The 144,179-nt window shown below is 37.8% G+C and overlaps 5 protein-coding genes and 1 long non-coding RNA gene across 19 annotated transcripts in view; 4 read left to right on the forward strand and 2 right to left on the reverse strand.

Moving 5' to 3' along the window:
• Nucleotides 1-17,615: 17,615 nt before the first annotated feature.
• On the forward strand, nucleotides 17,616-71,179 carry phldb2a (pleckstrin homology-like domain, family B, member 2a). 6 transcript variants are annotated; one of them, XM_022681509.2, is made up of 19 exons: nucleotides 17,616-17,750; nucleotides 28,864-28,983; nucleotides 34,163-34,772; nucleotides 35,748-36,075; nucleotides 38,952-39,263; nucleotides 46,887-47,021; nucleotides 48,431-48,568; nucleotides 50,113-50,241; nucleotides 52,063-52,218; nucleotides 55,289-55,399; nucleotides 56,339-56,428; nucleotides 57,957-58,106; nucleotides 59,614-59,713; nucleotides 59,803-59,995; nucleotides 61,606-61,699; nucleotides 63,323-63,505; nucleotides 64,663-64,882; nucleotides 67,035-67,120; nucleotides 67,245-71,179. In XM_022681509.2, exons 2-19 carry the CDS (start codon nucleotides 28,926-28,928, stop codon nucleotides 67,383-67,385), a joined length of 3,234 nt encoding a protein of 1,077 aa, XP_022537230.2. In that variant the 5' UTR covers nucleotides 17,616-17,750; nucleotides 28,864-28,925; the 3' UTR covers nucleotides 67,386-71,179. The 6 variants fall into 6 exon arrangements, with proteins under 6 accessions (XP_022537230.2, XP_049324559.1, XP_049324560.1 ...); XM_049468602.1 differs by having other exon boundaries at nucleotides 61,609-61,699; XM_049468603.1 differs by having other exon boundaries at nucleotides 17,617-17,750; nucleotides 63,359-63,505.
• Nucleotides 25,462-71,179, forward strand: LOC125784827 (uncharacterized). Its single transcript, XR_007427426.1, has 2 exons — nucleotides 25,462-26,154; nucleotides 70,595-71,179. It is a non-coding gene; the product is annotated as an uncharacterized LOC125784827 (long non-coding RNA).
• Nucleotides 71,180-82,189: 11,010 nt separating this feature from the next.
• Nucleotides 82,190-86,132, reverse strand: si:ch211-244c8.4 (APC membrane recruitment protein 2). Its single transcript, XM_007229771.4, has one exon. It carries the CDS (start codon nucleotides 85,895-85,897, stop codon nucleotides 83,504-83,506), a length of 2,394 nt encoding a protein of 797 aa, XP_007229833.3. The 5' UTR covers nucleotides 85,898-86,132; the 3' UTR covers nucleotides 82,190-83,503.
• Nucleotides 86,133-92,102: 5,970 nt separating this feature from the next.
• Nucleotides 92,103-124,001, forward strand: zdhhc20a (zinc finger DHHC-type palmitoyltransferase 20a). 2 transcript variants are annotated; one of them, XM_049468663.1, is made up of 14 exons: nucleotides 92,103-92,244; nucleotides 95,210-95,236; nucleotides 96,212-96,306; nucleotides 97,370-97,490; nucleotides 98,905-98,974; nucleotides 99,088-99,120; nucleotides 101,432-101,552; nucleotides 102,702-102,737; nucleotides 104,304-104,433; nucleotides 107,689-107,815; nucleotides 108,862-108,948; nucleotides 114,336-114,445; nucleotides 115,151-115,198; nucleotides 117,072-124,001. In XM_049468663.1, exons 1-13 carry the CDS (start codon nucleotides 92,127-92,129, stop codon nucleotides 115,192-115,194), a joined length of 1,119 nt encoding a protein of 372 aa, XP_049324620.1. In that variant the 5' UTR covers nucleotides 92,103-92,126; the 3' UTR covers nucleotides 115,195-115,198; nucleotides 117,072-124,001. The 2 variants fall into 2 exon arrangements, with proteins under 2 accessions (XP_049324620.1, XP_049324621.1); XM_049468664.1 differs by lacking the exon at nucleotides 102,702-102,737.
• LOC125784842 (histidine-rich glycoprotein-like) lies at nucleotides 117,261-124,001 on the forward strand. Of its 3 annotated transcripts, none has more exons than XM_049468660.1 (2): nucleotides 117,261-117,344; nucleotides 117,462-124,001. In XM_049468660.1, exons 1-2 carry the CDS (start codon nucleotides 117,316-117,318, stop codon nucleotides 118,888-118,890), a joined length of 1,458 nt encoding a protein of 485 aa, XP_049324617.1. In that variant the 5' UTR covers nucleotides 117,261-117,315; the 3' UTR covers nucleotides 118,891-124,001. The 3 variants fall into 3 exon arrangements, with proteins under 3 accessions (XP_049324617.1, XP_049324619.1, XP_049324618.1); XM_049468662.1 differs by having other exon boundaries at nucleotides 117,316-118,240; nucleotides 118,485-124,001; XM_049468661.1 differs by having other exon boundaries at nucleotides 117,316-117,420; nucleotides 117,565-124,001.
• A 1,656-nt stretch (nucleotides 124,002-125,657) lies between these two features.
• The window catches only part of smg6 (SMG6 nonsense mediated mRNA decay factor), a 24,401-nt gene continuing 5,879 nt past the window's right edge, over nucleotides 125,658-144,179 (reverse strand). For 4 of the 6 annotated variants that reach the window (XM_007229772.3, XM_049469070.1, XM_049469069.1 and 1 more), the window contains exons 5-19: nucleotides 143,260-143,366; nucleotides 143,072-143,150; nucleotides 142,079-142,189; nucleotides 141,267-141,479; nucleotides 137,067-137,128; nucleotides 136,109-136,254; nucleotides 135,867-135,983; nucleotides 134,211-134,382; nucleotides 133,178-133,394; nucleotides 131,989-132,168; nucleotides 130,846-131,013; nucleotides 130,627-130,771; nucleotides 130,056-130,285; nucleotides 129,128-129,209; nucleotides 125,658-127,496 (exon numbers count right to left, since the gene is read on the reverse strand). In XM_007229772.3, coding sequence (XP_007229834.3) covers nucleotides 127,366-127,496; nucleotides 129,128-129,209; nucleotides 130,056-130,285; nucleotides 130,627-130,771; nucleotides 130,846-131,013; nucleotides 131,989-132,168; nucleotides 133,178-133,394; nucleotides 134,211-134,382; nucleotides 135,867-135,983; nucleotides 136,109-136,254; nucleotides 137,067-137,128; nucleotides 141,267-141,479; nucleotides 142,079-142,189; nucleotides 143,072-143,150; nucleotides 143,260-143,366 — 2,160 coding nt within the window. In that variant the 3' untranslated portion in view covers nucleotides 125,658-127,365. The remainder of the gene's footprint in view (nucleotides 127,497-129,127; nucleotides 129,210-130,055; nucleotides 130,286-130,626; nucleotides 130,772-130,845; nucleotides 131,014-131,988; nucleotides 132,169-133,177; nucleotides 133,395-134,210; nucleotides 134,383-135,866; nucleotides 135,984-136,108; nucleotides 136,255-137,066; nucleotides 137,129-141,266; nucleotides 141,480-142,078; nucleotides 142,190-143,071; nucleotides 143,151-143,259; nucleotides 143,367-144,179) is intronic. The other 2 variants (XM_049469066.1, XM_049469067.1) reach the window with 2 other exon arrangements.

Raw genomic sequence — 144,179 nt, forward strand, 5'->3', positions numbered from 1 at the left:
AGAAATGTTAAAAAACGCGCAGCGTTCACCTGAAGACGACTCCACGCAGCAGGAGAGGAGAGGATTAGCGTTATTTCACGATCCTAATGTTACCATCTTCACTTACTACCAATTTAGATTTTAAGCTCGTAACGTTCGTGGTGTTAGTCTGTATAAACCATACACTGTTTTGTAGTTAAGTTTCAGTTCTGTTACAGTTGTTGTGGAACTACTTTTTGGCGGAAGGCTCAGTCCATATTAAAGCATATTCATTCTGAATTTCTTAAAGTTCTTTGATTTATTTTCTTTATTCATTTTGTAAAAAAAGAAACTGTTGTATAAAAGCAATAGAACACTCGAGGTCGTGTGTTATCACGAATAACATCATGTCTTATTTCTTGCAGATACTCCGATGCTTGACCGACATGCACCAGAGGAGTCGAGGCACAATGGCTTGGGCCATGTGGAGACAAGAACCAGCATCACAATAGATGCTGATACACCAATCATTCACAAACCTGCATCTGATGCACTCAGATCTCCGTCTTCTACAACAGACAGTATTGTGTTGAATGCAGGTTTGGATCAGAGAGAAGTCTCAGTTTATGGAACCCCAGTGATGAAAAAAGCCTCACCAGTGAGTGAAAGCTCAAGACCACACACACCTGCACCAACTGTACCTGCTGAGGATCCGGGGGATATATTTGAACCTGGTTCAGCTGCAGGTGATGGAACTAACCAAGATGCAGAATTTCCAGTTTTAGAGAGAGTGTATGTTAATGAGATCATCCTGTCCTCAGAACCATCATCACATATTAATGGGTTTAGGTGATCAACAAGGGCCGTCAATAATTTCAGATTTCTGTTTTTGATAATCTTAAATTTAATCATTTTAGTTATGAAACTGAGTTTGATAAGAGTGCTAATATCAGATATATCAGGACCTGTAAAAACACAGATTCCAGGGAGTTAGCACAAAAAAAGCTACAATACTCCCCCTACTCCTCCTCCACTTCTACTATAATCATATATTACATATATATATTTATTCAGCCTTCCCTCCACTTAACATACTGAATATGCTGTTGACAATAATGAAATAAAAGCAGCAATATAATAAGTGCTTATATCTTATATATATATATATATATATATATATATATATATATATATATATATATATATATATATATATTATATTTATATATATTATATTTAAACAAGACCACAGGGAGAATGGCCTATTAAAAAAAAGGACATCAGCACAGCAGCATTATGAGAAAACTAGATTGAAGCAAAGCTCTTTAAAAAAGAGATGAGTCCAAATCACACCCAAAGAGCACATTGATAGATCGTCTGGGGACAGGGAGAGGTAAATAATGCTCATCATGTGAAACTGTGAAATTTGTTTTGAGTATCTGTCTGTTTCCTGCTCAGTTTCACTCGGTCGCTCCCAAAAAGTGTGCAGTTGAACCCCATATAAACCATATCGCCGCTGTCCAATGAAAAACAAGTATGTTGATTTTTGTAGACTTTTACATTTCTACATAATTTGAACAGACAAACTGTCCCTTACACTGCGTCAAAATTTATTGAAGAACATACCAATAGAAACTCTTCAAAATGACCTGAAATAAACTATTTTTACACTGACTTCCATTGAAAGTGTGGACATTTTTTTCTATCCTATAAAGTTGCTGTTTTGCTGATTTAGATACTTGTTTTTTACTGGACAGCGACACGTCATATACACTGTCATTATTTTTGGTACACTGTATATGATTTGTAGGTGTCAGGAAATAACAATCCTGGCAAACTGCAAAAGTCCAGCTTTTATGTTGGTGGAGACAAAACACACCGGTGAGTTTAATAAAAAAAGGACCTAAATTAATATTGTTGTTGTTAATGAAGCAAACTGATGTATCAAAAAATTTAAGATTATGTAAAGAGTTTATTTATTGTTTGTTATCAATAATATTATTATCATTTAATTATGTTTAAAGCTGGGATATTTGTTGATTTCTCAGCATTTAAATGGAAAGCTCACATATGTGATATCTTCAGTATATCTGAATTTAACAAAAAGTTTTTAAAGCATAAACAATGTACAGGTGTATGTTGTTCTGACCACCAAGCATATACAAAATTATGAAAAGTAAGTGTGTATTTGTTTAAAAAACATGCTAAATATATAAGTATCATGAATAAATAAACAATTGTCAGTTTGTGTGTGTGTGTGTGTGTGTGTGTGTGTGTGTGTTAGGTGAGCTGCTGATGGAATTGAGCGCATTTATACTCTGGTTGAAGTATTTAAGTATTTAATAAGTTAATTGAATACAGCCCATTCTTTTTACTGTATATTGTTTATATATTCAGTTTAATATGCCCAAATAATAGTCCAGGACACATTCCAGTTTTACAAAGATTTACACAGTTTTACACTAGTAATAGTGCTTTACCAGCAGGTGGGGCTGTGCTTCAGTCAGGAGAACATGATGCTCAGTAAATCTATTCCTCTGTTCTTTAATCACAACACTTGCAAGTGGAAGTACTCAGCTATTCAACACTTTTTGTACTTAAGTAGTGCTAGTAGTTAATTCTAAACTGTAGTACTGAAGTACTAAAACTGAAAGTGCAGCACTGTGTTGTTAGTGTAGTTATTACAGAAATGCAGTGGAAAGTTCTTAGAGTAAAATGTAGAACAGGAGCAGCGTGGTCTTCTTATAAGATCAGCTTGATCACTTGACTCGCATCATCTACAGCTCTGGTTTTAGTGATAATGTGGGTTTGGAATGATTTCTAACATGTTTAATAGTGGTAAGGGAACGATGCACCAAACAAAAAGGTATCAGGGGAAAAAATCATTCATAGTAAATATGAATTGAAGTAAAAATAGAACTAGGAGAATAAATAATACTCCAGTAGATACAGAGCCAACATTTTAGTACTTAGATTTAGAACTGAAGTAGTTCTATTTTGCTACTATACATTACTGATCCCATCACCACTGTTAAGCATGGTGGTGGCAGCATTGTTTTTGTGGTAAAATATATATATACACATTTTCACTGTTTATTTGTGTGTTCTGAAACATATTACAGTGCTATTTTTTATGTACTCTCTGCAGTGAGTGTAACACTGAACATAAAAAGGCATTATGAGCACATCAGTGTTCAATTGATGGTTTGTGTGTGTTACCTGAACACAAAACACCATTATTAGGGGAGATAACATTGTTTTGAATAAAAAAAGGTTTAATTTTTCAGGAGAATTGAGGTGTTTTGCTCATTGTGTGTCTGTGTTTGTTTATTTGTGTAAATTTCTGAGAGTATGAGGCATGCTTTCAGAAAATTTGTGTAAACAATCGAGAAAAACTGTCATTTTAGTTGTCACTAAGTGTTTTGCACTCAAACACTATCATTTTTGTTCCTTTGTTTTTTGTGTGAGAGTTGTAGGAACACAGTAAGCATTCATATATTAGCTTAAGACCACTTTTCTTATACAAAGAAAATAACTGTAAAGACTAAAACATTTATATCTAACAATACCTGTAACTAACTAGTAATTAGTCTTTAGACTACTAACTAGTCTTTTGTGGAAAAAAGGGAAAGAAAATCACTCGGTTAATGCCGTCTGACAGCCAGAACGCTAACCAGCCAGGCTAGGCTAAGCTAAGCTAAGCTAATTCTGAGCTAAAGCAAGCTACGCTAACCTAACCACAGTCCAGCTGGCTAGCTAAAACCAACACGACCCAGCAAAACAGGCAGAAATGCTCAAAAAATGCACAGCGTTCACCTGAAGACAACTCCACGGAGCAGGAGAGGAGAGTATATATTAGCTTAAGACCACTTTTCTTATACAAAGAAAATAACTGTAAAGACTAAAACATTTATAACTAACAATACCTGTAACTAACTAGTAATTAACATGTTTTAAAGCTTAGAAAAGCTTCAGTTAGTAAAGAATGGACTGAAGTGCAAAGATTCAGTTAAATTAATACCAAAGAGAGACTGCTTTCTACAGTAAGAGTCAGAAAAGCCACCCATAGCAGATATATATACATTATTGTAGGCGAAATGAGCCTCGTTTAGACAGATCTGAGGCAGCTGTCCTCAAGAATTTCACAGAAATCAAATTCCTACTTTTTCCATACAGGTTCCTTTTGTTTGGTCTGACTGTATAATTGAACATGGAATTGTCTGTAAGTCACGTCCAATTAGCCTCGAGCTAAAACACAGCATTGGTAACGAGAGGCACAATATTGGGGTCAAGTGAACTCACAGGCTGGTTTCACTTAGAGTAATCACCAGAACCTGCTGTGAGAGCATTAGGGCCTTAGTCACATGTGTGGAATGCTACCATTAGTGCTGTTATAGTTTAAGCTGCTCTGTTTTAGGACGCCATATTCTCTGCACGTAACGGATTCAGATCATTGACTCTTTTAGGAGCTGGTATGGAGATGAGGTCTGAGGAGGCGTAGTAGATGTTCATGTAGGTTGGATGGGTTTATGGAGAAAGAACAGGATTTTTTTGTTGTCCACCCGAATCTCCACACTTTTGTATTTCAACAGATTTACAAAATTGAAGACAAAGAAAAGGATAGGCTGAAGCGCTACTAGAAGTATTAAAACTGTGCATCTCTCCAACTGTCAGGATCAGGAAGCAGGAGGCGGACATAATAGCAGGTAATGCTGGATTTATTAATTAAATAAACAAATAAACAAATAAACAAAGCAGAGATAATAACATAAACAGACAGGGAGGCTAACAAACGAGGTGCTAAAAAAAGACAGAATAATCTAACAGGGCAGGAACAAACACAAGGGAATAAACAAGGAATAAACACAGAGATAAACACGGAGTAAATAACTGAGAACGCGGATAAACAAAACAACAGAGGAAGGTTCAAAGACCGACGAATAAACACAGACATAAGAGGACTATTTGTACAACAAGGGAAGCACACACCTGGGGAAACAGCTAACGAGGGGCGGAGCTACAAATTACAAACATGTGACGGAAAATGACTGGGGAACACACTGGGAAATGCAGAAACACAGGGAAACTTAAAGTATGGAAAAATATAAGTTAAAGGCACTCTGTTGGGGGAAAATAATTAAAAAAGCCTTTAATGTGATTTTTTTCACATTTACTTATTATTATTTTAATTCTACAGTCCACCAGAGTTTCTAAAATAGAATAGAATAGGATGCATATACAGTAAGTAAGCAAGTAACACGTTTTATAGACAGTGTACCCCTTAACCTCACTGGCTTACAGGAAGTTGGTAGTGAAAGACAGGAAATAGTCCAGTACTTCCAGCTGTTTTAAAACCCTTCTTCCTCCCAAAGTGCCAGACAGCTGCGGGCTGAAGGCCAGGGGCAGGAGCTGTGTCTGGACCAGTCCTGGCTTCTCACTAACTCTGTTCCTGCGCTGGGAAACTCAAATTCAGCAGAACATGCTCGCATAGGGCATCAGTTTACTACTGGAGTTTCCTCTCTAATATCACCCTGCGGGTCAGATTACACCCAGATGCTTCTTCCAGTCCCCCAGTGTTCCTCTACCCTGCGCTGTCAGTGATGTCATTAATGCATGCTGTGGGTTTGATTAATCAGCCTGGAGTTCCGGGGTTTTTGGGGTTTGTAGTTTTTGGCCTGATATCTAGCACCTCGCCGGTTCTCTAACCCACCCTGCTCCGGCTCTTTATTTGTTTTTCCATCTCTACAATTTATAGCAGGGCCTGACTCTGCCCACCATCTCTCTTCACCCTCCCTCCCTCCTCCCTCTTTTTCTCAGGCACTCTTTTTGTCTCTCCTTTTTTTCTCTCTTTCACTCACCCAGAGGTGGAAAGTAATGAATTACATTTACTCAGGTTATTGTAATTGAGTAGATTTAATGAGTAATTTGTAATTTTTTAAAATAGGTAATTTTACTTTTACTCAAGTACATTTTGACACAAGTAATTTACTTTGCTACACTGGAAAACTCCCAATTACTGCGTAAAAAATAAAATGCTGGGGGAAAAAAAACTATTGTTTATTCTCTGAATTAAAAGAAAATTCCCGCGGATATACACATGTACATATCAGTTAAAGCAAAGATAAAAATAAAAATAATAATGAACTGTAAAACTATAAAAATACAGTTTATAATCACATATGATCATAACCTTTTAACAGTAAAGAAAAAAAATGGATCATAGAAATCGATGCCTGCCTGAAAGATCCAAATTATTGTGTGGAATAATAATTTATATATATTAAATAATAATAATTAATTTATGATTAATCAAATTATGTCAAATAATTAAAAGTAACTATTTAACTTTAACTCAAAGTACATTTTTACTCGAGTAGATTTTTAGATGGGTATTTTTACTTTTACTTGAGTAGAATTTTAGCAAAGTAAAGGTACTTTTACTTAACTACAAATTTTCAGTACTTTTCCCACCTCTGCTCATACCCACACTAATACATTTAACTACACACAGTGAGAGCCACTACTATTCCTGTATTATTGTGGCCGAGTAAATTATTAAACCTAAAACTAAATCCAGCCCTAATCTTTACTGTAACAGTAAATTAACCTAACTAACTGTAAAACCTACTCAAGAAATTCCTGAACCTAAATATATTGAACCAAAATCTAACCTGAAACCGAAATATAACCTTAGTAACCCTAAACTTAACCCTCTTAAACCAAACAATTCTAACCCTTAAACCTAAACATAAACTCAACTTTACTAAACCCAACCATTCTAATCCTTAACCCTAATCATAATCTTCACACTACTAAACCCAACTATTCTAACCCTTAAACCTAATCCTAATCTTATCTCTACTAAACCTAATCAAAACTTTAGCACTACTAAACCCAAACTTTCCAACCCTTAACCCTAATTCTAATCTTAATCCTACTAAACCCAACTATTCTAATCCTTAATCCTAATCATAATCTTCACACTACTAAACCCAACTATTTTAATCCTTAATCCTAATCTTATCCCTACTAAACCCAAACATTCTAATCCTTAACCCTAATCATAATCTTCACACTACTAAACCCAAACATTCTAACCCTTAACCCTAATCCTAATCTTATCTCTACTAAACCTAATCATAACTTTAGCACTACTAAACCCAAACTTTCCAACCCTTAACCCTAATTCTAATCTTAATCCTACTAAACTCAACCCTTCTAATCCTTTACCCTAATCCTAATCTTATCCCTACTAAACCCAAACATTCTAATCCTTAACCCTAATTCTAATCTTAACCCTACTAAACCCAACTATTCTAATCCTTAACCAAACAATTATAACCCTTAACCCTAATCATAATCTTCACACTGCTAAACCCAAACTTACAAACCCTTAAACCTAATTCTAATCTTAACCCTACTAAACCCAACTATTCTAATCCTTAATCCTAATCCTAACCCTAATCCTCTTAAACCAAACAATTATAACCCTTAACCCTAATCCTAATCTTAAACCTACTAAACCCAACCATTCTAAGCCTTAATCCTAAAACATAAACTCAACCTTACTATACCCAAACATTCCAACCCTTAACCCTAATCCTATCCCTACTAAACCTAATCATAACCTTAACACTACTAAACCCAAACATTCCAACAACTTAACACTAATTCTAATCTTAACCCTACTAAACCCAACCATTCTAACCCTTAACCCTAATCATTACCTAAACCCTACTAATCCTTATCATTCTAACCCTTAAACCTAACCCTAAAACTAACCCAACTAAGTCTAATCTAACCCAAACTTAAATCTATATCTATTCATAATTTCCCCAAAAACAAAAAATCTTTATTAAAAGCACAAAAGTTGTCTCAAAATGTATTCAATACAATTCCTTTTGATTTCAGTCATTTTTTATTTTTCTCTTCTTAAAGATCAGTTTCTCATTCTCGTTTTCTGACTTTCTCAGACATATTCGGTCTCTTTCCAGCTTCTGCCAGAGTGTCTGTATGTTAGTTTGTAAAGAATGAACCAGTAGTCCTTGTAGAACTGTTAGAACTAAAGGTCGGAAAGCAGGTCGCAGTTCTCGCGAGCGTTGGTCGTGGCCACCTCGGAAAACTTACAGAGTCTGGTTTGAGCTCAGAGGAGCTCCGGCACAGACACGAGAGCACCGCTAGTCCTCCTATTACACCTCAATGCAGCGCTGCAGTGAGTTTCAAGCTGTAATTTTACTTCTTTAAAAAGATCAAAAAACAAGGAAATCCTACCTAGTGCTGCTTTAATATTCCCTCAAAACACACATCACATTAATAACAAGCAACTTGAAAAAAATTAAATAAATGTAAAATAAAACATGCAGAAATAGTGCTGAAATTATAGCTACCAAACTGTAAAAATATGGGCACACATTTAAAGCCAATTCTTTCGTCTAGCACACACTAATAATGATAAAAAACACTTGCATGGTGCTAAAATGATAGCATTTAAAATGAAGCACAGATGCATTCAAGAATGTATAACACAACCCTGTGCTTATATACAATTCGATAAACAGTCAAATCTGTGATTAATCACATTTTGCATTACAGTGTGGTGGAATATCACATGTTAGAGAGCAGATCTGTGTGAATCTCATCACCCAGAGGAAACACAGAGACCCCCTCCTCTGATTGTTTGCATCTGCTCGTATTGAGCCGCTCTCGGCTGATGGCTCCCCCCGTGTTTTAGTGATGCATCTGAGCAGCATGATTATATTTTATTCTGGCATGCAGTGCTGCTGATAGGGCGTGTCAGGATTTAGCTCTTGCCGATTTTACGGCTCAGCCATAAAAGGTTCCAGATTTCATACTTGGAAGAAAAATCTCTTGACAAGAGAAAAATTGAAGTATTCCATTAAACTGTGCCCATGATGCCATTAAGCATGTAGGCCCCATAACCCACTGACTTTACTGTTAGCTTTTTCCGGTACTTTCCAGAAAGTTACTGTTCCCCCAGTACCTACACTCCTGTAGGGAAGCAAGTGTGGACTTAACTGTATAACAAAAGTCCACTGTAGCCCCACACTCACTCTTCCTCCTTATAATGATCATTAAAATGAATTAACACTGTTTCTGTTTTGTCATTTTTTCCACAAAGTGATTCATACCAAAACAGACTGATAAAGAAAACGGATTATAGTCCAGCGTGTCTAATCTGAGACAGCTGGATACCACTATTTTATCTTCTTATCTGATGATATAGCCTGTAGTTTAGAGTGTATGTGATTTATCAGGAATAAAACAGATGTTTTAAAACAGACAGTGGGGCATATTTGCCCTGTTTCCACCTCCCTGTGCTCAAATCAGACATTTTACAGTATTTGTAAGCCATGGTAGTAATATATGTTCATAACACATTTTGAATGTTATGGTCAGAATGTGTGAATCATCTTACTTTTGTTGCTCAATCTATTAATAATCTCCAAAAATTGAAAAATATAATTTTATGTTTTTGTGATACTGACATGTAATTTGTTCTGTACATTCAATATATAGTCTGTCAGTCCTGATGCTGTCAGTCTGCTTACTCTGATTCACACAGCAAAGACTCCAATTCCCAGCATGCACCAACACAGTATTTTCCTGACTCGTATAATCACGTTACGCTACAGTGTTCCTGCTCCCCCAGCTTCTGATTGTCTACACCTAGTCTATGTAGTATATATACCCCTCAGTTTATGAATTGAAGATTCAATTGAATCTTGAATCTTGAATCTTGAATAATGAATTTAGTTAGCTAGCTCTTCTACAAAATGTTTCACAAAGTGTATTGTTTTTGCCTTTGTTACCGACCCATTTTGTATTTTTGACTACTCTCTTACCTGGTATGTTGTTTACTTTTGCTGCCTTACTATTGCTGACCCTGACTGTCCCTTTGTGAATAAATTTTCCTTGGTATCTGCGAGTGTCTATCGCTGGTTTGACCTGCTTGAAACAGTCACTATATATGTTTAGAAAGAAAATTAAAATACATTTTAATGGGTTGAAGTGAGTTAAATTGATACAAAAAAAATAATTCTAGCTTTTCATTTCTGTCAAAGAACCAAGGGTCGCAATGTCTATGATGCAAATTATTACCATTTAATTTGCTATTCACTACGGCTAATGAGCTCTCTGGAATGATGATGCTCTATACAATATAGAGGTGTGGCAATAAAATCATCCTAATCTCACTAACGCTCTAGTTAATAAATGTTAAGAGATCTTCTTTACAACAATACTAGAAGGATTAGCCTTCTCTGCACATAAGACATGAGACAGTTACTCCAACAAAAGCCTTTTTAAATGTCCTTGATTTCAGTAGAAACAATGAACAAGCAAGTATCTCAGTACTTTGTCCGTAGTTTTTCCTGCACTACCACATTATCAGTCAGAGTGATGAAGTTGCTTAATCTTGAATTTTTAAAACCTTTTTTTTATGTGTGTAACTTCCTCAGCACAGCTTCTCTGAGACTACAGGTTGTGTTTCATGAGACATATACACACACTCCCACACATACACACACACACTCAAACATGTTTAGATACAACATAACAAACAAAAGCACTCCTGCAATCTTTACCTCATTACGCCTCGCGTCCACATGTGGGGAACATTGAGGTCAGTTCTGATACAGGAAAGAGGAGGAGGGCTGGAATATACAGCTGCACAATATGGACAAAAAGTGCATAATAAGAACATAGCCGAGCTGTGCTGGACTGGGCTGTCATTTGCTGCATAGAAAGGGGAGTTTGGAAGCAAAAAATAGGCTTTTTATTAAAGACATCTAAAAATATTATATCTATAACCTCTTGAGACCCAGCGTCCTCATATGAGGACATTACATTTCTGCTTTTTTGCAGCAGAATATTTCATTTTTTAAAAGTTTGACCCTTTAGCCTCATTCAAAGACACCGCCTGTACTATCTAGTGGTCACATGACAACATTATAGTTAAGTGATTGAAAACAAGATGGCAGGAATCCCAGTCAAAATTTTCTGCATCCAGTCCAGACAGAAACATGGGACAGGTAAAAAAATATCACCAAATTTTACATTTAAAACTAGGTTATTTATTTTCTGTAGAAAGCAACAAAAAAAAATGCATAAACACTTCCTATACAAAGAGAAAGTTAAGTTTTTATATATTTTTTAATACTTGTCAGGTCCTCCCAACTACCTAAAAGAGACTACACATGCACACCAAGCTAAAGTCCGGGTCTCAGGGGATAATAGCATGTACCATTTCATGGGACATATACATGTTTTTGCTTAGGATGTGTGAAGTAGTCATGGGTGTCACCACCATTAAATCTAAGGGTTACGTGTCCCCTTCACATTCAACTCAAATCAAATATATTTGTGCAGCGTTTTTTACAACAGTTGTTGTCGCAAAGCAGCTTTACAGATATAAGATCACAGAACAGAGAATCAGGCAAAACATTAAACATATAATACAGAATCCTCAGTGAGAGCCGAGGCTGGAACAAAACTCCCTCAGAGCTGCAGGAGGAAGAAACCTTGGGAGGACCAAGACTCGCATATAATGAGGGACCATCCTCTGGATAGACCACTGGACAACTTTTACATTTCATAATTATTTGATTGGACCCCCACTGTTTAACGTAAAATATTAGTTCACTTATCACTGTTTCTATTGCTTCTGAAAAGAAACCACTCCACTTGATGGATAGGGGAATACATATACCACTTTAAGTCCACTCTGGGTGCAAGTATAGGGAATATAAAGAGGTTGGAGAATGAAACTGAAACACCTGCTTTTAGAGCACAATAATTGATTGTGGTGACGGACAGTTCTGGTGGAAACAGGAGAGTTGAGGTGCACATTGAATTCTGCGTGATTTGATCAGCCGTGGTTTTATGTTTTTTGGAGACAATCCGGGTTAGCACCCAAACATCCCTTTCAGACAGCTTCCTCTTACAGCATCCACAGTTAATCCTGTTGGATGTGGTTGGTGCTTCTTGGTGGTATGCTGACATTACCCTGGATACCGTGGCTCTTGATGCATCACAAAGACTTGCTGTCTTGGTCACAGATGCTCCAGCAAGACGTGCACCAACAATTTGTCCTCTTTTCAACTCTGGTATGTCCCCCATAATGTTGTGTGCATTGTAATATTTAGAGCAGAACTGTGCTCTTACCCTGCTAATTGAACCTTCACACTCTGCTCTTACTGGTGCCCCTCGTTCCCCACATTAAAATTTCTTCTGATGCCCCTGATTGTAGCACAAAACATTTCTAAGCAAAGCTAATGAACTTAGAAATGAAACCAGAAATAGCTCTAAAGTTGCTTTTAATTATTTTATTGGAGGAGGGATGGTGCAGCGGCTGCACCATGTTGGATGAGGTCAATAGTCCACAAGCTAACATCATGGAAGAGATTTTGGATGAGTCCAGTGGCTCACATGATGACACCATGGTAGCAATGCTGGAAAAGTAGACCAGTAGACGGCATGATAACACTCTGGTATCGATGTTGGATGAATTAAGCAGCCAGCATGCTAATGTTGAGGATGCAATGCTGGACAACTCTGGTAGGCAGTGTGTTATGACAGTGGTAGCTAATGCTACAGACTATGGACTTTGATGCACCCAAGTGTAGACTTAAATCTACAGAACTGGTGGCACTAATCATAGATTAATAATGTCAGTGGGGCCAGTGGCCTTACTCACCAAGGAAGCCATTGTGGAGTTACATTTGCCGTGGGTGTGTAGGGTCCAAATGGAACTGGTGGACCTGAACATACAAAAAATGGACTTTTGTAGGATGGCCTTATAGGCAGTCTAGACAAAAAAGTGTGCTTTAATCAGAGACTGTAAAAAAGATGGATGTCGTGTCTCCGTTCCCATTCATTCAATAAAAATGAAGCCAAAATCTTCCTCCATGTTGGCGATCCTGAAACCCAAGTCTGCGCAGTAGAGACCAGAGGAGGGAGAAAGACTGTGGAGAGACCGCCTACTCATTTGAATAACCCCGCCCCTGAGGGCTGCCTCGAGGTCACAGGCTGCTGAGCAGAGCTGACGGTCTGTTATTGGTCCCGCCCATAACCAGCCCTTTTACAATAACCACACCTTTTTGAATAGAACTGAATAACGTTTAAAAAAACGAATTCTGTGGGGATATAAAAATTTAACAATATAATCAGAGGTTACACTAGCTGCTGCATTTAAATAAAGGAGGTAGAATTACAGTATATTGGATAAAAAAAACGTGATTGAAAGTTGTTCTGATTTGCCATTGAAACCTATGGGGATGGGTGGAGTTACACAGCTTTCTGAAACCGAACAGCAGGGGGCGCCCGACCTGTGGTGGCTTCACTTTTGAGAGACGATGCTCTGCCCAGCTATATACAGTCTATGGTTTTAAATATATATATATTAAAATAACATACTTTTGCTGACTGTTCTCTCTCATTCCCTCTTGTTTTTCTCTGTCTCTCTCTGATTTCACAGGAATGTTGCTCTGAAATGAAATCATTAGCTCATGCTGTGACTCAAAGTTTCCCAAATCTACTTCATGACGGATGATGATAATGAGTCAGTCACACTCTCTTCCTCCCTCTCCTCATCCTCCCTCTTTCATGCTTGTACTCCTCCTTCCATCGGCCTGTCAGGATGTGGTAAATATTTACAGACTGCAGAGAACACTCACATACTTTTACTTACTTTTGATTTCTAGTTTCCTTCCGTGAGGCAATCGCAAGTAAAGCTCCTCATTGATTACCAAAACCTTCCTTCTCCTGTTTGCTCTGCATAAACTAACATTCTTAATGAATTCCACAGCTACAGTCAGCAGATTTGTTTTAACTTACTTAACCTTAACTTAACTTCGAGCCACCTGTCTCATTCAGAGGTGGGCGTCTGTCCCTGTCTGTTTACCTGTGTCTGATATCTGGCAGATGTGTGTAATGGCAGACGCTGTGAAGGATGACTGTTTATGAGGATGTGTTTCTGTCAGGGAGTGCATCCGTGACCATGTGTGTGTGTGTGTGTGTGTGTGTGTGTATGTTTTCAGTTCAATGTTCCTGTTTTTTTGCAGTTTTAAAGAAAATATACTTATTCATAATTGGTAGTTGTCATATACACACACATTCTTTTTATTTTTAATCAAATTTAGAAATGGCTGTACAATTAATCACAGCAAATTTCAAAAATATGGAGTTAAACAAAAATGTGTGAAAGTGTTAAATTGTGTGAGTCTTTTATCCAACTTAAACTACAAGTTGAGTTGAGTGGAACTCTTTGATGGTGTAGAGTTTATTTCAGAGTTTATTCCAAGGTGTTGAGGAGCGTGACTGAACTCTCTAATGGGCGTGTCCCCCAATCCCAGCTCACCATCAGTGTGTAGTCTTACCCACCAGGGCTCCTTCCATGGGGTATTCAATTATATTTTATATAATGTTTGTTTGTCTAGCTGACGTGTTGTTGGCTATAAGAGCAAGTTACCATATTCTGCACTGTGAAGTTTAATAAAGTGCTGCCAATGCACTGAAAACCTCAATGCAGGATTAAAGTTTCCATGCAGTGATAAAATATACACTGGCATAAACTTGTTAAATATGAAATTGTTATTGTAATCAGTAATGATGCTTTTTGTTGTAATTTTTACTCCTAAATGCTCCAGAGTTTTAAAATATTAGTTTAATAACATATATCTTTGCATTATTTGTTAACACTGAAGTAGTTTATGGTAAAATTAACTCTAGCAGCTAAGAGCTGTATTTTACTCTAGATGGGATAAGTATTTTATAAATATACTCCAAAAACAGTTCAGATTTAACTCCTGAACAGAGTTAAAACGCCAACTCCCAGAAAAGAGTTACTTTAACTCTGTCATAGAGTATGTATGTGTATTCGATGGTCACGTAAATACACCTAAAATTAGTTGATATTAACTCTCAGGGAGTTTATTCCAAAAAACAGAATTTGCTGTGATGATGAACCAAAAGCCAGGGTCTGTTGTGCTGTGGGGGTATGTGCTATGTCAGTTCTGTGATGCAGCAATAATACAGAAAAGTTCTGCACACAATTCTGCACACATCACAAAGGCATGGCTGCAAAAGAAGATGGTTTAAGTACTGGACTGGTCTGCCTGCAATCCTGAAGTGTCTAGTCCTCTCCACAATTAAAAAAGGTGTGGAGAATCAACATCATACTGCTGCACATCTTACATCTCACATCTTACGTCTTACGGAAAAATAAGACAAAAAAATCACCTGACGCATCACATGGTGTCCTGTTAAGTGTTGTTAAAAGAAATGTCAACAATGCAAAGTATTAGATTCTGTACTACTCCAAGTTATTTTGAAATGTGCTGCAGGCCTGAAGTGCAGGAATTAATGTATACTAACATTAAAATAAGATGACCAGACAAAACATGAAACTTACTCCATAAGAAATACTGTGCTTTTTGTTTGCATTATCCAAACTGTTAAAATTTGTTCCTGATTTGAGTAAATGAGCTTCTGTTCTGTTTGTAGCTTAGTTTCAGAATATAGACTTTGTTAGTAGAATGCTTTCTGAAAGTTAAAAATAACAGTCTTAGAATTTTATAAGGCTTTTATTTTTTTGTTTTTAAACATTGTGTAACATATATCTACAATGTCACTTGTGTCAATTTTTTCACCTTTAGTTTTAGGAATGTTACCTTTAATGTTTTTATATGATTAGTATTGATCTAGATGGGAACGTTATGTGAGAAACGTTTTCAGAACGTTCCTGGAACATTATTTCTGTTCTCTGCTTTGTTTTCCATTCTTATAACACTCTCTGTTTACTGGGATGGTAGATTATGAAACTTTAACAGTGGTTGCTTAATCAAACTCTTGTTTGTTTAAAGGTGAAAATAATGTGCTTTTATTGATATGAATCCTTTAAAATAGATTGTCCTTCTTTTCTGAATTTAAGAGATATGAGGTTTTGTTTTGACAGTGATGATATATACATAACGCAAGGCACATGTGATTGACCAGACGTCCTGAGATTGCATAAAAACAAGTGTGTGTGTGTGTGTGTGTGTGTGTGTGTGTGGGAGTGTGTGTGTGTGGGAGTGTGGGGCTGAAGTCTGGAAGTAATCAGAGTTGCTGGGCTGTGCTCCAGCGCCCCCTCCCCATGATGCAACTAGAGTTTGCTGGAAGGGGGAGGGGTTCCGTCTGGCCTCTCTCTGTCTCTCTTTCTCTCTTTCTCTCTTTCTTTCTCTCTTTCTTTCTTTTCTCTGGTACTCTGATTCTCCTTTATCAGATAATTGAAGCAGTTTACAGAGATAAATATTTAAATGCACACCCACGAGTTAATGATTTTAATCAGTTTGAGTCTGGGAACACTGGATACAAGTTTGCTGTGGGGTGGGGGTAAACTTGGCCACTCTTACTTCTGGTTGGGTTAATCTTTTTGACAGTTAGATGTTGAAGAACTGTCTCATGTTTTGAGGGATTCACAAAAGTGATTCTGTCCATTTTGGCATCTGTATAGGCTAGTTTCAGCATACTGGTACGGCCTGCATCACATCCCTGCAGAAAAAAAACTAAACTAAACAATTCTTTCTGGTCATGTTGAGTGACCAACTTAGTGATGAAGTCACCAAGTCTTGCTGCACATGCTGGTGGAAAAGCTTAACCGTAATAGTCATGCTGGTCAACCAGATTGGTCATGCTGCTCATGCTGGTTGACAAGACCTTTCTTGGTTGGTTGTTGGTAGTCAATCAAGCTTATAGACTGGTTTAACCATCAAACAAAAGGTAAATATATCCTATGCTGGCCAAATTTTAAAATCATCATCCAGCTTCAACCATCTTCACCAGCCTGAGCTGTTTTTCCCCGTTTATGGTGTTATATCACTCAGTCTGTTTACTGGCTTGCCTGTAGGATGGAGGTTACCCTGGTCAGTAGTGATCTCTCTTCTTGTATTACTTGTATTCTTGTATTGTGTTACTGTGAAGCACTGGACCAATAATAACCTTAATGATCATGATGGTCAACCAACCGGCCCTTTTGGTCTACAGCCCTTTGCTTGGTCAAGTTAATCATTATGTAGATTGGCTAAACCATCATCAAACAAAAGGAAAACATACGCTATGCTTAAAACAAGATTTAAGGTTTTTAAGGTTAATCATCTTTATTCAGCTTGAGTTTATTATGTCATATCAGTCAGTCTGTATATTGGTATACCCGTGGGATGGACTGTACTGTACTGTGCACCCTGTTTATGTACTGGCTGAGTAACTGTGAAGCAATGAAGCTGACCCAATGAAGAGGAATTTTTAGGTGGGCTGGGTAAATAGGGATTCACAGATGTGATTCTGTCAATTTTGGCATCTATATAAGCAGGTAGTGTTAGCATGCTGAAGTGGTCTGTATAACACTTTTTTGGTTGTTGGGGGTGGAAAGTAGGAAAGAGGAGAGGAAAAAGACCAGCTGATCAAACCCTGATGACCTGATTCCGGGTCATTTAGATGATATATATAGATATATCCCCCCAGATCCAGAGTTTAAGTGTCCACCCCGAAACAGGGGACTTGCAGTCTTCTGGTCCAGCCCTGAGAGGGGGGAGGAGTGTGTGTGGAGAGAGTGTGTGGAGAGAGTGTGTGGAGAGAGTGTGTGGAGAGAGTGTGTGAAGAGCCATAAGGCTGTGCAGCTTTGACTATTACCTCCCTCCTCCAGTTCCCTTTGTCATGCTAAATCAGCAACAGAGAGAGAGTCGGGGCAGTTCATCACAGAGCTGAGCAGCGTGAATGGGACAAAACAAAGCGAGGTGAGTGGATTTCCTCTGACTTACAGACAGCTAGTTAAAGAGAGATAGAGAGAGATAGAAGTTGGTGAGGGGAGGAGAGGCTGGTGGGCTTTAGGTTTGGTTGAGAGAAGCAGAGAGAGAGAGAGAGAGAGAGAGATAGAGAGAGAGGCTGATTTATTATTATTAGTCTATATCCTTCTCTTAAGGTTTACTAGTTAACTGAGTTATAAGTTTTTAAGGGTGTTTTATTCTGTAATTAACTGACTCTGGACTCTGGAGGGAAATAGAGAGAAAGAGAGAGAGATAGAGATTATAACACTAACAACACTACCAGTTTTACGGACCACTGACAGTTACCCGCCTTAATCCACACATTTTGAAGAGATTAGCGGCAGATATTGCCCTAGTTTCCTCACCGTTAGCGGTCGGTCGTGCTGCGGGTCAGTGTGTGTGGTGTGTGTGTGTGTGTGTGTGTGTGAGTCTGTAGTTTTGTAGTAAATGAATAACGTTAACAAAACAACGCGGTAGATTCTCTCAGCAGAGATCACGTGTGTTCCAGTTGACCGGGTTAAAGACTGTTTTTTAGTTCAGAGACACAAAAAAGCAGCTCTGAAGATTAATGCTGAGTACTTCACATTAATAGTAATGACTGAAGAAGTGACTAAATGTAGCTGAAGAGACTAAAACCTAAAGCAGCAGTGCTTAAGATTTTTTGAGTGGAAAGAGGACAATATTTTATTATAACTATATTAAAGTTTCTGCAGAAACTGATTGAGACTGCAGTGCTGATTCGTTTTTATGACTTCTGGCCAAATTTGCTCTTTATATTTTGAAAAATGTGACCGCTAGAGCTGATTTGAATATTTTCCCAGACACGTTTCAATGCTTTCCTATGAGACAGTTTTGGCCACTTTAGGTTTCTTTGGACGCTTACTGCTCAAATACTTTTGGACCTATTCAAAAGCCCACTATCCTCATTCATGATGCATGTTTTAGAGTTGGAAAAATGGGTGGAATAATAATAATAATAAGAAGAAGAAGAATCAGACTTAAGAAAAACAAAAAATGTGATTGCCTACTATATTCACACTAATAAATGAAATATGCTATAATTCCTGCAAAGCCACATACAGTATCTTACAAAAATGAGTAAACATCAAGTTTTTGTAAATATTTTATTTTATATTTTCATCTTACATTAAATATACACGTTGATACAATGTAAAGTAGTCACTGTCCAGCTTTTATAACAGTGTACATTTGTTGTACTCTCAAAATAACTTAGCTCATGGCTATTAATGTCAGATCATTAAAAGGGCAATCATGGCTGAAGATGATGCACAAGAAAGCCATCAAACAGTTTGCTGAAGACAAGCAGTACAATCTGTACTGTACGCATGCGCCGCGCATTGGCAGCAAGTCCAAACAGCTCGTATTTTCTTTGCGTATATTTGTGTATGTGTTTACTTTGTTTTTGTTTGGAGTAGGTTATACTCTGAGTATGTGCCTGTATAAGTACACTAGAGCGGAGCTTCTACAGTTACGACTTAAATCGGGTGGGATTAAACACCCTATACCGCCTGAACATATTTTCTTTAGAAGGTGTCTAGCGTGTATGGCAGCAACAAGGTGAGAATTACAAAGACACATTTATTGGGCTTTAATCAAGTATGGTTGTGGGCGTTTCCTGGTTGGGGGCAAATGACCAATGACTGACCATTGACTAATCTAAAACTGCTGAAAAAAAAGAAAAATCGAGAATCGAATAGTGACCCTAAAATCAGAAATAAAATCGAATCGAGGATTTAAGGAATCGTGACACCCCTAATATATATACATATATACAGTATATTCATTCTAAAACCAGGATGTTTGATAGGGCCCGGGACCATCTCTATCTGGCTGGATTTGAACACAAAAACAAAATAGTAGGAAGTTAATGTGAAGTAAAAATATGTGTTTCTAACAGTAATACAGCATAATACAGTAAAATAAAGAATTCCACTGAGCACAGTTAGGTGCTAAGTTTGTTTTATAGTTGTTATTGTGTTTTACTGTTATACTGTAATTCATATGGACTTTTTTGTGGGTCATCTAATTGTACACTTGACTAGACCCCTTTATTTCAAGGAAACATGTTAGAATAAAGCTACCACAGTTGATTATTACTAAAACCTATAAAAGTGTCTGTTATTAGATGATGTGTTGTTTGTGTCACACTGACATTTTGAATATATATATATATATGCCTGTTGAACTCTGACCCAAATGAAAACCTATGTAAACAGTCACAGACTGTGACAGATGGGATAACACAGTGGGTTATATTTTGTGTTGATAGATAACCCTAACTGTCAGTTATTTCTTTATATTTATATTCTGGCTTTTGTTTGATTTGTTGGACATGGTAGAGTATAGTGACCAAACAAACATTTCTATCATTATAGTATTCTCTGTTTTGTCGATTCAGCTGAAAAAATTAGGCGTTCATGAACAAAAGTTTTGTTTTATTGATTTACTTCTTAGTGAAAATAATAAATAAGTAAATAAGTTTTATACATAAAACAATTTAACACATAAATACAGTTTTTTGTTATGGCATTTTTATACATGTTTTTGTTGTTTATTGTCTCTTATTTTTGTATCATATAAAATAAAAATATATAACTAGGACTTGTTGATCTACTGATGGAAAGTTTCAGAACTTTTTTTCCCACAAGAATAAAACATAGCATAGGACAAAGGGTATACTCATACATTTTATTCACACGACTAAGTTCACATACTCATGTAGCTTTGTGGGAAAAAGTTGGGAATAAATGTGTTAGATAGGCTACATGTAACTAAGTGTAAATACTCGGCTGCTTGAATGTCGTAGCTGCTGTAGTTTCAGATGATGAAGGACACGCTGTGTGGATCAGTGGTGTTGTTTGAAGTCTCTGGGTTCAGTTTTCATCCTGTGTTATCACTGCAGAAAGCTCTTGCACAGACTGTTTGACAAGAGCTGGAAATCATTACACTCTGAGTGGTGTTTACCTAAACTAGATTGTTCTCAGTCCTGGTCCTGGAGTAGATCTGTACTGCCTCATTTTAGTTTCCTCTGCCCGATCCCCTGTTTAAACTTTAATACAAGTTGATAATATTCTGCCTGGACATGTATGTTTAATGTATGGATATAATACTGGATGTTTTAATGTGATTTAACCACCAGCACACCAAAAACACACATATATCACTGGCTTATAAAATGTACTAAAATATAAAAATTTGCAGAAAACAGACGGGCATGTTTCCAACAGATGACACAATGGACAATTTTTGCACCCCCCCTTCTCTAAAGACTAGCCAGCATTATTGTGATCAAATTAATCTACATTAATTAGATATTGTAAAGGCCTTGATTTATCCAAACATTAAAATAACTCTCATAAAGTCATAAAATCTCCTTCAATCCTTGAAGTACATTTCAATTGATCATTATGGGCACAGCACGCAGTTAGAGATGCTGCACTTGAACTTATTGGCTTAAAGCTTAAGTCATTCAGGTGAATATTGAGTTAGTTAGTGTCCAGTTAATACAGTTATTGTATAAACTTTTGATTATTAATCTGCCAGTAAACAAAATTTGTTCTTTATATGAGTTTTTTATGGAGTTTGTAGGCCATTTAATATTAAATGAATCTATTCCATTTTACTAAATCACTTTACTAAAGATTTTGTAAGTAGTCTTACAGAGATAAGATGGAAGGTGGCAGTCGGTTCGAGTGTCTCTGATTTGGGTGATTTTTTCATTTCAGGTTGTCTATATTGGCTGATTTACAGCGTCTGGAATTAGGGACAAATCTTGTTGATTAGATTTAAACCCAATCAATCCATGAGTGTGTATTTATATAGGGAATAGTATGAGAACATCCACATCTGTATAAGTTGTGGATGCGACATTACATTTACAAGTTGTGTAGGCATTTAACATTCTTCAATCCACAGTATTACATGTGTACCAGGAATATGTTATAGATGGCATTACCACCCACAGTGGACGGCACAGTTGCTGATAATGAATGCAAAATAACATCCACATTTTAAACAGTAGCCCCTAGCTTCATCAGTCCACAGAACCTTATTCCAAAATTAAACTGACTTGTTGAAATGTGCTTTAGCTTTAGCATACCTCAAGCGACTCTGTTTGTTGCGTGTGCTCAGAAAAGGCTTCTTCTGCATTTCTCTCCCATACAGCCTCTCCTTGTGTAAAGTGCGCTGAATAGCTGAATGATGAACAGTGACTCCATCTGCAGTAAGATGATGCTGTAGGTCTTAGGAGCTCTGGAGGTCTGTGGGTTGACTATGACTGTTCTCACCATCCTTCTCCTCTGCTTATCTGAGATTTCACTTCGGGTCTTAACTAGAACTGTGCCTGTGGTCTTTAAAACTTAACCTTAAAAATAAAACACATCACGTCACAGTCTTTTTAACCATATTGCATTGTGGCTACATTTTCAAAATGTTCCTTTAAATATTAAACATATAGAACCTCAAATATTAAACATACGACTAGTCCAGGAGTCACGCGTAAGTGCTAGTCTGTCTGCATTAATCAGAGGTTTCCCCACTTTATTCTTTGTTTTACTGTAGAGTTGTGGACACATAATCTGGTATACAGTACTGTCGGAAGTAGAAGCGGCAAAAAATAAAACCTAAACCCATTTTTGAATCGATTTCGGGACATTTTGAATCGATTTAAAATCGACAAGGCTAGGAATTACGATTCTTTAAAGAATGATTTTTTTTCAGCACCCCTATAAAGAGGTGGTCTTGGTCTAAATCAACTTAACCCTTGTTCAGTTTGTCTGCAGTGTAACAGCACTTTGATTGAAAATTTGGATTTTGGTGAGACTTTAAGAAGCACTTCTCACCAAGCATGGAATCTTAGTCTTTTGGGGGACCCTCCTCCCTCTGGGTTTGGGGGGCCAGGCAAGTAAATGCTGGGCCCCTGTAACTGTTCGTGTCTGCTGTAGGGAAAAGCCAAATCTTTCTCAGGTGGTGGGAGATGGTGAACTCATGGTGAAGGATTGTGTCGCTGACGGAGTAAAATGATCCCTCACTTCCTGTGGAGGCTCCTTCCAGCCGGCCACAGAGCGCAGGAGTGGGAGGCTGAGGCAGGAGATGTGTGTCTCTCTCTCTTTCTAATTCTCCGTCTTTGTGTGCGTACGCGTCTGGATGTAGTATATTATAGCATAGATGTGGTTCTGGTTTTTATGACTCTATGTGGGTGGGATTTTCTGTGGGGAAAATACAGTCTTAAGTAGTTTTCTGTTGATTTTTTGTACGTTGGTGTTTTTCTTTAAAACTCTGCAGTCAGCAGCTTTCTAATCAGCTGAGCTGGATAACACACACATCTGCACAAACAGTGGAGTGGAGTCATTCTCTGGAGCTGCACAAAACAAACAGAAAACAAAGTACTGATTATACTTTTCCTAACAGCTGCAACTGTAATAGGCATTGTACTAAAATTTTCCTTCGGTATAAATAAAGTATCTATCTATCTATCTATCTATCTATCTATCTATCTATCTATCTATCTATCTATCTATCTATCTATCTATCTATCTATCTATCTATCTATCTGTCTATCTGAAAACTCTAACTCGATCACAATTAGGGTAGTAACTTTTAGGAATGCACCAAATTTTTGGCAACTAAAATTATTCAGGCAAAAACATAAAAAAAAAAAAATACATATTTTGGAAGTGGTATAGTGGTATAATTTTAGTTAAAAAAGCAGGACAAAAGGTACATTTAGGCTGTTCTGTTCATGCAATAGTGAAAAATATGGCACAATTAATGAAAGCATGCAACATATTCTGCATTCAGTCTTCAGCCAAATGTTTCATTTTGCTCTAACAAAGAAAATAAAATTTCAGTAATAATATGTGGGTGTGTTACTGCTGTAACTTGGTTACTGGGAACAGGCTTTTAGTTGAAATTTCAGAACTGGAGTTGCAGCAATAACTGATTTCAATCGTTGCAAAGGGTGGCTTTTAGCACCGTGGCTAACATGCTAATCTACGGGTGCACCGAGTGGTTAAGCGGTCTAAAGTGCTGCCACTATGATCAGGAGGTTGCTGGTTTGAATCCTGGTCATGTAGCTTGCCAACAGCGTCCGGAGCCCTGAGATAGCACAATTGTCCTTGCTCACTCCGGGTGGGTAGATGGCATTTTTCCCCTCATTACTTTTAGAGTGATGGAAATAAGCACAAGGCTGCATCTGTGAGCTGTTGTATCAGAACCGAGTCACTAAGCTTTCCTCTGAGCGAGCTGGCTACTCAGCAGCATTGGAATAGAAGTGGTGGCTGACTTCACATGTGTCGGAGGAGGCATGTGCTGCTCTTTACCCTCCTTGTGTTGTGGCATCACTAGTGATAAGGGGTATATAGCTGATTAGCAGCTGAATAGGTGAGATAGTTAGCCTAGCTAAATTAGGAGAAAATTGGGGAAAATTAGAAATAAATTAAATAAAAAACATGCTATTCTAGACCCCATAGTAATACACATTTTAAATTAGCAAGGCCCTTGTCCTTTTAACAACTATCAGCAGGTAAAACATCTAAAATCAACTTTATATTCTATAGCTACAGCAACACTACAGTAATTCTGTCTAAATTGAATTTAGCATATTTGTGTGATTATGTGAATGCCATGTTTCATTAGAAAACCCAAAGAACTCATCTGTGATTGGTTCAGATCTGTGATTGGTTCAGAAGCTCTTAGTACGCTGTGAAATGTGTGCATTTGAAAGTTGAAATATAATTTCTGTTAAAATGATTGGAAAACTTGTCCTAGACTTGAGAGGAAAGCATTGCATGGCTTCACTTCTGGTGAAAGCTTCAGTGGTGTTCACCCCTTCAGAGAATGCAGGCGAATGTTGAAATCTGAGCTTTTCCCGTTCTGCGTCTGCTTTTCCACTCAGTATTGTCATTAAAGTCTTTTCTTCTGGCTTTCTTCTTTTCTGGAGGAGTGTGGAAGAATTAAAGTGGGTCTGAGTGACTCCTTGAAGGAATCTGTTATGTAACTTCAGAACCATCGGTCATGACTTCACTGTTGGACTCTGTGTCTTGCTTCTATTCACCCTAAAAAAAGAGGGTACTTTAATGTTTTCTTAGGAAAAACAGTAGAATCATAACTTCCTGTCAGTTTCTACATAATTATTAAATATAGAATATTTACCTGTTTATTTTGCCTGGGTTTTCAGGCCTTGACCTTCTTCTAATGAACCTTCTAACTGAACACAATTTAATGTTGGTCCACACCAAAATGAGGGAATGCATCATCAGAGCATCAGTGGCAGCACAATGAGGTCACGTAATCTGTTTTACCAGATGTTCGTTCTTGCAGTACAAAAGTGACTACACCCTTGTGTCGTTGCCTAATTCCCGACCAATCATTGAGCTCCCACATGCATAACTTGGTGCACTAACTATTGCGGTTTGTCACAAAGAATTTAATCTGGTTCAAGCCAGTGGCATCCACTAGGTACTGAATTAAAAAGAAAACACAGTACTTGGTAGGGCTTGTATAAAACAGCTTCAGTTATTTACTATTTAAATATAATAGCAAATTTCTTTCATTTTAGTTACATAAACATAAATAGAAGCACAAGGGACATTCCAGGATTTTGGTACATTTCAGGGGTGATCACTTCTAAAAATTTGATCTTCAATTTGATAATTTTTAGTCATATATTTATTAGATACAGGTAATACACTATCAAAAAGTTTGATTCGTCAAGCTCAGGTATCAAAGCAGTTTTTTAAATTAGATTATGCAATATATTTGGTAACTTACAGTAACAGGGTTGTGAGTAACAGGGTTGTAAATCTATGCTAAGTTGTGGTTTACCCCAGGAACAGATGCTAACTGTAAAATTTAGCTATGTATACAAGATCAAGGACAAACATGGTTATATAAGTATATAAAGTAAATTTGACTCTACTCATTATTAGTCTTACAGTATGAGTAACAGGGTTGAGTTCACTGAGTGACACAAACAACTTGGACAAACATATTTAGAAAAAAATCATGAAAATTGTTAGAGCACTTACTCTTGGTCTTGCCATGTGGGCAGAAAATGTCCTTGTGATGTCACTTCCTTTGTGCCAGTAGACAAATATTTTTAACTCTTTCTCTGCAGGTAAAACTCCTTATGGTAACAGGGTTGAGCGCATGTTGTGGGACACAACTTAATATCATAAAAACTGTAACATGCAAAACAATGTAGACCAAAGAAGTTGTTTTCATGAGTAAAGGAGATGCAGATCAACAATATACAAGAGGAAGTCATTTATTTAGAGCTTATTTTAATTGTTTAATTTGCCAAAGGAGTTGGTCACCCAATGAGTGGGACAAGAGAAAACAGCCATTTTTTGAGGTGGTCCAAAGGTATTCGGTCTTTTGAATAATATCTAAGGAGCTTATTTTTCCACCATATTTTACAGTTTGTCTTATAACAAGTACATTTTTCACAAAAAAAAATCACAAATTTCAAACACATTTGAGATTTAAGTGGTGGGAATGGAAATGTAGCAAAATCCTGGAATGTCCCATAAGTTTCTCTACTTAAATTTCCTCTGGCAGCTTCTGCATGTAAAGATGTACAATCTTGATTAATCCATTTGAAATTGCATTCAATTACTACTTTTATGTTGTACTGTAAATCTTGCATTCTATCACATCCGAAAGATGTTCTATTGGATTCAGATCTGATGACTGAGAAGGCCACTGAAGAAAACTGAAATCATTGTATTGTTCATGAAATCAGTGTGTAATTACTCTTTTTAATAAATTCTCTTTGTAATAAATTTCAGTATTATAGTGGAAGCGGTCATTTGAAGATGGATATGTTGTGGCCTTAAGTGATTCACATGGTCAGCAACAATACTCAAATAGGCTGTGGAATTTAAGTGATGATTGATTTGTATTTATAGAGCCAGCTGGGCACTATTGCACCACTTTTATCAGACTGGAGAGTTGACACAAGGCAGTTGGGTCCATGGGTTAAAGCTGTTGGCGGCAAACAGTATGCCATCAGGATTTATTGGATTAGGTTTAGTTTTTTTAGTCTTCAGCCACCCAGTTTTAGTAAGCCTGTGTTAGGTGTGCACAATATGGACAAAAAGTGATATGTGATGGTGCTTTTGAATCTCTTAAAAAAGTTAGTTTTATCTAATTTTATTCCATTTTCCTCCCAGTTTGGACGGTCAATTACCCAACCCAATTACTAGGACTCCCTTTAAAGGTAAATACTCTTTTCCAACTTCCACTGATAGAGCATTACTGTGTAGCCACCATGCTTGGCGAGAAGCGCAGTGACCCAGCTTTGATAGAGCACCTCTAATTTGCCTGTGCTAACTGCCATCACCTTGGGAGTGATGTGTGAAAAGATCGCCATCTACCCACTGAGAGACAGCATGGCTAATCCTTTTTTCTCTCGTGACTTTCACTGCTGATTGCAAACAGCAATCCTAATTTAGTTTTAACCTAAAAAATTTTTGGTACTTTCCTTAGCTGCAAACCTTTTCCCCGGGTTAAGAAGTAGTTAGTGTGTAGAAGTTGTTTGAAGTGTTACTGTGGACCTCTACCTCGCTCTGCCTCCAGCCCAGTTACAGTATGCCATGTGAGCACAGTCTGTAGCGTGAAGAGCTCCTTCTGTTGCTCGATTGCACACGGGTAATCCAGTATAGAATAATTTCTGTTATTTGAAGCGTTATCACGCAATAACAATAGAATATGATTAACCATACCGTCTATCCTGTGCACACTGCAATGTCAGCTTTCTGTTCTTGGCTGCTGGTGAAAAGTGAGACAAGATGTGGTCGTTCTGCTGTTGTAGCACATCTGAACCGAGGTTGGAGGTTTTGTGCATTCTGAGATGATTCTCTACTCAATACAGTTATATACAGAACCGTTATCTGTTACTGAAGCATTTTTTTCTACTCAAGACAGTCTGGGCATTCTTCACTGACCTCTCAATAATCAATAATGTGTTTCTGTCTGCAGAACAGACGCTCAATTAATGTTTTTGATGTCTTTAGTTCATTTCCATAAATAAACTCTCGAACCGGTTGCGCTGAAAATCTCAGGAGATCTGCAGTTCTATAAATACTGTATTTCTCGCACTATAAGACACACTTAAAATCTTCTTATTTTTCCCAAAAATCGTCAGTGCACCTTTAAATCTGGTGTTTAAATCCTTATGTATGAATTTTATCAGCGTAATACAGGAGTTTCAGTTTAGCTCGAGGCAACTAGGCTGAAGCAGTATTAGCACTGCGTTAAATGCTAGCTCTTTAGCCTGCTGCTAACCCCTGCTAGCACTGCTGGAGCAGCATTAGCATTAGCTGCTCTGAATCATGGAACACACCACTATCACTAGTGGTTAGCGGTTAATGCTAATGCTTCAGCCTTAGCGCTGGTGAAATTTGGGAATCTAAGCTTACTGTAAATAAACAGAAGTGCTTTGATCACCTAAATAAACAGTTTTAAGTTTTAATCTGTTAAAACAGAAATCTGTGTAGATTAACATCCAGCACTAGCTTTTAAGAATTACAGTTTTGTTTACTTAGCTTTACTTCACTTAGTTACTCCCCACCACCACCCAGTGGTGAGACCTGCTGAATTAGAAGTCCTTACTAGTGTCATATAATGCACTTTATAATTTGGTGTGCCTTAGGCATGAAAATAGACCAGAAAATAGATGTTAATTCATGTTGCGCACTATAATCTGGTGCGCCTTATAGCAATTTATTCTGGCATCAACAGCTATACTACGCTCAACATCACTAAAAGCACTTTCCCCTTTCTGATGAACATGAGCTAAAGCTGCAGGTCCATATCTGCATGACTGTGTGCACAAAACCGCCTTCACACAGTTGACTGATTAGATAATTATATGAATGAATAGGTGTAAGGGCCTTGCTAATGCAGTGTTGGGTAAGTGTGGGTGAATGAATAGATTTATAGAGCTGCATTCTTTCATACTGATAACAAATGCTGTAGTGTGTGTTTGTGTCACATGCAGGGTGTCACGTCTTGAATGTGTGTGTGTATATATATAAATATATTCTTTGTTTTTCTGCAGGGAGTACACTGCGTCCGACTGAATCTGACTTCTGCTTCAGGGATCTAGACGAAGCCAACAGAATGAAGAGCATGCTGCCTCAGAAAAGTGCAGGGCCTTCACTGGGCTACAGCAGCACAGGTAAGGATTAACACTACTGCGGGTGTATGATATCGATAAAACACGATATACGATAAGGCTATTCAGGATATTGAGTGCTAATTACTTATACTTTTTAATACATATGTTAAAAATAATGCAAGTTAGTCTAGTTAGATAATTATAGACTTGTTTTCTCATCTGTAGTATTATAAAAGTTAAAAAATATGGTATATATTTTAGTTTTAGATTAAAGGAACATTAAGAATTATATTTTCTGTAAAGACTCTTAACATGATAAGGATGTATCATTAGATATTAAGGTAATATGCTTGATACATCTCTTGTCACCAGAGCTTCAGCCAGTATTTTCTTATTTGAACTGTGTGGTATGTTATGATAATCTGTGTGGGATGTAGCCTCAGAATCTGCCCACCAACATTCCCCAGGCCCATTCCCACACTCAGGGTTGCCAGGTATAGACAACAGCATGCAAACAGTTTTCTGCAGCCATGTAAACGGGCAAGTTGGCTATTTTTTCTTCTGAACAGGTAATCACTAAGCTTCAGTAAGGTTACTAACTGTAGCTGGGTAATTTATCACCACCACTAGCGTAGTAGAGATTCGGACATTTTGAACACTGAACATATATATTTAATGATCAGCTACAGAATAATAGTCGTTGTCGCTAGCCCCATGTGTAAATCTGGCAACTCGAGTGAGCTTTGCATCTGGGGAGGAGCGGGTCGGGCAGAAAACACTGTCCAGTGTTTCTGAAACAGGTGAATTTTACTCCTGTAGCCATTTCACACACTCGCTGTCACGGCCTCGCTCTGTTCCCCTGTGTTTCAGCGTTTCCTAGTGTGTTTCCCCAGTAATTTTCCGTCACGTGTCTGTAATTTGTAGCTCCGCCCTTTCCCCAGGTGTTCATTGTTTCATGTTACTATATGTAGTACCTGTTAGTCTATGTTTGCTGTCGGTCTTTGCACCAACTCCCGTTGTCTGTCTTTCCACGTTCTTTGCCATTGTTATCTCTACGTTCCTTTGTTCTCCTTTTCTTTATGTTCTCTTGTTTATTTTGTATATTTATCTCAAGCCCTGTTTATTCATTTTCTGTTTAGTTTAGCTCTTTGTGTTTTCCCCTGTTTGTTTATGTTTATACATTTTCTAGTTCTTTCCCTGTTTGTTTGTTTATATATTTAATTGTTTATTAATAAATTCTTTGGTCTTACCTGCTTTTACGTCCGCCTCCCGCCTGCTCCAACGTTACACTCGCTCACATTTATTACTGATTGTTCCTTTAAATAAATCAAAAACATAAGTAAACAATATAAACATCTGCCTTTGTCTGAATGTTAGATTATCTATAAAATAAGCACAAACTTTAACTTTTATTATACTTATTAGTCTGGACTTTGTATGTCCAAGTAGCATGTTATTTTAATATATTTTACAGCTTTAAAGTAAATAATGGAAAAAAATGTCTTCATATCTCAGTTTACAGTTAAATTATTGTTATTTATAGGTAATAAAATGTAAAATGTAGTGAAACGACCAGACGGTCTGTGTTTTTGTGTAAAAATGTGTGTTCACTTTTCTAGAGACCACATCTCCCACGCATTATACTCTGTACCCTGCAGGAGTTCTGACCCAGACTCTCTTTCTCTCTCTCTCTCTCTCTCTCTTTCCCTTTCAAAAGCATTCATGCTTGTCGTGCACTGCTTGCGTTCTTCCATTTTTAGAAGAAACATATTTTTCCACGTTCCTCATGTTTGTTTTGGGCTCAGAATCATCAGAAAGGGATTTGTGATCTCTCTGGTCAGCGGTGGTGAAGTCAGAACCGCAGGCGGAGTTCGTATAACATCTTCATCCTCAGCAAAACCTCAGATAAGGCAGAACCCTGCTTTTATCCTCCGTATATTTGGAGAGTGTTTTGCTAATCTCTGCATGTGTGACTAACCTCTCAGACAAAGAGCTGTTGTATCAGCGCTGTTAGAGGGCAACATTTCATTACTCGCAGAAGTGCAGTTTATATTTCCTGTTAAAGGGGAACTCCACTGATAAGAGTCTGCATAACCTATTCAGGAAGTATTTTATAGATTCAGAGTAGTTTGGTGTGAAATTTTATTTTATAGTGAAACATCTGTCTGTGATTACATTCCATTTGTGGTGATTGGAACTGAGGATCCTGAATGCACCTATATGCAAATATAGCTGTTATATTGACCAGTGAACCTACACTACCTGGCCATAAATAAAAGTCTCCACCTGGATTTAAGTGAGTAAATGATGTGGGGTTGGTTGGTTGGTTGGTTGATGCTGCAGTTGGTGGTGCTGCAGGTTTAGGTTCAGCAACAGTATGTGCTGAAAGAATGAGGTCAGCTGACTCCCTGAATATATATACTGAATAAAGACCAGGTTATTCTCCCATCAATGGGTTTTACGAGCAAATTCCAAGAGGAACAATATCAGGACTGATGGAGCTGCAATAGAGAAAGAGTTCAGGGTTCATGGAGCATGAGATCATCATTTATCATTTTCACACATGGATTGAGAGAGAGTTCACCACAGAGTCCAGATCTTAACCTCATTGAGAATCTTTGGGATGTGCTGGATGGAGAAGAGCTGCTTTGTGCAGCGGTTGGTCAGACTCTACCATCATCAATGCTGCTGCAAGATCTTGGTGAAAAATTAATCCAGCAACACTGGATTGAAATAAATCGTGTGATGTTGCAGAAGATTATAGAAACAATGCCACAGTGGATGCATACAGCAATCAAAGATAAAGACTGTCCAATGAAATGTTAGAGTGTGTGACTTTTTTTTGGTGGCAACTTCACATTTACCTTGTTTGGTCCAAACTTTCAGACTGTTCTGTTTGATCTCAACCAAAATAGCTGGAGCAAAAAGAGCCACGAACCAGGTCCCTGAACAAGGGAACAAAATTTGGTCTGAGGGAACGAGCTGGTCTTGCTCCTGATCTACTAAACCACGGTCCAGTTCATTTGCAGTGTGAAACACTTTAGTTTACTGCATGTCATGCAGCAGTTGCAAAATTTGTGTTGCTTTCCATTTAGTTGCTAAATAGTGTATTTACTGTGTAATGAAAGTCACAAACCATACGAATTTAAATACCTCAGATATCTGCTTTCAATCATCTTGGTTCTGTTTCCACTCAAGTGTGGCTGATACTGTATCTGCTGTATTTAACATTAAGCAGTTATGCAGCCTTTACAGGTTTACTAGTACAGTGGCGCTTTAAAGTTTGTGAACCCTGTAAAATGTTCTATATTTCTGCAGAAATATGACCTAAAACATCATCAGCAAGTCCTGAAAGTAGAAAAGAGAACCCAGTTAAACAAATAAGTCAAAAATATTCGGCCTAACTGCTCGCTTTAGGTCTTCCCACAACATTTCTATTGAATTAAGGTCAGAACTTTGACTTGTCCGTTACAAACATTAACTTCCTGATCCATTTTGTGGTATAGTGACTTGTTTGCTTAGAGTTGTTGTCTTGCTACGTGACCCACCTTCTGTAGAGATTCAGTTCATGGACAGATATCCTGACATTTTTCCAAAGAAATCTCTATTATTCAAAATTTATTGTTCAATCAGTCAAGGCAAGATGGTAACAATGGCCTTGAATTTCCTCCATTGGTACACGTCTGTGTGACTGTAGATTGGTCATTACATTACATTTGGAAGACGCTTTTGTCCAAAGCGACTTAAAATATTCAAGTACAAAAGTAAAAGAAGTTAAAGGTAAAAACATCTTTATATAGGGCCTAAAGGAGGTTGAAGGGAAATAAGGGGATACAAAAGTGATGGAGGGGAAGAAGGAAATGAGGTTAGAAGTAGTTAGCGTGTTAGAGGTGTTAGGAGAGTAAGTGCTCTTTGAAGAGCTCTGTCTTCAGGAGTTTATTAAAGATAGTGAGAGATTCTCCTGATCTGGTAGTAGAAGGTAGTTAGTTAGAGGTGTTAGGAGAGTAAGAGCTCTTTGAAGAGCTCTGTCTTCAGGAGTTTATTAAAGATAGTGAGAGATTCTCCTGATCTGGTAGTGGAAGGTAGTTTGTTCCACCATTGGGGAACTCTGTATGAGAACAGTCTGGATTGCTTTGTGTGAATGTTTGTTTGGTAAAGCGAGGCGACGTTCATTGGAGGAGCGCAGCGGCCGGGAGGTAGCGTAAGTCTTCAGGAGTGAGTGCAGGTAGGAAGGAGCCTGTTCTGTCATCACCTTGTAGGCGATTGTAAGAGTTTTGAATTTGATGCATCAACTGGTAGCCAGTGGAGCTCAATGAGCAGCGGGGTGACATGTGCCCGGTTTGGCTGGTTGAAGACCAAACTTGCTGCTGCATTCTGGATCATCTGGAGTGGTTTTACTAAACAGTTAGCAGGGCATTGCAGTAGAGCAGAGAGTCCAAACTCTATAGAAAAGGATTTGTAATCTTTTCAAGCCTGAAAACATCAGCAACTCTTTTTCTGATCAGACTTTGATATTTCTTTGATCTTTAAATTCTTTAAATGTTCACTCACACCTGATTTTTATCCTTTTGGTTAAAAACACCTTATGCAGAAAGTTCACAAAGTTTCAAAATTCAAAGTTTTAAGCACCACTGTAGCTTTATTAGGAAATTTAATTCTTACTTGTTATTGCACTGCCAATGCCATGGTACAGCAGGGACTGCTTGAGATTGGCCACACCTGCTTGGGTTATGAGGTGTTATCGTGTGAGAGAGGTTGAACAGTGAGCTCGTGACAAGGTGACGTAAATGATCACAGTTTGAGTGAGGCCTCATAGTGGGTGGCAGATGGATGGGACATTTCTGAAGGCATTTAACGTTTTTTTTGATCCACAGTGTTGTGTGCGGCACAGTGGGTGGTCTTGGTCACGGACATACTTGTTCATGTCCCATGACTCTCTGTATTGATAACTGATAAACTACTGTTATATGAATATACAGTGGCGCAAAAAGGGGGTATGCAGCGTATGTGATGCATAGGGGCGCTGCACTAGAGGAGGCGCCAAATCAAAGCCCCAAATAAATTTCCTCTCTGGAGAAACAGCCAATCAGCTTGCTGGTTTGCGGAGCGCGGTGGGAAAGTAATGACAGGACGCTGACGATTTTAAAACGTATCTCAGATACTACGTTTGCATACACCCCAAAATGTATGTAGTTGCGCCTCTGTAAATACCTTTACCTCATGTTTGCTTTTGTTCCAGATTGCACAAAGCTACACACCAATGGCAGCGCAGTGGGTGGGGTCACCATCCGTGGTACGCGCTCAAAGGCAGAGCTGCAGGAGTTGATGGACAGCCTGCAGCGAAGGAAGTCTGCTCTGGAGGCCAGTTTATTACGGGCCAGCGCAGACCGGTACCTCAGCCTGTCCCCACCTCCCAGCCCACTGTCCACTGCGTCTCTGCTCCAGGAGCGTCCACCCCTCTCCGTCAGAATCCCCACCAGCAGCCTCAGCATGCCTCCATCTCCTCGCCAATCCGAACGACCCATGAGCCCGGTTCACACCCACACTCGCACACGCCACCAATCACAGGACAGCCTTCTGCTCAGCACCTCCACCGATGGCCGACGCCCGAACACGGCCAGCTCCCTCCTCACCATGTGGAACGGCTCCTCCTCCTACACGGCCGACGTTCTGAGGCGTGGCCCGAGCGGGGCGGCCAGCATGCCCTCCAGTCCTAGGCTGGGGCGCAGGCTGCTGGCCCGGGACGGTGACCCCACAATGGAGCCCTCCCCTCGACAGAGGAAGTACTCCACCGGCTCTTTAAATGGACTGGGAGGAGGACACAGCCGCTCACTTCCCAGACTCTACAGGTGTGGAATATTGTATTTTACTACTGCTGTAAAACTAATATTGTTTATCATAATAATACATTACATGCATTTGTGATATTTCCTCAGTTGTACCAAAATATTTATCTTGGTAAATTTGCATGCTATATGATACATTCAATCAAAGTCCTGAATAATGAAATTTATCAAAAATTAAAACTCAATTCACACTAGAGCTGCAACTAATGATTATTTTGGTAGTCGACTAATCTGCTGATTATTGTTTCGATTACTTGACTAGTCAACTATTATTTTTTATTATCTCTAAAAATGATAGAAACAGCTGCAGATTTAAAAGGCTTTTAATTTTGTCTGGATGATGTTTGAACATGGAAAGTACTGATATTTACTGAGGAAATATGTAATTTGTTGTGTTTAGGCACTTTTGGAGACACAAACTAAGTTAAGTGTAACCCGTGTGAGTGAACCATTTACCCATAATCCATTGTGTTTCTGTCCACAGCACTTTGTGTAATGCAGTGCTGCTACAAATAGCGAATAGTTGACAATGAAATTTGTAATCGACAATTTTAAATAATCGACATTGTCATTTATATCGACTAATTGTTGCAGCCCTAATTCAGACAAAGTTGGGACGGTGCAGAAAAAGCAAATGAAGAACTATTTTTTTTCACTTATTTTGACTTTTTTAAATTGCAAACATTTGAATCCAAGATATTTCATATTTTATCTGGTCAACTCCTTTTGTATTAAATAATATACTGTACATCCCCTCCAGCATTTCAGGCCTGTAGCACATCCCCAAACAAAAGAGTTGGGTCAAAACATAAAATATCTTGCTTCATACTGTCTGCAATTCAATACAAGTCAAAATAAATGTAAAAAACGATGTGCTTTTTGTTGTGTTGTTTTTTCCATTTTGCAGCTATGCTAATATAGCCCTTCTATATAAAATCTATACAAACTGCTCACCTCAGTGTATTGTGTTTCACACAGAGGGGATGTGCCCACCCTGTCCCTGCCCCCCCGCCGCTCCTCCAGGCCGCGCCGCAGCCTGCCCTCTCTGGAGCGCCCCCCAGACGTTACTGTGACGGCCAGCGTGTCCAGCAGCCCCCGCAGGGCCAGTCTGACTTCACTGGGCTCGGCGCCGTGCCTGGACCTGGGTCTGGGGGAGAGGAGGCTGTCGTTTGGTAAGGGAGGGGTGGGCTCGGGGATGGGCCCGAGGAGAGGCAGCATCACCTCCCTCAGCAGCAAAGAGGATCTACGAGATTACCATCAGCGCCAGAGAGATGAGAGGCTTCGAGAACAGGAAGTGGAGAGACTGGTGAGGAGACCCTACAGGAAACACACATGAACAGTCTTTGGAGACACCTAGTTAGTGGTTGGTGTGGCGCAGTGGATAACACCACTACCTGCTAGTGAGCTTCTCACATCATGTGGGGGATTGGGGTTCAGTGTCCGGTCTGGGCGACTGAATGCCGTGCTACAGCAATTAGAGTCCTTGGGCTAGACTCCTAACACTACATTAGTCCATCTCTGTAATAGAAATGACCTTGTAAGTCACTTTGGATAAAAGTGTTATCTAAATGCCGTTAAATGTAAAATGTAAATGTAAATGTAGTGCAGCAGGGGGTTTTACCACATGGGCTGCAGTGGTACTGCTAGTGGTACTGCTAGGGGGCTGTGGACATTTGTTTTCTATTTTTTTGTAAGTTTAAGTTTATATTAAGCAATACAATAAAGCATTATATTTAGTATGGGCTTGTTGATTGATCTGGGATTAAACAGTCAGATGACTGAGAAAGAAAGCTAGCTGCTGAAGTGAAACGTTTATTTTTGTTTACCCATCAATGATAAATAATTAAGGACAGGGCCATTTACAGTATATAGCCCTAGGGTAAATCAAGCCTGTCAATCAAAAAGACATTACCATCACATTATCCTCTTGTTGTCAGTATTATCTTTTTTTAGGAACCATATAAACCAGTTTATTTCTTCCATTTACCCGATGGTAAACCAAAAACAATAGTTTTTGAGAACCGTATTTATAAGCACCTTTACCAAAGAATCTAAAAACTGTGTGAAATGGTCTTGTGGTGTCGTAAAACACGATAATCAGTATGAATTTTTGTTGAATAGCCCATTCTGAAATTTTGCTCTTTTAGCCGATGCTTCCAACAGGCTTACAATGCTAGTGTTATGTCACAAAATCTTATTAAATGTCAGACCTATAAGATTTATGTAAAACATTCCCATAGAAAGCATACTTTTATTATCCTAATAACATTTATTATGTACTACTGATTTTATCTATTTTATTGTATTACATTGGTGAATAATACAGATGGCTTCAAGAATTTATGATTAAAAAGAGCTAAATTATCTGCATTATTTATTTAGTTTTTAGTTATTTTTCTATCAAATTGGACACTTATTATTACTGTTGCAATAATTGCTTTTAACGATAATCTAGTGAACTATTATTCAGGCCAAACCTTAAACCGCTTATCAAAAATGTTTTAAAATAATACTAAAAATGTGCTGATTTATATATACACTTAGATTCTACATGTCAGGGGATAGGATCTGTTAATGTGTTTCATTATTTTTGCCATAGATCAGAAATGCTGTAACCTTTGAGTCTTTAGTCAGACGCCGCTGGTCATGATCAATACCACCCACTGCACTGTCCACCATGAGTGGTACTGAAATGCTCTATCCATCTATTCCACCCACTTTTAGGTATTGCATAAAATAGCTTTATGTTTTAACTACTTTAATTACTCATATATTTCATTAAATATACTGTTTTTCTGCAAAGCTGTGAGGGGTAGTGGCTTTTTGAGTCTTTTAGCTGGAAGCTTATCGTTAGCTCTGAATGTGGAAATGGTCATTTGGGGCCCGTGCTCTAAATCCACGCTTCCTCTGAGACTGTTCTGAAACATGAAGGAGCCCACAGGGCTTTGATCCGTCCTCATGCCGCCGGTGCTGCAGCGTGCTGAGAGAGGTTCACCAGCTAATTCACACCATGTTTCACACGCTATTCACTTAATGAACTCACACTCAGCACTCTGTACAGGGGTTTCAGTGTGTTAGAGCTGCATGAAGCAGTTAGGAGGAGTTCATTGAGTTTCTCACTTAAGCCTTTTTTAAGTTTAAAGTTTAAAGGTTTTCAAATGTGGCTTTACCAGATTTATTCAGCTTTTATTAAAGTTTAATGTGTTATTTAATTGTGTTTATGGAGTGTCATGTGATAATGTGGTCATACTGAAGTGCAGCTACTCACATGCTGCCTGAAATGACTGCAGGGCTGTAGTTCTGTGGAGTGTGTGTGTGTGGAAAATCTAGAGACCTCACTTTATTTACTGATTTGTAGTTAAAAAGGCCCTTAACAGCCACTAACGTATTTATGTTTTTTGGTTTAATATTACATCACTGCTACTATTAGCAATAATAATCCGTCAGAGCTTTCAGTATTTAGTATATCCTCCTTTATCTGTATACCAAACAGAATCTGATATTTGTGTTCTTTGGCTCTATAAAAGTGTAAGGTGAACAGGTGTGATCAATATTCTGGTGATTGGCTTCCTGGTAGTGCCGCATGCAGTGTCATGTGATCGCGGGAGTGCATGATGTCAGTGTGAGGTGCATTCTGGGTATCGTAGTTCAGAGGTAGAGCTGAGTGTGGGAGAGACAGAAGTAATTTTGGAGCATTTTGTTAATTAATTCATTGTGAATTTTTTTGTGTGACATAATTATAAAATAGAATGAAATTTGTATATAGAGTTTTTTATAAGTAAGTCTATATTTGATATTTTATTGTGTGCTCTGGATTTGCAGTTTGCCTGGATCTGATGTTTTAGCTGAATATGCTTTGTAGAGTGAGGCAGCAGGCAGCATCAACTGCATGTATTGCTGGTGAATGTTTTGCAATCTCATATGATATAATAAATATGTTGTTTGATTGTTTAATTTGTTTAAATAATTCTACTTTGTAAATATATATTTTTTAATTCTTGTGAATATAAAACCCGAAAATGTCTTGCCTGACTGAGTCTATTTAAGGTAAAGTAGGGGGAATTGTTTGATCCCCTAGATGCATTTAAATATGATAAAACAATGTAAAAAGGTGAATAATCACTATTGTAGTGTCTTTCTTTTCACGTTGTGTTTCCCTCCTGTCCTCTGTTGTTCCTGCAGGAGCGTCAGCGTTTAGAGACTATTCTGAGTCTGTGCTCTGATCTGGGCCGTGTGGAGAATGGCTCCAGCGTCTCGGACCTGCAGAAGATCAACCGGGAGCTGGAGAAGCTGCAGGTCTCAGACGATGAATCTGTGTTTTCAGACTCGCTCAGCGCGGCTCCAGAGAACGGCACGAGTGTGAAGAGCAGAGGAGAGATCCTCCAGCCCCAGAGACAGCACAGACTGAGCTTCCACAGAGAGACCAGGCCTCAGTCTCCCACCAGCAGCGTCCGCAGCTCCACACACTCCACACCTCCACACCTTCAGAGCCAGGTGAGCAGAGCGGGAGCCTTCAGTCAGGAGCATGAAACTGAGATGTTCTGACCCTGCGTTCACACTGGAACGCGACGAGTCGCTTGTGTCGCCCAGCGTTTGTAGCTTGTGGGCGTGTCGAGCTCAAGGTGCGTGTTTATCATGATCCAGCCGCTTGGCCACTTTATTCTACAGCTATAACTCCCAAACTTGCTGGTCTCTTGGGCGTTTCCAAGGGCGTAGGAGCGGGATTGATATTGGGGGGGACACATCTGCTTATATGAATCAAAGCCCACCTTATAGCGTCTTAGAACAACATTTGTGGAATTACCTTTAATCACAAATAAATCATTATTTTCTGTACTTCTGTTTATTATTAGTTACATCCAAGTAAAGGTCACTTTACAACCTAAACATGTTACTCCACTTTACATTTACTGTTGATAAAAAAAAATATGCGTGCAATGTCTGAATTAAATACATATATGAAAAAAAAACTGATGCGGTATCACCTAATGTTTAAAATAATATAATAGATAGTAAAAGTATGTAACCTTATGTTTCTTATGTTTCATTTTTAGCAGATGTTAATATAAACGTTAGATAACCCAAACCCTCCTAGTCTGTTAGTTTCATGAGCTTTTACTAAAGGACCAGATATATTTCATTAGTAAATCTAAGGGGCTAAGGGATTTTAACAGGTAAATGAGTGTTTAATAGCTGATGAGATGGATCCGGTGAAAACACACAATTTTAGTGCAGTGATCAGGGATAAGAAACTGCTTTAAACTACCAACATTCAGGATTCGCTCCTGGCGACGCCCCTGTTCTGCGATAACATTTTTGGTGGGGACAAATCCACCTGTTTCTGATATTGGGTGGGACATCCCCCCCGGTTCCTACGCCTATGGGCGTTTCTGTGATTTAACTGCTCTGGAAACGCAGCCGTTCCCGCAGATCGACGTGGGTCCACCCCGTTCTACAGAATGAACAGAGAAAGAAATTAGAAATTCATAGAGCAGAAGCTTGAGGACATCAGACCGTCTTGTTTGTGATTGGTCCTAAGAAAAGCTAGAAGCCAATCGGGTTAGAATGTCGCTTCACCGCGTCATAATTCATTTGCATAAAGTTAATAAAAATTCAGCTCCGTGTCGCTCTGCTGCTTTGATGCTAGTCGCCTCTCGCGTGTCGCGGCGACAAATCGCGCCCTGCCTTAGGAAATGAATGATCGCCTGTCGCTTTGTCGCTTTCCAGTGTGAACGCAGGGTAAGTTGTTGCAGATGCAGTGATTGTTGGGTAAACGAATATTCTGAGCAGACAGCTGCTTTAAAATGTTTATAGAATTAATATCTGAGGTGTGAACTCCTGTCGTACAGTAGAGGACTGAATTCAAACACACACAAAGTACTAAACCTGATAACTGAAGGGGAACTGTACTGTTTTCTTTAAATCAACACATGAACAAAACCACTGGTTTCACATAAAATTCTGAATTGTGAAGAAACATAGTACCCTAAGTTACACCCTGCACTAGGCCCATCTGCCTTCGTCAGAAGTGCAGGTAAGGAATGAGTTGAGTGGGGAGTACAGGGGGCAGAATGCTGTATAATATGGGAAATTGTTCACTTTCAATTGTTAAAAAATTGGTCTTCAGGAATCAGCTTGAGAGTTGACTTGAGTTTATTCTTGTGCAGACAGAAAATCTTACATGAGCACAGCTCGGTTGGTCAGAACCAGTCTCTCTCTCTGTCTGTCTGTCTGTCTGACTGACTAAGACACTTCAGGAGGAGCTTGCATGCATTGGAAACTGCTTTGAACACTGGTAGGGGGGTGCAGGTGAAGGAAGGATAGGAGTTTTAGGAGGGGTATGTGGGAGGGAACAGTGAGGACCCTTGCAGTCTGCAGAGATGGATGAGGGTTGCTATGTTATCATTGTAAAGACTAAATTAACATAGTGAAAGTGTACAATTTGTTGTTGACAGAATCTCTCCCAATGCATCTTTATCTCTAATCTAGTACATCTAGTATGTTCCCCAAAGGTCTGCATTTGGTTTGGATTTGATAGCTATCACTAAAGCTTCCTTCCTTTTGTTGATTGAATCTTGTTGACCCGGCACTGCCCGTCTGTATCTGTGCCTGTACGGTAGTTACACAGTACTCCAATGAACGTCGCCTCGCTTTGCCAAACATCCACACAAAACAATCCAGACTGTTCTCATACAGAGTTCCCCAATGGTGGAACAAACTACCTTCCACTACCAGATCAGGAGAATCTCTCACTATCTTTAATAAACTCCTGAAGACTGAGCTCTTCAAAGAGCACTTACTCTCCTAACACCTCTAACTAACTACCTTCTACTACCAGATCAGGAGAATCTCTCACTATCTTTAATAAACTCCTGAAGACAGAGCTCTTCAAAGAGCTCTTACTCTCCTAACACCTCTAACTAACTACCTTCTACTACCAGATCAGGAGAATCTCTCACTATCTTTAATAAACTCCTGAAGACAGAGCTCTTCAAAGAGCACTTACTCTCCTAACACCTCTAACACACTAACTACTTCTAACCCCATTTCCTTCTTCCCCTCCTTCACTTCTCTATCCCATTATCTCACTTCGACCTCCTTTAAGCCCTGCCTAAAGATGTTTTTACCTTTAACTTCTATTACTTTTGTACTTCACTATTGTAAGTCGCTTTGGACAAAAGCGTCTTCCAAATATATAATGTAATGTAACGTAATGTAGTGTAATGTAATGTAATGTAATGTAACGTAATGTAGTGTAATGTAATGTAATGTAATGTAATGTAACGTAATGTAGTGTAATGTAATGTAATGTAATGTAATGTAACGTAATGTAGTGTAATGTAATGTAATGTAATGTAATGTAACGTAATGTAGTGTAATGTAATGTAATGTAATGTAATGTAACGTAATGTAGTGTAATGTAATGTAATGTAATGTAAGGTATTTAGAGCAGTTTGGAGCTGGAGATTGTGGAAGAGCAGTCAGAATTCTGAGTGTGTTTTCAGAATAGGGATTCCTAACACACTCACTGCTGATGTGTTTACACATATCAGACATGACACAGTTCATGATTGTGTTTAGACCCCAGACTCCAGATATAATATGCAGTTAATGTGTGCTTCAGATGCCGTTTAGAGCTGAAGCTAAAGTTAGAAGGAGAGCGTTTTGTATAATAAGCTATTTTCCATTGGAAAAGTGAAATGACTTGATTGTTCAAAGAGAAGAACAGAGGAGCAGGAAATGGCAATGGCTTTATTCCCAGTGGAGTGTGTGTGTGTGTGTGTGTGTGTGTGTGAGAGAGAGAGAGAGAGAGACAAATGTAACTGAGACAGATGGAAAAAGATGGAAGAGATGGAAACAGAAGACATTCCTAACTCCTCATCTGTGTTTTCTCTTTACTCTTATATAACATACCACACTTTATATATAATATAAACTGAATTAGCTATATAACAGCTGTAGAGGCAAATCCTTTAGTTAAGGTGAAGCAATGGTTTACTCGAGCCGTGTGGATCAGTCAGATAATTATCCATTTTCCACTCCACTGGATGTTTTAAAAGAGAAAACAAACTTTATTTCCACGTTTCCACAGGTACAATAATCAACCAAAACACTGCCCAAGGTAAGAAAACCAAACCGTGAGCTTTCACAGCTGATGCTCATAACAAACTCTCCCCACACACTCACTAATTCACTGCTTTCCCCCAAAATAGCATTTCTCTTAAAGAGACAGTACCCATATTGAGACGCAGTACCACACAATGAACTAACACATAGGAAAAACTTATTTACCTAAATCAGACCTAAATATTACACAAACTAAAAATTGTCTAATTCAGTAAAAACGTCTCATACCAATAGCCACAAAAATAAAATTACTAGCAAATAAACATAATTAACTGAGTTACTCCACTATAAAAGTAACTAGTTACCAGTAAAAATAACTATTGCGTTACTTTTTTGCTACTCGTCCCCGTAACCCCCACCTCCTAATTGATCAGTTTCAGTACTTGGCCTATATAACAGCTATATAAAAGAAAATACACTCATCATCAAAAATATATATCTGCACCCAGAAGGAATCAAAAGCTTGTTTTAGTATACAGATTCTATACCATGGCCAGCTGTGTCACCCAAGTTGAGAACGTAGCATAGCATGCTATTGAAGGTGTGGGATGTGTAGCTCAATAAATATGAGCAGTTGCAGTTATTTTTATAACTATTTTTTTGATGATTTACCAGAATTAAAATCATTTTGTTAACAATATAACATTTAAAAAGTTCAATAATTGCAGAGGTGGAAAAAGTACTGAAAAATTGTAATTAAGTAAAAGTACCTTTACTTTGCTCAAATTCTACTCAAGTAAAAGTAAAAAAGTACTCCATTTAAAATGTACTTTGAGTAAAAGTTACATAGTTACTTTTATTTATTTGATGTAAAAAAGTAAAGACAAATCATAAATGAAATATTTTTAATGAACTTATTATTATTCCACATAATAATTTGGATCTTTCAGGCAGTATTTGTTCAGACCCCCCATAAAACATTTTTAAGTACAAGTGGTATCGGTTTCTATCATCCATTTTTTTCTTTACTGTTAAAATGTCAAAAAGTTTGGTCATATATGTGACTATAAACTGTATTTTTTATAGTTTTACAATTCATTATTATTTTACTAACTTGGCATTGCTGTGCTTTGCAGACAATTATTTTTTTTTTTCCCAGTATTTTATTTTTTACTCAGTAATTGGGTGTTTTTCAGTGTAGCAAAGTAAATTACACGTCAAAATGTACGTGAGTAAAAGTAAAATGGCTTATTTTAAAAACTACTTTAAAAATGACAAATTACTCATAAAATCTACTTAATTACAGTAATGTGAGTAAATGTAATTAAATACAATTTACAACTAAATGTACAATTGTAACTAAAGTCATCTTCTGTTCCACTAGCAGGTATTTATAGTAAATGTCACTGGAATGTGAGATTGATGCTAATACCAGCGGCAGAGACAGAGCCTCTACTGTAATCTCTCCATCTGTTAGTCTCCTTCAGTTCTTCTCTCTGGAAAGCATGTGGCCTCTTTTAAACATGGTGCCAGTGAGCCGTCGCTAAAGAGCAGAAGTGCTATAAAACTGGAGGCTCAGTCTACTCTGAGGACGGCATGTCAGTATTTTAGAGAGAGTGTCACTGAGTTTATGGGTGTGTTTAATCTATCAGTGAGAGCTGGGATGGGGATATGGCCTACATGAAATGTGCAGGTGTGTAAAAGTCGGGTCACAAGTAGGGGTGGGCGATATGGCTCTAAAATAATATCACGATATTTCAGGGTATTTTTGTGATAACGATATACTTGGCGATATAGGAAAACTAAAATAATTCATTAATTTCAGAAATATAGTATAATAGTATAACAGTATAATCATAATGTGGCAAAATAAATAATATAGCATAAAATAATATAATGCAGCAAATAATACTGCAGAATATTTAGTGCATGCATATAAACTGCAAACTAAAACAATTATACAATAAATACACCTAAAGCTTCACAGTAAATAATAGACTACTTTTAAGACAGAACAGCCCTATTATCACCATATGGATTTTTAATATCATGATATTTCTGTGTCACGATATATTGTATACGATATAATATCGCCCACCCCTAGTCACAAGCTCAACTTGCTTTCTTGTCCGATGCAGTTAAACTCATAGCACATAGTGCCTATACTCTTGTTCACAAACACAGCAGCTCAAAAATGCCATAAATTACCACATTATTCCACGTTTCAATAAATCAACAATTTACAGATCCTCAATATGGACACAATAAAATAAAAATGTTGTATAGCAAACTTACTGTAATTGCAAAATGCATTATATTCAGGTATAAATGTAAATGTAGAGCCCCTAAAAAACCTTTAAACATATTTAAACATATTGGGCCATATTTAAGATATTTTATTTTCTGTTCTGTCTACCGTTGATGTAAAAGTTGGGTTTGTTCACTGTTGCATCTCCTTGCGTGTGTAATGAGTGGGGCTTTTGCCTGTGTTAAGCACGTGTGGTAGGGGTGCATGACATTGGAAAAAATTTATATTGCAGTAGTCTTTTTTTTTGGACGATATATATCGCGACGTGTTTGATTTCATTGCCTTAAGTGATATTGCACGATAATGACGATGCTTAAATGATATATCGTGCAGCCCTAACGTGTGGCGCACTTGTGTTGCCAAGATAGCAATGCACGTCTGATGGTTGACTATTGTCAGGGTTCTAATCAGTCAGTTACGCACCTGAGTTTTTCCATTACCAAGATAGGAATATGCCTCACTTCCAGACAACCATGCCCATCAATGTAGATATATTCACAAACACGGCTGCTTTTTAAATGGTGCAGTTGCAAGACGTGAAAATAGACTGTTGATGGTGTGTAAGATAGCAATGAGCATTACTACGTGCTTTCTTCAGGGTGTAAGAAGTCGCCATAAGCACAAACATCTGACATTTTAATAATGACTAATATCACCATGCTGAAATCCAAAAATGCTTTTGATTAATGAAACACTGATGTGAAGATCTGATTTGCAGTCAGGCATTTAGTGCATAAATGAAATTAAATACTGATGTTGGAAGATTAGTTATAGAAGGGTCATAGAACCAGTCCAACTCATTCCTAAGATGCTGGATGGAGCCCAATCACTCCAGAGAGTGAAGTTCCACAGCGCTGTGCTGGCAGTCTGATTTATGAAAGTCAGCTTTCTATTGAACCACTGAACGGTTTAAAGCTATAGATGTTTTTTTTTTATTGTATATGATTATATTACTGCATATTACTTTATAGTAGGGATGTGATATATTGTATCGAACACAATAATATCGTCAACATTTTTAAATATCGTGAACGATATTATACCCTGAAATATCGTGCTATATCACCTATCCCTAGTTTTCACTCAGGGTACTACTTTTTTTTTATATTTTTAGCAAAAGAAAAATTCACACTGTTTTAATTTTCCATTATATATCTACTAGAGACAGATTATTTCTGTGCAGTATCATTTATTTTACTTTAATCCTGGATATATTGAGATATATGGAGTGCATTATTATTATTATTATTAATATCATGACATTGTGGATCATTTGCTTCTGTTACAAATCTGATAAAATTCTTGTATTTTTTTAATATCTCAGTTAGGGGTGTGCAGTATCATATCGAATGCAATAATAGAATTCAAATTTCATTTTGTTGCAGTAGTGTATTCTTAAAATTATTTTTTTCAATGTTTTTTTTTTTTTATGTTTTGTCATAATCGCCAAAAGTATCGATATCGCAAAACTACCATGAAATATCATGATATTATTTTAGGGCCATATCGCCCACCCCTACTTTACAGTAGTTTTTATTCCACTGTAAGATCTAAATGTGTATTAATTGTATTATAACTCCTCTTTCTGGTGAGACACAGAATAAGATCTAAGGTCTAAGCTGTGGGTTCCTGATCTGGACTTCTCTAAAGCGTCTTTGTGACAGTGACCGTGATGAAAGGCAATATGTAAATAAGTGGAATCTTTCCCAGTGTGATGTCCTGAATGTGACTGATGTGTGCAGGGGGCGGAGGAAGTGCAGATGAGGCAGGAAGTGACCCGCATAGAAGAGGAGAGGATTCAAGTTCTCAACAACATCGAGGAGCTGGAGCAGAAGATCAAGGATTTAGACACGCAGATGGACGAGTCTGTCAGAGAGGTGTGTTGTTGTTGTTGTTGTTGTTGTTGTTATGTACTACATTTATTATCCTCTTTTTTAGACACAACTAGTTTATTAGTCTCATGTTTTCTGTGCACTCTAGCGTACAGCTAACCTTCCTCTAGCTCAGTGGTTCTCAAACTGGTGGTTCGCAAAGCACTTCAGGGTGGTACACCAGATAATCTCGGAAAATTGATCGCATGCACAAAAATATTAATGACTTTTTACCTCTAAATTTAACATCCTCGGGTTTGTTTGTGTTTAGTGCTTAACCTGGTAGACCCATAGTCTGTGTTTAGCTGTACAGAGCATCGTCTCTCTAAAGTGAAGCCACCACAGGTCGGGCGCCCCCTGCTGTTCGGTTTCAGAAAGCTGTGTAACTCCACCCATCCCCATAGGTTTCAATGTTAAAACAGAACAACTTTCAATCACGTTTTTTTCTAATATACTGTAATTCTACCTCCATTATTTAAATGCAGCAGCTAGAGTAACCTCTGATTATATTGTTAAATATTTATATCCCCACAGAATTCGTTTTTTAAAACGTTATTCAGCTCTATTAAAAAAGGTGTGGTTATTGTAAAAGGGCTGGTTATGGGCGGGACCAATAACAGACCGTCAGCTCCACTCCGCTCTGCAGCCTGTGACCTCGAGGCAGCCCTCAGGGGCGGGGTTATTTAAATGAGTAGGCTGTCTCTCCACAGTCTTTCTCCCTCCTCTGGTCTCTACTGCGCTCTACAGACTCGGGTTTCAGGATCACCAACATGGAGGAAGAATTTAGCTTCATTTTCATTGAACGAATGGGAACTGCGGCACACCGTCCATCTTTTTTACAGTCTCTGGGTAGACCCTGTATAAAAAAGCTTACACTCCAGTTCTTTACAGTTTCACGGGCTCTACAATTGAACCCTGTGGAACTCCATGATTCACAATAGTTTCTGTAGTATTATTAATAATAATAATAATAGAAAAATTATTAGCTCAGTGCTTAGGGTTCATAAGGGTACCATGTAGACTCTGTAGTCCACTGCATTCTCTCACTAGTCCACTCCTGTTATTTCTCTCTGTCTCAAGCTTTCCTACATGTCTCATTAGGCATACTGCATTATATACATACAAGACACAATAATCAATCATTTACAGATTGCAAAGTGGGTAAGAGCCATGCATTAAACTCAATAGGTGGTACTCAAAAAGTCTTGATTTGATTTGATTATGGGTGGTGCTTTAAAGGTTTGAGAACCACTGTTTCCGACCACTTTACCACAGTTACGAATAGTATAAACTAATGATGAATTGCATTTAACACAATTTAAAGACAAGCTGTACATCTACAAAATAGATATAAATGACAACAGCTGTAAACAGATGTAAATAAATGAATTTTATCCTTTTTTCTCTCTCTGTAGATGGAGGTGGAGAAGGCTCTGCTGGAGGGGGAGCAGGATGCAGAGCTGGCTCTGCTACAGACAGATAAGGAGACGCTGGAGCAGCTCAATGAGAAAATGTCCAAAATGGAGAAAACCACAAACACAGACAAGACTCAGGTAAATCCTGCTGCTGTAAGGTTCTAAAAGGTTTGGAAAAAGTGTAAACATTTAACATACGAACTATATGAGTTATTATATAAGTATATTATCTAGTGTTTCCAACACCAACTGTATAAACCATATTTTTTAACATCTGTAATACAAGTATATTGGGCAGTTTAATCTTAGATTTTAATTGTATACCCTACTAGTTAGCTAGAATATGAACTGAAACAAAGAGCAGAAACTTTTAATAAAGCCATAAATAATAGAACAATACACCATATTGATAATATAGAAGTATTGGAAACCTACACATTGTACCTACAGTAGCATCTATAACCTCATATTTAAAATCCAAAGGCTTTATCCAATATTATAGTTCACCTTTGCAGCTCTACTAGCAGGTTTTGAACTTTGCAAATTAATTTAGCAATGGGATTAAATTAAACACCTTATTTAAATGATCACTTAATTTATAAAGTAACATTTAACTTCAGAAATTAACAATAGAGATGTAACTATGGTCTTAATTTCTATTCAGCTGCGTAGCTCTTTACATTAGCGCAATGTGGACCAAAATGCATTGCAAATCTCATGTTACTAAGCAACAGACGCTGGAACGCAAAACAATAAAAGGAAAGCTTACAGGTGTTGGAGAATGAAAGTGAAACACCTGGTTTTAGAGCACAGTAATTGATTGTGGTGACGGACAGTTCTGGTGGAAACAGGAGAGTTGAGGTGCACATTGAATTCTGCGTGATTTGAGCAGCCGTGGTTTTGTGTTTTTTGGATACAATCCGGGTTAGCACCCGAACATCCCTTTCAGACAGCTTCCTCTTACAGCGTCCACAGTTAATCCTGTTGGATGTGGTTGGTGCTTCTTGGTGGTATGCTGACATTGCCCTGGATACCATGGCTCTTGATGCATCACAAAGACTTGCTGTCTTGGTCACAGATGCTCCAGCAAGACGTGCACCAACAATTTGTCCTCTTTTGAACTCTGGTATGTCTCCCATAATGTTGTGTGTATTGTAATATTTAGAGCAGAACTGTGCTCTTACCCTGCTAATTGAACCTTCACACTCTGCTCTTACTGGTGCAATGTGCAATTAATGAAGATTGAACACCAGACTGCTCCAATTTAGACATGAAACCTAAAATCCCACACTTTCAGTTTCAGTTTCATTGTCCAACCCGTGTATATCGAACTGTTAACAGCATGTTGATGTTAATAAGTTCAGTTCAGTTGTTGTTCAGGTGTGTGTTGTGGTTCTAACAATACTTAGTAGACTAATTAGCCCCTTCCTATGTAGCACAAAACTAATGAAAGAGTAGGAATCGATTTTGGTCACAGCAGTTGTAACTATGAAGTGGAGATGTGGTAATCCTACATTTACCTTCTCGTTACACCTATTTCTGTTTTTCCAATTTTCCTTTTTTCCCATTTTCCATTGCTCTAACCCAGCCTTGCCCTTTCTCTCTATCCCTTCTCCTTGTTTGTGTGTGTCTGTCGTGTGTGTGCGGTGTGTGTCCCTGCACGGGCGGCCGGTGCTCTGCAGGACAGTGCCCTGCTGGAGGCTGAGAGGGTTAAAGTAGAGAAGCTATCAGAGCTGATCTCAGAGCAGAAGAGCCAGCTGGACTCGTGTCCGGAAGCGCTGAAGGAACAGCTCCAGAGTCAGCTCTCCAGGGTCAGTCAGTCACCTGCAGGCCTCTATCACTCCTCTATCCTCCTTCACCTACTGCCTCTCTGTCTTTCCCTCCGCCGTCCAGCTTCCTAAACTCGCTCCGTCTCACTGCGAGGCTCCAGCGTCTCTCCAGCCTCCTCTTTTTACTCTCCTCTGCAGCGTCCTCTTCAGCTCGGTGGTAGGCGGCTCTTCTAAAGTGTCTCATTGCTCTATTGTCTGTGTGAGCGCGTCAGCTGATCCGTCAGTGTGTATTCTGTTCACTGCATTTACTGCGTGAGGACGGCTGCTGAAAAATAATGTTGTTTAGTTGCTTTATATTAAATGTAATAACGTAATGATTCTGATACCCAGTATTAATGTTGGGCCAGTAGAAAGTGCTGGATCAGCTATAGGAGGAAAAAAACAGAGAACTAAAGTTTTGTGATTTATTTATTTAGTTATTATTTTTGTAATCTGGGACTAAAAATGTATACTGATCATGTAATCTAAGTTTAAAGCCAAATTTTATGTTTTGCCCATTTTAAGCGAAAGACAACAAATATATATCAACTGGCCTCATCCATCTCAATACATTTCTTAAATTTGATCATGAAAAATGTAGTAACAAAAAGTTTAACTTTAACTTTAAGTGTGTTTTCAAACCATCAAAATGTTTACAACTGTGCATCTATTAGGGGTGTCACGATTCTCTAAATCCTCAATTAGATTTTATTTCTGATTTTAGGGTCACGATTCGACTCGATTTTCTTTTTTCTTTTTTTTACAGCAGAGAGGCCTATGCCAGTTTTAGATTAGTCTATGGTCAGTCATTGGTTTGATTCATCAAATTTACAATATCTTATTTCAAAAGGTGGGCTTGATATAAGTGATGCAAAGTGATACAAGTGATCTGTAATACACCACATTAGGCACTAATGGTCAAATTTAAATAATTTAATTTAGATATATATGTAATGCCATCTAGTGGCTTTTTTTGGTAGCAGCAGTGTGCACTATTAAAACAGCAATGTGCAACATAACAAAATAAATAATAAAAAAAATACAGGAACAGTCATGTACAAAATAATAGAACAATTAGAGCCTTAACAAACTGAACTCTATCCTACTATAACAGTTAAACATGAAAAATAAGACTTTAAGACTTTTTCGGTCCCTGAGAATGAGAAGTTTTGTTCTTTAATAAAGATATATTATTAACTTTATCTGAGAGAAAGATGCTCCTTAAGGTACCAAAACTATTAACATATTTGAGGCTAGACAAAACAACTGTTATTTTTATATTTTCTTTAAGTTTTTCTTTAAGAAGATGAGAATGTCCACATCCTCTGGAGAAAGAGCTGCTCTTTCAGCAGTCACAATGTCCGCGGCGTCGCTACAGTGTGCTGCACCATTAGTGTAGTTTAGAGGGAGGGATCATCCATCCTCTTTTTGACTTCGAGGCTCGAGACCATGACATAATTTCAATCGATTTCGATGAAATATCAAAATCGTGACACCCCTAGATTCTATATAACTAACACCTCACAGATAAGAAATCATTGGATAGCAGAATCTATGGGTTTTAAGAATAAATGTATTTACATGAAGCGGTGATGTGGTTGTGTAAATTACTTTGTTGTCTACATATTCACTCCTGTAAATTGATATAAGATACAGTTTGTAATTAAAGTTTACTCCTTTTTAAAATAAAATAAGAATATAACATCAGTATTAATCTATGCCTCCTAACATTTCTAATAGTCATTATCAGCTGTTCCACTGCGCTGTAGCGTGATGTTTTAGTGCTGATTGGTAGTCTATAGTTGGATGTGTGTGTGGTCTCAGGACACAGAGATGTTGGAGGCAGAGACGAAGCGCTTTGAGGATTTGGAGTTTCAGCAGCTGGAGAAAGAGAGTCATCAGGATGAAGAGAAAGAGACACAACTACACGAGCTGCTCCGAGAGATCGCCGAGTACCAGCGAAACATCGTCACACGCAAGGTATACAATCACCCCCTCACCACTGATGGAGCTCATCAGCTGACTGCAAGCATATGCTGTGAGATTTGTGGCCACTGATTTTCTGAGAAAGCGATTGAACATATAATACAGTGTACGCCCAGATTTAGATATGTTTGAAGACACATTTCACTTCAATTGTTTCGTTTTCTAGGAACCCAGAAATGTTTCCAGTTATTAAGTAAAGAAAGCCCCACTAATTACGACTAAAAATGTGATCATTTTGTTGAGTAATCTCAAACAGAATTGCTTATGTGATTTCTGATTTTCATATGGTTTTAAATGAGTTGTCTGGAAAATGTTTGAAGGAACACTAAAAAAGATTTAAGAGGAATGCCTCTAAAAGCAATTTTCTAAGAGAAGACTTGTGTATTCATTCTTCACACATTCTCCACAGATTTGGCCAGAACACACATCAAACTCCCATGTCCCCAGAACTGATGATTGTATTCACCGTCTGATAGTTCTTTGTAATGGGCTTCCATAAGTTCACATCACTCAGCGTTGCAAGAGATAAACATTTACAGCCCTAATTTTGTTAAAAAAAGTAGTTTGAAACAATAAAGAAGATATAAATGAGAGTATCTTATGTTTACTTTGGCTTTTATTTTACTGCTGTAAGGGCTCACCCAGAAACGGAATCAAACTCAGGTTATTTGATTCACAACACAACCACTATACTGGGTGAGCTACCTAGTAAAGGCAGTTATTAGGACCCAAGAGCAGAGTAGGCAAGACTGTAATCGTGTGAGGTGCATTGTGTAGTATACATGGTGTAACGAGAAGTGATTAACACCTCACGACCAGAAAATAAATCATTAAACAAAATACCGTACAGGTCAACACTGCAGGATGTTCAGTACAGTATTTTCTTTGTAAAGTGTGCAGCTTGTGGTTTTGCATTGTCTTATTAAAAATGCATAGACATTGCTGTAAAAGAGTTTAGAAGGCAGTATATGTTGCTCTAAAATCCCACATACATCCTGTATTCATTAATGTTTCCCCAACAGAAGTGTAAACTAATGTTAACAAGCAACAGAACACAACCCTGTGCCCCATCTAAACATAGTTATCATAATGTTAGCATAATATCTAGGGTTCATGCTATCTGCAATAAAATAAAAGTTAAAGTAAATGTGAGAAACACTGTGTTTTTATTTTTGCATTCTTAATATTGTCTCAACCTTTTCTAATTAGTGTTTGTATCTAATTAGTTCATTATGTAAAGTTTGCACTCGGTGTGTAATACTTTCTTCATTTGGAAAAAAAATTAATCAAATGTTAACTTTCGTTTAGCATGTTCAGTTTATTTCTTTGTTATTCCACAGGTTTAAAAAGTAAGAATGACACTTTTTGTTCCAATTCTCCTTAATTCTCCTATAAATTATTGGTGGATTTTACTGTCACTGTCAGGTTGCAGCAGGGAGACGGAGAAGCGGACTCAAAATCAAGTTATTTATGAAACAAAATAAGAAAACAAAACAGAACATAGAAAATAGAACACACTAAGAACTGACAACCACATGCTGAAACAAAGGGGCTATACATTACATTACATTACATTTGGCTGACGCTTTTGTCCAAAGCGACTTACAATAGTCAAGTACAAAAATAATAGAAGTTAAATTTAAAACATTTTTATATAGGGCTTAAAGGAGGTCAAAGGGAAATAAGGGGATAGAAAAGGAGGGGGGGATGAGAGGTGTTAAGAGAGTAAGTTTATTAAAGATAGTGAGAGATTCTCCTGATCTGGTAGTAGAAGGTAGTTAGTTAGAGGTGTTAGGAGAGTAAGTGCTCTTTGAAGAGCTCTGTCTTCAGGAGTTTATTAAAGATAGTGAGAGATTCTCCTGATCTGGTAGTGGAAGGTAGTTAGTTAGAGGTGTTAGGAGAGTAAGTGCTCTTTGAAGAGCTCTGTCTTCAGGAGTTTATTAAAGATAGTGAGAGATTCTCCTGATCTGGTAGTAGAAGGTAGTTAGTTAGAGGTGTTAGGAGAGTAAGAGCTCTTTGAAGAGCTCTGTCTTCAGGAGTTTATTAAAGATAGTGAGAGATTCTCCTGATCTGGTAGTAGAAGGTAGTTAGTTAGAGGTGTTAGGAGAGTAAGAGCTCTTTGAAGAGCTCTGTCTTCAGGAGTTTATTAAAGATAGTGAGAGATTCTCCTGATCTGGTAGTAGAAGGTAGTTAGTTAGAGGTGTTAGGAGAGTAAGAGCTCTTTGAAGAACTCAGTCTTCAGGAGTTTATTAAAGATAGTGAGAGATTCTCCTGATCTGGTAGTAGAAGGTAGTTAGTTAGAGGTGTTAGGAGAGTAAGTGCTCTTTGAAGAGCTCTGTCTTCAGGAGTTTATTAAAGATAGCGAGAGATTCTCCTGATCTGGTAGTGGAAGGTAGTTTGTTCCACCATTGGGGATATATATATATACACAGAAGTGAAACAGGAAATGCCTGGGGACAGGTAGCGAGGGGACGGAGCTACACAAGACACACGGGAACACAAAAGACTAAACTGGAGACAAGGAAGGGGGACACAAAACACAACAGGGCCATGTGCTAAGGAATCATGGAGACAGACAACTGGATCAAGGGGAGGACAAGGAACAGGACGAGAACGTGACAGTCACTGTTAAAGTTTCTCCACACTCTTTATATATATATATAAATCAGTCAGTTACCTCATGACTGGTTTTAAAACCAGAAAAAAGTATAAGAACTGTATAACTATAATCTCACAACCTGGAGGGTATTTGTCTAGATGTGTGTGTGTGTGTGTTGTGTGTGTGTGTGTATGTATGTATGTGTGTGTGTGTGTGTGTGTGTGTGTTGTGTGTGTATGTGACAGTAGGACAGTAGGAGAGTATGTGAGCATGAGAGTGGGGGGAGATGGGGAAGGGTAAAAGTTACAGTGTGTTTATTAATATATGTACTTTATATTTTGTGACGCCAGGAAATTAAATGATCTTGACAGGAAGAAAGTAATGATGTTAATATGCTGAAGCAGAACTGCTGAGACTTTATCATAACATTTTCCTATTTACCCATGAGAAGTGTCTCTGTTACAGGAGCGGCTGCTGACCCTGAAGAAACAGTCCACCCAGATCACACAACAGACTCAGCGGGAGAAAGAGAACTTCCTGAAGGAGAAAAGCAACCTGCACCTCATGCTCCAGAGAGTGAGTGCTGCGGGTCTGTTTCTGTGTGTGTGTGTTAGGGGTGTCACGATTTTGATATTTCATCGAAATTGATTGAAATTATGTCATGGTCTCGAGCATCGAAGTCAAAAAGAGGATGGACGATCCCTCCCTCTAAACTACACAAACGGTGCAGCACACTGTAGCGACGCCGCGGACATTGTGACTGCTGAAAGAGCAGCTCTTTCTCCAGAGGATGTGGACATTCTCATCTTCTTAAAGAAAAACTTAAAGAAAATATAAAAATAACAGTTGTTTTGTCTAGCCTCAAATATGTTAATAGTTTTGGTACCTTAAGGAGCATCTTTCTCTCAGATAAAGTTAATAATATATCTTTACTAAAGAAAAAAACTTCTCATTCTCAGGGACTGAAAAAGTCTTAAAGTCTTATTTTTCATGTTTAACTGGTATAGTAGGATAGAGTTCAGTTTGTTAAGGCTCTAATTGTTCTATTATTTTGTACATGACTGTTCCTGTATTTTTGTATTATTTATTTTATTATGTTGCACATTGCTGTTTTAATAGTGCACACTGCTGCTACCAAAAAAAGCCACTAGATGGCATTACATATATATCTTAATTAAATTATTTAAATTTGACCATTAGTGCCTAATGTGGTGTATTACAGATCACTTGTATCACTTTCCATCACTTATATCAAGCCCACCTTTTGAAATAAGATATTGTAAATTTGATGAATCAAACCAATGACTGACCATAGACTAATCTAAAACTGGTATAGGCCTCTCTGCTGTAAAAAAAAGAAAAAAGAAAATCAAGAATCGAATCGAATCGTGACCCTAAAATCAGAAATAAAATTGAATCGAGGATTTAGAGAATCGTGACACCCCTAGTGTGTGTGCGTGTGTGTGTGTGTGCGTGTACCCTGATCACATACATTTAACCCTCATGTCTCCACAGGAGCGGGAGAACCTGTCTACGTTGGAGAGAAAGTATGCAGAGCTGACTGGTGGTCAGGCTTTCCCTCTGAATCCTGTGACGATGAAAGAGGTGAGGAAACATCAGACTTTCTTTCCCAGACAGGAAAAAAACTAACTAACTACCAAAATTAAGCAAATTAATGGCATGTTGGTAATGCCAGGGGTTCCTAAACCTTCTCATGCCAACTCCTAGGGTAGGGCTGGCCAATTAATTAACAATTATTTAAAAACTACATTCTTACTGTGAAACAGGGCCCTAATTTATTGATCTATAGACAATCCATCAATCATGCACCGTGCAGCTTATGCACCGTGCACCTTAGATATAAGGCATGTCAACGTGTCTTTGCTATCATAACAACGGGAAAAGTACGCCTGCGCTGATCAAAACTCGCCAAAGACATATACTAGCACTCTCTTAATTAATCATGGGTGTGTTTTGGGCGTAACATGAAATAAAGGCTGACTTATTGGTATTTTAATGGTGCAGCACTTCTGCACTCCTCAGTAGAGGAAACTCACCTGCTCATTCACGCTGTGAAGCTGTGTGATCATTTATAATTTATGGGAACAGTTATTAAATGTTATTTCATTTGTGTTCTGCTTATTGTTGATATAAAAGTTGGGTTAGCTTCGGCGCATCACTGTGTGTGTTTAACAAACATCAAGATAGCAATAAACCAGACCAACACATCAGTGCAGATTTATTCCTAAACTCAGTCGCTATTTAAATGGCGCAGACGCAAAGCGTGATAATAAATTGTTTGTGGGGTGTAAGATAGCAATGAGCATAGCGTCACGCATTGCGCAGGGTGTAAAATAGGGCCCCTAGTGTCACAATAACTAACAGAAATGTCTGTTATTTATATTAGTCTGATATAGGAAAGTAAGCTGTGTTATATATTGTGCATTATTCCAAAAGCAATCTGCATTAAAGTCTTACATCTTACACTTACTGTGAATGGATGAGGTGCTGTACGCTGAATTATTGGGTATGTGTAAATGTGTTGTTTTTCATTACAATTAATTGATCAATGATAGTATTTGAGGGGGGGGGGGATGAGTACTACATATATTTTCTTGGCAACCACGGTATTGCATCGTCTTGCAGGGTTCCTGTAATGTACTGTACATTTTCTCTGGAGAGGAAATACTTTAGGAATACTTTATTCCCTGGAATCAAACACATTAAAAATGCTGTGGAGAGCTATAAGAACTTTCCATTTTCCACCTGTTGCTTCTGTACTCTGTTTGGGTATTCTCTTTATATGAATGATGGACTCTCAAGAGGGGTATCCGTGTATGTAAATTTGCTGTAATACTGTAATGCTGGAATTCATGAATATAACCTCACTGTCTTAGGATCAGCACAAATACATAACTGATAAATTTCCGTCTCTAATGAGAAAATAACATAAGAAATACACTGGATGCTTGTTGATAAAAACCTCTTTCAACAGTTGGAACTGCTACACACAATTCATTTGTACTAACAGTACTAAAAATACAGTAATAACAGTACAGCTGGATCTAATAAAATACCACGTCTGATTTTATTTTGCTGTGGTATACATAACTCATGCTTTCACTCATCACAGCATTTCCGCTCCATGGAGGAGAGAAGGCGGAGTAATGGCAGTAAGGAGGGCGGGGCTCTGCTGAGTGACAGCAGTGTTCCCCGGAAGAGGGAGAGGCAGAGTTCTGGAACCTTCAGCAGTTCTACTTTGGGCCGAAGCCTTTCTCCAAAGGTCAGATATTAATGCTGCAGCATCACGTATGGTACTGAGCTGCATCTGGAACGTATGAGCTCAGTGCTAAACCATATACAGTACCAGTCAAACCTTCTCATTCAGTTTTTTTCCCTACATAATAAATGAATACTGTTCATTCAAACTATGAAGGAACACATATGAAGGAATGCTGTTGTAAACTTAAAAATGTTAAACAAACCAAAATACACTTTCAACAGCCCTATCCAGACCGGATTCATTTCTCATACTTCTACTTAGTGATAAAACTCCTGCATCCGGACTGCAATTGAAAAAAAACAGCAGGACCAGTGAGTTTTTAGGCTTTTTTCTCGGTCACGTGACATCATCACGGTGTTCAGTAGCTCCTCCATTTCCACTCTCTGTTGTGTTTTTAACGTGGATCTCCATGGAAACCGTGGTGTGCCCGGAGTGTAATTACGGTGCGCGGCAGTGGACAAATATCTATTTTATTAAAGGCGAGGAGACGAAACTCAGAGATGTGCGTCCGGACGGGACTAAAATTACCGGAGGAGCACGGAGTTCAGAGAAAAACAGTAGATAATTCAGCCTGTAATTTTCTCAGAGGACGTCTGAGAAAAACACCTACATGATCGTTCTGGACGGGAATAAAATCACAGAGGATAAAAAAAAAACATAAAAGAGAAAATTACCCAGAACCCCCTGAGAAACTAATCTTGTCCGGATTGACCTTAAGGCTGGTACATCTGATGAACTTATCCTGTGCTGAGGGAACTCTTGGTCTTGCTTTCCTGGGGCAGTCCTGACGAGAGCCAGTTTCATCATAATGTTTTTGATGGTCTTCGTGATTGCACTTGATATTTTCCTCAAGTTCCTCAAATCTTAAAATATTTTTTTCTTTACTAAGTTAAATAATTCTTGCCATAATCTGGATTCGAACATTACTCAAATATTCACTATTCACTGTATACCTGTAACTCTACCTCTTCACTACTTTACTTTAACTGATGCTCTCAAACACTTTATTAAGAGACAAGAAATTCAAGTAATTAACTCTTGATGAGTTCAGCACAGCTGTTAACTGAAAGCCTGAATTCCAGGAGACTCTACCTCATAAAACTGACTGAGAAAATACAGCTTTGCACCTTGCAATTTAAGCATTTAAGCAAAACGTGTCTACTTTGAAGAATTTTATATATTATAACATATTCTGGTTTCTTTAAAACTTTCTGGTTTACTAATTAATTTCATATGTTTTTATTCATAGTTTGGATGATGTTAGTGTGTAATGATAATGCTTCTCCTATAATATATATATATATATATATATATATATATATATATATATATATATATATATATATATATATATATGTATATATTTTTTTTCAGAAATATGATTAAAATAGTTTTATTCACTATTGTCATTCTTAGCTTGCTCATTTATCATCCTACAATATTTAAAAAATGTCTTTCTCTGTCCATCTTTCCTTCTTTCTCTCTTTCTGTCTTGTCCATCCTGCAGCCCCATCTGCCTCTGTCTCAGAGCTCGAGCTGTGGCAGCGTCCTGCCCCGTGCTCTCTCTCTCACCACCAGAGACCTGGACACTCGCCGCCTGCTGAAGAGTAAGACAAGCGTCACTGATATTCAGAGACTTAACAAACCTCTCTTTCTCGTTCTCTTACCTCACTTCTCTTTCTTTTGCCTCTGTTAGCTGGTCAGCTGTTTTTGAATGATGAGAGGCAGAGACTGAACGACATGACCAGTAGGACCGTTTCTGAGTCAAATGTCTTCCTGGACCCGTTCCACTTCCTAGATAATGGGGGAAACTTCGATACCATGAGCGTGGAAAGTTCAGACAGCCTGGAGACCAGCATCTCTGCCTGCTCTCCAGACAACATCTCCAGGTGAGATTCTTCTATGAGAAGAGGCTGGAAGTAACTACATTTACACTACATTTACTGTTATATTTTTATAAATAACATTTAAATAAACTGTACTTGTGGATGTAGAGGGAGGTACATTATATTGATTGACATTGTACATCAATTAGATGAGCTCCGCCCAAGGATGAGACATATACAGGAGTTGGACAACTGAAACACCTGGTTTTAGAGCACAATAATTGATTGTGGTGACGGACAGTTCTGGTGGAAACAGGAGAGTTGAGGTGCACATTGAATTCTGCGTGATTTGATCAGCCGTGGTTTTATGTTTTTTGGATACAATCCGGGTTAGCACCCGAACATCCCTTTCAGACAGCTTCCTCTTACAGCGTCCACAGTTAATCCTGTTGGATGTGGTCGGTTCTTCTTGGTGGTATGCTGACATTACCCTGGATACCGTGGCTCTTGATGCATCACAAAGACTTGCTGTCTTGGTCACAGATGCTCCAGCAAGACGTGCACCAACTATTTGTCCTCTTTTGAACTCTGGTATGTCTCCCATAATGTTGTGTGCATTGTAATATTTAGAGCAGAACTGTGCTCTTACCCTGCTAATTGAACCTTCACACTCTGCTCTTACTGGTGCAATGTGCAATTAATGAAGATTGAACACCAGGCTGCTCCAATTTAGACATGAAACCTAAAATCCTACACTAAAATGATGACAGGTGTTTCAGTTTCATTGTCCAACTCTCTGTATGTGAGCCATGCCTCCGCAAATGGAGCTTTTAGAGGATTTACGAGGTTTATTTACCTAGAGCTGTTAACCCCATCTGTGCCTTAGTAACATTTACACACACTGTAATTGTCTGAATTGTTCAGAAACAGTTAGTTTTGGAAATTAAGTTTCATTTCTTCTGTTTCGCCAAATAGTTAAAACTTTTTTTATTTGAATTTATTTGAACAAGAATAATAATATTTAATGATCATTTGCACAGTACTGTTCTGTTCTCTATGCTTTCTATCAGTCAGGCGCCTCATGCACAGTTATATTATAATGTCTAATCCAGCTGTGCATCGCTGTGTGTCTGTAAAGGGAGTCTGAGACTGTGTTTTTACTGCTTCATTACAGTGGTGTTTTTAAAGCTGCAGTACAGTAACTGCTGTTCTTAAGTTAGCATGCAGGTGTGTATGAATCGGTGTGGTCTATATTTAAGAGAGAGTTGCTGAACTCGTGGCTGAATTGTGTGTTCTTGCTTGGATAGAAGACCATTATTATTTCCATTTAAAGAAGCTACATACACACAAGACCCCATTTAACTGGGAGTAACTTAAATATACAAGCTCCTGTCTGCTTCCCTGGAATTTTAACTGCATTCCAGTCAGGCCTGCCCGTGTATGGAGTGTGTATGAGTAGAGAGAGCTTGGGAAGCACTGCCAGACGCATCCAGAGATCTGTAGAATAATGTCAACTGTGATGCATGAAGGTAAATATTAGTGCTGTCTAATAGAGCCACTTCCTCTCTGGCTCACTAAGAGGAAAGTTATAAGCCCCGGTTGTTTTGTTTTGTCCGTCAATATCTGTTAACTGTGTGTGTGTGTGTGTGTGTGTGTGTGTGTGTGTGTCACAGCAGTGCCAGTACAGCTAATGTGGCTAAGATCGAGGAGATGGAGCGTTTGCTGAGAGAAGCACAGGCAGAGAAGCACAGGCTGCTGGAGCACAGGGTAATTACACTGACATGCCAAAAGTCATGGGATCTCAGTATGTACACTGATTATTTCATAAAGTGTTACCTTAAGATGTGGCTCGGGAATACACAAATCGTACATCCTCTTGTCATTAAATTCTTTGTTAAATATATCCAGTGGCCATTATGAGAGAATTGTACCCAAAAGACCTCATTTAACCGGGTAGCGTTTCCCAAAAGTATAGGTGCGAAGTAAATTAGTAACTGATTTAGGGAGGTAACTATGTTAGTAACTTACATAGTGAGAAACATCAATAGGATTAGTGTAAGAAAGGATTAGTGTAAAAAATAATAGCATTTAATTAATAGCATAAATGTCAAGTGCTTTGTTAAAATGAACTTTATATGGAAAATAAATCTATTAAAATGTATAAAATGTTTTTTTTCTTATTTTTCATTTAATATCCTGCAATTGTTTCAAACACATTTTGAATTTAAATATTAAAAACATATTGCAAAATGTTAAATAAATGTGTATATTTTTTAACCACATCATAGAATCCATATCATAAAATTAGTGTTCAGTGAATCAGTTCATTGCCCCTGTAATAAGAGAGCATCATTTCAACTCACAGAACTGAGCTTTGAACCCCTTCTGCTTTTACACACTTAACGTGACACTTATCACGTTTATCAGAACTGGTATTGACTATAATGTTTAATTTAATTATTTTTTATTTTTTAATGATGTAATATAGATAGCACCTTTTAAATGCACTGAAATTGCTAATATTTCTTTTTTAATAAAAGCCTTGCCTAATATTATACTTATTATATAACATTTTTTTTTAAATAATTGCATATAAATAATTTCAGTTTTTAATTCTATTAATATAATTGTGGCTGCTGGTGGTGATCATATGAGTATATGAAAATAGATCATGAACCAACCAATGAACAAGTTGGCCCCGCCCACTGCACTGGACAAACAGCAGTACTATAGGGATTGAGGCAAAGTAACAGCTAATTTTTACTCATTTAATTGTGATTTAGAACACTTTTTTATCGTGTTATTTTTTACGGTTTAGGGATGATTTACAAAATAAAAAGGTCAATATGAAATATAAAATATTACACACAGGCTTCCAATGCAATGGAAATAAAAACGTCTATATTTTTGTTAATTGGATTTATTTGCTATACAGATTTTATAGTATAATATTAGAGTCTTCTTTTCTGTGCGCTATATATATATTTTTTTTTACCATCATTGAAGAACATGATTTTAATCACTATTTTTATATTTAGGCATAATATTGCAAAGTTTGTGAGTTTTTGCTTGTTTCCTGATGGGTCTGAACACTTTAGTTCAGACTTTAGTGGTACTGACTAAATACAAACTTCAGTTTATCTATCGTACCACGTTATTTCAGTGCTAGACTCTGTTATTGGACGGGAAACACACTTTAACCCTGCTCCCTGCTCACATCTGACACCTTCTAACACTAACGAGTCACATAACCACACTGACTAAAGCTTCACATTTATTAATATTATTAATAAGAAGAATTTAGATTTAGCTCATTATTAGAGAAACAGCGGCTCGGTGTGGTGTGTGTACACATATCTGTATAAGTGTGTGTTTGCGTGTGTGTGTTAGATCTTACACTGCCCCTCTATGTTGGGCTTGCTGCAGGAGAGAGAGATGGAGCAGCGCAGGCAGGCTCTGGAGGAGGAGAGGAGGAGGAGGGAGGAGCTGGAGAGGAGGCTGCAGGAGGAGACTCACATACGGCAGAAACTCATCGAGAGGGAGGTGAAGCTCCGGGAGAAGCAGAGGAATCAGGTGAGAACATCAGATTACTAATGACAGAATACATCTAATCATTACGCTGTTCTCTGAGGGGAGCAGGTGAGGTTAATCGTGTCACTTCCTGTCCGGCTTTTAACTGAGAAAGTGAGAAACAGCAGGATGCTGATCTACAGCCACACTAATTGTAGAAGCTGCACACTATAAATGACTAAATAGGACTGAAAAATCTACAGGCTGGTTCTGAATGGAGCTGGTTTTAATCAGATGCACAAACAAGATTTCTAAATTTCTAAAATGACTGATACAGTAAGAACCTCGGCTCAGATTGTCTTTGGCCGTCACCAGTATATTTACAAGAGATTTTTTTTTTTATAATCATGAGCTGTCCCCTTAATATACATTCTGAAACAAGATACACAAGGTTAATTTTTTAATATAGACTACAGATACACTGAAAAAAATGATGAGTAAAATTTACTTGAAAAACGTTTTGCAACTTTCTGCATTCGCTTTTTTTAAGTAAATTTAAATTAAACTCTGTTTCAAGACTTAAATGTTACACAGAGTAAATAAGTGAACTGAACTTCAGTCAATCCTTTCTTTTAGTAAACTTTACTTCATTTATTTTTACTGAATCAATCCTTTCTTTTAGTGAACTTTACTTAACTACTACATACAAGATTACCTAATTACAATTACTTAATTTATACAATATTTAATAATAGTAGTTAAAGCACATATATTACACTATCTAAACACATGGATAGCATGTGCTGAGACAGTGTAATATGTGTGTTTTAACTAAAAATATTTAAATTTTAGGAATAATAATATATTATGTTTCATAAATTATTTGAGTAATATTGTATAATTTAAGTAAATGTAATTAGGTAATATTGTATGCAGAAATGAAGTAAAGTTTACTAAAAGAAAGGATTGACTGAAGTTCAGTTCTCTTATTTACTTTGTGTAACATTTAAGTCTAGAAACTGAGTTGAAGTTACTTAAATTTATCTGAAATTAAATTTACTTAAAAAAAAGCAAAAGCAGAAAGTTGTGAAACTTTTTTTTATATATAATTTCTTTATTGAGCTACAACAATACAAAGACTCAGAAAGGATGGGGCGGACCCAAAACATAAACTTGTTCTATAATTTTCTAACATTTTTATCTGACTTTTGACCCCACAGACTCGTCCGCTGACCCGTTATCTGCCGGTGAGGAAGGATGACTTTGACCTGCGGGGTCACATAGAGGCAGCGGGACATCACCTGGACACCTGTTATCACCTGGCCATCACTGATAAGACCTGCCGCGGGTTTCTGGTTAAAATGGGGGGAAAAATCAAGACCTGGAAGAAGCGCTGGTTTGTGTTTGACCGTAACCGCAGGACCCTGGCGTATTATGCAGGTTAGGACACGCCTTCACTTTCTCTGTGTCCACACAGTGGCTTGCAAAAGTATTCATACCCTTTGAACTTTTACACATTTTGTCACCTTACAACCACAAACTTATCTATCTTTTTAAATTATATTATATATATATATATATATATATATATATATATATATATATATATATATATATATATATAGTTGAGATTTTAAGAGATAGACCAACACAAAGTAATGCATAAAGTGTGAAGTGAAATGAAAATAATACATTTAAAAACTAAATAATTCTCAAATAAAAATCTGACAAGTGTTACGTGCAAAAGTATTCAGCCCCCTTTACTCTAAAATCCCTAAATAAAATCCAGTGCAATCAACTGCCTTCAGAAATCACTTTAACAGAGTCCAGCGGTAGTCTCAGTATAAATACACCTGTTCTGTGAAGGCCTCTGTGGTTTGTTGTGGTTTGAGAACACTAGTGAACAAACAGCATCATTAAGACCAAGAAGGAACTTACCTGACAGGTCAGAGATAAAGTTGTGGAGATCTTTAAAGCAGAGTTAGATTATAAAAACATATACTAAGCTTTGAGCATCCGAAGAAGCACCATTCAATCCATCATCCTTAAAATAGAAAACAGTATTCTACACCCGCAAACCTACCAAGACCTGGCCGTTCACCCAAACTGACAGATCAAGCGAGGAGAGCACTGATCAGAGAAGCAGCCAAGAGGCCGATGGTCACTCTGGAGGAGCTGCAGAGATCCACAGCTCAGGTGCGAGAGTCTGTACACAGGACAAATACCAGAAGTCGTGCACTCCACAAATCTGGATTTGATGGAAGAGTGGCAAGAAGAAATACATTGTTAAAATAAACTGTTTTAACATTGAAACCTATGGGGATGGGTGGAGTTACACAGCTTTCTGAAATCAAACAGCAGGGGGCGCCAGACCTGTGGGGGCTTCACTTTAGAGAGACGATGCTCTGTCCAGCTATATACAGTCTATGATCCAGATATACACAGACTATACTGTAAACCAGGGATGTCCACATTTTTTTGTTGGGGGCCAGAAGGAGAAATATATTTGAAGTCACGGGCCACAGACTCTGTAATAAAACAAATAATTAAATATACCACTTTAAATAATACTTTTTCCTGATTATTTCATTTACACACTATTTTACTTGACTTACTATCTTTATCTTTGACAGTGTTGTGTAAACTAAGATTTTTCAAATTGATGTTTAATTTCATGATGTCTCTTAATATTAAACTCCTTAATTACGGCAACTTTTAGACTCTTTGGCCCGTTTTTCTGCGCTAGAAATGCGCACTCTCTCCGCTTTTAGACTCTTTGGTCCGTTTTTCTGCTCTAGAAATGCGCACTCTCTCCACTTTTAGACTCTTTGGCCCGTTTTTTTGAGCTAGAAATGCGCACTCTCTCCACTTTTAGACTCTTTGGTCCGTTTTTCTGTGCTAGAAATGCGCACTCTCTCCACTTTTAGACTCTTTGGCCCGTTTTTTTGAGCTAGAAATGCGCACTCTCTCCGCTTTTAGACTCTTTGGCCCGTTTTTCTGAGCTAGAAATGCGCACTCTCTCCGCTTTTAGACTCTTTGGACCGTTTTTCTGCGCTAGAAATGCACACTCTCTCCGCTTTTAGACTCTTTGGCCCGTTTCTGACACCTAGCGTTCAAACTTTGAATCTCACATTATAAAAACCTGCTTAACAGCGGGCCAACTTTCATTCTATTTCTAAAATACCTCGCGGGCCGCTCCAAAAAAGGAAACGGGCCTCAAATGGCCCACGGGCCGTAGTTTGGACACCCCTGCTGTAAACCAACCACAGTTATTAACCATGAAATCAGGCATGCAGGGACCAATCTCAACCACAAGGCAGCAGCATTGAGCTTTGCCCTCTAAACAAAAATGGAGAACACTGCAGTGGTGCACTCAAATTCAGAGCAAGCTCCCAACATCTGTGCTTTAGAGAACCATATGTACATTTTCACAGTTTATCAAATGCCATTCTTCCTATGGTTTTCTGTATTTTTATATTAATGATCTATTTTTAATCATTCTGCTTTAAAATAATAATAATAATAATAATAATAATAATAATAATAATTCTTCTGCTAAGAAATTGTGGTCTTTTTTTTTTTATCCCTGTAGATAAACACGAAGCAAAGATGAAAGGTGTCATCTATTTCCAGGCCATAGAGGAGGTGTATTATGACCATCTAAAGAATGCACATAAGGTGAGCCTCTCATGAATAACATAAAGCTTTTTTTTTGTATTGTTTAACTTCATTTAAAAACCTAAATTTCCACTGACTGTATATTTCTTTCCTTATTTTCTCTGTGGAATAAACGCGCACTCAGAGCCCGAACCCCTCGCTGACGTTCAGCGTGAAGACACATGATCGGGTGTATTACATGGTGGCTCCCTCCCCCGAGGCCATGCGGATCTGGATGGATGTGATCGTCACGGGAGCCGAGGGTTACACACATTTTCTGGTGTGAACAGCAGCCTTCCTAGACCACACACACACACTGCCATCCCCAGCATCCACAGTGATTCACCGTGATTTGTTTAGCTCATGGAAAGGGCATCATTCTCAGTACTGGAGACAAACGCTTTTATACTCTATATATTAAAATATGTTGTTATAACAGGCATATGTATGAACTGACGTTATAAAGACCTGAGAAAAGCATAGCAGACATTTACAGGTACTGGAATAGTGTGTGGCTGGAACCTGCACACCCTGACCCATTTTCTTAAGTTTCAGGGTGAAACTCTAGATGGATCATTCTTCGTGACACAGATATGGTGCTTTTGCCCTACTTTGCTTCTTTTAATGGGCAATTAGAGCATTTTGGGTGGTCATGAATTGGATATACCTCAGAAATGCATGGTTTGATGAAAGCTACAGGTAAGCTAAGGGTAATTGCTGATCAGTGAGAGTCAATTACTAAAAACTGTAATTGTTGAAATAACACAGCCTTTTATACATCACAAGCAATATTTTTTTATAGTATACTATTTTTTTTTTTTTTTTAGCTATGGTGCCTGCATGGGGTGACAGAACATCCTGCAGCAGAGTGTTGTTTAATGCTGAGCTTATTTTAACATCACAAAAGTCACAATATTGAGCTCCTGGTCTAAGCTAGGCCTGTTGGAAGCAGATAAATCACTAATGTTTCAGGACAAAGACTATTAACTGATGCAGGAGCATGCCAGGGGTTTAGTGCTGTTTCGGTAAGGTCTGTCCTGGAAGGAAATCGTTTCTTTTGTGCCTCAGGAACACAAGACCAAAAACAAAAAAAGTGTAACACCAAAGATGTTTATTTGTATCTGTACAATATGAATGTAAGGCAGGATTTATTGGCATACTTAAGATTTTATTATCTGGTTGCCACAAATGCTAATCTGCTAATCAGGTTTGTACATTTATACAGTATTTTGATATTTAGATCTTTTTAATCCAGTATGTTATCATAACCCTTTTCTGTTTTTGGTGAAATTGTAATATTTGTCCATCACCAGCAGAGGGCTACACTCACTCTATTTGCACAATGATTCCAACAAAAAAAAACATTTTTTTTTATAAGCTTCTGTTTAATTGATCGTAGGTGCAGAAGAAAAGCTCCTTTTATAAAAAGGAAACATGTGTTTTGTTGATATTCTATTTTACAATTATAATTAGACTAGCATATACAATACAGTATAAGGAGTGTAGTTACTATGTTTTTGTTCACGACTGCCTTAAAAGTGTTAATTCAGTCATTCTCAGACGTTATCAGTACTATGTCAAATAGTGATGAACAATATGAACAATATGGGCTCTGAGGTGACATCACTTAAAGCTAATAACAGAGTTACTATAAGGCAGGGGTGTCCAAACTTTTTTTTTGTTGGGGGCCAGAAGGAGAAATATATTTGAAGTCACGGGCCACAGACTCTGTAATAAAACAAATAATGAAATATACCACTTTAAATAATACATTTTCCTGATTACTTTCATTTACACACCATTTTACTTGACTTAATATCTTTATCTTTGACAGTGTTGTGTAAACTAAGATTTTTCAAATTGATGTTTAATTTCATGATGTCTCTTAATATTAAACTCCTTAATTACAGCAACTTTTAGACTCTGTTTTTCTGTGCTAGAAATGCGCACTCTCTCCGCTTTTAGACTCTTTGGCCCGTTTTTCTGCGCTAGAAATGCGCACTCTCTCCGCTTTTAGACTCTTTGGCCTGTTTTTCTGCGCTAGAAATGCGCACTCTCTCCGCTTTTAGACTCTTTGGCCCGTTTTTCTGCGCTAGAAATGCGCACTCTCTCCACTTTTAGACTCTTTGGCCTGTTTTTCTGCGCTAGAAATGCGCACTCTCTCCACTTTTAGACTCTTTGGCCCGCTTTTCTGTGCTAGAAATGCGCACTCTCTCCACTTTTAGACTCTTTGGCCTGTTTTTCTGAGCTAGAAATGCGCACTCTCTCCGCTTTTAGACTCTTTGGCCTGTTTTTCTGCGCTAGAAATGCGCACTCTCTCCGCTTTTAGACTCTTTGGCCCGTTTTTGTGCACTAGAAATGCGCACTCTCTCCGCTTTTAGACTCTTTGGCCCGTTTCTGACACCTAGCGTTCAAACTTTGAATCTTTGACCTGCTTAACAGCGGGCCAACTTTCATTCTATTTCTAAAATACCTCGCGGGCCGCTCCAAAAAAGGATACGGGCTGCAAATGGCCCGCGGGCCGTAGTTTGGACACCCCTGCTATAAGGGCTAAGCAGATGTGTCTGCCAGCAATGTGTTGGCAAAGATGAATTATTACAACACTGTAGTTTGACAGCAGCAGCCTGAAGGAGTGTGCTGGATTACTGACAGCTCAGTGTCTGCTTTAATCTCAGAGCAGTGTGATTTAATTCATACACAAAACTATAAAAGACATTTAGAGGGAAATTCCAGGATTTTAGTGCATTTCAGGGGTGGTCTCTTCTGAAAATTTGATTTTCAATTTGATCATTTTTAGTCATATATTTATTAAATACAGGTAATAGACTATCAAAAGGTTTGATTAATCAAGCTCAGACATCAAAGCAGTATTTAAATTAGATTATGCAATATATTTGGTAACTTACAGTAACAGGGTTGTGAGTAACAGGGTTGTAAATCTATGCTAAGTTGTGGTTTACCCCAGGAACAGATGCTAACTGTAACATTTAGCTATGTATACAAGATCAAGCACAAACATGGTTATATAAGTATATAAAGTAAATTTTGACTCTACTCATTATTAGTCTTACAATATGAGTAACAGGGTTGAGTTCACTGAGTGACACAAACAACCTGGACAAACATATTTAGAAAAAAACCTGTTATAAAATTGTTAGAGCACTTACTCTTGGTTTTGCCATGTGGGCAGAAAATGTCCTTGTGATGTCACTTCCTTTGTGCCAGTAGACAGTAATATTTTTAACTCTTTCTCTGCAGGTAAAATTCCTTATGGTAACAGGGTTGAGCGCATGTTGTGGGACACGACTTAATATCATAAAAACTGTAACATGCAAAACAATGTAGACCAAAGAAGTTGTTTTCATGAGTAAAGGAGATGCAGATCAACAATATACAAGAGGAAGTCATTTATTTAGAGCTTATTTTAATTGTTAAATTTGCCAAAGGAGTTGGTCACCCAATGAGTGGGACAAGAGAAAACGGCCATTTTTTGAGGTGCTCCAAAGGTATTCGGTCTTTTGAATAATATCTAAGGAGCTTATTTTTCCACCATATTTTACAGTTTGTTTTATAACAAGTACATTTTTCACAAAAAATAGTCATTTAGATATTTTGGATATGTACATTTGAAATTTAAGAGGTGGGACAGGAAAATCCTGGAATGTCCCTGAACAGTATTTAAACTGTAATCAGACAGGTAGGAAGGTGGTACAGACTGTAGTTAATATACTATATTATATTACCCGTCAGTGGTGCTAGGATTAAAGTGAGTAAACGTGTATTAAACAGTGTTATGGAGCGTATAGACTGGAGCAGGATTAAATGGTACAGGCTGTTAATGGCTGACTCTACTCTGACTCTAAAGGTTTTATTACTCAGACAACAGCACACATGCCTTTAATTATTTAATATGTATTGCAATGTTTTTGTAATCAGATTTGTTTGTAGTTTTAATCAGTTGTATTAAATGCATCATCATCATTTTTGTAATGATGTTAAAGTATGTTTTATTCCTGGGCAGATTCTGCTCTGTTGAAATATAATCCTATAATAAAGTCCTATTCAACATCATGTTACAAATTTGCGTGTCATAATCATCAATTTAAACAATATCATTTAGTTAATGACCAAGGATTCTGTATAATTAAATATGTAACATACATACACATTTTGTGACCTGCATAGTGCACTACTTAGATAGTAGTGTGTAATTTGGGATAAAAGCTCTGTGTTTTCGTCCTTCATGGTGTGAGAACATGTCTCATTATGAGCATGATTCTGCAAGTGTTTTTATGTCTTTGTGGATGGATGATATTGTCAAAACCTGTGGTAGGTTAATCTCAATTTTGTAAAAATAAAAATATGCAGATACATGTGGACGTGGCCAGAGTATTATACAAATGACATTTCTTTTTAATGTTTTAAATTACATTAAGTTCTGGTTCTCTAAAGAAAAAATCATACAGCTCTGGATAAAAAAAATAAGAGACCATTCTTTGATTTTACCAAATTGAATATAATCAAGAGGAAGATGGCTATCCAAAAGCAGTGTGTAAGACTGGTGGAGGAGAACATGATGCCAAGATGCATGAAAAAAACTGTGATTAAAAACCAACCAGGGTTATTCCAACAAATATTGATTATTTCTGAACTCTTAAAATGTTATAATATTAACTTGTTTTCTTTGTATTATCTCTACATCTTTTTTTTTTCTTATTTCAGCTAATTTTCTGCAAATAAATGCTCTAAACATTCTTATTTGGAAAACAACAATGTTTATTTTACTCAAACATAAACCTATAAACAGCAAAATCAGAGAAACTGATTCAGAAACTGAAGTGCTCTCTTATTTTATTTTTTTTTCCTGAGCTTTATATGTTACTCTCATTAAGAATCAATATACACTTAATATATTTTTTTAAGTTTTAAAGTATTTTTAGGTATTTAAAGATATCCCAGTTTTCTGTGAGAATAATCAGCTATGCGAAATAAAGGAATGTTTTTAAAGTCATTCAGTATTAAATAATGTAATAGAAAGCGATGTAATGTAATGATATTCGACAAAAATACACAATGAAAGACTCAGCTGTGTTTTTAAATGTAGTATAAGGAATGTGTGTGTGGTTATAGTTGTGGTTGCTTGCTGCGTGTGTGTGTGTGTGTGTGTGTGTGTGTGTGTGTGTGTGGTTATAGTTGTGGTTGCTTGCTGCGTGTGCGTGTGTGTGTGTGTGTGTGTGTGTGTGTGGTTGTGTGTAGATGTCACGTTTGGTTAATGTATAGTTAGTCAGCCGTTTATCCGCTCCCTCACAAAGCCAGCAGCAACCTCCCATCTGAAACTGTGACCCAATTAATTCATTATAAACACAATTACCACTGTCTCCATGTCCATCTCCATCTGTCTCACCCACTAACGAACCCTCCATCTCCTGTCTCACTGCAGAAACATGGAGTAAAATATCCAGGATGAATACTGTTCATGAATACTTCATTTCTATTAATCCCGGAGTACTTTCTGTAGCCAGTATGAGATTATATTTTAGTGTACTTCATACTAGGGCCACACCCCTCTTCTCTTTTAGCCTCCTATTGGCTGACCTTGTGTGGTTGCCATAGAGATTTTTTTTTTCAGTGGAGCATAGATAATTAGACAAACATGCTGATAATAGTAGAGTGCATTTACACACTGGGGGGCATACACACACACACACACACCCCTGACTCATTTACTATGACCCCCTGACCTGTTTTACAGCTGGAAAACTGTTCATGCAAATACAGTCTCTCTGCCTGGACTGGAATAAGCAGAACTGTCGATGGTGTTTGTCCTTTTAGTGTTCAAATATATAAAAACATATTAAAAACTATTGATATAAAAAATAAATCAGTGCAATTTTCTTATTTTTATCATTTTACATCATATTTCTTAGTTTTTTATTATTCAACCCTTTTGTTATTGACCCGTTTTAAAGATTGAAGATCTTGTAAAAATTGTTTAAAGTATTTTTTTTGTATGAAATTTCTTCTGCTTGCATTAATCAGTGTAATCAACATAAAAAAATAAAATGGTTCATCTCACATCTTTGCAAAAACTAAAACAAAAACAAAATTGCAATGTTATGTTTCAACGTTATGTAGAACTAATTTTTTTATGTTGGTCTTTTAAAAGTAACAAAGTAGTGAAACTGTATTTTTTTAATGAAACGTGTGTGTTTTATCCTAATTGAACATTTACCTGTTAGAGGTAAGGAACACCACTGCACTAAATATTTATAGAATAATTAGTAATGGAGTTAGTAAATAAATATTCACACTGATTGTTAGGAATTTAATTTTTTTGGTTTTAGACATCTTTTGGATGATTAAACATGCACCAGGTTAATATGATAAATGAACATAATAGGAGGGTTAAATACACAATATGCTGGGTTTTTGGTTTTACTGATACTTAAACATTCAAATACAATGTTAATCACATAAACCCATATCATATATCACCATTTGTCTGAAACCTCTTTAGATAAGAGTTTTTTTCAGTCATAATGCCAAGCTCTAGTCTGATTTATGTTTTTTGGAAAGATTGGATGCTTACAGTCTGGACTGCATTAGCTTTTCAAAAGTCACTTGTGTCACTGTAATGTAAAAAAAACAGATTCCCACTTTCCCACATTCCCCTGGGGGATTTTAACGAGGATGGCTGTGAATGTGAGCATATGTCGATCATGTTAACCCTCACAGTTAATCCTGTGTCAGTAATTTCATCCATTGCACACGAAACACTCTGTGCGTGTGTGACGGCACATAAAACATCTGCTGCTTTTGGTGCCCAGCTTTGGTTAAAAGCCTGCAATAAGTAATGCAGAGAAAATCCTGCTTAATTTTCATATAGTACACAATCAACACCTACCATCTATCAGCTATGACTGAGTTGCAATAGTTCCATGTGCTTCTGTCATTCACAAATTAACACAGAATCTATAGGCATGAAAAAGTAAAACTACGTAAAACTAGAACACCTGATAAAATACAATTTATACTTATATTTTTATATATTTACAGAGGAACATTTTAGTTTAATTTTAACATTACTGAGATATATTTAACTTTTCAAAATAAAAGTTAAATATCATTATCAGAAATTCTATTATCTATTGAGGAAAATGTTCGGACACCTACACATTTATTTGCACTTTGAATGCCTTCAATTATTATCAGGTACAGCACATCAGCTGCAGATAATTACAATACAAACATATACACACTAAGAAAAGTAAGTACAGATTTGTACTTAAAAGAGTATAAAGCTTGTCTCTGGGGCTGTACCTTATATTGAGGTACAAAAACTTTCACCTTTCAGTGAAAGTCCTTTTTTGTACCCGAATTTTTTGCGCCAGTAAAGATTATAAAGATTATAAACATTATCATTAACTAAATATGGCTCAAAAACTTGATCCAAAATTGTCTGGCTTTCAAATAAAAAATGTGCAATTAAAATATATATATAGTTTATCAGTACAGTGATACAGAATACTGAATGTACCTTTGGCTGCAGGTTAAATGGTACAAATTTGTACTTATTGCTGTTAGAAATGACTTTGTACTTCAGAGGGAACAAATCTGACCCTGTAAAGACCAATATTGTACCTTTGAGGGAACAATTATAAAGAGTGTACCTTCGAGTACAAAAATGTACTCATATCGTACCTCTGTTTTTTAGAGTGCACTAGAATACTCTAAAAAATAGAATCCTAGTAAAATCATGTGTGGTAAGTATTTACAAGACTGCAACAAGACGTCTTTAGAGATTCCAGTCATGTTTCTGGTGGAAATGTACAAAAAAATCTTTTAAACAATAGAGCACAAGCACACGTTCTTAAAACACCCCTCACAGCTGTTTGGTTCTGTAAAGAGTTCACATATTATTTATTTATGATGTCCATGTAATAATTAACATTATCCTTTTTTTTGTTTGTTTGTTTTTTAAACTGACCACCTTCCCTAAACAGACAAGAAAACAGGAACACACTGCAACTATAACAAGACTCCTGTGATTTTATTTTATTCTAACATTTAAGAGTTTAATAGAAGCAAGACTTCTTCTTTTTAAGCTAAAGAAACTGATAACTAACAAAATACATCCACAACACAATTACTCACAGGAATTACACTGACACTCTTATATCCAGAGGTGGAAAGTAATGAATTACATTTACTCACATTACTGTAATTGAGTAGATTTTATGAGTAATTTGTCATTTTTAAAGTAGTTTTTAAAATAGATAATTTTACTTTACTCAAGTACATTTTGACACAAGTAATTTACTTCACTACATTGGAAAACTCCCAATTACTGAGTAAGAAATAAAATCCTGGAAAAACAATTAAAAAATTTAATAAAATTGGCACGGATGCTCGCGTGTGGAATGACGAGGCAGTAACGTCCTCATGCAATACAAACTGTTCCCCGCCAGACAGAGCTGCAGCTTTCAAAACTTCCACATCAAACCTGAGAAAGCATGTGGTGTAAGTATTTTTAAATTAAGTACTTTTTACTCGAGTAGATTTTTCGATTGGTACTTTTACTTTTACTTGAGTAGAAATTTCGCAAAGTAAATGTACTTTTTCTTAATTTTAGTTGTTTAGTACTTTTTCCACCTTTGCTTATATCTGATGTTACATTAGTAGATGTATTGCTTGTGTCTTTTTTAGTGTGGATTTGTCCTAAATTAATCAGTTATCTTTAAATAAATTTGGGTTATATCATCAGTATTTTAGATTCATATGACAAATCTTATTATCTTATTATATTAGCATTACAAATACATGAGAAATTCAGAATCGTGATTGGCTGTTAACGATAGAGTAAAGAACAGTTTGATATTTATTAGGTAATGCATTATTGAGTGTTCTTTAAAATCCATCCATCATCAGGCAGCAGTTTGCAGTGATGCTCAGACTTTAACAGAGCTAAAGTGCTTTAAAAGCTGCTCATCCATTTATATGTTACCAAGTAATGTACTCAATTCATTAGTCAATCAGTTACTACAACACGTTCAAGTAGAGGTGCTGCTGCACAATGATTCCTGCTGTTTCTGAATGATGCTCAGCTAATACACTTTATTTGTTGAAGGGATTTAACAAGCTTTTCAAATGTGCAATCACTAAATGCTTCTCTTTTAAGCTTAATGTATCAATGTATGCAGAATACGGCCTTTTATAAAATGTAACCTATAAAAATGCAAAGCTATAGGTACCCATTAATTAGTTAATTGATAGCTGGTATTGATATTGGTACTCTGTATACTCAGACTTCTCGAGTCTCCCTTTAATTATTATTAATAAGCTTTTTTTTCTGCAATCGCGTGTGTGAAAAAAGAGAAAGGGAGAGAAAATCGCTCCCCTCATGTGCGTATACATGAAGAGCATGCAAAACAGAGAAGGTTCTGATTGGCCTGTTCTCTGCAAAGAGTCTGTGAGCTAGCCAATCAGTTTTTAGTGTGGGGCGGGCAAAGTTTTTTCCCCTTTCTGGATGTGATGCGTTCAGGAGCATCATGGCTCCCATCTAAACTCATTTCACCTCTCCACTGTACAGTTTGTAATAGTGATTTTAATAGTGATTGCCCACAGGGTACTAAATGATTGCAAAAGGCATATAGGAATAGTGGCCTTTACATTGCAGGACAGACAGAGATTAGGACAAAAATGTCAGAGTAGTTTATCAAAAGCTTATGAAAAAAAAAACATCCAGGTATTTAGCATGTATAAACCCCTCTACTATCTCTTTACTGCTACTATTGGCCTTTAACCTAAAGTAAATCTTGACTAAAGAAGTTCAGTTAAGGAAAGTTATTAGTAATGATTTATGAGGGGATTATCAGTAATAAATTGTACGTGTCTGCTAAAAAAAACCTCTTAATTACTGCAGGACAACCCAGTTTCTAGGGTGTATATTCTACAAACCTGAGCCTAATTTCATCTTGATAGTAAAGAGAGAGTAATCCATCTTTTCATATGCTGACATGCCAAATATCACCACACGATATTTCTAGAAAACTAAAAGCTGATATTCTGCAAACAAAAAAATGGATGCAACTTAAAGTGTCCACAAACAAATAGTGCAAATCTATTAACCTATCATCATCAACCATTTAATAATTTATCAATTGTTTAAAATGTTTATTTGAGTGAAGCAGACTAAATACTGAATGAGATCTGAGACCACAACTGCCCAAGAGTTGCACATCTGAACTGGACTAAACTAATCAGAAAGTAGAACTTCTAAAAGAGGAAGTTGCCCCAGGACCCCATGTAAATATACTCTCATTTTAGACCAGGAATTAAATATATGTAAGGAATGTATTAGGAGTTTTGATCGGTTGCTTTATTGGTATCACATTGGTGTTCTTTTCTAAAAGTAGAATTAATCTGTGTGTTAAACAACTGTTACACAATGCATGACAAAAGTCATGGGATAGTCTTATGTAGTTAATCATGTGTGTTGGGGAACAGCTTATATAGGTAACATTTCTCAATCCACTGGGTCATATATGTGTACCAGGAATACATCACGGATTGCTGGATTAGCCTTCTTGCTAACGCGAATATTAACAGTTTGAGAACGAGAGGCCATAAGCACAAACTCATCATTCCCATCATTAATAAGGTCTCTGACTGAAGCATGAAGTGTCATGAAGAGGCAAGGCAGGGTGGGCTGACTGGGTGAAAAATAAGCACTCTTTAGAATCTGTAACCATAGAAACTTACTAGGAGGTCAAAGTGCATATGTGTTAGCAGGTCTGCTTTTGGATAGAGCTCTTACTCTCCTAACACCTCTAACTAACTACCTTCTACTACCAGATCAGGAGAATCTTTCACTATCTTTAATAAACTCCTGAAGACTGAGCTCTTCAAAGAGCACTTACTCTCCTAACACCTCTAACTAACTACCTTCTACTACCAGATCAGGAGAATCTCTCACTATCTTTAATAAACTCCTGAAGACAGAGCTCTTCAAAGAGCTCTTACTCTCCTAACACCTCTAACTAACTACCTTCCACTACCAGATCAGGAGAATCTCTCACTATCTTTAATAAACTCCTGAAGACAGAGCTCTTCAAAGAGCACTTACTCTCCTAACACCTCTAACTAACTACCTTCTACTACCAGATCAGGAGAATCTCTCACTATCTTTAATAAACTCCTGAAGACAGAGCTCTTCAAAGAGCACTTACTCTCCTAACACCTCTAACTAACTACCTTCTACTACCAGATCAGGAGAATCTCTCACTATCTTTAATAAACTCCTGAAGACAGAGCTCTTCAAAGAGCACTTACTCTCCTAACACCTCTAACTAACTACCTTCCACTACCAGATCAGGAGAATCTCTCACTATCTTTAATAAACTCCTGAAGACAGAGCTCTTCAAAGAGCACTTACTCTCCTAACACCTCTAACTAACTACCTACTTCTAACCCCATTTCCTTCTTCCCCTTCTTCACTCCTCTATCCCTTTATTTCCCTTTGATCTCCTTTAAGCCCTATATAAAGATGTTTTATCTTTAACTTTTATTACTTTTGTACTTGACTATTGTAAGTCACTTTGGACAAAAGCGTCTGCCAAATGTAATATAATGTAATGTAATGTAATGTAATGTAGCAGTGGTGTTCCTTTCTAAAATCCTCTGTAATATCCAAATGCTATCATCATCAACTACAAATCGGCCCAAACTTTAGCAGTTTCAGCAGACAGTTTGAAACTCTTCATTTAGTCTGGTGTATATGGTGACAGATTCCACTGTATTCTATGATTCCCTCAAGATACAAGATTGAGTTCTAGCTGAATCCAAGGCTAATCTTACAGTGCAAATTATTGGATAGAGACAACTTTAGCATTTTCTCTAACAAGCTTTAAAGAGAAAGAACTAGTCTGAGATTCAAAAAGGTCTTTCATCTTCCACTGGGGACCCCAGGCGTTGGCTCATCTGTAAACAGAGCAGGTTTGCATTAACAGTTGCCCGTTCTTACTGGTGCAGTTCAGGCCACCAGGCAGCGAGAGCCGCGTGGTTCTCCAGCTAAACACTCCGTTCTCTTCCCAGTTTCACAGCCCTGGGCTTTAGTCAATGAACAGAGCTTTGTTTGTGCTGTGTGGCTGCAGAATCTCATCTATAAATATCAATTCTTTGTTTCTTGATTTGCTTTTAGAAAGAAGTACACTCCTCCTCCCTTCCGGCTTGCCCCATGACTGCTGATCAGACCCCAAATCTCTCCCTGTGACTCCAGATCGTCTCTGACTCTAAATAATATCTAACCACAGTATTTCATACACCACTATAACAATACGACAGGTTTCACACAGCTAGAACGGAGCTGAACTGGATGCACCACCTATTACATACTCTAGCCTACTCCTATCAGCCCATATCAATCTTTTAGTGTACCCTTGTCTATTTATTTTAACTATTTCACTCTCAGTCGGCCCCCGCTTTTCCATATCCTCCTATGCCATCTTCCATATCTGTTCTTATCTTGCTTATCTTTGCTTTATTTATGCAAATTTTCTCATGTCTCCTCTTTAATTCATTCAAATTCTGAATAAAAATTATTTAACATTTAACGCAATTATTTGCAGAAAATGAGAAACTGTCAAAATAGCGAAAAACATACAGAGCTTTTTTTAGACCTCAAAAATGCAAAGAAAACAAGCTCATATTCATTTAAACACAACAACAATACTAATGTGTGTGTAAGACTCAGAAAGACGTCAGAAATCAATGTTTTTAATTTTTAATCACAGCTTTCATGCGTCTTGCTCGCCATGCTCTCCACCAGTCTTTCACACTGCTTTTGGGTGAACTTATGTGCAAAAATTCAAGGGTGAAGCTTTGTTTAATAGCTTGTGACTATCAATCCTCTCAATTACATTCAATGGGGTCCAGGTCCAGGTCCAGGGTTCAGGAGATTGACGGGAACACAGATTTCTGACCCCTCAAAACATTGGTACTGTTGTTTTTAAATGAGTAAGAACTAGTTTTTTTTTTTACATTTATTTTTAGCATTTCCCAGTTTCTGCAAATAAATGTTCCAAATGACAATATATATACCTATAACCTAGCACATTTCAAATTGCATTGTAATCTGACCTGTTCTTATATTGCTTATCTTTGCTTTATTTATGCAAATTTTTTAATAACAAGTCAATAACAAGGTTTTCTCACAGTGATCTATTTTTACAACATTTCTGACTACAAAAGGGAGAACAGCATATTTTTGTGTAAATCAATGTGTAAATCAAAATGTAAATCAAATGTGGACAGTAAAACAGGGGTCTATTGGAATGAAGAGTCTCACCACCCCCTCTTTCTCCCATTTCTGTCGCCCCTTTTTTCTCCCATTCTCTGCTGCCATGCTTTGCCAGCTTTTCTCTCTGTATTCACTTTTATCAGTGTTGGCACTGAACTGGCTGGCTGCCTCTCAAAAACTGAAGACAACAACTGACTGCATCCAGAGCTCCTACAGAAACAAAATCAGGGTCAAGATAACGATTCCTTTAGAGACATGCTCAGATACTGCATTGTGCTTCTGCATGGCTGCAGTGTTCCTATACCATCTTATCCCACAGCCCTCTATACAAGCACTGCTGACATTCACACAGTACGCTATGGGCACAGAAAGCTTCCACAGAAGCAGCGTAAAAGTCAGGATAACCATTCATTCATTCATTCATTCATTCCTTTTGAATGCTTCTGTATGGCTGTAGTGTACCTATATCATTTTAGGCCACATCCCTCTGCCCAGGGACTGCTGACATTTATGCAGTATGCTACTGAGTTAAGAAGGCTGTTCGCCACAATGACAGGACTCTGCTGAAGCCCCTACAAAATCTGGAATAGAGAGTGTTTAAAACAGCACACTAAGATGACAATCCCAAATACTAATCCACTGAATTTACCTGGATATTCAAGAGCTGTAGAAATTGCCTAATATATAAGAGACCACTTTAAAATGGTCAGATTCTGACTATTTTTAGATATATGTTTAGTAGAATTAACATTGTTGTTTTATTCCATAAACTACTCACAACATTTATCCCAAATTATTATCCCAAAAATTAAATGTTGGCATTTACCGCAATTATTTGCAGAAAATGAGAAACTGTCAAAATAGCGAAAAACATACAGAGCTTTCAGACCTCAAAAATGCAAAGAAAACAAGCTCATATTCATTTAAACACAACAACAATACTAATGTGTGTTTAAGACTCAGAAATCAATATTTGGAGGAATTACCCTCATTTTTAATCACAGCTTTCATGCGTCTTGCCATGCTCTCCACCAGTCTTTCACACTGCTTTTGGGCAAAAATTCAAGGGTACAGCTTTGTTTAATAGCTTGTGACCATCAATCCTCTCAATTACATTCCAAGGGTTTTCAATGGGGTTCAGGTCCAGGGTTCAGGAGATTGACTGTCAATATGGAACATAGATTTCTGAACCCTCAAAACCCTTTAAACTAGTATGAACTAGTTTTCTTTTTCATTATTTCAGGTCTGAAAGCACAGCATTTTTTTTTGTTATTTTGATCATTTCCCAGTTTCTGCAAATACATGTTCCAAATGACAATATTTTATTTGGAATTTGAAAGACATTTTGTCAGTTTATAGAATGAAACAACAATATTCATTTTATTCACACATATTCCTATAACCTAGTAAATTTCAAATTGCATTGTTATCTGACACATCCTGGGTACAACTATTTTTATGATGATTTTATATATATATATACATATAAGACAATAGTCATTGTTGCATCCCACATCTGGTCACTTTCAGTCAAATGCATGCTTGCCTGCCTTAATTCACCCTCCATTAGTGACATCATCCACGTAGAGTCATCTGCATGAACAAAAAAGAAGCTACGCCATCCTACTTCTTCTTAGATAAGGAAGCCACCCCTCCCCTTCCTTCTTGAATGTGTGAACGAGGCATGCGTACATGTGTTCCACTGCAAGTGTGATTCACACGGCCATGTTTTTTGTTATACGTTAACCATCCTCCATCTCAATTCGAAAGCAACTTGTTAAAAACATAATCCGTTCTAAGTATAGTCATGTTTTATTGATTAAATAGGAAACAGAGCAACATTAAGATATACACACACGCACAAAAATAGTCCTCTAGTAGGCATGTGGACAAAGCATTTGACACTGGCAAAGGGATCTATCCATCACAAGCTTGACTGCAACCCTCATCAACCATACAGCCTTACCTATTCTGATTGTCCATGAAACAGCTAGCATTGTTCCAAGGCTTTATTTCATCAAAGCAGTCTTATCCAAATTGCCCTCCAGTCATATCGACAAGCCATCCAATACATCCGATGGGTTAGATCCATAAGCCAAAGTGTTTTTCTCTGACTGGAACTGAAATGGGCAATACAACTGACAGGCACTGTGTGATTCAACACAGTTTAAAAACAAAGAAATAGAGGAAAGGAAACATGGAAGAGGGGTGTAGAAGGAGGAGAAGGAGTGCATTTGCTCCTCTGGCTTGAAAGTAGGGCATGCGTTCTGCTACATACATTCAGAGATAATGTGAGAGATCCTGTCCTGGACTTAATGCATGTAGAGAGAGAGATTCTGCCTCTTTTCTCAAAAGCAGGAGAGTTCCAACAGAGACAAAACATGAATCCACAACATTTGCTGAAAACAAAAGACTGAGGACATCAGACACAAAAAAGTTTACAAAAATGGAAGTAACAAAGGCTACAAAAATCTCCATTAGCCGTTAAAAAAACATTGGCTTCAGTGTGGCAGGAAAAAAGCACCCTGGCGTGGTGACGTTTAAACCCCCTTTGATGGTTCAGACCTGAATAAAAACCACATGACCTGGACAAATAAGACTCCATTTTAGATTGCGTATGGAGAGCTCCCATGAGTGCAAAACATCTTACCAAGCAGTGGTTCTTGGTGTTTTGGTGGTATCCTCAAAGCCAGTGTGCACTGCTTGGCTCCTCAGGGAGGGTCTACATGGCTTCAGTTCCCAGGCGAGGGGTTGTTGTGCTTCAGCATCTGCCTTGGTTTTAACATCACGTATTACCATGGAGATAATTCCAACTGGACTTTTATGTGATCTATCTCTCTCTCTCTTTCTCTCTCTCTCTCTTCCTGGTGGTGCACATGGTATATCCACAGCATCAGTGTCTTTAACAGTGACACAATATGAATAAAAACACCCAGTATATATAGCGTGGTCGACACATGTATTTCAATTCAACTAACAGTAAAGATCCTGCTGCATTATTTTGTGAGCATATCTGCTGCAAAAGACTGAGATCGAGCCTGTCCAAACATCAGAACAGCTGCAAGTTGGAATGTTGTGTGTTTCGTTAAATAGAGAAAAAACGTCCATTATTTTTGTGTGGCAGTGGATGGTGGCTTATTGCTGGTCCGGCGAACAGGCATTTTAGATACAGGTATTTTGGAGCGTGCTGCCTCTGTTTTCCCCTGCAAAGAGTGGTACGTTGCAGTGGAACCAGGTTTCATAGGTATCTTGGACTCCCTGGGTAAACTTGTTGCCCCAATAATGGGTCGAGAGTCTAAAATATCCTCATGACTGTGGCTCAGGGTGGGGGTAACAGCTCCAGATCCAGTGGAGAAGTCACTCAGAGGTTCCTTGCTGCTGCTTTCTCGTGAGAGAGTCACCGGGCTTTCCTCTTCATGTACTGGGGTAGGAAGATTCCAGTGTCCTTCATCGCCATTGGACTGGCCATCCTTGTGGAGCTGTTTAGGCCTCCCACCACCACTTACAGGGATCTTACTGAGAGCTGCACTCTTTACAGCTGGACTTTTCTTCTCTGATTTGTAAGCAGCAACAGGTAATTGATCCTGGGCAGCAGGTTGTGGCTGCTGTGGCCGAGTGTGTACTCCCGTCTTCTCTCCTCTTGGACCGGTGGAGAACGTGGCTTGAAGTGGAGGAGATTCAGGTTCTGGTTTATGTGTAGGCCTTGCAGAGGTAGCGTGTTCTGGTATAGGTTTAGATATCACAGCTTGGGATTTGGCAGCAGGAGAAGGACCGAATTCTGAAGTTGGGCTTCTTGCTGATACTGACCCACTTTTCTCAGTTTGTGAAACGGGTGGACTTGATTTTGTTACAGGAGGCTGCTGCTGCTGCTGTTTCGTTTCGAGTTTGGCGATGGGCGCAGTGTTTCTGCTGGTTGATAATCCGAATGTCGTCACATATTTTGGTCTGGTAACTGGACCAGACGGTGCAGGTTTGGTGGATGTGGAGAATGGAGGATATTTGGGAGCTGGAGTAGTACTGTGGCTGGGTTTTGAAGGAGGTGCAGGAGTTAAGGTCAGTTTGGTTATAGAAGGTGGGGTAGGGGTTGGGGTGGACTCTGTTCTGGCCACAGAAGGAGCAGGAGGTTCTGGAGCAGACTGAACTGTGGGAGGGATGGAAGTTTCAGAAACAGTAGCAGGTTCAGGAGCAGCTGCAGGAGAAGGGGTAGGTTCGAGGGTGGGAATAGGTGTTGGTATGGGAGCAGGTTTGGTTGAAATAGTAGAGGTTGGAGTGGTCGGAGGCGTTTGCATGGGTTTTGTGCTAGGGATAGGTGAGGGTTTGGTCAATGGGACAGGGGATGGTACAGGAGTAGGAGAAGAAGATGAAGTGTCTGGTTTTGCTACAGGACTAAGGGTAGGGGCAGATGTAGGGGATGGAGTAGGTTTGACTAAAATACTAGGGCTTGGGGTGGATGCAGGGGAAAATGTAGACTTGGCAGTTGGACTGGGCATGGGTTTAGGAGACGTAGTGGAGGATGAAAAGGGTTGTGCTGTGGTTGTAGGAGAAGGTTTAGAAGAGGATGTGGAGCTAAGGGTAGGTGTAGGGGAAAGGGTAGGTTTAAGTTTGGCTGAAACAGCTGCTGATAAAGCATTGTCCTTTTTGCCAGTTACATCCGTTTCCTCCACCCGATTGCTGACTTTGGCCCATTCTGCCTCTACATCAGCAACTATATCTCCACCACTTGTCAATGTGTCAAAGCTCAAGATAGATGAAATATCTCCAAGTAGTGTGCTCAGCCTGTCATTAGCTGGCTGTTTAGCAGTTTCGCTCACCTTTGTACTGTCCTCGGAAGAAACCGGCTCATCCTGTGATGCAGGGGGTTGCTGCTCAATCTCCGAATCATCTGGAGATCGAGGCGCAGGCCTTGGAGTCAGAGTCAGGTTCTCCTTGATGATCTCCACACTGTTGGAACGGGAGGCAAGTAGGGGAGGACCAGGTTCCACCTCGTCAACCGCCTCCTTATCTTTTCCAGGCCAGCGTACACTCCCAAACAGACCCTTCAGGCCTTTCCTCTGCCGCCCAGGTCTCTGTGATTCAGTCTGTGCATACCGCTCTCCACCTCCTCCTTTACGACTTCGCCGGAGCATATTGAGAAAGCTCAGTGATTTGGCTGAAGTGATAGAAGAGATAGACTGTCTGGTTGGCGTTGTTTCCAAGTTACCGTTACCGTTACCGCTTTCGGGCTCCTCCATTGGTGCATCCTCTTTTTGACTCTCCTCCTGATCCAGGTCCATTGATTCTGCCTCCGCTTCTGGAGCCACCGACTCTGTTAATCCATCCAGCGTTTTGCTCCTCGAGGGGGGTGATTTGGGTCCTCCCTCGCTTTTGCTGCGCATAGAAAAGATGCTGGCCATGCTGCTGCCTGGTTTGCGCTTGCTGAATAGCTTCAAGGCCTTTCTTATTTTACCTGGAGGCTGAGGATCGCATGGTGGGGGCTCGCAGCTCTCAGACTGGGTATCCATATTGGTGGTCCACTGCAGCGTGTCTCTCTCTATTGTTCTCTCTCTCTCAGCGTGCCTCTAACAGAAATTAACTACAAATGATGAATTAAGGATAAATAAATAAATAGATTCCTCTCTTCACCTGTGTTTGCGCAGAATTGAACCTATTGCAAATCTGTTTCTGTTCTTGTTCTTTCCTTCTATTACAGCGCTCTCTCTCTCTCTCTCTCTCTCTCTCTCTCTCTCTCTCTGTTCCTCCCTCCTTTGCCTCCGCCCTCCTGCTCTCTCTTTCTCTCTGGCTGCTCCGGTTGGTTTCCATGGCAACTCAGGGTCTAAGCAGCTTTCGTCAGCAATGGAGCGGAGCCAAGGGCTGTCATCATCGTACTCCAGACGCTGCTCTCTCTCTCTCTCCCTTTCTCTCTCAATGTCTCTCTCTTTCTCTGTCCTCCACCTTCTCATCCTTCTCCGTCACATCCATATATCTTTCCTGCTTCATCAGTATATTGCTTTATCCCATATGTATACCAACTTGTTAGCTAACGCGTAAAGCTCAGATAAAGGAAAGCATGCTCTCATACCCTGACAAATTTACACTCAAAACATTAAATCAAAGGAAATTTGGTTTTATGTATATTATGTATATTTCCTTATTAAAAATATGCTAGATATACTGGAATTGTGATGTTTTTCAGAGTAAGACATGCAAGTTGCAAAATGCTGTTATCCAGTCATTTTTAAATGTGTATACATTTCTGAGCTTAAGCACAATTTATCATCAGGGTACTCCCTAGAATCGCACCATGTCTTTTCACATCATACATTTAAACTCTCTCTTTCTCTCTATTTTAATCAAACACAGATTACAATTTGATCTATATAGTATATATATATGAATATATACTATATTTCTGCCTCTCAATTTTTTCCATAACTGTCTCAAACACTGCTTCTGAGAGTCCCCAAGGATATGAGTAGAAGAGCACTCTCACCGCTACATCTCATTATCACTTATCTCACTCTCTCACTTTCTCTTCCTTTCTTTCTCTCATATAATCAGCATGTACTCCTAGCCAAACTGATATAACCTCTATCCTTTTACGTCCTTATTGTCTATCCATCTCACTCCTGATCTGTTTAGTATTTCCTCTTTTAAAGCAGTGTTCTCTCCTCCTTGTTTCTAGTTCATTACCACAAAACAATGAGTGCATTCATCCCACAAGTGGCGCTGTCATTGTGGCTTACCAAGCAGGGGCTACTTGCCAGAGACAGACCCCCCATGCAGGAAACATACATACAACAATCAAAACGGTAAAACATGTTCAGGATGTGAAATCGTCACAGGCTGGATCCCTGCTGCCCACTACCCGCTGTAACACATCTCTGATTTAGAGCAAATCAATTCCAGAGTTTATCCAGGAGGCACATCCATTCCATCCAGTCACAGATCAGTCAGTTCAGTTTAGGTAAACCCTTTTTTATGATACATTTATTACACCAGTGATGGGAATAACGGCATTGAAATAAACCGATGGAATATATCTGGTCCATGTCCTTTAGTAAAAGTTCATTTTGCAGAATTTGTGCACCCTTTGTTCAATTTTAAATCCATTAAATAAAAACAAAACTAATAAATAAAAGAGTGCATTTCCAACGCTCGTGAGAACTGCGACCTGCTTTCCCACCTTTAGTTTTAACAGTTCTACAAGGACTACTGGTTCATTCTTTACAAACTAACATACAGACACTCTGGCAGAAGCTGGAAAGAGACCGAATATGTCTGTGAAAGACAGAAAACGAGAAAGAGAAACTAATCCGCCTGAAACACGAGCACAAAATCTCAGTCCTACATAGTGGAGCTTTAAGACAAAAAATTATATTTTACTTTAACCTGGTAATGCAGATGTGGCCATATGTTTTAATCTTTCATTTCCTTATTTATAATCCTATTTGACAAATTTAATACACTCTAAGAAAAGTAAGTACAGATTTGTACTTAAAAGTGTATAAAGCTTGTCTCTGGAGCTGTATCTTATATTGAGGTACAAAAAAGTACCTTTCAGTGAAAGTCCTTTTTTGTACCCATGGTTTTTGTGGCAGTAAAGATCATAAAGATTATAAACATTATCATCAACTAAATATGGCTCAAAAACTTGATGATACAAAATTGTCTGGCTTTCAAATAAAAAATGTGCAATTAAAATATATATTGTTTATTAGTACAGTGATACAGAATACTGAATGTACCTTTGGCTGCAGGTTAAATGGTACAAATTTGTACTTATTGCTGTTAGAAATGACTTTGTACTTCAGAGGGAACAAATCTGACCCTGTAAAGACCGATATTGTACCTTTGAGGGTACAATTATAAAGAATGTACCTTCGAGTACAAAAAAGTACTCATATCGTACCTCTGTTTTTTAAAGTGTAGTGACATGCCGTTTACTCTCTCTCTCTCTCTCTGCATCAGCGTCTCTCCTACAAATCAGTCAAACTCAAGCTCACTGTCCTCAAAGGCTGGAGCCAAATAAGCTGCACACGAGTGGAAATGGGGAGGCAGTGAGGAGCTAGAACAAGCTATAATTTGTCATTACGTGGCGTACTCTCCACGGGCACATACAGACATAAATGAACAAATAAAACAGATAAAACACACACTTCTTGCTCTCTTTCATATTCTCCCTCGTTCTCTTTCATGATGGCCATTACGTTTACAAACTCCTCAGGCTTTCAGTAAGAGTCATTAAATTTCATGAGCCACAGATTACAGTGGAATTGTAGAGATTAGCTATGTGCTGTAGTTATAAAGGAAAATGCTTCTGTACAGACTTGGGGAATCACAGCTCACAGATCACATCAGTCACAGCAGGGGACAGATCTCCGGACAGAAAGCAGGTTGCTATAATATGAGAAGACTTTAATTCTCATATCATCGATATTTAGATATTTGAAAATAAATGATGTGAGATGAAATTGAGTCTAATTATACACAAACTTCAACTCCTTGCTTTATCTCTCCCACTACAAACATGTGTTAGATGAGTCTGAAGAGAAGAGTTGCCTCTATTCACTCCCAGCACAAGATCTCTCTTTCTTTGAGGCTTCATGTGAAAGAAATCTTTGTCCTTGTGACATAACTAAGGGACCCCCTAGGGCCTGCGAGGCAGTACCAGGACACTACGGTCCAAACAGACCCGCGTGTGTGTTTACCTGCACTCTAAAAAACAGAGGTACGATATAAGTACTTTTTTGTACTACATTCTTTATAATTGTACCCTCAATGGTACAATACTGGTCTTTACAGGGTCAGATTTGTTCCCTCTGAAGTACAAAGTAATTTCTAACAGCAATAAGTACAAATTTGTACCATTTAACCTGCAACTAAAAGGTACATTCAGTATTCTGTATCACTGCACTAATAAACAATATATATTTTAATTGCACATTTTTTATTTGAAAGCCAGACAATTATGGATCATCAATTGATGATAATGTTTATAATGTTTATAATCTTTACTGGCACAAAAATATGGGTACAAAAAATGACTTTCACTGAAAGGTACTTTTTTGTACCTCAATATAAGGTACAGCCTCAGCGACAAACTTTATACTCTTTTAGGTACAAATCTGTACTTATATTTCTTAGAGTGTGCTATTAAAATATGTTCAAATATTGATTTTAATCAATACAGGCTATGTAACTGCTACTATAATAATAAGCGAGCAATGAACAAAAGGAAACCTGATACCATCACACTAAACACACACTCTACTAAACAGCTTTATTCTGTACAGATTAAATTAGGGATATATGCTTTAGGTCAAGCCTATGATCATTAGGTTTTACAGCCTACAACCCTGACCAAAGTCTTGTGCACTTTAGGAAAACAACAACTTAGAATTTCTGTAAAACACTGAGCACAGTCTAGCTTTGGGTAATGCTGCCTTTCTCTGCTGATAAAAAAAGAAAAGAACACATCCAAGAGTGCTGATAAAACACAGTGCAGTTCTCAGGTCTCATGCACCTTTGTAAATGATTACAGGTGTGATCAGATTAAACACTGGGTCGTACCACAAGAGGGTGTAAAAATGCTTTTACCGGTGTCCTATAAAAAAGGGGAGTGCACGAAGCACTCAGAGAACGCTTGCCCAGTTGCCCAGACTTATATATATACAGCTCTGGCTTTGATTTTACCACATAAAAAACCTCTGGAATATAATCAAGAGGAAGACGGATGATCACAAACCATCAAATCACCAAACTGAACTGCTTTTGAACTGAGTTTTTGCACCAGGAGTAAAGCAGCATAAAGTTATCCAAAAGCAGTGTGTAAGACTGGTGGAGGAGAACATGATGACAAGATGCATGAAAAAAAAAACTGTGATTAAAAAATATTGATTTCTGAACTCTCATAACTTTATGAATATGAACTTGTTTTATTTGCATTATTTTCTAAATAATAAAAGCAAATAAATGCTCAAAATGACAATATTTGGATTTGGGGAGAAATATCTGTAGTTTATAGAATAAAACAACAATGTTCATTTTACTCAAACATAAACCTATAAATAACAAAATCAGAGAAACTGAAGGGGCCTCCTAATTTTTTCCAGAGCTGTTTAAATATATAATAGCTAAAAGGTAGGGGATTAGTTGGGATCCTAGTCCAGGTCTACGGGTACTTCCCTGAAATTATTTGCATTTTTGCAACTTGTAAGAGATAGTACTATATGGACAATTTTTTGGACACCTCAATCATTGTTTCTTTTACATGAAAAGAAAAGTTTATAGTTTAAAAAAATTGTTGATCTTTTTTTGTTAGAAAACTGTTTCTACCAGATTTTCTCCTAGGCTTTCTTCTTGATATTTTACATTATTGCTCCCCAAATGTACTGGATGTTTTCTGAGTGGGGATACACTGAATTTTAATCTAGAAAGACTGTCCACAAACATTTGGACATAAAGCTAGTGTATAAAAGTGGATCCTAGATGCTACTAGATACCACACCCTTACTTTACAGCTCCACACTCAGCACACTGTGCTGCTGCTATCTGCTGGATAAAAGTGGAATTTTATTAAGAGTATTTTTTGCAAAACTGTCCAATGAGATAAATAACTATGATATTTGAATGGTAACGAGGAAATAAGTCCCCTTTGAGATGAAAAATCTGGGGAAAATAGCTAACAAGTTAGAAATCTTGCTAAAGATTAGCTAGCAGTCATGCAGGCTAACAGCTGAAGATACAGTTAAATAGTCAAGGCAAGTTTATTTATATAGCACCTTTCATAAACAATGGTCATTTAAAGTGCTTTACAAATTAGAAAATGCAAAGAGAAGTCAAATTACAAATACATGTAACAATAAAAATGGAAATAAAAGAATAGATTAAGAATAAAGCATGGATAAAACATGATTAAAACAAAGATAAGTCATAAATAAGTTAAAAACATGTAAAAAGAATCATTGTAATTTAAGAAAATAGTTTACGAACAAAGTTAACCCATTTAACCCAGCTCACTTTCTATTTGAGTGAGGGCTTTCCGTCTGTTTTTGTTTTTTAAATGTTTAGGTTTAGTTATTCAATAGAAGAATGGATAAAACATGATTCAAACATAATTAAAACAAATATAAATTTAAATTAAAAACATGTAAAAGAATAATTGTAATTTAAGAAAATAGTTTAGTTTAAGAACAAAGTTAAAAAATAAAATAAAATAAGTAAAAGTAAATACAAGACATTATAATTGAAGTATTATTTAAGTTTAATAATTAAACACATTTAGCTAACCTAAATAACTCGACTGAATGAGTTAGGGCTTTCCGTCTGTTTTATTTTTTGTTTTTTTAATGTTTAGTTTTAAAATGATGATTCAAACATAATCAAAACAAAGATAAATTTAAATTAAAAACATTATAAATATTATATAAGTTAAATAATTAAACACATTTAGCTAACCTAAATAACGTGAGTGAATAGATTCTAGAGTGAGGGCTTTCCGTCTGTTTTTTTTTTTGTTTGTTTGTTTTTAAATGTTTAGTTTTAGTTATTTAATAAAATAAAAACTGTGTTTTTTATCTTCTTTATCGCTGGTTGGTGGTGAATGAATTTTCCGGGGTAAAGCCCCTCTTTGTTTGGCTCAGCTGTTTCTGGCCGGACTGAGGGACGTCACTGCCTCTCTCTCTCTCTCTCTCTCTCTCTCTCTCTCTCTTTTTTTTTCCATCCCTCTCTCTCTCCGCGGCCGGATTAAAGATGGCGCCCTCTCGTGTGTTGAGATGCTGTCAGCGGGGCTTATCGTGGATCCCTGTTATCTTCATTAACCTGGTCGTATGCTGGTCCTACTACGCCTACGTCGTGCAGCTCTGCATCTGTGAGTACCAGCGCCCGCGGGTCCGGGGTCAGCGGGAGCGGGGAGCGGGGTGAGGGGCGCGGGGAGCCGGGCGGAGAGCGGCGGCGGTGGAGCCGCTGTGGAGCCGCTGTGCGGAGTGTCAGCTACTGCCTGGTACCGGTGTTCTGTCGAATTGTCATACCCATCGATACATGCTTCCCAACGCTACTGCGCATGCGCCGACCTACACGCTTTAATTATTTATCGTATTTTTTTAATGTTTATTTATAATTAATCTGTTTTAGGGGAAGTTTATGTGCATTAAACAGCCTGAACGCTTAGTCATTGCACAAAGTAAAATGGAAACTAAAAATTGTATTATATTATAAAGTATTATCATAAATAAATACTAAAGCAGTTTGTAATAAGCTATATTTGCTATAACTTTGCCATGATACAATGATTTATCCAATCCAAATCATAATAATCATAATAACGTACATCTATTACTGGAATTTCACTGCGTAAATGCCCTAAAATAGTGCATCTTTTGTAGTTTTACAGTTAAATATACATTAGGGCAGCACAGTTCGACAAGGTAGCACAATTCGGCAGAACACTCATATCTCAACATCAGGACTAACTTTACTTATTAAATCCGCTTCGATTCCAAACACCAACCTGTTCCTGTAAAAGAACCGGCGCGTTTACACCGAGCGTGTTCGCTGTTTAATTTAGTTTAATCTGAATTCTGCGCTTTTTGCGTTGAAAAGCAGCAGATCTGTGAACTCACCGGTAAAACTCCTCTAACGGGAACTTCCACTCTGCTTTCAGAGTCATAGTAAGTTAAGTTATAGTAATCTAGTATTTTACCACTGTAACCATTCATTTAATTATCTTTAAAAAAATCTGAAATACATTCCCGTAATTAACTATTCATTCAGCGTTCTTTAGACATTTCCATTTTTTTTTTACAATTCTAGCTGGGATAAACTTTAATAATAAGTTCAATAATATTTGATATCGTGATAACATTTATGTCTGTGTTTATTTGAATGTTTGTACACACACACACACACACACACACACACACATATAACAATGAAGAATGAAGAGTATTTTAGCCTTAGCTTTAATAACTGAGACTCTATAACTTTACACACAGTGTGGTATTCTGCAGTAGGTAAAGAAAAATATATGTATTTCCAAGACTATGATTATTAAGATATAGTATATTGTTGGACAAATACACGAACAATGTAGCTACTTGAGTTAAAGTAACGTTAGATAACCAGTAAAAAGTAAAATGTTACTCCTTATTTCCAGTTATTCTGCTAGTCTTTCATGTTTGCTTCGTAATGTTTATGTGGTCATACTGGAAAACTATCATTTCCAAGCCCAGCAATCCTTTAACGCAACTTTCGAGCTGTTCATGAGGTATCTAGTGTCTGAATTCCATATGTGTATGAAGCTTAGTTGTAGACTTCATTTTCCTTTTAATATTTAAAATGCTGTGATATTATATTTAAGTAAAGCTTGATCACATACAGTTGTTTATTTTGGGGCAGATGCCCAGACAGGGATTCAGCCTAGTCTTGAGCTACATGTCATTTTGAAGTAGATAATTAAAGTAAAATGTTACTCCAGTAAAACTAAAAAAATCCTCCCTTTAGACCTTTACTCAAGGAAAAGAAAGAAGTAAGTCCAAATATACCTGAGTATTAAAAGTATTCAAACCTATGGTGATGTATGAGTGACAGACCCTTTAAAAGCTGAGTAGTAGTGTAAGTTCCCTACAGCACTCTTATCTCTTCTTTCCCTTTAACTATGAAAGCGGTGTAAGACAGTGTGTAAATGTGTGACTTTTTGTCTGACTTTATTTGATTAACTTGCGCTCCTTTTAAAAGTGTATTTTAGCTTCTACAGGTCTGTTCCAGTCATTTACCCCATTCAGATGCTTTAAATAAAGGTTTTTATGTTCTGTATATGAGTTAACTAGAACAAAATGTTAAATACAGGTTATAAAACTATGTGTCCTTTGTGTTCTATCAGGATTTTAAAATATAAAATATATTAAAAAAAAACATGAATGAACTTCTCATAGAATTTATCTGATTTAATTTTGAATTTGGTCTCAATATCTTGTGGGTTAAACGTAAACTTAAACGTAGGGCTTAAATGTCCTATTATTATTTTTTTGTAACAAGACTCTTGCTTAATCAACTAATTTGTGAAAATAAGACTGTAGTGTCACTCTTATTTCACCAATCTTTTAATAAAATGTCAATCTTTTATGTAAGCTGTTTCACTGTAAGCGGATGTTTCAGTGGATATTTAGGTCCAACAGGTCAAAACAAGTGTAAAAAAATTGAATGCTGTGTTTATACTTCTTTCATTATTATGATATTATGATTATGTTTAAATTATGATTAATTTTTTATGCACACATCAGCTGTAAATGTGAATTTAACTGTAGCTTTTAGTCTGAAGTCTTTCACTTTGTGAAAGTTCAGAACATGAGGATTTCCTGTGAGTCACTCAAACGTTAATGCCCCAGGATGCCTTCTACTTCCCATGTGCAGTAAACACTGCTGGTAACTGTCTGCTTCCTCCTGTCATTTGTTCCAATTATACTGGAATAGCAGATCAGATCAAAGTGCAAAGCTTTTAACAATTTCCTTGATCTAGAAGTATAAAATAAAGGCACACAGGCGAGTAAACGCTGGTTAATGAATAATCTCACAGTACAGTGCAGCGATTTAGTGCTGTACATTTATTCATATGAATTAAAGGACCTGCCATTCAGTACTCCTCATTCTAGAGGTATTCCCTTACACAAGGCAGGCTTTCTCCATGCCAGATGGCAGTGCCAGCCTCCCTGTGCACTGGTTTTACTGGGGAGAGGAGGTGAGAGGCACTCAGCAGCTGCCTCTGAATTGTAGAGGATTCTAACTTAATCAATGGAACACATTCTTAACAAGTGTCTCTCTCTCTCTCTCTCCTCCAGACACAATCCCTAACCCTGAAGAGCAAGGTAGGAGAGGGTCTGCTTTTGTAAAACACAACAAGGATCTCTTTGCCTCTCTTTTGCCTATAATTAGGGGTGTCACGATTTCCATATTTCATCGAAATCGATGGAAATTATGTCATGGTCTCGAGCCTCGAAGTCAAAAAGAGGATGGACGATCCCTCCCTCTAAGCTACACAAAACTTTCTCCAGAGAATGTGGACATTCTCATCTTCTTAAAGAAAAACTTAAAGAAAATATAAAAATAACAGCTGTTTTGTCTAGACTCAAACATGTTAATAGTTTTTGTACCTTAAGGAGCATCTTTCTCTCAGATAAAGTTAATAATATATCTTTATTAAAGAAAAAACTTCTCATTCTCAGGGACCGAAAAAGTCTTAAAGTCTTATTTTTCATGTTTAACTGTTATAGTAGGATAGAGTTCAGTTTGTTAAGGCTCTAATTGTTCTATTATTTTGTACATGACTGTTCCTGTATTTTTTTTATTATTTATTTTGTTATGTTGCACATTGCTGTTTTAATAGTGCACACTGCTGCTACCAAAAAAAGCCACTAGATGGCATTACATATATATCTTAATTAAATTATTTAAATTTGACCATTAGTGCCTAATGTGGTGTATTACAGATCACTTGTATCACTTTGCATCACTTATATCAAGCCCACCTTTTGAAATAAGATATTGTAAATTTGATTAATCAAACCAATGACTGACCATAGACTAATCTAAAACTGGTATAGGCCTCTCTGCTGTAAAAAAAAGAAAAAAAATCGAGAATCGAATCGAATCGTGACCCTAAAATCAGAAATAAAATCGAATGGAGGATTTAGAGAATCGTGACACCCCTACCTGTAATGGATTGCTGCCTCTTTCATTACTGCTTGTTAAGGATGGATGATGTTGCAGTTACAGTATAATATAATACAATACAGTCTGAAACAAATGGAACATTAATCTTCTTTTTTCTTTTTTATTTCCAGTTATTTATCTGGTAGTCTTTCATGTTTGCTTTGTAATGTTTATGTGGTCATACTGGAAAACTATCATTTCCAAGCCCAGCAATCCTTCAAAGGAGGTACAGTGTTTTTACCACTCTTCTTATTATTTTCTGTTTCTATATTATTAGAAGCCATGTTTAACACAACTTTCGAGCTGTTCATGAGGTATATAGTGTCTGAATTCCATATGAGTATTAAGCCTAGTTGTAGACTACATTTTCCTTTCAATAGATATATATATATATATATATAAATATTTTTATATTATATTTATGTAAAGCTTGATCACATACAGTTGTTTATTTTGGGGCAGATGCCCAGACAGGGATTCAGCCTAGTCTTGGGCCACATGTCATTTTGAATTGAGATTTTTTTCCATTAACAAAATTGAAACATAAAAAAAAGATATAGTCTATGACTAGCCTGTCCCTGTCCAGGAAACTGACCCTTTAACCCCGACCACTGACACCCTGTAATCCTGCTGTTCTGACTACTTAAATAGTTTAAATATATACATGATGAAGAGACTTAATGCATATGAAGGTGTGTGTTTATGTACTATAATAATACAGTACAATCCCTGCATCATATTGCCAAACACAGCCCTAATTTGTTCAGGTCTCTGTTTTACAGGATGATAGCCTTTAACTACACACTCATTGGGTTAGACCAATCAAAAAGATCCAGTCTACAAAAGTAAATGGAATATTACCAGGCGCACTGTAGAGTTCTGTTCTGTAGAGTTCTGTAGAAATTTAATGTAGATTTACTGCTTGTTATTAGTCGACTTCAACTGCCAAGCAGTGGGCAGGGCACTGCTAGGCGGGTCAGTGTGTAGCCTGTAGTTACAATACCACAAAACCATAATTACAGACTTGTGAATTATAATAGTAAGAAGAGCATAAAAGAAGCTTGTAGTTTTTGTGGTTGGTATATATTTTTTCATTATTTTTTTATTTCAATTTTTTTGCATGTCTTCTTTCTTCCACTTCTTTGCGTGATGATAAGGAGGTATTTATGTATTTATTTAATTATTTATTATTTAACAGATCTTGTTTAGTTCAATATTTAATTATGTATACACATGCAAGCACACGTGTGAGTCTTGCAGTCTTAACAGTTTTCGCTCATTTTTCCCAGTTCTTTTTGCCGAAGGCAGAAAAGGAGCAATATGAAAAGGAGGAGAGGCCGGAAGCCCAGCAGGAGATCCTCAAGAAAGTGGCCAGAAATTTACCCATTTACACTCGTACAGGCTCTGGAGGTCAGCAGCACCACACACACACTATAAACCTTAACACAAGAGTTGGGGGGCAAAAAACTGCTTGCGCCTATAGCAATGGAATTTCTTGTATATAAATATTACTATGTGCTGCTTACCTGCACTCACTCCTGAAGACTTACGCTATCTACCAGCCGCTGCGCTCCTCCAATGAACGTCGCCTCGCTTTACCAAACAAACATTCACACAAATCAATCCAGACTGTTCTCATACAGAGTTCCCCAATGGTGGAACAAACTACCTTCCACTACCAGATCAGGAGAATCTCTCACTATCTTTAATAAACTCCTGAAGACAGAGCTCTTCAAAGAGCTCTTACTCTCCTAACACCTCTAACTAACTACCTTCTACTACCAGATCAGGAGAATCTCTCACTATCTTTAATAAACTCCTGAAGACAGAGCTCTTCAAAGAGCTCTTACTCTCCTAACACCTCTAACTAACTACCTTCTACTACCAGATCAGGAGAATCTCTCACTATCTTTAATAAACTCCTGAAGACAGAGCTCTTCAAAGAGCTCTTACTCTCCTAACACCTCTAACTAACTACCTTCTACTACCAGATCAGGAGAATCTCTCACTATCTTTAATAAACTCCTGAAGACAGAGCTCTTCAAAGAGCTCTTACTCTCCTAACACCTCTAACTAACTACCTTCTACTACCAGATCAGGAGAATCTCTCACTATCTTTAATAAACTCCTGAAGACAGAGCTCTTCAAAGAGCTCTTACTCTCCTAACACCTCTAACTAACTACCTTCTACTACCAGATCAGGAGAATCTCTCACTATCTTTAATAAACTCCTGAAGACAGAGCTCTTCAAAGAGCACTTACTCTCCTAACACCTCTAACTAACTACCTTCTACTACCAGATCAGGAGAATCTCTCACTATCTTTAATAAACTCCTGAAGACAGAGCTCTTCAAAGAGCTCTTACTCTCCTAACACCTCTAACTAACTACCTTCTACTACCAGATCAGGAGAATCTCTCACTATCTTTAATAAACTCCTGAAGACAGAGCTCTTCAAAGAGCACTTACTCTCCTAACACCTCTAACTAACTACCTTCTACTACCAGATCAGGAGAATCTCTCACTATCTTTAATAAACTCCTGAAGACTGAGCTCTTCAAAGAGCACTTACTCTCCTAACACCTCTAACACACTAACTACTTCTAACCTCATTTCCTTCTTCCCCTCCTTCACTCCTCTATCCTATTATTTCCCTTTAACCTCCTTTAGGGCCTGTATAAAGATGTTTTTACCTTTAACTTCTATTTATTTTGTACTTCACTGCTGTAAGTCGCTTTGGACAAAAGCATCTGCCAAATGTAATGTAATGTAATGTAATGTGCTGCTTAGTTGTTTAGCATTTGTTGTTGTTGTTGGTTTCACAGCAATCCGCTACTGTGACTGCTGTCAGCTGATCAAACCGGACAGATGTCATCACTGCTCTACCTGTGACCAGTAAGCAAATTCCCCTTTATTCAGAATTATTCAGTATTCTGTATAACGCCAGTATAACATGCAAATATCATTTCTTCCTTCCTTCTGATTCTGTTATTTACTCCACATTTCAGGTGTGTTCTAAAAATGGATCATCACTGCCCCTGGTATGTAACATTTTAAAGATTGCACTAAAATAAAAAGTTTGTAGGTCATATAGTACAGTCATATGATAAAGTTTGGGCACCCCTATTAATTTTAATCATTTTTAGTTGTAAATATTTGGGTGTTTGAACAGCCATTTCAGTTTGATATATCTAATAACTGATGGACACAGTAATATTTCAGGATTGAAATTTGGTTTATTGTACTAAATAAACAAAAGTATGGGCACCCTTATCATTTTATTGATTTGAATACTCCTAATTACTTTTTACTGACTTACTGAAGCACAACATTGGTTTGGTAACCTCATTGAGCTTTGAACTTCATAGCCAGGTGTATCCAATCATGAGAAAAGGTATTTAAGGTGGCCAATTGCAAGTTGTTCTCCTACTTAAATCTCCTCTGAAGAGTGGCATCATGGGCTCATCAAAACAACTCTCAAATGATCTAAAAACAAAGATTGTTCAACATAGTTGTTCAGGGGAAGGATATAAGGATAAGGGGAGATTTAACCTGTCAGTTTCCACTGTGAGGAACATAGTAAGGAAATGGAAGTGAACCAAACTTTTTCATATGACTGTATATCGCATAAATAGAACAGGGTCATATAGTTTGTTAATCATTATTACAATATCCGCCTTTAATGTCCTGATATCTGAGAAGTCTGCATAATGTAATTGAGCCTCTAATCACTCGTTGGTGGCTCAAACAGGAAGCAGGGTGTTTAAAGTGCAGTTAAACAGCTACAGATGTTCTTCGTCTGTGAATACAATTTATAATTTAAGATCTGTATGGACTTAAAGTCTGTAAGCTAAAGCCACCACTGCCCAAACCTTCCCACCTTAATCATATCAAACCGTCTGAATGCCCCGTAGTGACGCAGGCTGGGTTGGTAACACTTTATTTTAAGGATCACAAATTAGGCGCTTATTAATGTCTTATTATTATTTACTTAATAAAGCCTTAATTAGACATTTGTAAATGATTTATTCACTACTTATTATTAGGCTTTATTCTGTGCTATAAGGTGTTATTGGTGCTTAATTAGGGGTCTGTGATTGATTAAATATTTATTCAGTTCTTTTTAGTGTCTAATTAGTGATGAACAGAAGCTCACTTTAGAATATGGTGCACATCTTGGTCTATTAGTGGCTTATTAACCCCTTATTAACTCTTATAATAAACTCCAGCACAGCCATAACCTTACCAAACTCACATAGATAAACTCAAACTGCTGCCAATTATAATAACACTACTAACATGTAGAATTAGCTAATAGTTAATAATGCTTAATAATCTGATTAATAACAGGGTGCTAACTATAATAACTGTTTATTGTGCTCTATAAGAACTAATACAGCCATTATTAATCATTTACACATAACAGACTCCTAATTAAGCACCAATAACACTTAATAACACAGAATAAAGCCTAATAATAAGTAGTGAATAAATAATTTACAAATGCGTAATTAAGGCTTTATTAAGCAAATAATAAGACATTAATAAGCGCCTAATTTGTGTTCCTTCAAATAAAGTGTTACCGCTAGGTTTTATGCAGATATACCAGCGTTAAGATTTAAACATTCTTGTCTTTAACTTCCTGATTTAAAGTCTTCAGGCAGAAACTGAATGAAGTTGTAGTTTTATTTGTAGTCATTTTGTAAAAACATATTTAATGCAGCTTATTTTCTTCTCTGAACTGAGATTTATGTTTCTTGGGGCACAGTTCAGTACGGCTTGAGATGAGGTAAGGTGAGGTAAGGAGAGACTGAGAGGTGTATATATATAAAATTAGGGGGAGGAGCTCAGGTAATTGAGGTGTGGTCCATATCTCAAAACTTTCTTAATTCTTAACACTTTTGCAAGCAGATATTAATTTAACTGCCCTTTTAATTCTGCCTCTTTAAGCTTCCAGAAAGGACAGTGCCGCCCTCTGGAGCCCACTGCCTGTTGGCTGTTTGGCTTTTTTGACCACAAAACTGCAAATTTGATCCTGCCTGCTGCTTCCTTCACAAATTATACAGATCCCACAAGCAAACCTGATCTCTAATTTATTAAATCATTTTGATCACAAAACCTCATGTCAGTCTGTAATCCCACCACAAATAAACAGAGTTTACAAATGTTGTCATTAATATATCTGAAGGTATGCTGTAAGCGCAATGTGCAGCAGCCACTGGTAATAGAGAGAACAGCTGAGTGGAATCTACTGTGCTGCAGCAGAATATCTTATTTAACGGGATAAATTAAAGCCAGAGTTTTTGCTTTGTACTTCACGGTTTTCTCTCTCTCTCTTTCTCTCTCTCTCAGGGTCAATAACTGTGTGGGTTTCTCAAACTACAAGTTCTTTGTGCTGTTCCTGGCGTACTCCATGCTGTACTGTGTTTTTATTGCGTCCACCGTATTGCAGTATTTCATCAAATTCTGGACAGTGAGTAAATTCACACATACAGTAATGAGCAGATGCCTATATATGAGTAACCAGCAGAGTTGGAAAGTGATAAATTACATTTACTCAAGTTATTGTAATTGAGTAGATTTTATGAGTAATTTGTAATTTTTTAAGTAGTTTTAAAATAGGTTATTTTACTTTTACTCAAGTACACAAGTAATTTACTTTGCTACATTGGAAAACTCCCTGTTACTGAGTAAAGAATAAAATGCTGGGGAAAAAAATGGTCTGAATAATAAATAATATAATTGGCACGAATGCTCGCGTGTGGAATAACGAGGCAGTAACGTCCTCATGCAATACAAAATGTGTCCCGCCGGACAGAGCTGCAGCTTTCAAAACTTCCACATCAAACCTGAGAAAGCATGTGGTGGTGAGTATTTTATCATTAAACATTAATCTGCTTAAATGTTAAAAAATAACATGTAAATATCAGTTAAAGCAGAGCAATGACAAGTTAAAAAACAATAATGAACTGTAAAACTATAAAACTACAGTTTATAGTCACCTATATGACCATAACTTTTTAACAGTGAAGAAAAAAAATGGATGATAGAAACCGATACCACTTGTTCTTGATTTTTTTTTATGGGGGGTCTGAACAAATACTGCCTGAAAGATCCAAATTATTATGTGGAATAATAGTTCATTAAAACAATTTAATTTATGATTTTGTTTTTACTTTTTTACATCAAATAATTAAAAGTAACTATGTAACTTTTACTCAAAGTACATTTTAAATTGAGTACTTTTTAACTTTTACTTGAGTAGATTTTTAGCAAAGTAATTAATTACTGTACTTAATTACAGTTTTTCAGTACTTTTTCCACCTCTGGTAATCAGTATATGAGAGTGTTAACAGAATAATTCAGCTGAGCCTCAGATTTGATGTGCAGCTCAAAAACTCAGACCTTGTTGAGCAGCGTGTGTGGGAGCATTGTTCTCGACCCATATGTGAAAAATCTTAAAGTAACAAAGGCCATTGTTGTTCACACTGTGGATATGTGTGTTTGCAAGCTGATGTGTGTGTGTGTATGTATATATGTGAGTGTGTGTGTGTGTGTGTGTGAGCAGGATCTTGTCTCTGTTTCTAACATTCTGTCCCTGTCTCTAACGTTCTGCCTAAAGCTTTGCAGGAGAAGAGCAATAGAGCATTGTCCAGAGGTAAAACTCTGCATGCTTGCTTTGCTTGTGTGATTAGAACTCGTTGTCGTGGCTGTGGGTGCTGTTGTAGTGTTTGTGTAACTGTGTAAATGTGTGTAAATGTGTGTTTGTGTGTCTGTAGTCTGAATTAGTCCCATTTCCCTGAAGGAAAGACGTCAGAGCTGCAGTTAGCCTCAGTCTTATTTATAGCTATTGTTTGTTTAACCTTTCGGTGGTTCAGCTGACCTGCGTTTCCAAATGTTTACAACTACAATTACAATTACTCAACAGTGAGTTACATAAATTAAACCTAACTAAGAAGAACCACACTGTAGTTAATTATTATATTTAGGATATAATAAGACTGAGCTCTGCTGGTATGAGCAGAAATCTCATGTCTCCTCTTTAAATGTCTGTTTAGCTTCCTGTATGCTTATCAGATTGTAGACGCATTTACAGAGCATCCGGAACATACAGCCTTATTCCACATTGTATTAAATTAATCTCTTTCCTCAAAATTCTACACAAAATACCCCATTATGACCATGTGAAAAAAGTTCTCTTTGTTTTTTATTTTAATACATTTTCAAAACTGTCAAGAAAACGTTTTTCACATGGTCATAATGGGGTATTTTGTGTAGAATTTTGAGGAAAGAGATTAATATAAGTAGGGCTGCAGCTATCGATTATTTTAGTAATCATACTGAAAATCGATTCAATTAATCGAGTAATCGGATAAAACATAAAATAAGAGATTTCACTTAATAATGAATAACCAGTTGGTTTAATTTTTAAATTCGCAACATACATTTCCACATTTCAAACACAAATAGAAATAAATAAAACACAAAATAGACATAAATACCACAGGCAATAACTTAATAATTAATAATTTAATAAATTAAGTTGAATTATTTAAACTTAGGATTTCTTGTAAGTATTAAATATAGGGCACTAATCAATAATAAAGGCATAAACTTTGACTATGTTGTGCATCTTAGCTTTTTAACAGCAGAGAAAAGGCAGATCTGCCAGTGTTGGATAAACTCGCTGCAAGCAAGTCAGCGGATTCTCTTTTTCTTGTACGTTTTCGGAAATTAAATTCGGAGAAGTTAAATTTACCTGCTTACCGCTCCAAAAACCTCCGCCTCCTCCACTTCCTGCTTCCTGTGCCTGGGTGACGTAATGCTAAGCGCTGTTTCACATTAAAAGTCCATGTTAAATTCCGTGCTTTGAGTTTTAAAATTTATTAAACGATTCCTCGAGGCACAGAAAATTAATTGATCAATTTTTTACATTGAGTAACTCAGATTACTCGAGTAATCGTTTCACCCCTAAATATAATACAATTTGTAATGGCTGTGACGTAATGAAATGAAATGTGGAAAAAGTGAAGCGCTGTGAATACTTTTTGGATGCTCTGTAGGAGCAGCGCTGGAGGACCAAATGCCATCTTTATTTCGGCTCCTTTTAAACAAGATTTTGAGAAGCTGTTAACGTCAGAACGAGATATAGATCTCTATACAACCTGCTATTAAACTGTAAAATTCCATTTCTGAAAATGTCATTTGTTCTTTTTCTGACCAGAATCAGATAGACACTCACGCCAAGTTCCACGTGCTGTTCCTCTTCTTCGTGGCAGCCATGTTCTTCGTCAGCATCATGTCCCTGTTCACCTACCACATCTGGCTCATCGCCAAGAACAGGACGACTATAGGTAACCCACCTCAATAAACTCACCTGTTAACAGTTAAATTCTTCATTTTCATCATTTTCCTATTTTTAGAAACCAGAGGATTAATGAAACTGAAACACCTGTCGTCATTTTAGTGTGGGATTTTAGGTTTCATGGCTAAATTGGAGCAGCCTGGTGTTCAATCTTCATTAATTGCACATTGCACCAGTAAGAGCAGAGTGTGAAGGTTCAATTAGCAGGGTAAGAGCACAGTTCTACTCTAAATATTACAATGCACACAACATTATGGGAGACATACCAGAGTTCAAAAGAGGACAAATTGTTGGTGCACGTCTTGCTGGAGCATCTGTGACCAAGACAGCAAGTCTTTGTGATGCATCAAGAGCCACGGTATCCAGGGTAATGTCAGCATACCACCAAGAAGAACCAACCACATCCAACAGGATTAACTGTGGACGCTGTAAGAGGAAGCTGTCTGAAAGGGATGTTCGGGTGCTAACCCGGATTATATCCAAAAAACATAAAACCACGGCTGATCAAATCACGCAGAATTCAATGTGCACCTCAACTCTCCTGTTTCCACCAGAACTGTCCGTCACCACAATCAATTATTGTGCTCTAAAACCAGGAGTTTCAGATTTATATCTGTTTTAATTTACACTTCCAGTGTTATATATAATTCTGATATTTATGAGGATTGAAATGGTCATGTGTAAACAGGGTAAAGTTGGGTTACCTTCATTACGGCTATGACGTACCAGCCTTTCTGATAAGACTGGTGTTTTGGTCTGATAAGAAAGCTGTTAAGGTTAAGAGAGCAGAACATACAACAATGACTGTGCTCTGTATGAAATCCAGGATCCAGGAAGGTTTTATAAGAGTACAAAGTCTGAAATACTGTGCCTACAGTTTAAAATAGTGCTGTGTGATATGAGGATAAATATTCTAAAGACGATATTGTGAAAAGTGTTTATCGTGCTACTTACCTTCTATCCTCCCTATCGTTTCTACAGTAATTTCATCAATTATTCATGCTAATATATAAAGTAGGCTATGATGAAATGTATTGGCGTGGTCACTTTGCATAAACTCGGTTTATATAAGTGATAATAAAGTAATCTTCACAAAAAGAAAAGCTTCATAATGTGGTTTTGTGACATGAAGCTGCTTTACGTTATTTGACGGACACTTTAAAATTTGTTAATTGAGTTTATTTTGATAACTCCATTTAAATACCTGTATAATTTAAAAAATATATAAAAAATTTGCTACTGCATCTACCTCATCTATTTTCATTTGATATATATACAGTTGTGGTCAAAAGTTTACATACACTTGTAAAAAAACATAATGTTATGGCTGTCTTGAGTTTTCAATAAGTTCTACAACTCTTATTTTTCTGTGATAGAGTGATCGGAACACATACATGTTTGTCACAAAAAACAGTCATAAAATTTGGTTCTTTCATAAATTTATTATGGGTCTGCTGAAAATGTCACCAAATCTGCTGGGTCAAAAATATACATACAGCAACAAAATTTGTCAATTTTGGTGATGTAGCGAGTTGTGTCAATCAAATTAGCTTCATGTCATGGCCTCTTCACTTCTTGTAAGTGATTCTGATTGACTACAGCTGTTGACTTCTCATGAGCCCATTTAAATAGGGCTCATTTGACCCAGTGATTAGACTCAGCTACAAAAGCTACAATGGGAAAGTCAAAGGAACTCAGTGTGGATCTGAAAAAGCGAATTATTGACTTGAACAAGTCAGGGAAGTCACTTGGAGCCATTTCAAAGCAGCTACAGGTCCCAAGAGCAACTGTGCAGACAATTATACGCAAGTATAAAGTGCATGGAACAGTTGTGTCACTGCCACGATCAGGAAGAAAACGCAAGCTATCACATGCTGCCGAGAGGAGATTGGTCAGGATGGTCAAGAGTCAACCAAGAATCACCAAGAAGCAGGTCTGCAAGGATTTGGAAGCTGATGGAACACAGGTGTCAGTCTCCACAGTCAAGCGTGTTTTACATCGCCATGGACTGAGAGGCTGCCGTGCAAGAAAGAAGCCCTTGCTCCAGAAAAGGCACCTTAAGACTCGGCTGAAGTTTGCTGCTGATCACATGGACAAAGATAAAACCTTCTGGAGGAAAGTTCTCTGGTCAGACGAAACAAAAATTGAGCTGTTTGGCCCAGCAATATGTTTGGAGGAGAAAAGGTGAGGCCTTTAATCCCAGGAACACCATGCCTACTGTCAAGCATGGTGGTGGTAGTATTATGCTCTGGGGATGTTTTGCTGCCAGTGGAACTGGTTCTTTGCAGAAAGTAAATGGGATAATGAAGAAGGAGGATTACCTCCAAATTCTGCAGGAAAACTTAAAACCATCAGCCCGAAGGTTGGGTCTTGGGCGCAGTTGGGTGTTCCAACAAGACAATGACCCAAAACACACATCAAAAGTGGTAAAGGAATGGCTAAACCAGGCTAGAATTAAGGTTTTAGAATGGCCTTCCCAAAGTCCTGACTTAAACCCCATTGAGAACATGTGGACAGTGCTAAAGAAACGGGTTCATGCAAGAAAACCATCACATTTAGCTGAACTGCACCAATTCTGTCAAGAAGAGTGGTCAAACATTCGACCTGAAGCTTGCCAGGAGCTTGTGGATGGCTACCAAAAGCACCTAGTTGCCGTGAAAATGGCCAAGGGACATGTAACCAAATACTAATGTTGCTGTATGTATATTTTTGACCCAGCAGATTTGGTGACATTTTCAGCAGACCCATAATAAATTTATGAAAGAACCAAATTTTATGACTGTTTTTTGTGACAAACATGTATGTGTTCCGATCACTCTATCACAGAAAAATAAGAGTTGTAGAACTTATTGAAAACTCAAGACAGCCATAACATTTTGTTTTTTTTACAAGTGTATGTAAACTTTTGACCACAACTGTATACATATATATTGCTGCAGTAAAGGTAAAATTCTAATTTGTGAAAGTTGGGTTTAATGCCACTTTGAAATAAAGTTGGAAAAAAGTAAGCAATTATATTATTTAGTCATATTTTTCCAAAAAATAACTGAAAACATACTTAAATGTGGTATATCATGATATATATCGTTATCGTGATATAAAAAAACCTCCATATCGTGATATATGATTTTTCCCATATCACCCAGCACTAGTTTAAAATAACTCATGGTTGGCCAAATATGTTTAAAACTCTACAGAACTTTTACTCCTGTGAGTGAAATTAAAGTTTCCTCTCTCCTGACAGAGGCCTTCAGAGCGCCGGTGTTCAGAAACGGCCCTGATAAAAACGGCTTTACTGTGGGCTTCTACAAGAATCTCACCCAGGTTTTTGGAGACCAAAAGAGATACTGGTGCTTACCTATTTACACCAGGTAAGAAAAATGATCTATAAATATCCATAATTCCTTTTACTGTTTACATTTATTTTATTAGTATTATTAACAATAATTAGATTATCTGTAAATATCAGTCCGAAGTGTATTATAGAAAATTATTAGTTTAAAATAAACTCTCATTTTAAATATTGATAAACGACATTTTTGCTGTTTCATACCTGTCTAGTGTCTACAGGTTAAAAACATCAGTTGTTTTCTCCTGTTATGTAGTGTTAAATCTCCCACTGATCTTCATACTGATGCACACAGCAAATAAAATCTCAGACTGGATGCTGTTAGCCTGGTATCACTTCACTACAGCTGCAACTAATGAGTATTCCAGTAGTTGATTAATCTGCAGATGATTTTTTCGATTAATCGCGTATTCTTCCTATTGATCAGGGTTTTGATACAGTGCATGTTTTACTGTACAGCTAAATGTTTAGGGTCCTAAAGGTTTAATCAATGTACCTACATTATCTTAAACATTACAAACAAAAAATTGAAATCAGAAACATGTGTACATGCCAAATGTTGTTCTTTTTAAGAACTTGTTGGATACTTAAATACGTTTTTGGTGAAAATATTAGCAGAATTTATATTTAACCTTGAATTTTACCTCGTTTTGATCCAAAATACAATTCATCTCTTCTATTCTGAGGAAGTTTTTAATAGTTTTCCTTATAGGGAGAAGTACTTTAGGAGGCAATATAAACCCTAAACCATATATTTTTTTTTCATTAATAGCTGAAATGTGTTTCTTTGAAGTAATAAAACATAAAAGTGCTGCTTAATTATTTTATAATCATTTTCTAACCTTTAAAAAACTTTTACTGTGGTAATTTCTGCATCAATATCACCCCCCTGTTGACGTCCGACTCTCTGTGTCTAACTACCTCTATCAGAGTCACACTACTGCAACTCTCTCCTGCACTACAGCAGATTTAAAGTAGTGTTGATTTAAATCCCTCTTTTCAACATTAATAAATTGTAAACTGCACTAATCATTCTTTTTCTCTCTTTTTCTCTCTTTTTTTATGAAGTTTGGGAGATGGTTATACATTCCCCACTCGATTAGTCAACCTTGATTCTGAACAAGGAAATGTAGACCACCAGGCCGACCCAAAAAGGTACTTTTGTTATTGTTTGTTCAGTACAGTCACTTATGTTACAAATATATTGTTGCTCACAATTTTTTTGACGTTTTGAGTAGATTTTTGGTCTCTCTTCTGTTGTATTGTTGGTGTGTTTTTCAAACCTTATTGAAATTACCATCCGCTCTGTAGGCTCTGTGTCCACATTACAAACTTTCCTGCTCAGATCTTGAATATTCACATTCATAAATCACGTGACCCGTCAAACAAAAAGTGTTTAACAGCCCAAAATATGTTTTATACTTTAGTTTCTTCTAAGTACCACATTTAGCTTTGAGGACAGATTTGCACATTGGTATTGGTATTTTAATCTCAGCTGGAATAGTTTTCTCAGCGTCTTGAAGGAAGGAGTTCCTGGAGGTGCTGAACAATAGCTGCTGCTTTTCCTTCATGCTGTGAAGCTCCAGCTCATCCCCAATCCCCCATTTGTTTGGAATAGGTGTGTGCCATATCATATCGTACGCGTTAATATCGCCAACACTTTTTTTATATCTTGAACGATATTATACCCTGAAATATCGTGCCATAACACTAACCCCTAATTATCACATCAGGGTTCTACTTTTTAGGTGTTTTAAGGAAAAGAAAAATTCACACTGTTCTCATTTCCCATTATATATCTACTAGAGACAGATTATATCTGTCCAGTATCATTTATTTTACTTTAATCCTGGATATTACATTACATTACATTACATTACATTACATTACATTACATTACATTTGGCAGACGCTTTTGTCCAAAGCGACTTACAATATTGAAGTGCAAATAATAGAAGAGGTTAAGTATATAAAGCATCTATAGATAGGGCCTTAAGGAGGTCAGAGGGTACTGCACTGTCCTGTCTTTAAATTGTCTTGTCTTTTGTATTTATTGTATTTATTGTTATTTAGTGTTATAATTTTATAATTATGTTGCACTGTCTTCACTCCTGCACTTTATGTTGTCTATTGCTTGTTGTTCTATGTTGCACCATGGTTCCGGAGGAACGTAATTTCATCACACTGTGTACCTGTACTCAGATGTAATGACAATAAAAGCCTCTTGACTTGACTTGGGAAATAATGGGATAGAGGAGTAGAGAAGAGGAAGAAGGAGATGAGGTTAGAAGTAGTTAGTGTGTTAGAGGTGTTAGGAGAGTAAGTGATCTTTGAAGAGCTCTGTCTTCAGGAGTTTATTAAAGATAGTGAGAGATTCTCCTGATCTGGTAGTAGAAGGTAGTTAGTTAGAGGTGTTAGGAGAGTAAGTGCTCTTTGAAGAGCTCTGTCTTCAGGAGTTTATTAAAGATAGTGAGAGATTCTCCTGATCTGGTAGTAGAAGGTAGTTAGTTAGAGGTGTTAGGAGAGTAAGTGCTCTTTGAAGAGCTCTGTCTTCAGGAGTTTATTAAAGATAGTGAGAGATTCTCCTGATCTGGTAGTGGAAGGTAGTTAGTTAGAGGTGTTAGGAGAGTAAGTGCTCTTTGAAGAGCTCTGTCTTCAGGAGTTTATTAAAGATAGTGAGAGATTCTCCTGATCTGGTAGTAGAAGGTAGTTAGTTAGAGGTGTTAGGAGAGTAAGTGCTCTTTGAAGAGCTCTGTCTTCAGGAGTTTATTAAAGATAGCGAGAGATTCTCCTGATCTGGTAGTGGAAGGTAGTTTGTTCCACCATTGGGGAACTCTGTATGAGAACAGTCTGGATTGCTTTGTGTGAATGTTTGTTTGGTAAAGCGAGGCGACGTTCATTGGAGGAGCGCAGCGGCCGGGAGGTGGCGTAAGTCTTCAGGAGTGAGTGCAGGTAGGAAGGAGCTGTTCTGTCATCATCTTGTAGGCGATTGTAAGCACTTTGAATTTGATGCGAGCATCAACTGGTAGCCAATGGAGCTCAATGAGCAGCGGAGTGACATGTGCCCGTTTTGGCTGGTTGAAGACCAGACGTGCTGCTGCGTTCTGGATCATCTGGAGTGGTTTTACTACACAGGCCGGGAGGCCAGTTAGCAGGGCATTGCAGTAGTCGAGGCGTGAGATTACCACAGCTTGTACCAGGAGTTGGGTGGCCTGTTGCGTCAGAAACGGTCGAATTTTTCCGATGTTGTAAAGCGCAAAGCGGCAGGATCGAGCAACTGAGGCCACATGGTGCGTGAAGGAGAGTTGGTCATCAACCAGAACACCCAGGTTCCTAGCAACCTTTGTCGGTGAGAGAGAGAGAGAGTCGATGGTTATGGCAAAGTTGTGTTGAATAGATGGTTTTGCTGGTATGACCAGAAGTTCAGTCTTTGAGAGGTTTAGTTGGAGGTGATGTTCCTTCATCCATGCGGATATGTCTGAGAGACACTGCGATATCCGTGCAGAGATTGAGTGATCTTCAGGTGAGAACGACAGGTATAGCTGGGTGTCATCAGCAAAGCAATGGTAGGAAAAACCATGTGAGCGGATAACCCGACCTAGAGAGGTGGTGTATATTGAGAAGAGAAGAGGTCCCAGTACCGAACCCTGGGGAACCCCAGTGGGTAACGAGTGGGCTGGGGACAGCCGTCCTTGCCATGACACCCTGAACGAGCGCCCAGTGAGGTACGATCTGAACCATGACAGCGCATTGTCTGAGATCCCCATGTTCGAGAGTATAGTTAGGAGGAAGTCATGGTTGACTGTGTCGAAAGCAGCCGAGAGGTCCAGCAGAATGAGCACTGAGGACTGTCCTGCAGCTCTGGCAGTTTTTAACGCTTCTGTCACAGACAACAGAGCCGTCTCAGTAGAGTGCCCTTTCTTGAAACCAGATTGGTTCTGGTCCAGGAGGTCATTTTGGGTGAGGAATCCAGAGACTTGATTGAGAGCTGCTCTTTCTAATGTTTTAGAAAGAAAAGGCAGTAGTGAGACCGGTCTGTAGTTATCAACCTGGGCGGGGTTGAGAGAAGGCTTTTTAAGCAGTGGTGTCACATGTGCTTGTTTAAAAGCAGTGAGGAACACACCAGAAGTTAAAGAGGCATTGATCGTGTGAGTGATAGCCGGAATGATTGCAGGTGCAATGGTTTGCAGAAGGTCTGAAGGAATCGGGTCAAGTGGACACGTAGTAGGACGGCTACGCGTTAGGAGAGCCAGTGTCTCGTTCTCAGTGAGAGGAGTGAACGAGGAGAAAGCGACGCCTTCGGTAGAGGGATACCAGACAGCAGAGCATGATGTAGTACTGCTACATGTCGCATCAGTAAACTGTCTGCTGATAGCTGCCACTTTCCCAGTAAGGAATGAGGCAAGAGCTTCAGCCGTAAGGCAGGTAGCCTGAGGAGGAGGTGGAGGGTTGAGTAGTGATTTAAATGTAGCAAATAGTTTCCGGGAGTCTGTGAGGGAGCTGATTTTTTTGTGATAGAATTCAGCTTTAGCAGCAGTGAGGCTGGCTGAAAAAGAAGCCAGGAGCAGTTGGTAGTTTTTTAGGTCTGTCTGGTTTTGCTTTTTTTGCCATTTTCTTTCAGCAGCTCTGAGTTTGGAGCGTAGTTCCCTGAGTGTGTCATTTTTGAGCCATGGCTGCGGTTTGCTTGGTTTAATGGCTCGAGATGTTTGAGGACAGAGGTCGTCCAAACAGGAGCTTAATGTGGAGCAAAGAGTATCAGTGGCATCATTAACATTGAGTGATGAAAATGAGCCTAATGGAGGCATATTGTCAGTCACCAGCGAGGAGTACTGGTCTGCTGGGAGATCTCGAAGATTTCGGCGGAACGAGACCATAGTAGGAGTAGCTGTGGGTTTTTTCGAAATGCGAACGTTGAGTTGCATGAAGAAGTGGTCTGAGAGGTGTAGAGGAGTGACAGTTAAAGAGTCGGTGTCACAGTTACGAGTGAAGATCAGGTCTAGTTGTTTGCCAGCTTTATGTGTTGGGGGGCTGGGGACCTGCTCCAGATCGAAAGACTGCATGAGGGATGAGAAGTCTGTGAAGCTGGTACTGTCATGATGGATGTTCATATCCCCTAGAATGAGCATGGGACAATCTTGCTCAGGGATAGAAGACAGTAGCATGTCAAGTTCATGCGTGAACTCGTCCATTTGTCCAGGAGGACGGTAGATGACAACGACAGTAAGTTTTGATGGAGTATTAACCAGTGTGGCATGATACTCGAACGAGTTGTATGAGATTGCAGGTAATAGTGGAGTGTATTTTAAGCCATTCGCGAGCAATAGGCCAGTTCCACCTCCTCGTCCAGAGAGACGAGAAGTATGGGTAAAGGAATAATTATTTGAAAGTGCCGCCGGAGTAGCAGTATTTTCAGGTTTAATCCAGGTTTCAGTCAGAGCCAGTAGTTGTAGTGAGAGATGATTTGCATAAGAGGCGATGAAATCTGCTTTATTAACCGCCGACTGGCAGTTCCACAGCCCAACAGAGAATGAGGTAGTAGTGGGCGTGGCTTGCTTAAGAGGACGCAGGTTAGTATGGTCCTGGCGCCTATGTGTGTTTTTACGCCTTCTGTGCGTACTCAGGAATGTGATGGGAGCACATTTTGTGAGGCAGTAGGACGGGCTGCCTTGTCGGTGGCCTTGCTCGGTGGACTCGCGCAGGTAGACTCGCAGGTCTTTACTCGCGCAGGTAGACTCGCAGGTCTTTACCCGCGCAGGTAGACTCGCAGGTCTTTACCCGAGTTAGGTCTTCACACGAGAGGGTCTTCACACAACAGCTGACGCCTTCGGCTGACGCCGCGGCGAGTGTGAGTGACGACATAGGAGTCTGAATTTGCGCGCAGGTGCGGGCGATATAGGAAATCAGCTCCACCAGACTGTCTTTTAAAGCGTGAGTAACGCCCCTGAGGTGTGTAGACAGAGAATGTGTGAATGAGGGGGTTTGCCACGCCCCGCTCAAGTGAGAATCGCTCAGCCTTGTCCGAAAAAGCGCGCTGAAAAGCGCGTTTGCTGTTGCTCTTACAGCGTAGCTGCAGTTAAAATGGAGTAAAAAGCGCAGTCTGGTGTAGCTTCAGTTCCTGTTTGCTCTCGTAGTGTGCCCGCTCTTATTTTGGATATATGGAGATATTTGGAGTTCTGTTACAAATCTGCTAAAATTCTTGTATTTTTTTTATATCTTTATTTTTTTTTGTCATATCTTTAAGAGTATCGTTATCACGATAATACCTTGAAATATCATGATATTATTTTAGGGCCATATCGCCCACCCCTAGTTTGGAACATGTGTTCCTGTATAGCTTTAATGTCTTCAATATTAAATGTACAGTTTAAAAAATATATATAAAAAAAAGAAAACACATCAAATGAGAAGATGTGTCTGAACTGTACAGGTACTTTCTCCATAAATGCAAAAAAATCTTTATCTGCTTTGCTGGTAAAGGGAAGATGAAAGCTCCTCTGATGATTTCTGAAGCTCCTGTTGCTGACTAAGTGTGTAATTTACAGTTCTGTAGACGGCCAAGTCAACAGCAGGCCTCTGAGTGACTCACTGAACCATCTCCTGAGCAACGATGTGCATTCAGATGAACAGAAGGACAGCAACAGTGCAAAGACTGGTAGGATAAAGTGCTATTTTTACTGTTAAACTTCAAATACAGGTTACTAAAGGGCGCAGAGTGGTCCAGCGGTCTAAAGCGCAGCCACTATGAGCAGGAGGTTGCAGGTTCGAATCCCGCTCATGCAGCTTTACCATCAAGCTGCCGGCGCTCAGAGGGAGCACAATTGGCCCTGCTCCCTCCGGGTGGGTACAGTAGATGGCGCTCTCTCTCCCCACATCACTCCTAGGGTGATGTCTGCAGCACAGGGCGTCTGTGAGCTGATGTATCAGAACCGATTCGCTGCGCTTTCCTCCGAGCGTTAGCGCTGTGATGCTACTCGGTAATGCTGCATCAGCAGCAGCTCGAAAAGAAGCGGTGTCTGACTTCACATGTATCAGAGGAAGCATGTGTTAGTCTTCACCCTGCTTGTGTGTTGGGGCATCACTAGTGATAGGGGGAGTCCTAATGAGTGATTTGGATAATTGGCCGTGTAAATTGGGGAGAAAATGGGAAAAATTAGAAATAAAATTATATATAAAAAAAAAGGTTACAGTTAAAACTAGTGAAGAGCTCGGTCTGTGTTACTGTTACACTTTTTTATAAGAGTAGATCTGATAAAGTGATGCACTAATTCCTCCTCTTATCCTCTGAATAAGTGTGACGGATGTCATGGACCGTTCAGAGCAGTGTGGTGTAAACTTCTGATTTTTTTTTGTGCTGCAGATAATGGTCTGACCGTCACCGTCACTATGGAGAGTGAGTCTTAAACATGTAAGTAGATACAGATGGGCTTCTGTACACACGTATATCATCCCCATAAAGCCATAAAAAATAGCGAATGCTCCTAATCCCATTTCACTCTGTGTCCAACCACTTAGCCCGACCACTAGGTTTTGTGCTTTAATGTCAATAGGTGGTGTCCAGATTTTTGTTGGACAATTTTTTGTTTTTTAAGGCTGCTGATAACTTCAGGTCCCTATCACCATTTTTTTGGAAATATAAGAACTTAAATGTAGTTTGCTGAACTTTACCACTCCTCTGCTATCAGAGGGTCTAGACATGTACCAGACACCCAGACTTGAGTCTATTAAACTTCCACATTTAAAGCAGCACTAGGTAGTGATTTCAGCTTGAAACTCACTGCAGCGCTGCATTGAGGTGTAATAGGAGGAATAGCGGTGCTCTCGTGTCTGTGCCGGAGCTCCTCTGAGCTCAAACCAGACTCTGTAAGTTTTCCGAGGCGGCCGCGACCAACGCTCGCGAGAACTGCAACCTGCTTTCCGACCTTTAGTTCTAACAGTTCTACAAGGACTACTGGTTCATTCTTTACAAACTAACATACAGACACTCTGGCAGAAGCTGGAAAGAGACCGAATATGTCTGTGAAAGACAGAAAACGAGAAAGAGAAACTAATCGGCCTGAAACATTTATTACACTCTACAACTGTAGGGGGAGCCCACGAGCACAACATCTCAATCCTACCTAGTGGAGCTTTAATTGGAAGTACCAAAGTATTCAAGATTTGTATCTAAGTACTGCAAGTAGTTTATTCTAAAATGTACTACTGAAGTACTGAAAGTAAAAGTACAGTACTGTGTTATTAGTGTAGTTATTACAGAAAGCAGTGGAACATTCTCAGAGTGAAAGTAAAAATTTATTTGTAACGATGCACCACACAAAAATGTATCCGTGTAAAAAGTATTTGAGTCAGTGACGATATGGAGTGAAGTAAAAGTGGAAGTAGGAGAAAAATAATACACCAGTAGATACAGATACAGTGTTTTTAGTACTTAAGTACAGTAGAGAAGTACTTCATTATTATACACCTCTGGCAGAGTCACCTACAGAGCACCACTAGTAGCCTAGTAATAAGACAGTTTCTTTTTATTGGTTTATATGTTGTATTATCAATACTGCATATGTACAGAAAATACAGAGGATTAAAATCACGTTACACTCCTTCCTTAAAATTGCAGCAAAATAAAATGATCAATAATAAAAGAATGAGAGACAATAAAAGTAAAATACAACAAGGTCACAGGTATAGATTTATGTGAGACAAAAGTCACAAGACTGTAGTGCAGTATAAAAGTCAGAGTGTACCAGTTGGGTATGATGATGGGGGATTAAAGAGTTAATGACAGTAAGGGTATATATATATATATATAAAGGGCTTGAAACGCTGTTCTATTATTAGGAGGAGGATTTCAATTAGAGCTTAGATTAGAGATTAGAGATCGGGCCCAAAAAAATCCGACCCGGCCCGAGCCTGACCCATAAACTGGCTGTTTTTAGGCTGTTTAAATGAACGAAATCTGTTCAGAATGATGTTATTTAATACTGAAACACTAAAGGAGCACAGACCTATTATTTAATAAAAATGTTTTTTCACTTTCAGTTTTAGTTATTTCGTTAGTTTTTGTTAAGGATAATGATTGGTTACTTGGATATATTGTGATTTATAAATATATTATTAAATGTAAATAAAAAACAGATCTCAGAAATCTCAGGTCAGGTCGGGTTTGGACAGAGAATCTCATAACTTGGTTTTAAGGGAAAGGGTGATAATCAAAAAAAAGGGGAAGGGGTTAAAATGAGAAATGGAATTAGTTCTAAAATGTTCCATCTTTGCCATTTTTTTAGGATCTTCAGGCCAGGAAAGAGTGTACCAAGGCCAGTCTGATCACATTCGGAGCTGTAAACTCAACGTTTAACTCCAGAGACCACAGAGCCAATCCAAATGCCTTAAGCTTAGCAGCTCCCATCGATCGCCATGGAAACCGGTAACCAATGAACACGCATGTGAAGCATCATCCATGTTACTATGGACTTTTCTCATTTCTCAGTACTGTCTCTACTGTACTAATGGGACCTCTCTCAATATCACATGACTTATATACACACACAATACACACACACACAATACACACACACAATACACACACATACAAACACACACAAACACAAACTCACACACACACACAATACACACACAATACACACACATACAAACACACACTCAATACACACACTCAATACACACACATACAAACACACACAATACACACACACACAATACACACACACAATACACACACATACAAACACACACAAACACAAACTCACACAAACACAAACTCACACACACACACAATACACACACAATACACACACATACAAACACACACTCAATACACACACACAATACACACACACACACAATACACACACATACAAACACACACACAATACACACACACAATACACACACACACACAATACACACACAATACACACACACACTCAATACACACACAATACACACACACAATACACACACACACACAATACACACACAATACACACACACAATACACACACACACACAATACACACACAATACACACACAATACACACACATACAAACACACACTCAATACACACACTCAATACACACACAATACACACACACAATACACACACTCACACACACACACAATACAAACACACACTCACACACACACACACACACACAATACACACACAATACACACACTCACACACACACAATACACACAATACACACACACAATACACACACTCACACACACACACAATACAAACACACACTCACACACACACACACACACAATACACACACAATACACACAATACACACACACACACAATACACACAATACACACACACACACACAATACACACACACACACAATACACACACAATACACACACACACACAATACACACACTCACACACACAATACACACACTCACACACACACACAATACACACACAATACACACACATACAAACACACACTCAATACACACACACAATACACACACACACACAATACACACACATACAAACACACACACAATACACACACACAATACACACACACACACAATACACACACAATACACACACAATACACACACACACTCAATACACACACAATACACACACACAATACACACACACACACAATACACACACAATACACACACACAATACACACACACACACAATACACACACAATACACACACAATACACACACATACAAACACACACTCAATACACACACTCAATACACACACAATACACACACACAATACACACACTCACACACACACACAATACAAACACACACTCACACACACACACACACACAATACACACACAATACACACAATACACACACACACACAATACACACAATACACACACACACACACAATACACACACACACACAATACACACACAATACACACACACACACAATACACACACACACACACAATACACACACACACACAATACACACACAATACACACACACACACAATACACACACTCACACACACAATACACACACACACACAATACACACACACAAACACAAACTCACACACACACTTTTTTGACCAAATAATCCAGTTGAATTTTTTGTTTGTTTTTGTTTCTTTTATTTGAACTGATTTTGGAAATCTTATGTTTTTCACTTTGACTTTTTTAAGACAAACCAGATAAACGATAAATGAACTGATTCTGGAACAGTGATGGTACTTGAAACACTTATCTTTTTTTTGTTTGTTGTTGTTTTTTATTTTTTATTATAAAAATATTTTTATCACCATTAAGTAAAGAAAACATTGGTGTAATTAGTAATAAACACTACAGTCTAATCAGTGCGCAGAAGAACAAGAGCAGGATTGTTAGGCCGGTTGAAGGCTAGTTTATTTTATTTATTTTTTTAATCTAATCTGTTTGTCACTTTTCTAACAGATGGTGGTTTTCCATGCTCAAAAAAATAATCCAGTTATTTAAAAAAAAAAAAACAGAAAATCTTTTGACTTGAAGCACAGAGAGAAGCCTGTGGGCAAACGCTGAAGTAAAATGTGAAATGTTGTTTTTAAATACTTTTTCTAACTTTCTGTAGAGATTCAGAGCAGCTTAATGTTGGATTAAATAATGCAGGAAAGTGTTTCTCTGTTATCAAGCTCTCTGAAATGCTTCTTCTTTTGAATGAGGGCTTAAAACTTTGCTGAAACGCAAATGAGCAACTTTCTGTTTGTAATTTGCATCAGAATCTGAAGCTGAGAGCGGGTACTAAATTATTTCCCATTAGAAGCTCATTAAACAGGATAAAGTCATCCTCACATTTCAGCTTCGCTCTTCTGAGACTTTAACAACTGATTCTGTGGCATTACTGAACCACCTCAGAGTCTCTTCAGCCCTGAACAAGACCTGCATTCTTAGAGTTTATTCAGGAGTTTATTCTGTTAATCAAACTAAGCAAATTTAACTTCTCATCAGACGTAATAAAACGGATAGAATCCTATCTTTCGAACTGTTCACAGTCTGTTAGGATCAGTGACTCCCACTCCCCGCCCCTCGCTCTGTCCACTGGGGTACCTCAGGGTTCTATTTTGGGGCCTCTGTTATTTTCACTTTATATAAATGACTTGCCCTCAGCATACAGATATATGCAGATATGCACATGTAGCTGAAAAACTTCTAAACAATCTCTGGCCCATGTCTCTGAATGGCGTAAATAACGTAACAACGTAAATAAAACAGTTTCGATTTTATAATAAAGCAGATATTTATGTGACAGGTGAAAAATATAAAATGATAAAATGTGTTGTCTGAATTTAAGCATCTACGTATCTTAACAGATTCCAAATTATTATTCATGTTGTTTTGAGGTAGACCATTTTAAGATCTGTCCAGAGACAACGGATGAAAAAAGGCCTTAAGGCTGATTCTGGTGCATTTACAGTAATGTTAATTAATGTCCACTGTCCCTGTTAAATAAGCTATTAAATAAAATAAATATTCAGGAGTTTATTCAGGAGTTGTTGGTACAGTGTAGTGTCAGTGAGTCAGATTAGTCTCGGGAACTTGGTGTTAGGAAAGCATTTTAGAGCAAAGGGTGCTTCTACAGACAGGATATCCTGAAAAGTATTATTCTACTTATTAATATTGTAGGGCAATATGATGAGCAGGAAGCGTGTCCCATTAAGAAGAGATACCTGCACTCATCTCTTATATTTAAAAATAACACACCAGTAAAACAGATACTCATTATAATGGTATCTATAAATTTAGGATAAACTTAAATGAAAGAGAGCGTGTTATAAACAATAACTGGATTACCATTTCACATTAGAGCTAAAAATCAGCTGAATAATAGAAACTAAAGCTTAGCTGAACACATGATGGATTAAAAAGACCTGTTTCTACAATAAAACTAATGATCTGATGATATAATCTAAATATATATTTCTTCTTTAAGTGCTTATACATTTAATGCTATAAGTACTTTTCATGATGTTGCTCACATAGTTTTACAGAAGTGCAGGCAATTTAATTTAAACAAATTACTTTTAATTACGAACTGTGAAGACTTCACTAAAAAGGGCATTACTAAAAGTATCTTTGTTTGAAAAAGAGATTTGCTGCTTTTTGGTATCTGCTATTTTTTTATTTGATATTTTTTATTTTATTTCATATAATTTCTTTAAAAAAAAAATCAAAATGTGGTAATAAAAAAAACAATAAAACTTGAAAACAGAAAAAAATCTATCAGATTTTATAGGGCAGCAATAGTGCCATCTAGCTCTCAGATTAGGAACTGCAGCCTTAAACTGCACTGCTGCAACCTGTAACATGGATCATATAATCTGACCAGCTCTCAGCATAGGCTATAAACATTGTCCAATCACCAACTAGATATTTTTATATTTTTTCAGAAATCAGTCAACACCATTACATAGCTGATCAATACATCTGTCTCTGATGACAGATTGACAGATACCAAAAAAAAAAAAAAATCTGAATAGATTACAGGAGTATTTAGAATATTACACAGCTATTAAACCGCTTAAATATAAATGTTATATTTTAAATTATTGAAATATTAATTCTATAAAATAAGTAATTTTTTTATTTACAATCCAGTTGATCCCAAACTTCTGAATGCTGGTGAATCTGGATCAGGACTTTGAGAAGTGTCTTTAGGAATGCAGCTCTTGGCTCTTCAGGTTTATGAATTCGTTTAATAGATTATAATTTCAGTTCTTTGAAGAACTCGGGTAAAAGAGAGGTTAGAAAGCAGAAGCTTGTCTTGTATTTCTCATAATCTGATCATTCTCACTCTGTACTTAATCAAAATAATATTAGCATTAGCATTCACACGGTTCATTCATGTGCTTCAGAAGTTGCTCATTTTAAGGTTTAAAACATGAGCTGCTCTTTTTTAATTTTATTTTTGTTTTTATATTTTGATGTCAGCTGCCTTTTACAAAGTGTCAATATGTTATAATGAAAGACCAATAGAAATACTCCAAAATACTGTTTATATTTTGATATGTGAATACCATTATCAGCCATAACAGCAAAGCCACACGTCTGATGTTCAACAGGTCCGACTCATTCTGCCAAAACAGCTCGGATTTATCAATTAGAGAACTCTAACAGAATGCTGTGGATGTATTTATCTGTATTATCCTGGCACTGAGACTAGCAGCAGATCTTCCAGTCCAGTCAGGTTTAGATGGGCTAACCTTCACCAGTGTTCACCAGTTTTCTTTCCCACTAGGGGTGTCACGATTCTCTAAATCCTCAGGGTCATGATTCGATTCGATTCTTGTTTTTTTTTTTCTTGTTTTTTTACAGCAGAGAGGCCTATGCCAGTTTTAGATTAGTCTATGGTCAGTCATTGGTTTGATTCATCAAATTTACAATATCTTATTTCAAAAGGTGGGCTTGATATAAGTGATGCAAAGTGATACAAGTGATCTGTAATACACCACATTAGGCACTAATGATCAAATTTAAATAATTTAATTAAGATATATATGTAATGCCATCTAGTGGCTTTTTTTGGTAGCAGCAGTGTGCACTATTAAAACAGCAATGTGCAACATAACAAAATAAATAATAAAAAAATACAGGAACAGTCATGTACAAAATAATAGAACAATTAGAGCCTTAACAAACTGAACTCTACAGTCGGCTACAGTGTGCTGCACCGTTTGTGTAGCTTAGAGGGAGGGATCATCAATCATCTTTTTGACTTCGAGGCTCGAGACCATGACATAAGTTCAATCGATTTAGTTGAAATATTGAAATCGTGACACCCCTATTTCCCACTAGGAATATCTTATATTACACGCTATTTCAGAGACGCTCTGATTGTCTGGTCATTATAGTTGTACTTGTTGTGTTGTTTCTTCTTAAAATCAAGGGCATTATCAAAATAATTCCCAGCTTTTGTTGGAAGAAATGTATTTATTGTGGAGCATAGCTGTGAGGATCTGATTGCATCATTCCAGAGAACACTGTTCCACTGCTCCACAGATCAGTGCCAGGGGGTCTTTATACCCCTGGGTTCACACTCCTGACTTTAAAGTGCCAAGAATTCATGTTTATCTGCTCTACAGTGTTTATTTAGTCCCTGTAGAAAAGTTTTGTTAAGAGAATAATTAAGCTGTGTGCACATTTCTGCACAAATTTGTCAAATTAACTGGTGCAGCTAGTCACAGAGAGTCCACAAACATTTGGACATCATACAGTGCATCAATCAATGCAATGTTATTAATTCACCTTTTATGTGGCTTTAATGTTATGGCTGATCTATATACCTTTTTTCTTTGTTGCTAAAGAAAAGGAAACTTCTTCTGTTTACATCGACAGTTTTCTGTTGTCTGTATTCTGGAATATTATTCATGTTCAATGATGTGCATCATTCCATGTCGTCACTTTACACAAACCTTCTGATCCTCCAGCACAAATTTATATAAATGTATTTACACAAACAGCAAGTGCAGCAAAACACGGCCCATTATTACTTACACAGAGACATGTTTATAAAAGACGAGTTAAACAGGCCATGTAAATACTTTTATTAGTGTTATATTACCACACTTTGCCCTCGCTGTCACTCTCCACCATAAATATCCATAAAAACTAAATTATAATTGCTGTGTTCACTGTTTGACTGTATCTGGGGCAGTTCAGTGATGAATCAGGTTTATCTGACTTTAAAACCATTCTTTTTATTTGAGCACTGAAAGTGTTTCTGCACTTTGTGAAGCTTGAATATTAAACATGTTCTTGGAAAGGTTTCGCGTGATTCAGAGACGGATCAGCTCGAGCTTCATCACAACCAAACTCTTTTAGGAACGATGGATCTCACTAATAACTGATAACCTCATTATTTACAAATATTACTGGAATCAAATACCAAACATTTATTAAGGACCATTTTGCTGTTAGTATTAAGCACATTAGTATTTTCTACATTAAAATGTATTTCTTTGCATGTTTAGTTTGTTTTTGTTTGTTTGTTTGTTTTTGTACTTACCTCCAGGCCACTTTGGGCTTATTATGTTATATTTAAAGAAATGTTTCAGAAGTCTAAACCGTTTGCACAGATTTGGTTCCCCCCATGTCTAATAATGTTTATATTTTTTAGATTACATATAAAATTTTCAATATGTGTAATTACAGTTAATAAACAATGCTTTTGGTTCTCTATTATGCTTTGGTTGTTTTTTACTCGCATCCATATCTTCATGTTAAAGCTGGTGTCCGTAAGTTTTGGGATTTAGGGGGTTGAGGGCCCTCTCTGGTAAGAATGGGTAATTGCACCGAGCATGCGGAAGAATCATTTTAAACTGGGCGGGTGTGATGTGGTCTCCTTTCAGAGAGAGCACTCAGTCAGAAACTTCACTCCTTCGTTTCTTAGGTTTTACTATGAGTGAATGAGCTATTGAGCTCTGAGGTTCCTCTTCTGAAGTCCCCATTGCTCCACCAGCCGCTCGCATTCAGTAAAACTGAGCCAGAATCTGAAGAAATCCCACGAAAAGCGACCCGACAGCCCAGTTCTCAGAATAAATATATATTAGGCTTAGCCGGGATGGTCGGTCTAACACACTGTTACCATTAAACACAATATTCTATCCTTTCTCCACTCAGAAATGCTTCTGCTTTCAGTTTAAAAACAAAACTTCCACTTTAAATATACTGTTTTTATATTTGTTGTGATGAAAACTCACCCCAAAAAGGAACTGACAATGTTTTATTGCCCCAGAAAATGGGTCTCCGCTCCCTTCTCCAAAAAAAAAAGCATCCTTCCTGCAGGTTTCCAAACCTTAAAATCAAATCTAATTCTATTTTTATATTAAAAGCCTTCTTAATCAGTTTTAATGTCTACTCACATTGTGAACAAATGTTTCAGTATTAGAATCCCCTTAAGCACAGTTCTATAACATGTTGTGAATCACAAGCATAATCCACTGTGCCCATAATAATACACAAGCGTACAGGCAAAACGTTCTGAGTTTTTACATTCATGCTGCAAGTAAATCACTTAAACCGCGATTTGACACCGGTACGTCCCTTCAGCCTGCTAATGTAAACAGTCTAATATATGAAGGTCTTTAATGGACTGAGGTATGAGAGTGATCAGGGTTAACTCCAAACTCTCACTGGGGGTTCTGTATTCTGTATTTTCTATGTTTAATGTTTTGCCTGATTCTTTGTCCTGTAATCATGTTTCTGTAAAGCTGCTTTGTGCCAACACCAGTTGTAAAAAGTGCTATAAAATAAATTTAATTTGATTTGTGTGCAGTAAAGGAAGCCAGTGTTGCACTGCTCATAGTGAGTTTAATCTCATGCATCTGATCTAAACCATACTTCAATCTCTATGTATATGTCAAAGTATGCTTAAAAAAGCTGATTTCTGTCATTTGATTGGTTGTTTGTTTGACTTTGGTCATGTAGAGCATCAGCCGGTACCACTTTAAAATAAGACTACCCTTATAAAGGGTTTATAAATGGTTTACAATTAGTTTATTGATGGTTACTAATTAGGTTGTAAATGCCTTAAAATCATTAATAATCAGTTATAACACGTAATACGTAGAAAGGGAAACAGTATAGACGGCTGTGTAATATAGTTCACTATTTGGCAAACAACAGGTCATTGTTGCCCTTTCTACATATTACGTGTTATAACTGATTATTAATGATTTTTAAGGCATTTACAACCTAATTAGTAACCATTAATAAACTAATTGTAAACCATTTATAAACCCTTTATAAAGGCAGTCTTATTTTAAAGTAGTACCCATCAGCCTAACAAGAGAGACACATATGGCCACAAAAAAAGAAAAAACAACACAAAACAAGTTAAGGGCAAGAGGAGAACTGAAAACATTTATTAAACTGAAGAATCTCCATGGTGTCAAATATGAACTGTGATCAGTTGCTGCTATAAATGATGCGCTGATATACAGTGCTCTTATTTTGTAACATCAGTACACCAGTAGAAGGTGACGCCTCAAAAACAGAGTTAAGCAAATCAAAGTTTCAGATCCCATTAAAGCTGATGTTGCACATTTTATAACTCATGCATTTGGTTTTTGAGAAAAGCAGCAGCAAAAAGTCACGTTATGGAAGACAATATATTACAATATTATGTCTGCAAACCAAAAAAACACAAGAAAAAACAACACAACAAATCATATTTTAAGATGAGTTTGGACCCTCTGTGATTATAACACTGTTCACAAGAAAATAGTTATCCAAGCCGACAAAAAGTATCATGTTATCAATGTAAATTAATGTATTAATCAATAGAAACTTATGTTTTGTTTTTATAGTGGGGTGTTGCAGTTTTTTTTATAACAGATACTGTATTAGAGCTTCAATAATGAAACATCAGAGGAAAGTGAAAAATGCAGGGTAGAGAGATAAACCTCTTATTATTAATCATGAGAAATTAACTAACACACTGCTTAAACTAAATAATGCCCTACTGCGATCAGAATTAGCAAAGAAAAAAACAAAAAACAATCATTCTGATTCTGCATGTCGATTGTTTGCTGTCTGTGTTCTTAAACCTTAGAAATAGGAAAGCTATGAAGCAGCAGCAGCATGTGTTAAATCTGTAGTAAGTAGTTTATATTTACACAGCTACTATTGAGATGTGGTGTAGAGCACTGCTGTTCTTATAAACAAATCAAACTCACACCACAACAAGCCACACGTCCTTATCAAACATTTAGATGGATCAAATCAACCTTAAAAAAAAGAAAAAAAAAAACTAAAACTAAAATAAAAGCTAGATGAGACTGCAAATAACAAAGCTGACCAAGCTGAAACCAACTAAAGCAACTAAAGCTGTGCTGTGGCTATGAACAGATCTCTCAGGTAAGGTTGTACAGGGCAAAGAACAGCTCCCTGCCCAAAAAGAACCCTCACACTGCCCCAACTACAGCCCTGTGCTCATGACAAGCTCATATCCTGTAGTGTGCCGGAGTAGTCATCCACAGGAAGAGTACCGACCATGGTGATCTGACTTCCCCAAGCTCAAACCACCAATTTGCTCTCCGAATCTCCTCTCTGAACTACTTTACGCTTAATGTTTCTAGCCTGCACACCTACAGTAGACGACACAGCACACTGAGAATGCCCTTCAGCGTTACTCTCTCCCATACACACTCACACACACACTCTCAATCACTCTTATACACACACACACAGACCTGCAACTGCACCTCAAAACCATTCCCTGCACCCAACAGGTGCGACCCCCCTTTCAGCTCAGCCTGACTCACCTTCTCAAACTCTCCTCTGCCGGTCTCCAAGCGTTCTGGTTTTAAGGGGATAAAGAAACGCTCATCTCTCAGGAAATGATGTCATTTCTCATTCTAAGCTTTTTTTTTTTTGTTGGTCTGACATAAAAAGCTTCTTGCCGTCCCCTCTCTCTCTCTCTCTCTCTCTCACAAACACACACACCATCTCTCTCTCTCCCCCTGTGCTGTGTGTTTCTTTGCTTTCCACTCCATTGCAGTGGAGTTGAGCGGTTTTTACAGCGACGTCCGGCCTCCTTTACTCAGCCCACTTTAGCCCAGCTCAGGAAAGCGGGGATGTCTCGAACCGGGACGTTCCGAGTTAGAGCCTTCACACGCAGGTTCCGGTCATCTGTCAGGAGAACCACCTCCCTGCGCAGTCGAACCGGCCCTTCTAAAAGAAAATACAGCCATCAGTTCTCTCACATTGTGCAGAAATTAGCACTGTATCAATGCAGGAAAAGAAACAACTCCAGCATACCTCCGTAACAAGTCAAATAAACATGGCATCATTTTATTGCTGCAGATTAGTGAAATAATCGTTCACTTTGAGTTCAAGCATAAAATTCGGAACAAATCATCTTGTAGATCTATTTTTTTTTAAGCATGTTAGCCACACAAAAAACAAACAAAAAAAACCAAAACAATATGGCCACCTTTCTATGTGTTTGCCCATGACGAACGGTATGATGAATTTTTTATTATGTTGGCGTCCACATATAAGTTTAGGAGTGTAGGAAATTCAGTTCTGCATTTAGAAATTCTAAATTGCATAATTTTATGAAGATATGAGCCAATTAATTAAGAGAGAGAGAGAGAGAGAGAGAGAGAGAGAGCAAGAGAGAGAGAGAGCGAACGAGCGAGAAGCAAGAGAGAGAGAGTGAGAGTGAGTGAGAGAGAGAGAGAGAAAGCAAGAGCGAGAAGCAAGACAGTGAGAGAGAGCGAGAGCGAGAAGCAAGACAGTGAGAGAGAGCGAGAGCGAGAGAGTGAGAGTGAGTGAGAGAGAGAGAGAGCAAGAGCGAGAAGCAAGACAGTGAGAGAGAGCGAGAGCGAGAGAGTGAGAGTGAGTGAGAGAGAGAGAGAGCAAGAGCGAGAAGCAAGACAGTGAGAGAGAGCGAGAGAGAGAGAGAGAGAGAGTGAGCGAGAGAGAGAGAGAGAGAGAGCGCAAGAGCGAGAAGCAAAAGAGTGAGAGAGGGAGAGAGAGGGAGAGAGAGAGAGAGAGAGCAAGCGAGCGAACGAGAAGCAAGAGAGAGGGAGAGAGAGAGGGAGAGAGAGACAGTCATGGAATTAGGAAAGTACCACAGGCTTGAATTGAGCCTGGGGACCAAGATTAAAGTGTAATGTATATAGAAAGACTACATGTGGAGTGGATACGTAGCTGAATGTGCACTTTACTCGGCACAGCTGTGTGCATTTAAGGCCTAAGGGGTAACATTTGCAGCTTCCATCGCCGTCTGTCTGCACCTGCACTGCGCTGTTGGTGGGAGTGCACTTAAGGAAGCGCAAGAGGGTTGCTAAGGTGTTGATAGGGTATCCGTTGCAGTTGCTATGGTGTTAAGTGGTTGCTAGGTGGTTGCAGTTACGTGCCCTAAAGAAGTTCACATCTTGGTGGCTGCCAGACACAGAAACTGGCCAAGCCAATATCTGGCTTGCACGTGTGTGAAAATGTATATTAGACTGAACAGGAGGAACGAGACGAGCGCGGGTCAGTACGGCTGTGGATCATAGCTTTGGGGATCTGCCCTGAAGAAGGACACACAGTTTAACAGCAGTCGGGAAAAAGGAACAGTGGGATTTGATATGGGGGAAAATAAATGGGAAAAAAGCCCCCATTTTGGATTTTTAGGTGGCTAATGTGCTTTTCTGATATTGTAGGTCCTATACATTATTCATGTCAAATTAGTGTTTGTATTCTTCTTGAATATGGATTAATCTGCAGCAATATTACTGCAATTTAATCCAAAGCCAAACTTGCAGAAATATTTTTGTTTGTTATTGGCTTAGAAAATAAGAAACTGATCTCACCTCTATTAGCAGGCATGAAATCCTTAGCCTTGTCTTGACAGTAATGCAGGCAGCAGGAAAGAATCAGATCATCATTGTTGCCCTGGAAAAGACAGAGCACGTTCTGTATTCCGCATATAAAAGCTCCTCTCAGGTTTAATTCTATTTACTATTTTTCTTCTACTACTTCTCCAAATATCCTAGTCTGAGACCGTTAATGCCTGTATAATTTAAAAACCTGAATAAGAAAATTTATCAGAATTAAAACAGGAATGTCCTGGATGATCCAAAAGAATTAAACTGAGAATTATTGGCATGTATAATACATTTTAAATCCTAACCATTTATTGATATTCTAACGCAGGGGTGTCCAAACTACGGCCGCGAGGTATTTTAGAAATAGAATGAAAGTTGGCCCGCTGTTAAGCAGGTTTTTATAATGTGAGATTCAAAGTTTGAACGCTAGGTGTCAGAAACGGGCCAAAGAGTCTAAAAGCGGAGAGAGTGCGCATTTCTAGCGCAGAAAAACGGGCCAAAGAGTCTAAAAGTGGAGAGAGTGCGCATTTCTAGCGCAGAAAAACGAGTCTATAGAGTCTAAAAGTTGCCATAATTAAGGAGTTTAATATTAAGAGACATCATGAAATGAAACATCAATTTGAAAAATCTTAGTTTACACAACACTGTCAAAGATAAAGATAGTAAGTCAAGTAAAATGGTGTGTAAATGAAATAAACAGGAAAATGTATTATTTAAAGTGGTATATTTCATTATTTGTTTTATTACAGAGTCTGTGGCCCATGACTGCAAATATATTTCTCCTTCTGGCCCCCAACAAAAAAAAGTTTGGACACCCCCTGGGTGTGTTAAAGCAGGAAAAGCACTAAAATATATGGAGGACAATAGATCTCCAGCCCGGGCTACAGAACTCTGGACTAGAGAAGATCCCCACCTTTTGTCCAGATGTATCTTCACTGCGGAAGGCGATGGACTCCAGCTGATTTCCCCTGCTGGTAAGTGCTCTCAGACCTGGCTCTCGCGCCTCGAAGCCCTTCTCCAGGAAAGTCACAGCTGCTTTAGCGCACTCCTGCACCATCTTGGCATGAGCTGCCCCACCTACACCAACACAGTCTCCATCCCGGCTCTCCTGCCCCTTTGCTAAGCCATCAAGCTCTGTAATCACTGAACGATACACCACAGAGAAACACGTGTTAGAAGACTCTGTATGCACAGTAGGGATGGGCGATATGGCCCTAAAATAATATCACGATATTTCATGGTATTTTGGCGATAACGATATACTTGGCGATATGACAAAACACTGAATAAAAAAAATAATAAATCAAGAAGAATTCAAAAATACACTACTGCAACAAAATGAAAATTAGGTTTTATTATTACGTCTTAATTTTGTCTGATTTCTTCTTACTGACCAACAACAAAATCAGATTAACAAGAAAAAATACAAACTTTCTTAATGAAAGTCATCAAACTGGCCTCCGACTGGGATTGCTAAAGCTCACCGATCAGAGGGACCACCAGCACATAAGAACCACAGGCCAGTAGCTTCCTCAGCCCCTCCAGATGATCAATGAAGCCGTTGGTGTCTGGGACAAGATAGAAGGGTCTGATCTCCAGCTCCAGCTGACCTCCAGTCTGCAGAACAGCCTAAAGATCAGAGTCAGACAGTTAGTGGCAATGAAACACTTTCTCTTTAAGCAATATCTCTGCAGGTACAATACCTGTATTTTGTCTCTACGTTTCTGCTGCTGTGCCAATTCATGGGTTAGAGCGTGACGTCTAGCTCTTAACTCTTTGATGTCATCCTCACTTCCATCACCCTCCACCTCCTCATCCATATCTCCCTCTGACGCAGAAAGAGAGGACTCTTCCACTATAACGTCATCCTCCTGGAGCAAGCAGACAGTTTGTTTAGAAGTACAGTTAAAGAAATAGGCCTGTCCTATTTTCTGTAATTTCTGTAATGTAAGGGTAGAATTTGGATTACGAGTGAAAACAGACATTAGTGACGTGGACAGGTGTTTTACAGTTTTACAGGTTTTTTTTGCTGTACTTTTACTGAGATAATGTTTTTCTTCAATAAAGAAAAGACCAATAAAATGATCATATCAAGAATTTGGCCAAGGTAGTTTACTTAACTTCGCTCTGGGGTAATAACGGCACAACTTTAAACAATAAAAAGCTACACTACATGGATATAGTATTTGAACACCTACAGGAGCTTTTATCACATCCCACACTAAACCTTGTTGAACCCTTAAAAGTTTCCACTTTTATTTGAAGGCTTTCTGACAGATTTTATCTGTGGGAAATATGTCCTTTCATCAAACATAGTGGACCCTCACAGTTCTCCAAAATGTCTTTGTATGATTAAGTATTAGGAGTTAGATTAGGAGTCACAATAAGGTGAGCTAAGTCAGGAACCCAGGCTCAGTCACTAAGAAGGATAATATTAAGATATCTTTAATATTAAACGATAGAGAGGCCGTTATATGTAATCCATCTATATTGATCTTTAATATGTGCTGAGAATCTGAACATTAGTTTATAATAAAGCTTAGCTGAATACAAATTACAAAGATCTCCACCACAACCCAAAAACAATAAAACCCTGAATTCTTCTGAAATCATAATAATTGAAGGATGCATGGTTTTATTCATATTTTAAACTACAACAAAATGCTTTAGTTAATTAACATTATATAGCTACATGCAATTTAAATTAAATGTATAATTCTGTTCATCATCATTCTGTAAATGCTGTAATATTTCCTGAGACAGTTATCGTGTAAAAAACTTGCAACCTTAGAAGTTACTTCATTAAGCTTAGTACAGGCAACTGAAAAGCAGCAGTGTGTTCTTACCTGGTTCTGCTTGTGGACCTGTGACTCATTCTTGTCCTCTACCTGCTGGCTGGGAACAGGAGGAACTGCAACTGAAATGTACTTTCCACCTTTAAAGGCCAGCAGTGGCTCTTCCTGTCCACACAGAGCCTCCAGGAAGTACTTGAGTACGGTCACTCTCTTACAGTCGGATGCCATGGCCTGCAAAACCAAGCATACACATTTCCATATATATCACTACTAGGTACTTGCACTAATGAGTGCATATATATATATATATATATATATATATATATATATATATATATAACTTTTGACAAATTTAGTAGCCAGAGCATCAACAGTGTGCATGTGTAAATACTAGGGGTGTCACGATTTTGATATTTCATCGAAATCGATGGAAATTATGTCATGGTCTCGAGCCTCGAAGTCAAAAAGAGGATGGACGATCCCTCCCTCTAAGCTACACAAACGGTGCAGCACACTGTAGCCGACGCCGCGGACATTGTGACTGCTGAAAGAGCAGCTCTTTCTCCAGAGAATGTGGACATTCTCATCTTCTTAAAGAAAAACTTAAAGAAAATATAAAAATAACAGTTGTTTTGTCTAGCCTCAAATATGTTAATAGTTTTGGTACCTTAAGGAGCATCTTTCTCTCAGATAAAGTTAATAATATATCTTTACTAAAGAAAAAAACTTCTCATTCTCAGGGACCGAAAAAGTCTTAAAGTCTTATTTTTCATGTGTAACTGTTATAGTAGGATAGAGTTCAGTTTGTTAAGGCTCTAATTGTTCTATTATTTTGTACATGACTGTTCCTGTATTTTTTATTATTTATTTTGTTATGTTGCACATTGCTGTTTTAATAGTGCACACTGCTGCTACCAAAAAAAGCCACTAGGTGGCATTACATATATATCTTAATTAAATTATTTAAATTTGACCATTAGTGCCTAATGTGGTGTATTACAGATCACTTGTATCACTTTGCATCACTCTCTGCTGTAAAAAATCGAGAATTGAATCGAATCGTGACCCTAAAATCAGAAATAAAATCGAATTGAGGATTTAGAGAATCGTGACACCCCTAGTGCATATATAATTATATATAACTTTTGACAAATTTAGGAGCCAGAGCATCAACAGTGTGCATGTGTAAATACTACCCAGTTAAGACAGTTTCCAAAAATGTTACATGTATATGACTCACAGTGTCTGTCTGTGGGTCTATATAGCATGGCTCCTGTGGAGCTGCCAGCAGGGGGACGAATCCAGCCAGCATTCCGTCCTCCTCGAGCACTAATAGCCGGAGCTCCTCATCCCCCTCTCCGTCACCATCTGCCTTATACAGTGGAATTTCGCTGTGATGCACACGAGCCAGAGCATTACACAGCTCAGCCAAGCACTGCCATACATCAGGACTCCCACTGGAAACACACAATAACATTCGTCACCAAAACTGGGCAAATTATATTAATTTTAGCAATAGGTGTGTTTTGTCTTGTAAAAACACCATGTATTACCAGAAAGAATAGAACAATGGAAATTATCAAGATTTTTTCTTAAAGTAGTTAAAGATATCCGGAGAAGTTTTAGTTTTAGTTTTAGTTCTAAGATTTTGTTTTAGTGTAATAATTTATTAGCGAAACCAGTGGTTAAATGATTGCTCTTCTGACATCCCAATTTTATAAGTAGTAATAAGACTTATAAGTAGTAATAAGTTATAAGACTAATCATTAATTTGTAACAGTACCACATTGCACAAAGTGATGGGGACAGAAACAGTTTACTGTCAACTTGATCTAGGTCACCAAAACTGCTCAGATTACATATTTACTCAGTAAATATTAGAGCTTTCCACATTTAAACAACAAATGGCTTTTAAATTTCATGTTCAGCAGTTTCTGTCCTATTTAGAGATGGATGGATGGATGGATGGATGGATACTTGATATTGATCCTCGAGGGGAAATTCTAGACATGGAGGAGTGATGAAGGACATGGCAAAAATAATCAATGACTAATCGGAAAAAATAATTATCAGATTAGTGGATTAGCAAAATAATCATTAGTTGCAGCCCTAGTATAGTGCCACTTCAAATTGTAATAATAAAGTAAATTTTTTTCTCTCTTTACTGAGCCATACTGAGCAAACACTTACTATCCAGATCAAAAACAAATTTCCCAAAGGTGTCTAAAACCTTTCCCACAATATTATACGTATAATCTTCAATCAGGACTCACTCTACACTGTATGGTGGGGGATTCCATTGCTCTGGGTGGCCGAGCATCCAGTCTGACCAAACTTTAACACTGGGCAGGAGCTCCCGCAGATCAGCAGAGAAAGCAGACACTCGAACCATCGACTCTTCTTCTACCATATCGCTTTCATCCAGCTCGTCTGGCGAGATGGCTTCTGTCACACAAATGCACAAAAACAGATATCAGAATCATTATTATGTAATAGTAATATTATTTGTTGACTACATGGGGAAAAAAAATAAATACTACACTATTTAACTATACTGTGGAGGCACAGTGGTTTAGTGGATAGCATGTTCGCCTCTCAGCACCGGGGTCTTGGGTTCAAATCCCTATCTGAGTGCAGTTTCCGTATTCTCCCCGTGTCTGTGTGGGTTTCCTCCGGGGACTGCGTTTTCCTCCCACAGTCCAAAAACATGGAGAACAGGTAAACTGGATACTCAAAATTACCCAGTACTGGATGCAGTTCTCCTCCAGGTGGACGGTGGTTTCCGGTTGAGAGTACGCTGTGCGCTATTGGCTGCCGCTTCTCTCCGGTGTGTAGATGAGTGTTGATGTGTAATGTGGTGGTGTGTAAAACGTGTAAATTGTAAAGCGTCCTTGAGTTTTTAGAAAGGCGCTAGATAAGTTAAACTTCATTCATTTATTCATTCATATACTGGATTTGGCACTGAATCATTAAGCGAAAGAAAGGATAAAATAAGAAGAAAAGAACATTGAGCACATACCAAGAGATTTGTGTGCTAAGTGAGACCAGTGTCTTATTAGATTGGGAGGGCTATGGTTGTTCACAGTCATTGATCCTTTATGAACCTTACCCAAACAATGAGCAGCCAAACACTATTATAAAAATGTAAAAATGAAAATAATCAATATCCACAAGAGATAAGAGCAAGAGAGGGGTTAGCAAAGCATTTTCATGCAGTCATTCCCCATGTAATCATTCTCAGCGTAACTAAGAAATTGTAGGTAACAGGAGTAGTGGATTTTCTCATTAGATTATAAAACAGCAAAAGACATGCTGGTTTTGTACTGTTGTATAGAGCCACCAGTGGCCTTGCAGTGAAGCCAAGAAAAAACAAATCACTTTAGACTGAATTGTTAGGGATCAGATTAAATTGAATATTTTTCCTTCAAAATCTCTTTCACGCATTTTCACCTTTCTTTCTTTACACTAGGGTTGGGCGATATGACTCTAAAATAATATCACGATATTTCAGGGTATTTTTGTGATAACGATATACTTGGCGATATAGGAAAACTGAAATAATTCATTAATTTCAGGAATATAGTATAATAGTAAAACAGTATAATCATAATGTGGCAAAATAAATAATATAGCATAAAATAATATAATGCAGCAAATAATATTGCAGAATATTTAGTGCATGCATATAAACTGCAAACTAAAACAATTATACAATAAATACACCTAAAGCTTCACAGTAAATAATAGACTACTTTTAAGACAGAACAGCCCTATTATCACCATATGGATTTTTAATATCATGATATTTCTGTATCACGATGTATTGTATACCATATAATATTGACCACCCCTACTTTACACAATAATTTTTATCTGCATATTAAAATGTGGTGGGTCTGAGGTACACGTGCCAGCATGCACAAGCTTACCAGCAGGGGTTTCTTTCAGAAGATCAGTACAACGCTGCACCAGTAGCCCAAACATGGCCAAGCCCAGAGACGTGGTCTGTTCCTCCAGTACTGAACGCGTCTCTCCCTGCTTTTCGGCTGAATATAAAGAAAGTTAGTAATTATATAAAAACAGAAGTGATCTATATCATCTAGTTAAAGATATACATCCAAATAAAATATCTGTGGGCTGTTTCTGTAGTGTATTTATGGCGTGGATGTACCTCTGGTCTGAGCATAATGAATGGTAAACATGTTGATGGTCATGATCTGCAGCATGCGTGTACTGCCCAGAGGAGACGGGCTATGCTGCAGTAAGGCCCGGAACTCCTGCAGTACACGACCAGCCACAGCTGGGAAGCTCTCCATCCTAAAGAGCATAAAATTAAGAAATTAAGAAAAACCTAAATGTAATAAATATCAAAATCAAATAGCAGATATAAGCAAATATAGTTTGCAGTTCTACTTCTATACACATGCAATTAATGTGACATCTTCTGTATGTTTGACAAGTCTGTGAAAAACCTCCACAATATTAACGACTCCTAACACTGCTTTCACTGGGTATCTTCACTGCATCACTGCTGGATTTTAATCTGGACAGCTCTCACTGAAAGCTATTATTTTAAGCAAAACTAGATTATTTTTTAATGGTGCACTGTGTTCATTTGACTGCTGTAAAAATTCACAGATAATGTACAATACTGGTCAGGTGTTTCTCACCTTTTATTTTTAAAGGTTTTCTTTACTTCTTTAATATTAATCCACAATGTAGAAAATACATTAAATAAAGACATGAAAACAATTAAGTAACACATATGAAATATAGCATAAAATAATATAATGCAGCAAATAATATTGCAGAATATTTAGTGCATGCATATAAACTGCAAACTAGATTCCTGCAGTACATGACTGGCCACAGCTGGGAAGCTCTCCATCCTAAAGAGCATAAAATTAAGAAGAACCATAGTTCAGAGGTCAACTCCATAAAACCTTTTGCCAGTGCAAACAAAAAGACCTTAGAAAAGCATATAAGTTACAGAATCACAACGACTAAAATGCTGCAAACTGAACAAGTACTGCATATGGCTTCAGATTAGAACAATAAGATAATAATACATACACTATATACACACTACATGTATAGCAAAAGAGGAGGAGCCCTCTGCAGAGACTTACCCAACTTTAGTAAAGAGTTTTCCATGTGTGTGGAGAAAACTCAGGATAAATCTCTTATTGAGCTTTAAAGAAAATAAAAGAGAGAGAGAGAGAGAGAACAGGTACATTAGGTACATTAAAAAAAACAAAATGTTCATGTTGAATCATATTTATTCTTTTAAAACTGTCAGAATAAAAAAGTTAATGAGGGATTAAATTCTGTCGTTTATATTTCAGTGAACATGATGCTTTCCCCTTTTATTGCTTTTACAAACTGAATCAACATAGTCAATACAATTTGACATTTCTGTCAAAAAAATAGCTAGAACTCTTTAACGTCTAAGTGTAAACAGATGTTTACAAAATAGAATCAATTAAATAAAAATATAGAATGTAAAATGGTGTGTTAAATAAAAATGAGTGCTGATATTAGATCAGAGTTCTTACTTTGAGGTTCTTGATAAATATGGGCTATTGTTTAGTTAGAGGCTATATGTTACAAACTTTATAGAATTTCTATATGACAAGATAAGCTAGTGGACAACAGAGGCACAATCATTTTTTTAAACATTTAAGCAAAATTAATATTTTACACAAGCAATGGAGATATGTGGCAAAACTAAAAATGTAAACAAACTCATTTCAGATCCTGTTTATGAATAATTCAGAACCAAACCAAAGCTAAATGTCACAACACAGAGGCAGGGTCAATTAAGAGATAAAAAACTGATTTTCCATAAACACAATTAATTCAATACAGTTTAACATGAGCTTTCAGACCTAAATGCAATTAATATCAAAATTAAATAGCAAACATAAGCAAATATAGTTTGCAGTTCTACTTCTATACACATTTAATTAATGTGACATCTTCTGTATGTTTGACAAGTCTGTGAAAAACCTCCACAATATTAACGACTCCTAACACTGCTTTCACTGGGTATCTTCACTGCATCACAAAATTATAACTACGGCACTTTTTATGCCGGATGGATTTTAATCTGGCCAGTTCTCACTGAAAGTTTTTCTTTTAAGCAGAGCTAGATTATTTTTTAATGGTACATTGTGTCAATCTGACTGCTGTACAAATTCACAGATAATATACAATACTGGTCAGGTGTTCCTCACCTTTTAATTTAACGTTTTTCTTTACTTCTTTAATATTAATCCACAATGTAGAAAATACATTAAATAAAGACATGAAAACAATTAAGTAACACATTAAATTACGTTGCAAAACAAGTGATTGTCCTCCATAAATCCCCTGACCTAAACCCAACCGAGATGGGTGGTGAAGAAAAAGCAGCAACTATTGTTCAGCACCTCCAGAAACTCCTTCAAGATGCTGAGAAAACTTTTACAAGTGACTCTCCCTCATGAAGACATGGAGATTTAAAGTGTCAGAGAGTGTGCAAATTAGACAAAGCTAAATATGTGTCTAGCTTTAAGAATCTAAAATATAAAACAAAATCAGTTTTGCTTAATCCTCCACGTGTCCCTGTGTAGACTGACTGGTATTTTGACTGGTACTGTAGGTAGATAACAGATAACCTGTTCGTGACGTTAGTTTGTGGCCCGCTGTGTCCTACTGGTTGCTGAAATTTTTAAATGGATTAATAGATTAAAAGATCTATTAAATTAAAGTCTATTAAATGAAAATTGCACACAAAAGATAGAAAAGCCAATGGCAGAAAGACTGTTAGTCTGTGCATAAACTAACTGGCCTCCCGGCCTGTGTAGTAAAACCACTACAGATGATCCAGAATGCAGCAGCACGTTTGGTCTTCAACCAGCCAAAACGGGCACATGTCACCCCGCTGCTCATTGAGCTCCATTGGCTACCAGTTGATGCTCGCATCAAATTCAAAGCTCTTACAATCGCCTACAAGGTGATACAGAACAGCTCCTTCCTACCTGCACTCACTCCTGAAGACTTACGCTACCTCCCGCCCGCTGCGCTCCTCCAATGAACGTCGCCTCGCTTTACCAAACAAACATTCACACAAAGCAATCCAGACTGTTCTCATACAGAGTTCCCCAATGGTGGAACTAACTACCTTCTACTACCAGATCAGGAGAATCTCTCGCTATCTTTAATAAACTCCTGAAGACAGAGCTCTTCAAAGAGCACTTACTCTCCTAACACCTCTAACTAACTACCTTCTACTACCAGATCAGGAGAATCTCTCACTATCTTTAATAAACTCCTGAAGACTGAGCTCTTCAAAGAGCACCTACTCTCCTAACACCTCTAACACACTACCTTCTACTACCAGATCAGGAGAATCTCTCACTATCTTTAATAAACTCCTGAAGACTGAGCTCTTCAAAGAGCACTTACTCTCCTAACACCTCTAACACACTAACTACTTCTAACCTCATCTCCTTCTTCCTCTTCTCTACTCCTCTATCCCATTATTTCCCTCTGACCTCCTTAAGGCCCTATCTATAGATGCTTTATTTTTAACTTCTATTATTTTTGTACTTAACCTCTTCTATTATTTGCACTTCAATATTGTAAGTCGCTTTGGACAAAAGCGTCTGCCAAATGTAATGTAATGTAATGTAATGTAATCTAATGTAATGTAAAAAGTACGTTACAAAATAAATTCAGTGTACAGCCGAAAGGCAGGAAGGAGGCCCAAAATGACAAAATGATGCGAAAGCTTGTACTTAACGGTAAAAATGCGCAAAGAAAGAACTGTAAGTGTGTGTGTTTGTTTATGCTGACGTGGGCGAACATCCAAGGTAACGGAGATGACGGACGCATCACGACCCACTGACGCCCTTCTCTGCCATAGAGGGTGAGTCATGTGTAGCTGCATCCTGTGCAAAGCTCATAAAAAACTCAGCCTGACCTCTTCACCACTCCAAGCCTGTTTGTGTGCTCATGTGTATTTGTGTATAAAATCATTTTCATTTGTGCAAGGGGTACAGCTGCACTGTGGCTGAACTATTAGCTAATTACATGTTGCTGTGACGCAAAAAAAAATTACAAAAGACTGTGGTACTTATCTCAGATCACTCAGAAAAGCAGGTATGTTTATAACGGATATGAAGGGAAAATAACTTGAGAGTAATTCTTCCGGCCTATTATTCGTTGCTCTGGAATATTTCTTCAATTCAGACTCATTAGAACTAGGACTAGAAAAATGAAAAATGAAAAACGTCTGGACACAGAAAAAAAAAAAGAAGGAAAAACAAAGAACAGAGAAATAATAAAAAAGAAATGAACTGAAGGAAGTTTGGAATTTGGATAAAGAGCTGGATAAAAAGTGAATCAGGGTATTGAGTTCAAGTGTGCTGCTTTTTTCTCTTTTTAACGTCGCAGTGCTGTGTAGGAGGTGTTATTAAGCTCAAGCTTATGTGTGCAAAAGAGACTCAAGGGGTGTGTGTGTGTGTGTGTGTGTGTGTGTGTGTGTGTGTGTGTGTGTGTGTCCATGCACAGGCTTAAAGAAATACTGTGAGGAAACTTATAGACACAGTCCTCCAGACAAACACTCACATTATATAGTGGAGGTGTTGAGGAGTTTTTACTAATGAGCAAAAAGAAAAGCCCTCACAATCCTGTCAGGGAGGCAGGAGTGCTTAAACAGGGTTTCTCAACCGGGGGGCCGCAAAACACCCTCTAGGGGCCCGCAGGCTCGTCCTCAGAGGGAGACAGTAGTCTGTAGTGAGCACTTTAAATTAGGGGTCTGAAACTGCATGTTTCCAGTAAGAAGTTCATGTACTATATTTGGAAAGCCTAAATCACAGTTTCAGTGTAAAGTTATGGTAGCAAGAGTTCATTATACTCTAGATATTGTTTTATATATATATATATATATATATATATATATATATATATATTTTTATTAGGGGGGTCTTGACGCTTTTAAGTTGTAAATAGGAAATAGGTGGGCTGTTATGTAGAAAAGATTGAGAACCCCTGTGCTAAAACACACAGAAAAACTACAGCGAACTACATACTACTGCATACCTCCACAAATACTACCCATAAGTCCATACTACATGTCTACTAGATTATCATCAGTCCTGCATTTGTTCAACTTTTAAATCTTGTCTTTTGCTATGATAAACAAAAAAAGGCAACAAGCAGCATTAGGAGTCTCCCCTCTATAAAAGCTAAAGATCTGCTCTGCAGGCAGACAGACAGGCAGACAGACAGGTAAAAAAAAAAGAGCTAAACACAATGTAAAAGTGTGGTGCAGTATTTCTCACATCGCTGGCGTTCAGTGAGCTCAGCCCTCCGTCCTGCTCAGAGTCTTTGCTCGATTCGTTGCCCGCTGTGCGGGATGGCACTCCTGGATGCCCACTGGGGCGAATCCAGATTTCCTGCCGGGTGGCATCTTCGCCCCGACTCCATCCTCGCCCCCGTGGGCCGCATACGCTTCCCTCTGAATCCTGCTTCCGCCTGCGCTCGATCTGTTCAGCCTACAGCGTGAAAAACAAGGACAGAGGGCTTTTATTTCTCCTGAAAATAAACAAGTGCACTAAATCAGCACAACAAACAAACTGTCCAACCGTTTCTGTCTGAACACGAGCAATCTACACTCGTCTGCTGTAAATTAACTAGAAAGAGAGAGAAAGACATATAGATAGAGTCTTCAGCATAGTGACGCTGTGTCTGCAGTTTGGGGGGATATGAGTGGATGAAAGTAGCGGATGGCTCCACAGTTATCCTCTGTGCTAACCACCCAAAAATCAAGTTTGATAAAGAGCACAACAGTGTGAGCAGCCACGAGCACATAGTGCTGTAAAAAAGTGTTTGTCCCCTTATTGTTTTGCATGTTTGTCACTTTTAAATGTTGAAGATCATCAAACAAAATTTAAATATTAGTCAAAACACCACAAGTAATTTTTTTGATTATTATGATTTTATACTTAAAAGTGACAAACATACAAAAAGAAGAAAAAAAAGGAAATCATATAGGGGGCAAACACCTTAACGCCACTGTACCAGATACGAAATTTGCCTAAGAAAAAGCAAAGCGACCGAGTTAGCACCAAGCAGTTTAAAAAGCTTTACCTACCTTACGCTTGGCTTCCTCAAACAGACTCATCAGGCTCTCTTTTGCAGTCAGGATTGGGTTGCTGGCAGCCAGACTACGCATGTAATAATACACAGCATCCAGCTTACGCTTCTACCAAAGGAAAGAAAAATGTGTGTTTGAGGAAAGAAGAATATCAGGGGGGTATTGTTACACATACATAAAGCTCTAGAAAAAATGAAGAGAGCCCTTCTTCAGTTTCTGAATCAGTTTATCTGATTTTGCTATTTATAGGTTTATGTTTGAGTAAAATGAACATTGTTGTTTTATTCTATAAACTACAGACAACATTTCTCCCAAATTACAAATAAAAATATTCTCATTTAGAGCATTTATTTACAGAAAATAAGAAATGACTGAAATAACAAAAAAAGATGCAGAGCTTTCGGACCTCAAATAATGCAAAGAAAACAAGTTCATATTCATAAAGATTTAAGAGTTCAGAAATAATCAATATTTGGTGGAATAATCCTGGTTTTTAATCACAGGTTTATTTTCATGCATCTTGGCATCATGTTCTCCTCCACCAGTCTTACACACTGCTTTTGGATAACTTTATGCTGCTTTACTCCTGGTGTAAAAATTCAAGCAGTTCAGTTTGGTGGTTTGATGGTTTGTGATCATCCATCTTCCTCTTGATTATATTTCAGAGGTTTTCAATTTGATAAAATCAAAGAAAATCATCATTTTTAAGTGGTATCTTATTTTTTTCCAGAGCTGTATATTAGCCCATATATATTTGTACTTTTTTGAAAAAGAGAAATGTAAATTACAGATTGTTCTACCTAGTGTTGTACTGTTTCCCCTGATGCAGTCAGTGTAGCTTGTAGTGAATTGAGAAGTAAAATGTAAATGTATGCAGAACTGATTTGTTTCCCCCCCCATGTCCAACATTATACATAAACCTCTACTGAACGTTGGGGGGAAATCACATGAACACTATGCAGAAAAAAAGTAAAATAAAACTGATCTCACTGTGTACACTGCTAACAATGCAAGCTGGTTGTAGGGTCGTCCATTTTTGGGAGCAATCTGCTGAGCTTTTAGGTACCAACTGCAGAAAAGAAAAGACATTTTACACAATGAAAATGCTTCCCACAGTGTGACGACATACAATCCAAATGCTTTCTCTGTTAAAACTTTTGGTAAAGAAAAGAACTGACCTGCGTGCTTTGCCGTAGTTGGCCGAATCACTGGCTTGCTCTCGGTACCTCGCGATGTCTCCCTGACAGATCATACAGCGCTGGGCACTGATCAGAGCATACTTTACCTGTATGAACAGCAAATACAACACACAGAGATAACAGTGAGACAGACAGCACTGAAATTAATGAATAACTCAACCACACACCCGATAGGACCTACTCTGGAAAGGTAATATGTTTTAGGGGTGAAAAGATTACTCGAGTAAATCGAGTAACTCGATTAAAAAATTTATCGATTAATTTTCTGTGCCTCGAGGAATCGTTTAATTAATTTTAAAACTCAAAGCACGGAATTTAGCGCGGACTTTTAATGTGAAAAAGCGCTTAGCGTTACGTCACCGACAAACAGGAAGCAGGAAGTGGAGAAGACGGAGGTTTTTGGAGCGGAGAGAGAGAGCAGGTAAATTTAACTTATAACTAATCAATGAGATCAACATCAGTGTAGCTTAATAACATAACGACAGCACTGTGGAGTATTATTAATACTGTCTTATGTGTTTGTGTGGTTAGTTTATTACAAAGGAGACAAGTTCTCGATTTAATACAGACTTTATGTAATCAGTAAACACAGCGCTGTGGAGTTTATAAATAAATACATGTTAAAGTAAGACTGAGCTAAAGTTAATCTGGCTGGAAACACAGCCATGAACTTACTGTATTATTGTTATTTAGTCTTAGTTATGTCAATTAATTAGATCTGAGTAGTGTAAAATGTAAATAAACAAAATAAAAAACGTTTTTAATACTTTAGTTGTCACAATTATTCCACAGGTCTTGAAGTGTTTCTGAAAACATCCCCTGTCCAAGAAGGAGAATCCACTGACTTGGTGGGAAAAGAGTGCAGCGAGCTTATCCAATCCATGTTTATGTCTTTATTA

This window comes from Astyanax mexicanus, chromosome 20 (genome assembly GCF_023375975.1).
Source record: "Astyanax mexicanus isolate ESR-SI-001 chromosome 20, AstMex3_surface, whole genome shotgun sequence".
NCBI lineage: Eukaryota > Metazoa > Chordata > Actinopteri > Characiformes > Acestrorhamphidae > Astyanax > Astyanax mexicanus.

What these genes read in the sequence shown, in the direction of transcription:
- LOC125784842 (XM_049468660.1), top strand. Translation starts at nt 117,316, where the DNA reads ATGACTTATATACACACACAATACACACA. An exon ending in ATACACACACAATACACACA is followed by an intron (nt 117,345 to 117,461) that starts CACACAATACAC and finishes AATACACACACT; the next exon opens with CAATACACACACATACAAAC.
- phldb2a (XM_022681509.2), top strand. Translation starts at nt 28,926, where the DNA reads ATGAAGAGCATGCTGCCTCAGAAAAGTGCAGGGCCTTCACTGGGCTAC. An exon ending in TCTCCAGACAACATCTCCAG is followed by an intron (nt 59,996 to 61,605) that starts GTGAGATTCTTC and finishes TGTGTGTCACAG; the next exon opens with CAGTGCCAGTACAGCTAATG. An exon ending in GACCCTGGCGTATTATGCAG is followed by an intron (nt 64,883 to 67,034) that starts GTTAGGACACGC and finishes TTATCCCTGTAG; the next exon opens with ATAAACACGAAGCAAAGATG.
- zdhhc20a (XM_049468663.1), top strand. Translation starts at nt 92,127, where the DNA reads ATGGCGCCCTCTCGTGTGTTGAGATGCTGTCAGCGGGGCTTATCGTGG. An exon ending in CACTCGTACAGGCTCTGGAG is followed by an intron (nt 97,491 to 98,904) that starts GTCAGCAGCACC and finishes TTGGTTTCACAG; the next exon opens with CAATCCGCTACTGTGACTGC. An exon ending in CACTGCTCTACCTGTGACCA is followed by an intron (nt 98,975 to 99,087) that starts GTAAGCAAATTC and finishes TCCACATTTCAG; the next exon opens with GTGTGTTCTAAAAATGGATC.
- si:ch211-244c8.4 (XM_007229771.4), bottom strand. Translation starts at nt 85,897, where the DNA reads ATGGATACCCAGTCTGAGAGCTGCGAGCCCCCACCATGCGATCCTCAG.